The sequence below is a fragment of the Blastomyces dermatitidis genome (genome assembly GCF_000003525.1).
Source record: "Blastomyces dermatitidis ER-3 genomic scaffold supercont1.2, whole genome shotgun sequence".
NCBI lineage: Eukaryota > Fungi > Ascomycota > Eurotiomycetes > Onygenales > Ajellomycetaceae > Blastomyces > Blastomyces dermatitidis.
Window position 1 is genome coordinate 9,621 of NW_025544775.1, and position 144,179 is coordinate 153,799.

At 34.6% G+C, this 144,179-nt stretch overlaps 16 protein-coding genes across 21 annotated transcripts; 7 read left to right on the plus strand and 9 right to left on the minus strand.

The window, feature by feature from the left end:
- Positions 1–13,851: 13,851 nt before the first annotated feature.
- On the minus strand, positions 13,852–14,368 carry BDCG_16349 (uncharacterized protein; the record flags this gene model as incomplete). The annotated part of the gene is made up of 2 exons (XM_045425595.1): positions 13,852–13,888; positions 14,040–14,368. Coding segments are annotated over 2 exons (365 nt in total), but the record flags the coding sequence as incomplete, so codon positions are not given.
- A 9,997-nt stretch (positions 14,369–24,365) lies between these two features.
- On the plus strand, positions 24,366–24,632 carry BDCG_16350 (uncharacterized protein; the record flags this gene model as incomplete). The annotated part of the gene is made up of 1 exon (XM_045425596.1): positions 24,366–24,632. A coding segment is annotated over one exon (267 nt), but the record flags the coding sequence as incomplete, so codon positions are not given.
- A 6,155-nt stretch (positions 24,633–30,787) lies between these two features.
- Positions 30,788–35,239, plus strand: BDCG_01374 (uncharacterized protein). The gene is made up of 2 exons (XM_045416873.1): positions 30,788–31,298; positions 31,583–35,239. The coding sequence occupies exons 1-2, from the start codon at positions 31,043–31,045 to the stop codon at positions 31,960–31,962; spliced, it is 636 nt and encodes a 211-aa protein (XP_045273841.1). The 5' UTR covers positions 30,788–31,042; the 3' UTR covers positions 31,963–35,239.
- BDCG_01375 (shugoshin C terminal domain-containing protein) lies at positions 30,788–36,443 on the minus strand. The gene is made up of 5 exons (XM_045416874.1): positions 35,054–36,443; positions 34,549–34,987; positions 33,975–34,486; positions 32,037–33,918; positions 30,788–31,945 (listed from the first exon to the last, which is right to left on the minus strand). The coding sequence occupies exons 1-4, from the start codon at positions 35,100–35,102 to the stop codon at positions 32,804–32,806; spliced, it is 2,115 nt and encodes a 704-aa protein (XP_045273842.1). The 5' UTR covers positions 35,103–36,443; the 3' UTR covers positions 30,788–31,945; positions 32,037–32,803.
- On the plus strand, positions 35,486–36,530 carry BDCG_01376 (uncharacterized protein). Its single transcript, XM_045416875.1, has 3 exons — positions 35,486–35,780; positions 35,880–35,939; positions 36,000–36,530. The coding sequence occupies exons 1-3, from the start codon at positions 35,552–35,554 to the stop codon at positions 36,155–36,157; spliced, it is 447 nt and encodes a 148-aa protein (XP_045273843.1). The 5' UTR covers positions 35,486–35,551; the 3' UTR covers positions 36,158–36,530.
- A 53-nt stretch (positions 36,531–36,583) lies between these two features.
- Positions 36,584–39,720, plus strand: BDCG_01377. 3 transcript variants are annotated; one of them, XM_045416876.1, is made up of 2 exons: positions 36,584–37,319; positions 37,427–39,677. In XM_045416876.1, exons 1-2 carry the CDS (start codon positions 36,893–36,895, stop codon positions 39,025–39,027), a joined length of 2,028 nt encoding a protein of 675 aa, XP_045279564.1. In that variant the 5' UTR covers positions 36,584–36,892; the 3' UTR covers positions 39,028–39,677. The 3 variants fall into 3 exon arrangements, with proteins under 3 accessions (XP_045279564.1, XP_045279566.1, XP_045279565.1); XM_045416878.1 differs by having other exon boundaries at positions 36,585–37,342; positions 37,427–39,382; XM_045416877.1 differs by having other exon boundaries at positions 36,600–37,338; positions 37,427–39,720.
- A 1,816-nt stretch (positions 39,721–41,536) lies between these two features.
- Positions 41,537–42,022, minus strand: BDCG_01378 (uncharacterized protein; the record flags this gene model as incomplete). Its single annotated transcript, XM_045416879.1, has 1 exon — positions 41,537–42,022. One exon carries the CDS (start codon positions 42,020–42,022, stop codon positions 41,537–41,539), a length of 486 nt encoding a protein of 161 aa, XP_045273844.1.
- Positions 42,023–45,984: 3,962 nt separating this feature from the next.
- BDCG_16351 (uncharacterized protein) lies at positions 45,985–46,991 on the minus strand (the record flags this gene model as incomplete). The annotated part of the gene is made up of 3 exons (XM_045425597.1): positions 45,985–46,461; positions 46,522–46,841; positions 46,889–46,991. The coding sequence occupies 3 exons, from the start codon at positions 46,989–46,991 to the stop codon at positions 45,985–45,987; spliced, it is 900 nt and encodes a 299-aa protein (XP_045279567.1).
- Positions 46,992–53,969: 6,978 nt separating this feature from the next.
- BDCG_01381 (uncharacterized protein) lies at positions 53,970–54,435 on the minus strand (the record flags this gene model as incomplete). The annotated part of the gene is made up of 2 exons (XM_045416880.1): positions 53,970–54,156; positions 54,365–54,435. The coding sequence occupies 2 exons, from the start codon at positions 54,433–54,435 to the stop codon at positions 53,970–53,972; spliced, it is 258 nt and encodes an 85-aa protein (XP_045273845.1).
- A 1,428-nt stretch (positions 54,436–55,863) lies between these two features.
- Positions 55,864–61,573, minus strand: BDCG_01382 (FAD binding domain-containing protein). Its single transcript, XM_045416881.1, has 2 exons — positions 56,642–61,573; positions 55,864–56,546 (listed from the first exon to the last, which is right to left on the minus strand). Exons 1-2 carry the CDS (start codon positions 57,236–57,238, stop codon positions 56,190–56,192), a joined length of 954 nt encoding a protein of 317 aa, XP_045273846.1. The 5' UTR covers positions 57,239–61,573; the 3' UTR covers positions 55,864–56,189.
- A 728-nt stretch (positions 61,574–62,301) lies between these two features.
- BDCG_01383 (glycerol-3-phosphate dehydrogenase) lies at positions 62,302–64,684 on the plus strand (the record flags this gene model as incomplete). The annotated part of the gene is made up of 4 exons (XM_045416882.1): positions 62,302–62,819; positions 62,882–63,141; positions 63,212–64,528; positions 64,602–64,684. 4 exons carry the CDS (start codon positions 62,302–62,304, stop codon positions 64,682–64,684), a joined length of 2,178 nt encoding a protein of 725 aa, XP_045273847.1.
- An 857-nt stretch (positions 64,685–65,541) lies between these two features.
- BDCG_01384 (uncharacterized protein) lies at positions 65,542–66,245 on the plus strand (the record flags this gene model as incomplete). Its single annotated transcript, XM_045416883.1, has 2 exons — positions 65,542–65,799; positions 66,117–66,245. The coding sequence occupies 2 exons, from the start codon at positions 65,542–65,544 to the stop codon at positions 66,243–66,245; spliced, it is 387 nt and encodes a 128-aa protein (XP_045273848.1).
- A 2,836-nt stretch (positions 66,246–69,081) lies between these two features.
- On the minus strand, positions 69,082–75,036 carry BDCG_01386. 4 transcript variants are annotated; one of them, XM_045416888.1, is made up of 4 exons: positions 74,904–75,036; positions 73,822–74,827; positions 69,589–73,740; positions 69,082–69,488 (listed from the first exon to the last, which is right to left on the minus strand). In XM_045416888.1, the coding sequence occupies exon 3, from the start codon at positions 73,211–73,213 to the stop codon at positions 72,917–72,919; it is 297 nt and encodes a 98-aa protein (XP_045279570.1). In that variant the 5' UTR covers positions 73,214–73,740; positions 73,822–74,827; positions 74,904–75,036; the 3' UTR covers positions 69,082–69,488; positions 69,589–72,916. The 4 variants fall into 4 exon arrangements, with proteins under 4 accessions (XP_045279570.1, XP_045273850.1, XP_045279569.1 ...); XM_045416886.1 differs by having other exon boundaries at positions 69,589–74,056; positions 74,108–75,036; XM_045416887.1 differs by having other exon boundaries at positions 69,589–72,674; positions 72,757–75,034.
- On the plus strand, positions 70,108–71,470 carry BDCG_01385 (uncharacterized protein; the record flags this gene model as incomplete). The annotated part of the gene is made up of 3 exons (XM_045416884.1): positions 70,108–70,307; positions 70,706–70,899; positions 71,346–71,470. 3 exons carry the CDS (start codon positions 70,108–70,110, stop codon positions 71,459–71,461), a joined length of 510 nt encoding a protein of 169 aa, XP_045273849.1. The 3' UTR covers positions 71,462–71,470.
- Positions 75,037–75,125: 89 nt separating the features above from the next.
- On the minus strand, positions 75,126–76,517 carry BDCG_01388 (uncharacterized protein). Its single transcript, XM_045416889.1, has one exon. The coding sequence runs from the start codon at positions 75,697–75,699 to the stop codon at positions 75,364–75,366; it is 336 nt and encodes a 111-aa protein (XP_045273851.1). The 5' UTR covers positions 75,700–76,517; the 3' UTR covers positions 75,126–75,363.
- Positions 76,518–106,167: 29,650 nt separating this feature from the next.
- On the minus strand, positions 106,168–106,521 carry BDCG_01389 (uncharacterized protein; the record flags this gene model as incomplete). The annotated part of the gene is made up of 1 exon (XM_045416890.1): positions 106,168–106,521. One exon carries the CDS (start codon positions 106,519–106,521, stop codon positions 106,168–106,170), a length of 354 nt encoding a protein of 117 aa, XP_045273852.1.
- Between the last annotated feature and the right edge of the window lie 37,658 nt (positions 106,522–144,179).

Sequence of the window (144,179 nt, forward strand, 5' to 3'; positions counted from 1 at the left end):
CTACTCAAAAGAAGAATAAAAGAGAAGAGTAGTCATTATCAGAGTTGTATAATAACAACAGAAATCATATAACAATAGACATTATATAATCAATAAGAAAATCACTGAAATGAATAACTTTTCTAGTCAATATAAACAACACTCTTCTCTGCTATCTGAACTGAAAGATATACAGAATCTCTCAGAGAGTTTACTTAAAGCAGTAAGAAAAGTAACTGAAATCACTGAACTGAAATCAAAGCTCTGTACATGTATAAGAATTCTAAACAAGATCAAGATCTTGTGTACATAGTAACAGACTGAGACAAAAGTTAAATAATAATTGATATTCACTGTGAATCAAGCATTCACTATAAAGAGCTTCATCAACACAATTATCATTATTAATAAGAATAGAGAAAACCAGATCTTAGATCTGTAGTAGAAGATTGAATATTTACATAGATAGATAACTATACTGAATCTGAAGATTTTATCATGATTATTCATAATCTCTTCAGAAGTGTACACATTATCAGAGACTGCTGCACAGAATAAGAATCTGAGTATGAGATATATTAAGCTGAGAGATCTGCTGAAGTCATCAAGCTTTAATAATGACTGAAAAAATGATGCTGTAATCAGCTGACTAAGTCAGATGTAATCATATTATTGAATTGAATGTGAACTCACAGACAGATAGTTAACAGAATTTTAACAAGTTTTAAGATCTGCTATGTTTCTATATAGAAAAGTGAAGTCATTATGAATAATTAATGAAAAGATAAATCTTACAGATCTAAAGTAATATTCATTTTCATAAACATGAAATGAGTTTTCCAAATGAATCTTATATAACTTTGAGAAAGTGAATGTATAAGATAAGTATTATAAATACTTCACTGAGTGTAAATAAATAAGTGATCTTACATTATACTTCACACACTTCAGCTTATACTATCTCACATTAAATGAAGAGCTTTTAATATCTTTCTGTTTACAGATCATTATTCATGATCTTATATCTAAGTTAAGAGTGAAATAAAAATGCTTAATCTTACAATCAGACACAGTGAAAGAAGTATATAATATTCTCATTATACAGAAACAAGTGAGTCAATTACAATAGAAAATACTATAATTGAGTATATCTCAGCAGAGAATGAGTAATCAGACTTCTATAACACAAGTCACACACTCAGATATAATAAATCTAGATCTGAATATCATTGTTAAAGTGCTGAATTCTCTGAAAAAGAAATCCTCTGAGTGAAAATCTTGATATTATGAGTATTGAGCTTGCTTCAACTGCAGATGTTAAAATCATGATATAAAAGATTGCATTCAGTGTGCACAGTCAAGAGAAGCAAGAGAGTTAAAAAATTAACAGAATTAGTGAGCTTAGAGACACTTGCTAATATTCTATGAAAAGTCTTCAAAGTGAAAGAGATATCTGTGTTAGATGATTCTCTGAATTCTGTGAATATCAAGAGAAAGCAGGCTTCTGACTGAGATGCAGATGAGAATGAAGTGAATACTTATCTTAATATCTTAAGATCTGAAATGTTAATGTATAAGAGACACTTAAGTAAGAATTAAGAGATGACTATAAAAGTATTAGCAGATACAGAAGCTTCTACATAATATATTAATAATTATATAATTTGAAGACTGAAAGAGGTCTGCTGAGTGAAGAATTCTCAATGTATAAGATTATCTGATAACTGATATTTAATATCACTTATAAGAGTAAGAGTTCTCTTACACTTTAAATAATAATCTTGTTATATTTGAGTATGAGAGCTGCAGAACATGAAATACAATCTTATTCTCAGATTTAATTGATTTTAAAGATTCAATTCACAGATTCAATGATATACATGTTATATATAATTGACTGATAGAAAGAAAACAGTTCATATAATTCTATCAACTGATATGAGAAGAACATTTCACATCTCTGATATAGAAGAATTAAATCTACTTACACATTAATAAGTAAAGAGAATAATTTATAAGACCTCATTTGAAAGCATTCTGTATGTCATATGAGACTCAGAAGTGAAGAAAATCAAGATAAAGAATATATAAGAGAATAAGCATATGAAGAAGCTTCTGAAGAAGTATGAAAAGATCTTCTAAACAGATCTTTCATCAGAATTGCTGCTGAAACAAGAATTTGTACATAAGATTGACATGAGAAATGTAAAACCAGTCAATCAGAATGTGTACCCTCTGTTACAAATATATTTCAAAGAACAGAAGTATCAGATCACAGATCTTCTAGAATATAGTCTTATATAACTCTTATTAAGTATGTGAGACTTTTCAGTTCTATTCATGAAAAAGACAGATGAAGAGTGATGAATGTGTATCAATTATCAAGTACTTAATAAGCTTACAATCAAGAATGAATATTCACTGTCATGAATTTAATAACAGTTGAATATGATTGAAAACACCTGATATCTATCAAAGATTAATCTTCTCTCAGAATACTGACAGATCTGTGTAAATGAACTGTCAGTTCTGTAAACTGTATTTAACATGTAATGAGAGAAGTTTGAATTTCTGATAATATTATTCAGTCTAACAAATGCACTTATTATCTTTTAAATAATAATGAATACAATTCTTTATAAACAGAATGAAACCTCATATCTCATATATCTCAATGATATTCTAGTCTTTTCAAACTTATACAATAAACATCTGAAGTATCTTAATAAAGTGCTTATAACTCTGACAGAGTATAAGCTCTACATCAAACTAATAAAGTATATGTTTAAAATGAAAGAGTTGAAGTTTGTAGAATATGTAGTGAATAATGACTGTATACATCTCATCTCAGAGAAATTGAATATTATAGTAAATTGACTGTGACTGAGAAATGTACATTATATACAACAGTTTCTTGAGTTAATCTCATATTACTGCAGATTTATCAAGGATTTTATATAAATATCTACATCACTCTCAGATCTCTTAAGAGAAATGAATGTAAATCTGTGAAAGAAGAAGTTTTATTCAATCATCTGAAATACTATGTGTGAAGAGGCTTTTCTCACACTGAGAAAATGTGTAATAACATTCTTAATACTTATTCAATCAGATTATGATAAATCTTTCTATATTGAGACAGATATATCTGAATGAGCTATCAGAGACACTCTTCTACAGATGAGTAAGAATAGCAAGCTGTACTCAGTGATATACAATGATAGAAAACTATCAGATGCTGAGCTCAATTACTCAGTGTATGAAAAGAAATTACTAGCAATCAAGCATATACTGATATTATGAGATAGATATATTAATAACAGATATATAATAACAATGATCACAGATTACAAAAGTCTCATCTATCTACAGTTAATGATAAAACCTTTCAAACACTTAGCATATTAAATCTCAGAGTTTCAAGCATACAATCTTCATATCAAATATTAAAAGAAATTGAACACTATGATATCTGATACAATCAGTCACAGATCTGATTTCATAAGTGAGAGTTCTGTGAATCAGATATAAGAAAAGTTTGTGTTAAAAATACTGAGAGAGTGTAAGAAATCAGAATGAGTGAATATTATGATCTCTCACTTGAAGAATGATAAGATGTCAGATGATAAATGTCTTATAAGAGTAGTAGAAGAGATACTTTCAAACTTTAAGCTGAGAAAATTGAAAAATGATATTATGCTTTACTGCAATCTAGAATATGCAGAAGCTCTCTATCTAGAATTCTTATTTAGATATAACTTGATAACTCACATGCACAAGAAATTCAGTCACTTAGAAAGCTCTGAACTTATGAGTATACTTATATCAAGAGCATACTGATCAAGCATGACTGAGAATATTCAGATGTATACTCATGAGTGTCTGAATTATCAGATTGTAAAAGAATCTAAGAAAGAGTTAGAATGTGAGAAAGTGTAATATCAGATAAAGTATACAATACAACTGTTTAAATAATAAGAGATGAACCTCATAGACATATTACTGCAAATATCAAATGAAAATTGATGAATAATCACTGCTATTGATTATGCTACTGACTGATCAGTCATGAAAGCAGTTTCAGAGATGATGAAGAAGATGATAGTGAAGTTACTATATAATGAGATCTATATCAACTATGAAATGCTGCATGAGATTTTAACTGATAACAGTGTGAATCTTGTGAGAGAAGTAATGAGGCATTTCATGAGTCAGTTACAGATAAGATATTATAGAATAACATTATATCATCTGTGAATAAACAGAAAGATGAAATGCTTAAATGAAATCTTGAGTAATATACTGATGAAATATCTAGTGAGCAAGTCTACAAGACTATGAGATGAATATCTCAGGCAGGCACTATTGATCACACAGATTTGACAGTATGCAGTCTTCAAGCATTCATCATTCTACCTGTTGTATGAATTGCATCCACGCATCCCAGAGAATGCTTCAGAAAAGATGGAGAAGAAAACAGCAGTTGCAGATGCAACAGTCACAGATGTAACAGTCATGAACATAACAGTTGCAGATGCAACAGTCGCGGACACAACAGTTATGAACACAGCAGAAACAGCAGTTACAGATGCAGCAGTAGCAGTTGCAGACACAATAGTCATGAACACAGAATCAAGATTGAAAGAGATCAGTTACATACATGTAAAAGCTAATAAGTTGCTTCTGAACTGAGCAATTCAATTGAAAAGAATACAAGACTCACTAGTTAAGAAATTAAGTCTTAAGATGAGAATATGAGTTCTTATATACAATAAGAGTTCTGAGAAGTTTCAATCTAGATGATTTGAGCTATATAAAATACTCAAATCACATTCTCTGAGAATATACACATTGAAAGAATCAGAGAGACAGATCTTATACAACTTAATAAATAATTCATAACTTGTGAAAGCAAAGATATAAGACTTAAGAAGATTATGATTATTCACAGCACTATCATCAGTGTTGAAAAAGAAGAAACTTACAATTAAAAAGTCTTATGAAGTAAGAGAAATCATAGATGCTTACAAATCAGATAATCTCACTTATTTCAATCTTTTCATAATTATAAGAAAAGAATAAGAAGTAATGAAGAAATCAGATGAATATCATACTTTAATAAGTGATGAGACTGTAGCTGATTATATGATAATATATCACAGACAGTAGATGTAATATGATAAAGAGCAGTCTCAAAGCAGCAGACTTGTACATGAATTAGATCATAGAAGAAAAAGAAATTCAGAGTTGAATTTGACTGTTTATATCAGTTCAATCACAGAGATCACAGAGAACAAACTATCTGAAATGTTTATAAACATATAAGATCAAGCTATCTCAATCTCTGAGAATACTCAGAGATCAGATAAGATTAGATTCAATAAGCTGTTCACTGTAGTGATCTAAGTGAGTGAAGAGAGACAGTATAATGTATGAGACAGAATCACTAAAGATGAAAGCTGCTGAATCTAGTCACTGAATGCTGTACTATATAGAGATTGTGTAAGAGTAGTGACTAACAGATAAAGAAAAAGTGTAAGAAAAGAAAAGAGATAATGAATTAATTATCAACTGTAAGAGTCAGCTGTAAAAGACAAATGTTATCATATATACTTCATTTATTTTCATATATTATATATTTAATCTATTTTCAACATCACATCATCTGAAAAATACTAAAAATAAAGAAAATCTCAAAACTCAAGATTCATAAGAGATTTGAGAGCTGTAAGCTGCTCTTATAATAATATTATACATGTCTTCAATTCCTCTACTGCTCTGTGTATGACATTAATGTCATTTATTACAAGATTGACTGAAATACTAATATAGAAATGCATACATGTACACATAGAAAAATTGAAGAAGAGTGCGGAACCTGCAGAATCAGAAGTCAAAACAGAGAGAATGAAGACAGAAGAAACAGAAGAAGAAGAAGATGCAGAACTGAATAAACAATAATAAAAGCTATTCAGAACTGAATACTTATAACTGTAAGAATAAGTGCTCGCAGGCGATTATTCGGGTGTTTGCAGCTTGGCGTGATATGTACTGTTAACTACTAGAAGTGTTCATGATAGAAAGATAAATATAGAGATCAAATGTATAATAGCATTCAAGCTGAGTTGTAAATAGTATTTGTGAACTTCAGTCTATATAGTTGTGTATAGCCAAGGGCCGCTAGCTCTATTGATTACATGAGAGATAGGAATAGGGATAAAGAATCTGTGAGAAGTGAGATTTCTTACATACTCTCTCCTCTCTAAGACTTTATCTGTGAAGTCTTTCACTGAGTGACTTCATAGTCAGCTCAGCACTGCAGTGATACTCACTAAAAACCCTTCACATCTATAAAAAACCTCAGTGAGGAAAAATCCCTTGTTATTATGAAGAGAAAAGAGTCTGTCACTCAGTTTCTTATTCTGTAAGATTCTTTATAATCTACAGATTCTTCTCTGACTATCATGCAGATTCATCTCACATCTTTTATATAGAAGGATTTCAGTTGACTCTCAATCATTTTCATGAGATTCTTATGTGATCATTACACAGATTCATCTCACAGATGAATCACTCTCTGTGAGATCATTCTCATCAAAAAGAAACATTTGCAAGTTGATCTTTCATTTATTCTTGTAAATCATTGCTCTTTAACACTGTAGAATTATGAGGAATTTTTCATTCTTTCATCAACTCTGTAGAATTATAGAATCAAGATATCTGCAGTCTGCAATCACTCTTTATAGTTATATAAAAAGATTCAGATCTGTGATTCATAATCACTCTTATTTACTAGAGTGATCTGACTGTTTCATGAGATCACTCACAGTGTAAGCAAATCTCTCTAGAGTAGTATAAATACTTCAGATCTGTCTGTGAAATCTCATCTTCTTTTCTCTTTTTCTGTAACAGCTCTCATTCTTATAAACTGTGAGTATTCTCATTCATTCATAAAGTGTTTTCACTCAGATGACAGAGAGAGAGTGTTTCTGACAATGTCTATGTATTGATTTAAGAATTTCTCAAGAATAAAAATTTTTTCAATTTCAATATCTTCATAAACAATGTCTGGCTGCTGCTGAGCTTCTCATGAGCATTCTCACAACTTCTCTGATCACTTTTTGCTGGCTGATGAAGCAGGGACACTGCTGCTCCCAACTGTGTCTTCATCTCTCTCAGCCCTGTCACTGTATCTGATCTTCAGACCAGCAGCTCACTCTATTTCTTTCTCAGATCAGTTTCTGACTCTAAGCAGCACAGTTTCTTTCTTTACTGTAAGTCTTCTTATAAGTAATTCCTTACAGACTCTAGCTGACAGTTCTTGTGAAGCTTCTGGTGTTGCCAGTGTCTTCTGCAGCCCCGCAGGCCTACAATCACCTCTTCCCTGCTCACACAATCTCTGACCAGGCATATACAAATATGCCTAGGTTCTCTACCAATGATCCTCGCGCTGCGGCGCATTTCCACAATCTCATTGTTAATGAGAGATGAGTTCCCAGATATCTACAAAATCTGAGTAATCAAGATAATGCAAATGTTATGAATTTGTGACAGAAGTTGACCTGAACAGATGAGCTCTCTCTTCACATCTTCATTGTTTTCAGACTGAATACTTCAGCATAACTGAAAGAGCAGACACAGCTTTATAAGAAATATCTGATTATATATGCAGATGATCAGTCTCTAAGACTCTGTTACAACTGTATACACTCTGGTGTTCAGCTTCTCTGAAGTCTATACATTTCTAACAGCCTTCATATCAAATGTAATAATTGTCTGTACTGCAGGTATGATACTCTCTGCTTCTTTGAAGAGAGAAATTAATAGTTGTGAGAGAATTGAGTGTCACAGATGTTAATAATATGAATATGAATTTTCTTTATTTTTTCTTTATTGATCTCTAAATTGCATTCACAGCTCTGTTTATTTTCTTGTTTTTTAGTTTTAATGAAAATATGTTTTCTTCTTTTCTTATATACACTGCAGACTGTTCATCTCAGTAGAAACTTATTATCTTATAGACTAGAATTCACAAATGACAGTATTAATATCTTTATTATAATCAGGTTCTTAGTGAAGACTGTGTCATTCTGACTTATCAGAATTCATAATATGAAAGTCATGTCTCAGCTTCTGCAGATGTCTTATCTACTCAGATGATTCTCAAGTGAACTCATTCATTTTGTCAGAATACTCTTGTCACTGAATCTTGAATCAGAGCTCATAACCTCACTTTTCTAAGTTAATAATCTCTTTAATCTGATATTCTCTTTCACTCTTTAGTACTTCACAGACAGAGTGATGAGTCACAGAGTTTTCTTCTGAGAATTTCTTATATTTATGAAGTAAAGAGATATGAAAAACATTGTATATCTGTAACTCAGGTGACAGTTTCAATCTGTAGAACTGTGAGCTAACTTTCTTCACAATCTTACAAGACTCTGTCTGCAAGAGATTCAGCTTCTTACTAGATCTTTATATAATAATATTTTCTAGACTCAGTCAGACTCTATCATCTTTCTTGAAACTCTTTATAATATACTTGAAGTCATAGTATCTCTTCTGATACTCTTAAGTCTTTCTCAAGAATTCATGAGCTTTCTCCCAGATCTTCTGAATTCTCTCAGTCTGTTCACAGGCATCACCACACTCTATAGTGTACTCTCACAGGTTTATCAAGATTATTCATGAATAAGTCTCAGTGAGCATCTCAAAGAGAGTTTTATCTATACTGACATGCTTTGAGTTGTTGTACATAAACTCTGTAAGTGATAATCAATGCACTCAGTCATTCTGATTGTAATTGACAAAGCACTGCAGATACTGTTTCAATATACTCATCAGATGTTCTGTCTGATCATCTGTCTGTTGATGAAAAGTCATACTTAGATCTTATAAGATCTTCAGTATAGTTATCAGATCAGATCAGAACTCTTCTGTAAAGATTGATTCTCTATCTGAGATAATGTTCACAGATAATTCATGCAACTGAATCACATTGCAGATGAAGATGTGAGTCAAATCCTTTGATTTCAAGTTCTTGTGAGTGGGTATAAAGTGTGTCATCTTGATGAAGTGATTCACTATCATCAGCACACTGTCAAAGCAGGTATCATATATGTTCTTGCTTTCAGAGAGACTTACAAGGGCATTCATTTCTAGCTGTTTTCAAGGTTCTCACAGAATGAGTAGAGAAGTAAGTTCTTTATATGACCTGAACTGCACTATCTATGAATTCTGATAAACAGTATAAGAATTCACTATCTTCTTCACAAGTTCTTGTATCTTCAGTCAGAAGTATTTTCTTATGAGTAACTCATGAGTTCTAGTATCTATAAAATGACTTACTAGAGAAGAGTCATGATATCTTTTAATAAGTTCTACACATAGAAACTCATTCACAGGTACATAAATTCAGTTCTCTCTTCACAAGAGATTATTTAAGTCTCTTCAACTCTTTATTTCTGCAGGATTAATCCCTGCTGTAAGCAGTTTCTGAATATACTGAGTATATTCATTTTTCAGTTACAGTTCAGACAATCTGAATAGAAGATCTTATAAAGACTTATACTCTGTTTCTTCTTGCATCAGGTCTTTCACAGTGCTTCTCAAAGTCTGCAAACTCTTCAGATTATAGATACTCTCTTCAAGAATTCTTGCAGAGATTCTCAGAGTGTTGACTCTCAGTGTTATAGAGAGTAGTTGTACAGACTTCTTTTCTCTCTTTCTTTTCTTCTCTTATAGAGAATTGAGAGACTCTTCAGTCAATCTCTTTGTAATACTTAGTCTGAGTATTCTGTGAAGCTTTTCTACCTTCTTTAGTCTCTCTGTATCTGTCATCCTGATCTTCTTAATATAGTCTGGTCTGTGAGAGAGTCTGTTCACTGAGTTCTTAGTTCTCTTGATATGTTCTATCTTGAATCAGAACTTACTCAGTCTCTGAGCTCAGTGAATCTGCTGCTGTGAGAGTTTCTTGATTGAAGTAAACTGTTACAAGCTGTCATGATTAGTTTTAACAGTAATCACTATCATGAGATTCTTGAAGTAGTGATATCAGTGATGAAAGAATTTCACTATCATGAGAAGCTTCTGATTATAAATGTCATAGTTAATCTCTGCAGATTGCATCTTCTGTGAGAAAAAGGCCACTGAAACCCAGTTCTCATTTGACTGTAGTTACAAGACTATTTCTGAAATCATAAAGAAGAAGATATCTGTCTTTAATCTGATTAAAAGTAAGAGATTAAAGTGGAATAGCATCACTGCATCTGTGAATATCTGTTTTAACCTTGCAAAGACTCTGTAAGCTTCTGAGATAAGAAAGTTCTCACAGTTCTTTCTTCTTAACAATCTTTTCATTCTCTGTTTGTGAGATAACTTCTTCTTGTTTTCATTCTTCAGTATATCTGTAAGAATCAAGAAGATTCTTGCAAACACAAAGATAAATCATCTATAGAAATTCACAAAGCTCAGAAAGATCTGAATCTCATGAATACTAGTTAACTCTGATTATAATAGAATAGTCTCAATCTGTGAAGATTTCATCTGAATATCATCTGCAGTGATTACATATTCTAGGAAATTAATTCAGCAGACACTGAAGTTATACTTTATAAGCTTAATATACAGTTCTGTCTTATCTAAGATCTTCAACACACTTTGCACATGCTCAGTGTGTTCTTTCTTCTTCACAGAGTACACTATCACATCATTCAGATATATTATCACAAAGACATTCAGATATATGTGAAGTGTTTTATTGATGAAAGACTGAAATACTGTAAGAATATTAGTCAGATTAAAAGACATCACTAGATATTCAAACAATTTCAGTGCAGTTCTAAAGACAGTCTTTCATTTATCTTCAGACTGTATTCACAGTTATGTATATACATTGATCATATTCAGTTGTATGAATATGACAGCTTTTATAAGACAGTTGATTACATTCTCAATCAGAGACAGAGAATAGCAGCTCTTTATTATCTTAGAGTTCAGGTCACAGTAGTCTACACATAATCTGAGATCTTCATTCTTCTTCTTCACAAATATCACAGAGACTTCTGTGAAGGCCTGTGAAGATCAGATGAAGTCATTCTTCAGATTCTTCTTCACATAGATTTGCAAGACCTCTGTCTCATAATGAGAGAGCTTATAGATTGATTCTCAGAAGGGTTTCTGTTCTTCTATTAAATCTATTATCAGATTCTTCTTATGATGAGAAGAAAGCTCAGCTGCCTTAACTGAGCTGAATATCTCTGTGAGATCTCAGTATTTCTCTGATATCTGAAGCTCAGTTTTCATGACTGTGAGATTCTCAGATACTTACAAAGTTATCATATAGATGAGCTTATCTTCTCTAATTAACTCTACAGTATCAACTGCTTCTATCTCTGTAAGTAAGTCTGTCAACACTGGTTAAAAGTATAAACCTGACTCACAGACAGCTATGTGTGGATTGTGTCTTTAAAGTTATATAAGTCTCAAATACATGTCATCTGTGATGTCTGCAATAATCACAGTTTTCACAAATCTTCTTCAGATTTCAGAGAGATCTTGTAATTCAAAGATGATTCTTACAAGTCTCTCAGTTCTCAGATCTGAGTTCTCACACTCTGCTTATTATAAGAGCAGATTCTCAGTCTTCATCTTTCAGCTTATTCACTCTGTGAGCTTTAGAGACATCACAGTGACCTGGGATTCTGAGTTCATCAATACTTCTCATACTTGCAGGGCAGCAGTACTGCAGTGCAGTCTCTTCTCACAAGCAAGTATTTTTATTGAGAGAGCAACAGATTCAGATGTCAGCTTCAAGACTCTTAAGAAGGCTGTTGCTGACTCTGTCTGTGACTTCTTAAATTTCTATTTTAATTTGTTCAGACAGTTTGTACAGAGATGTTCTAATTTAGAATAGATGAAGCAGAGTCTCTTTTTCTTAGTCTCTCTGTTATACACTCTGTTTATAGAAGCTTATAAAGCTCTCTCTCTCTACTCAGCAGTCAGATGTGAATCTCTCTGTGTCTTATCATCTTTTTCTGACAAATCTGTCCTCTATTGTTCTGATTCTTGTAAGACCAGTCAATGATTCACTCTCTATGAGTCTGTGACTCTCACAGTGATCTGCAAGTGATAAATGAGAGTCATCAGTTTCTTCAGAATCAAGAGCTTAGAGTCTTGCTCAATGAGCTTGTTCTGCATGTCTTTATTCAGTCTCTTCATGAACATCATCATTCAGGTCTTGTTTCAGAACTCTGTTTTCACAGGTCTCAATTTATGTCACAATTTCATGAAGTATTATGAATAGTCTTTATCAGATTTCTCATCTCTTTTTCTAATATTAGTGATCACAGTTCAGATGTTCTCTGTTCAGCTTATAAAGTTTCTCAATTTATTCTCTAGATAGGTCTTGAGAACAGATTATTGAGATCTCTCATGATCATTCTCTAGATGATTCAGCCAGTTCTTAGCTTCAGTGTAATAGAGATCTGTCATTGTGTAGATAACAGCTTCTTCATCTTTCATGTCACACAGCCGGGCTTGTGAGTCAATTTCAAATACAAACTCACAAAAGCTTTTATAGATTGTGGTTCAATAGATGGCCTTAAGTGATTGTGACTTGAGAAAGTTTCTTTTCAGTTTATGAGTGTCTCTGAAGATCATGTCTAGAAACTCAGTTCAAGGGTGTTTGCAGACAGTAAGCATTTCTTGTAGAAAAATAGCTTGATTCTGCAGAAGATGCTCAAGAATGTTCTTCACTGAGATTGATTCATTCATGAGTTTGAAGAGTTCCTCTGTCACAGATGCAGAGAATGGTGTCTCATGAGTGATTGATAAGTTCTCTGAGACTTCTTTCACAGAGGTTATTCATGATTCGGGTGGCTGCTCCTGGGTGCCTGCAGTAGAGTTCACAGGGGTTGAAGCACATGAGTTTCTAGTTCTTCCAGTCATAACAGGCGGTTGCTGACTGACTGAGCTTGAAATGTAAGAATAAGTGCTCACAGGTGATTATTCAGGTGTTTGCAGCTTAGCATGATATGTACTGTTAACTACTAGAAGTGTTTATAATAGAAAGATAAATGTAGAGATTAAATGTATAATAGCATTCAAGCTGAGTTATAAATAGTATTCGCAAACTCCAGTCTATATAGTTGTGTGTAGCCAAGGGCCGCTAGCCCTATTGATTACGCAAGAGATAGGAATAGGGGTAAAGGATCCGCGAGGAGCGGGATTTCTTACAATAACTCAGTGTGTATACAATCTTTTCTGCAGAGAAGGAAGAGAAAGTGACAGAAGAAGCTTGAGAACAGAAGAGAGTAGTCTCAGCAGTGTGATCATCTTCAATTAAAATGATCTCTGACACTGAAGTAACTAAGAATTATTGTTAGTATATAAAACTGTAAAAGCAGAGATAATAATTACTGAATAAATATCTGCTGATCTTAGAATTGTACATGCAATTATAACACACACAAGGCTTCTCAGAAAGAGAGATAGAGATACAGAGAAATACAGAAAGTAGAATACAGTGTGTGAACAGCTCATTTCTATAATAATATCTCAGACAAGGTGTACAAGTCTCATATCTGCAGATGTAAAAGAGTACAACATTCACATTTCTGTTTCTGAAAACACAGATATCTTTCATCTGCATTATGAAGTCAGATAACAGATATCAGAGAATAGACTAATATCAATCTATCATTTTAAAGAAATTCATCAGAGTGAATATTCTCACAATATTAAACTTTACAGTTATGAAAAGTTTCTTGATATCTGTGAATATCATGACTTCATACACAGTAAAACTTATAACAATTTCTTCTAAGAATAGAAAAATCAGTGTCAGAAAGAAAAGAGGAAAAAGAAAAAGACTTATAATCTTAACACTGTTAAAGAAGAAGATAATTCTCTGATATAAATAAATAATTGTCTTATTATAAATATTTAAAATGAATATAATAATCAGTATCTGTAATCAAGCTTCAGATAGTCATATTATACACTGTCTTCATATAATAAATCATTCTAGAAATTGATAAGAAGGGTGAGAGTATATACACTGAGAAACATGATTCACTGAGTCTATGCAATATCTTCTTGAAACAGGGAGAGCTAGTAATAAAGACAGCAGTGAGAGCAGAAGTAGCAGAAGTAGAGGTTGCAGAAATAGAGGTAGTGAGAGCGGGAGAATCAGACACAGAGGCAGATATAGAAGATTGAGAGAAAGTGACAGAGAAAGAAATAGAGAAAGCAGAGAGAGACATAGAAAACTCAGTTATATATAACACAGACAATTTCTTCATTATCACATTCTTCAAGTTCTTGATCAATGATTCAACATTGAAATCACAATTATCAGTGAATATAAATCTGTTAATATGTGAAGATTCTACACAAATTAAAATATCAGTATCTGCAATTATATAACATGATTAGAAAAACATGATCAGATACTGCTGAAGAAAAGAGAGTCAGAGATGTATAAGAAAATGAAGAAGATATGTCATTCATAGTAGTACATTCTGACAATTGTTAGAAGATAAACAAGTTCTGATCATATTTCACAATGTGTTATACTTACTGCTAATAAACTGCTCAGTATAAGCACTATAAGAATACTTGTTATGAGAATAAGAGATCATCATCAGAAATGTGTACAATGTAATAGATAAACAGATAAAAAGAGTTGAATAGAAGAAGAAATAGAAATCTTAAATGAGATAGTGATGTTTAATAATAATGATAATGAAGATGATGATTGAAGAATGAAAAAAGTTAGTAAATGAGTAATATAATATAGTGAAAGTTTCTTTGTAAGAGTGTACACAGAATGCTAGCTGAATCAGAAATAGATTATAAGATTATAAACACTAGTAGCGTGCTAATCTGCATGAAGCTAGAACAGATGTTATAATCATATAAGTATGACTGAATCTGATGAGAGAGAATGTGATTTGAAAGAATGTATAATCATCAGATAATAACACAGTCACTTTCAAACTTACTTACAAGTGTAAAGAGGTCATAGCAGTCACTAATTAATTTAGTATACAATATATAAAAAGTCAGTGTACGCCTGTAATTGTATGCTGACTCAAGCAACCTTTAAATCACATCTAATAGCATGTCTAAAAACTAGTGAGAAGCACAGACTTCTTCAGAGCATGATAATTTCATTTACAAAGTGATTCATAGTTATCATGTCAGTGTGATTCTAGAACATCTCAAAAGATAGTGTATAAAGAGCAGTGAGTAAAAGAGTATTCAATTGATACTGCTTCACTTGTAAAGGGAAAACTTCACACTCAGGTGAATGCTATATATGATACACAAACAGATGAGATGTGAGAAAGAAGATGAGAGTGATGAATGAGATTCAAAGAAGTTCACTCTCTACTCAAAAGAAGAATAAAAGAGAAGAGTGATCATCACTGAAGTTGTATAATAATAACAGAAATCATATAATGATATAGCAATATAATAATACAGTGATATAATAATAGATATCATACAATCAATAAGAAATCACTGAAATGAATATCTTCTCTAGTTAATACAAACAATACTCTTCTCTGCTATCTAAACTGAAAGATATGCAGAATCTCTCAGAGAGTTTACTTAAAGCAGTAAGAAAAGTAGCTGAAACTGCTGAACTGAAATTGAAGCTCTGTATATGTATGAGAATTCTAAATAAGATCAAGGCCTTGTGTACACAGTGACAGACTGAGATGAAAGTCAAATAACAATTGACATTCACTGCAGATTAAGTATTCACTATAAAGAGCTTCATCAATGCAATCATTATTATTAATAAGAATAGAGAAAATCAGATCTTAGACCTGCAGCAGAAGATTGAATGTTTACACAGATAGATAACTACACTGAACCTGAAGATTCTATTACAATCATTCATGATCTCTTCAGAAGTATACACATCATCAGAGATTACTATACAGAATGAGAATCTGAGTATAAAATATATCAAGTCAAAAGATCTGTCAGAGTTATCAAGCTTTAATAACAACTGAAAAAATGATGCTGCAATCAGCTGACTAAGTCAGATATAATCATATTATCAGATTAAACATGAACTCACAGACAGACAGTTAACAGAATTTTAACAAGTTTTAAAATCTGCTGTGTTTCTATATGAAAAAGTGAAGTCATTATAGATGACTGATGAAAAGATGAATCTCACAGACTCAGAGTGATATTCATTTCTATAAATATAGAATGAGTTTTTCAAATAGATCTTGCATAACTTTGAGAAAGTGAATATATAAAACAAGTGTTACAAATACTTTACTGAGTGTAGATAAGTGAGTAATCTTATATCATACTTCACACACTTCAGCTTACACTATCTTATATTAAATAAAGAGCTTTTAACATCTTTCTGTTTACAGATCTTCATTCATAATCTTATATCTAAGTTAAGAGTAAAATGAAAATGCTTAATCTCATAGTTAGGCACAGTGAAGAAAGTATATAATATTCTTATTATACAGAAATAAGTGAGTCAATTATGACAGAAAATACTGTAATTAAGTATATCTCAGTGAAGAATGAGTAATCAGACTTCTATAACACAAGTTATACATCTGAATATGATAAATCTAGATCTAAATACTATCATTAAAGCACTGAATTCTCTGAAAAAGAGATTCTCTGAGTGAAAATCTTGATATTATAAGTATTGAGCTTGCTTCAACTGCAGATGTCAAAATCATGATGTAAAAGATTGCACACAGTATATACAGTTAAGAGAAGTAAGAGAGTTAAAAAACTAGCAGAATTGATGAGCTCAGAGACACTCACTAATATTCTATGAAAAGTCTTCAAAGTGAAAGAGATGCTTATATTAGATGACTCTCTGAATTCTGTGAATATAAAGAAGAAGCAGACTTCTGAATAAGATATAGATGAGAATGATGAAGTGAATACTTATCTCAATATCTTAAGATCTGAAATGTTAATATATAAGAAGCACTTGAGTAAGAATTGAGAGATGACTGTAAAAGTATTAGTAGACACAGAAGCTTCTACATAATATATTGATAATTATATAATTTAAAGACTGAAAGAAGTTCACTGAGTGAAGAATCTCTGATATATAAGATTATCTGATAACTAATATTTGATATTATCTGTAAGAGTAAGAGTTCTCTTGCACTTCAGAGAATGATCTTGCTATATTTAAGTATAAGAGCTGCAGAATGTGAAATATAATCTTATTCTCAGACTTAATTAATTTCAAAGATTCAATCTGCAGATTTAATAATGTACATATCATATGTAATTAACTGATAGAAAGAAAATAGTTCATATAATTCTATCAACTGATATGAGAAGAACATTTCTCATCTCTGATATAGAAGAATTAAATCTGCTTATACACTAATAAGCAAAGAGAATGATTTATAAGACCTTATCTGAAAGCATTCTGTATGTTATACAGAACTCAAAAGTGAAGAAAACTAAGATAAAAGATATGTGAGAGAACAAGCATATGAAGAAGCTTCTGAAAAAGTATGAGAAGATCTTTCAAACAGATCTTTCACTGAAACTGCTGCTGAAATGAGAATTCACACATGAGATTGTTATAAAGAATGCAAAATCAGTCAATCAGAATGTGTACTCTCTGTTATAAATACATCTTAAAGAACAGAAGTGTCAGATCACAGATCTTCTAGAACATAGTCTCATACAACTCTTATCAAGTATGTGAGTCTTTCCAGTTCTATTTATGAAAAAAACTGATGAGAAGTGACAGATGTGTATTGATTATCAAGCACTTAATAAGCTTATAATCAAGAATGAATATTCATTATCACAGATTCAATAACAGTTAAATACAGTTGAAAATATCTGATATCTATCAAAGATTGATCTTCTCTCAGAATACTGACAGATCTGTGTAAATGAACTGTCAGTTCTGTGAACTGTGTTTAATATACAATGAGAGAAGTTTGAATTTCTGATAATATTATTCAGTCTGACAAATATGCTCACTATCTTTCAAATAATGATGAATATGATTCTTTATAAACAGAATGAAATCTCATATCTCATATATCTTGATAATATTCTAGTCTTTTCAAACTCATATAATGAACATCTGAAGCATCTCAATGAAGTGCTTATAACTCTGACAGAGTATAAGCTCTATATTAAATCAATAAAGTGTGTATTTGAAACAGAAGAGTTGAAGTTTATAGAATATGTAGTGAGTGATAACTGTATACATCTTATTCTGAAGAAATTGAATGTTATAGTAAATTAACTACAGCTGAGAAATGTATATTATATATAACAGTTTCTTGAGTTAATCTCATATTACTACAGATTTATCATGAATTTTATATGAATATCTGTATCACTCTCAGATCTCTTAAGAGAAATAGATACAAATCTGTGAAAGAAGAAGTTTTATTCAATTATCTGAAATACTGTGTATAAAGAGGCTTTTCTCACACTGAGAAAATGTGTAATAATATTCTCAGTACTTATTCAATCAGATCATGATAAACCTTTCTACATTGAGATAGATATATTCAAATAAGCTATCAGAGACACTCTTTTACAGATGAGTAAAAACAGCAAGCTGTATTTAGTGATATACAATGATAGAAAACTATCAGATGCTGAGCTTAATTACTCAGTGTATGAAAAGAAATTACTAATAATCAAGCACACACTGATGTTATAAGATAGATATATTGACAACAGATATATAACAACAGTAATCACAGATCATGAAAGTCTCATCTATCTATAATTGATAATAAAACCTTTTAAACACTTAGTATATTGAATCTCAGAGTTTCAAGTGTACAATCTTCATATTAAATACTGAAAGAGATCAGACACTGTAATATCTGATATAATCAGTTACAGATCTGATTTCATGAGTGAGAGTTCTGTAAACTAGATATAAGAGAAGTTCATATTAAACATGCTGAGAGAGTATAAGAAATCAGAATGAGTGAACATCATGATCTCTTACTTAAAGAATGACAAGATATCAGATGATAAGTATCTTATAAGAGTAGTAGAAGAGATGCTTCTGAACTTCAAGCTAAGAAAATTGAAAAATAATGTTATGCTTTACTGTGATCTAGAATATGTAGAAGCTCTCTATCTAGAATCTTCATTTAGATATGACTTGATGACTCACATATACAAGGAATTCAGTCACTTAGAAAGCTCTGAACTCATAAGTGTACTTAATTCAAGAGTATACTGATCAAGTATGACTGAGAACATTCAGATATACACTCACAAGTGTCTGAACTATCAGATTATGAAAGAATCTAAGAAAGAGTTAGAATATGAGAAAGTACAATATTAGATTAAAGTGTATAATACAACTGTTCAAATGATGAGAGATGAATCTCATAGACATATTATCATAAATATTAAATGAAAATTAATGAATAATCACTGCTATTGATTATACTACTGACTGATCAGTTATGAAAGCAGTTTCAGAGATAATAGAGAAGATGATAGTAAAGTTTCTATATAATAAAATCTATATTAACTATGAAATGCTGCATGAGATTCTAACTGATAATAGTGTGAATCTTGTGAGAGAAGCAGTGAGACATTTTATGAGCCAGTTATAGATAAGATATTATAGAACAATGTTATATCATCTGCAGATAAATAGAAAGATGAAATACTTAAATGAAATCTTGAGCAACATACTAATAAAATATCTAGTGAGTAAGTCTATAAGATTATGAGATGAATATCTCAGTCAGGTGCTATTAGTCACATGAATTCAGCAGTATGCAGTCTTCAAGTGTTCATCATTCTATCTGTTATATAAATTGCATCCGCGCATCCCAGAGAATGCTTTGAAAAAGATGAGAGAGAAAACAGCAGTTGTGAATGCAACAGTCACAAATATAACAGTTATGAACACAGAATCAAGATTGAAAAAGATCAGTCACACATGTGTAAAAGCTAACAAGTTACTTCTAAACTGAGTAATTCAATTGAAAAGAATATGAGACTCACTAGTTAAGAAATTAAGTCTCAAGATAGAAATATGAGTTCTTATATATAATGAGAGTTCTGAGAAGTTTCAATCTAGATAATTTGTGCTATATAAGATACTCAAATCACATTCTCTGAGAACATACACATTGAAAGAATCAGAAAGACAGATCTTACACAACTTAATAAATAATTCATGACTTATAAAAGTAAAGATATAAGACTTAAGTGAATTATAATTATCTACAGCACTATTATCAGTATTAAAAAAGAAAAGACTTATAATTGAAAAGTCTTACAAAGTAAGAGAAATCATAGATACTTACAAATCAGATAATCTCACTTATTTCAATCTTTTCACAATTATAAGAAAAGAATGAAAAGTAATGAAGAAATCAGATGAATGTTACACTTTAATAAGTGATAAGACTGTAGTCAGTTATATAATAACATACTATAGACAGTGAATATAACACAGTAAAGAGTGATCTCAAAGTGACAGACTTGTATATAAGTCAGATTACTGAAGAAAAAGAAATTCAGAGTTGAATTTAACTGTTTATATCAGTTCAATTATAGAGATTACAGAGAATGAACTATCTGAAACATCTGCAGATATGTAAGATCAAGTCATCTCAATTTCTGAGAATACTCAGAGATTGAATGAGATTAGTTTCAATGAGCTGTTCACTATAGTGATCTGAGTAAGTGAAGAGAGACAGTATAATATATGAGACAGAATTATAAAAGATAAAAGCTGCTGAATCTAGTTACTGAATACTGTATTATATAGAGATTGTATAAGAGTAGTGACTAACAGATAAAGAAAAAGTGTAAGAAAAGAAAAGAGATAATAAATTGATTATCAACTGTAAGAGTTAACTGTAAAAGACAAATGTTATTATATATATCTCATTCATTTTTATATATCACACATTTAAATCTATTTTCAATGTTATATCATCTGAAAAACATTAAAAACAATGAAAATCTCAAAACTCAAGATCTGTAAGAAATTCAAGAGCTGTAAGCTGCTCTTATAATAACACTGTGCATGTCTCTGATTTCTCTACTGCTCTGTGTATAACATTAATGTCATTTATCACAAGATTGACTGAAATGTCAATATAGAAATATGTATGTGTATACATAGAAAAATTGAAGAAGAGCACAGAATCTGCAAAATCAGAAGTCAGAGCAGAGAAAATAAAGATAGAAGAAATGAAAGAGAGAGACACAGAATCAGATAAATAACAGCAGAAGTCACTCAGAGCTGAATACTTATAATCTGATATACACACAATCTTCTCTGCAGAGAAGGAAGAGAAAGTGACAGAAGAAGCTTGAAAATGAGAGAGAGTAGTCTCAACAGTGTTATCATCTTTGATTAAAATGATCTCTGACACTGAAGTAACTAAGAATCATTATTAGTGTATAAAAACTCCAAAATCAGAGATGAAAACAGTTACTAAATGAATACCTGCTGATCTTAGAGTTATACATATAATTACAACACACACAAGACTTCTCAGAAAGAGAGAGAGAGATATGAGAGAATACAGAAAGTAGAACATAGTATGTAAACAGCTTATTCTCACAATAACATCTCAGACAAGATATACAAGTCTCATATCTGTAAGTGTAAAAGAGTATAATATTCACATTTTCATTTCTGAAAACACAGATATTCTTTATCTGTATCACAAAGTCAGATAATAAATATCAAAGAATAGATTAATACAGGTCAATTATTCTAAAGATATTCATTAGAGTAGATATATCTGTAATATTGAATTTAATAATTGTAAAAAGTTTCTTGATATCTGTGAACATCATAACTTCATACACAGTAAAACTTATAATAATTTTCTCTAAGAACAGAAAAATCAGTGTTAGAAAGAAAAGATGAAAAGAAAAAGACTTACAATTTTAACACTGTTAAGAAGAGAGATAATTCTCTGATATAAATGAATAATTACTTTATTATGAATATTTAAAATAAATGTAATAATTAACATCTGCAACTGAGCTTCAGATAATTATATTATACACAGTCTTTATATAATAAATTATTCTAGAAGTCAGCAAGAAAGACAGAAATGTACACACTGATAAATATGATTTATTAAGTCTATGCAATATCTTCTTGAAACAGAAAGAGCTGATAATGAAAGCAGAGACAGTAAAATCAGAGAGAGTAGAAGTAGCAGAAGTGAGAGTCATAAGAACAGAGATAGTAAGAGCGGGAGAATCAGACGCAGAAGCAGGTGTAGAAGATTAAGAGAGAGCAGCAGAGAAAGAAACAGAGAGAGCAGAGAGAGACACAGAAGACTCAGTTATATATAATACAGACAATTTCTTCATTATCATGTTCTTCAAGTTCTTAATCAATGATTCAACATTGAGTTCACTATTATTAACAGACACAGATCTGTCAATATATAAAGATTCTACATGAATAAAAACAAACATATCAGCATCTGCATTTATATAAAATTATGTCAGAAAACACAATCAGAAATCTGCTGAGAAGAAAAACAGTCAAGAGTATATAAGAAGATAAAGAAGATATGTCATTCATAATAATACATTCTGATAATTATTAGAAGATAAACAAGTTCTGATCACATTTCACAATGTATTATACTTACTGCTAATGAACTGCTCAGTATGAGCACTATAATGACACTTGTTATAAGAATGAAGAGCTATTGCCAGAAACATGTACAATATAATAGATGAATAGATAGAAAGAGTTGAATAGAAGAAGAAGTAGAAATGAGATAATAATGACATTTAATGATGATAATGATGAAGAAGATGATTGAAGAATGAGAAAAGTTAGTGAATGAGAAGTGTAATATAGTGAAAGTTTCTTTGTGAGAGTGTACACAGAATGCTAGCTGAATCAGAAATAAGTTATATAATTGTGAAATGCTAGTGATGAGCTAATCTGCATGAAGCTAGAGTGTATAACATAGTCATATAAGTGTGACTGAATCTGATGAAGAAGAATGTGATTCAGAAGAATGTACAACTGTTGAATAATAACACAGCCACTTCTGAACTTGCTTACAAGTGTAAAGAGGCCATAGCGGCCACTAATTAATTTAGCGTATGATATATAAGAAGCCGGCGTACGCCTGTAATCATACGCTGACTCAAGCAATCTTTGAATCACAATATTAGTCAGTCTGAAGAGAGTAACTATTCATTTGAAAAGATTATATTATGTTCAGAATGCTGTAAGCTACTCATCTTCTTCAGTGATATGAATCTTATAAAATACAGTGATAATATTTAGTTTTATAAATCATTGAGCTTGTTCAATATAAGCTAGAGTTTCATTGATAAAAGATAGTAGATAGTGTTGAAGCTACTACACAAGCTCTAACCCACGTGACTCACACACATATATTTAGCTTTCACTAGCTACTAGTTAGATAACAATAATAATCAATCATGTTCAATCTCTCTCACAGGTTATGAAGCTCTTGCACTTCTACAAAGCATTATAACTATACAATAATCATATAATAAGCTTTTCAAATAGCTGCTTCTTTCATTCAAATACCTCATATCAAATGTCTGTCAATACAAGATCAATCAATTATGAAGAAACTTCAGAGAATCAAACTACTGCATCTGAATTCTTTTCAACCTCAATAACCGCGAGAAAACCACCACACAATAACAATAATCAAGATAATGACAATATGACTGATGAAGCTACTGTCTTGAGGCAATGTATTACTCAGATAAATGAAGAACTACACTAGATAAGAGCTTCTAGCAATTCTACTGCTATAGCTACTGTCAATGATGACAATGATCTAAGCTCTGATCTTGCTGCTTATTTTCAAAATCAAGATAATACTTCTGCACTGAGCAGAGTCCTCCAAGAATTTCATGAACACATTAAATATCTTCAAAAACCAGGTCTTCTCAAATCAATATCTGATTATCTCATTTGAAAGAAAGAGATTCTGCTTATTATCAAGTAATCTCACACAGAAGATCTTCTGAATGCAATTACAAAATTCTTGAAGAATGTCTCTAAGAATATGAAACAATTCTGAGAGAAACACAACTTCTGACTATATAATTTTGTATAGTCTTCTATTTCTATTGAAGTCAAATCTCTTTTTACTATATCTCAAGATTCTCTGAGTTCTGCTGCTCTATGAAACATCATAGCAGTATTCTTTTCAGAACAGATGAAAATCTGCAGAGTCTGCCTGTTTAAGAAATTTAATGATATCAGTGCAACTGCTATCTATAATGACTTTAACTACTTGTTCATAGAATATTTACTTACAATTCACATTGAGTATATTCATCTTGAATATACTAATATTCTCAACTTCATATTCTTTGACAAGCTTCTCAACAGTCTTATCAAGAAGTGGTCAACCTTTATCAGAGATTGTATGAACTATGCAGTAAAGAATGATAATATCACATTACTAGAAGATGATTTTCTTGATCTCTGCAGAGATATACTACTCCACCTGCTGTTGAATGATAAAAATGCCAGAGATGACACAAAGAATGTCAAAGACACTATTAAGAAGAATAAGAATAATAAGAAGAATAATAAGAAGTGCACTCACTGCAAGCAGAATGATCATAAAGAGTCTTACTGCTGATTCACACACTCTGAAAAGCATTCTGTTGATTGAAAGAATAGAATAAAGAATAATAATGAAAGCTCAGCATCTACATACATCACTGTTGAGCATGTCTACTAAAATGATAATCATGATACCCGGGCTGTTGAATGCTCATATGATAACCCAGGATAAAGATGATAACTCATGATAACCAGGTCACTGAGTGTGCCTATATGATAACCATGATAACTCATGATAATCAGGTCACTGAGTGTGTCTATATGATAACCATAATAACTCATGATAATCAGGCCACTGAGTGCCTATATGATAATCATGATAACTCACAATAACCAGGCCACTGAGTGCCTATATAATAATCATGATAACTCATGATAATCAGACCACTGAGTGTGTCTATATAATAATCACAATAACTCATGATAATCAGGCCACCAAGTGTGCCTATATGATAACCACGATAACAATAACAATAAAATGATAAAAATATGAGAAGTGAGACCCCGCAGTGTTCAGATGACTGAGGGGGTAATACAGATACAGAAAAAATGAATTTAAGTGTTTTTTTCTTGCATGTTTTTTATGTTTTTTCATGTATGAAGCTAGTTCTTATGAGAAAACTAGACTCTACATTTTGTAATTAATTTTTATTGCATATTTGAATAATTTGAATGCTTTTGACTGCGTGAGTTAACTGGCCTGTATAGCATGAAGAGGTGTTGAAGCTACTACACAAGCTCTAACTCACGTGACTCACACACATATATTTAGCTTTCACTAGCTACTAGTTAGATAACAATAACAATCAATCATGTTCAATCTCTCTCACAGATAGTGATCTTTCTTTGTTATTCTATTCAGTTCTTAATAGTTCACACAGAATCAGAGTTCTTTATCTGATTTCTTTATAAAGAGAATAGAAGCTGTGATGAAAGAATTACTAATATATATAAATTCTTTATTCAATAAATTATTGAGTGTCTTTCAAAGAAGAAGAAGTTCATCTCAGAATATGTTGTAAAGAGAATCTTATAACAGTTCAGAGTTCTTATCATTCTTCTTCTCTAACTTGATACTGTGATTTACTTCAGAATCTTATAAGAGAAGTATATTTATAATATTATCTTATCAGAAGATATCTAGATATTCATAATATTATTGAGAAAGTTTTGTATAAGAATCTATTATTGTAACACAGAATAACTTTTCTAGAGTCTTTTTAATATTGATCAGACTGATAGAATAGATTGTTATATAATTCTGCTATCAGTGACTTTTTTTTCAGAGTATTTCATACATATTAACAGAGATCTGTGTGAGATTCATAATCTTGTGAATATCATCTTTGTAAATTCTATTATTGTTAGAGAATATTAAGCTTCTATTTCAAGTATTCAATAAGATATCTTATTCAGATAGTCAGACAAGTTCTAACATAAGATTGTAATCAAGATTATTAACTTTATATGTATAGACATCTTCATATTGATGTTCTCTTACATCTATAGTCAGCTTTATCATGTAACAGATATAAATATCTTTTGAACTATTAAATTCTGCAAGAAGTCATAGTTTTGATAAGAAGATACACTGAAGATTATAATATCTTACAACTGAAGAGTTTATCATTGTATAGTAACATAGATCACTGTTTATCATGACTTTCATATTATACATATTATCAATCACAGTAAATATAAGAATTATATTCATTATCATTTTCTCTTTAAATTGTTATTGTTCAATCTCTTCAAGCTTCTATTTATAAATTTGAATAGAAGCTAATCTTTTTCCTGTTTCATCAGAGTATTCTTATAGTTATCTTTTGAATCTTTCTTCACTATAATATGATTAATGCAGACAGACACTGATCTTTCTCTTAAGTGTGAAGATATATAGATCAATCAGCAGTTGAAAGCAATATATTCTAATTAATTACAGTTAATACACACTTTATATTAACATTGATCAGTAACTTCTTCAGAAGTAATCTCAGAAACTTGAAAGCCTGTTCAAATAGTGAAAACTCTTGCTTATGTATAGATATTTGAATCTATTCAGTTCATAGCATCTGCATTATTACTGTTACTTCTCTTCAGTATGAGTATATAAGTAGCTGAGATGTAATATCTTCTATCACTGTTCTGTATACTCTTGAGCTTGATAAGACAGTTATTCAATATTCAGAGCTGTATGTAGAAGTCTTCATAAGTCTGATCTTCATCTACACTTACAAGAGTCTGTAAGAGTTTAAAAGTCAATGTCTTCTTAAGCATGTTAATTCTCATTCAATTCTCTCAAGATTGATCACCTGTTTCTAGAATCTTAGTGTTGAAGTCAGGAATGAATGTTATAAGAGAAGTATTTCTCTGTTAAGTACTCTGTAATTAATCTAATACTTTCTATTACATAGCAGTGTCTTGAAACAGAATATCAAGATATTTCATGATATTATCAGATGTTCACAATACTGATTCACATACTTTTATTCATGAATGAAACTTCTATTTTATACAATTCTTTAATCACTCATTGATATATTAATCTTGATTAGTTAATAAACTGATGACATCTTTATCTACACTCAGTTTTACAAGTATTTTCATTCTTCATAATAAGTAGAGAGTGAGATTAAAAGTATTGAAATATATAAGAGTATCTAAGCATTCTTTCAGTGCTTTTATATTTGATTCTGTAGATATTGAAATTGTATGAGTTAATTATTGAATCTCTTTATATTGAAGTTATTAAGTTGTATGTAGACTGACCGTGTGACCGTGTCTGAGACCAGGACCAGATTTTTTGATAGTCTCATTATCAATTTGACTGATCCCATTACACGGTTTTAACATTAGATAGTAGTCTCATACTGTTTCAGTGAAACTTACTGTCTACTCTTGTCACATTTTTCAAATGAGACCATGATTTTCACTTCTCAATTTAAATTATTTTTATTGCTTTAAATGACTTTAAATCTCATTTAAGTATTATCAAAAAGTGTTATTTTTTAAAAAATTAAAAATAGTCTAAAAAAACCTTAAAATGTCTAAAAATAGTAACTTCATGCTAAGAATGAGACTAAATGAAATTAAATGAGATCACTTTCTCATTTTTTTCATGTCATGATCTTATTTTAAAATCTGATATATAGTCACTTTGCATGATTTTTTGATAGTCAGTCCCAGCAGGATTCACGCCAAGAAATGTATGAGATCAGACCAAATGAAATCAAATGTGAAATTCATAGTCTCAGTGATCAGTCTAGAACTTGTATACATGTCTGCTATCTATTACTGTTATAATTTCAACATTACTCAGAGTCACTGTAATATTATCTCTATACTCACACTTAAGAGTTCTTTTATATTATTATTAGACATGATTATATCATTTTATCAGATATATAATATCTGTGAAATCTGAAGAAGTGTAATTATATTCTTATATATCTGAGTGTCAGAACTCTCAGATCTTTTACTGATATTCTCTTATAAAATCTTACTCTCTTTATAAAATCTTATTACAGAGTCAGAGTGACTGATAAGCAAGCTTCTATCTAAGAACTTAGTGTTCACTTAACTATTTAACTATTTCTCTATTTCTTACACATTGTTACACATTTAAATATCTCTCAATGAATAATTATTTCTAATAAGAAGATGATATATGAATAATCATTTCTAATAAGAAGATGATGAATATTTTTATAATATAAGAGATCTACACTAAATAGATCAGTATAATATATAGATCTTATATAATAAAGATAAAAACATTAGAGAAGGAAAAGAAAGAGAAAGTGTGAGAATTAGTAATTGAAGTGAATATTTATACACATATATAATAATGTACATAGACTGACCGTGTGACTGTGTCTGAGATCAGAACCAGAATTTTTGATAGTCTTATTGTCAATTCAACAGATCTTATTACACAGTTCTAATATTAGATAGTAGTTTCATACTGTCTCAGTGAGACTTACTGTCTACTCTTATCACATTTTTCAAATGAGACTATGATTTTCACTTCTCAATTTAAATTATTTTTATTACTTTAAATGACTTTAAATCTTATTTAAGCATTATTAAAAAGCATTACTTTTTAAAAAATTAAAAATAGTCTAAAAAAAACCTTAAAATGTCTAAAAATAGTAACTTTATACTAAGAATGAGACTAAATGAGATCAAATGAGATCACTTTCTCATTTTTTTCAAATCATGATTTCATTTTAAGATCTGATATATAGTCACTTTACATGTTTATTTAATGATTAGTCCCAGTGAGATTCATGCCAAGAAATGTATGGAATCAGACCAAATGGGATCAAACGTGAAATTCATGATCCCGGCGGCCAGTCTAGGTGTACACAGTGGAGCTTCGGGGTGGAAGAATCTATATATGTTCGTGGTGGCCGAGGATCGGCGATCGAGAATGGCCGAGAATCGGAGCGTACGCGTTCGTGGCGGCCGAGGATCGGTGATCAAGAATGGCCGCGGATCGGAGCGTACGCGTTCAAGAATGAAGCAGTTGGAATCTGTGAAGTGTAACGGAATAGTCTATATGATTGATCGGGCGCAGCCTGTCACAATTATTATCAATAATATTTTAACATTCTTCTTTTCTCTTATAATAAGATCTCTATAAGATGTAGTATAAGTATCTGATTCAGAGTTCAATATTCAAGTATCTTTTATTAAGTTATTATCTGAAGAAATCTTATTTCTTAAGCAGAATATTTATTTTATAACACTGTGAATAGAATCAGTTTCAGTATTACTATTATTGTTATTCTTATTCTTTCTGAGAGTATTGAGATTGATAGAATATTTCTTCAGATATTTCTTTCAGCAGTTATTCTAAATATGATTAACTCTGTCACAGTGATAGTAGATTCTCAGTATACTTTCTCTATATTCTGATTTGAAATCTGTACTCTTATTGTTGTTTTTTATATTATCAGTTATATTTATTATCACATTCTTCAGAACTTCTTTCATTGCAGAGAGATGTAGCAGAATATCTTAATAAAGACTTATAAAGTCAGTTTTAAGAGACTGACTATTATTCTTATTAATTTAATTTATTCAGTTTCTAATAAATGATACTTATATCTCACTCACTTCAGTAAGCAGACAGTTAAAAAATATGTAGTTCTTAGTCTTAAACTCTAAATATATATATTCAGTTTATATAGTAATTAAGTGTTTAATAAAGATCTGATTAGAGTTCTTAGTCTTAGTAAACAGAGTTATAATTTCTTTATACAGTCTTATTCTTCTAATAATAGACTGTTTAATAAAATTCTTCTCTATAATCTTTTACAGAGTGTAGACAGATAGCTCAGATTTCTTTAATACTATAAAATAAAACTTTGTCTGTGAAGTAATTATAGATTATATATAGTTATATAGCTATATATTATATTCTTCTCAAAATTAATGCATATTAGTGCTTCTATTCTTCATAGAGTTAATTTACTTCTTATTAATAATATCAATTGTATGAAACTACTTTGTAATGAGTAAGATTTCTTTCTTTTATATTGAATAGTTCTCAGAGTCTGTAAGAGTAACTGATTTTCTAATATATTTAATCTGATTCTGAAATTCTTTCAAAACTTTCATTAGAGTAGATAGTCTTTCTTATTTCTATAGAAACTGTATCAGATCTGTACTGACAGTGTTATCAGTATCAGTCAGAGTCTTACTCACTTTACTAGTTTTCATTTATTTAATTTTCTGTTAAAGTCTCAGTATTTTCATTTTCATATAATTCATTTCACTGAAAGAAGTTGAATTACAGAGATCATTCTCTTAATTTAACATTCTGATAATATATGAGATAATCAGATCTGTAAAATCTTTATTAAAGTTATTTACTATTTCTTATTACACTTTCAGTACTTTTAGATTTTATTTTCTTTACACTGATATGTATTTCTTTATTAAATCTGTTATTTTACTGAATCTCAAATTAATTATAGATTCAAAGAGACATCTAGATATATTTAATAATATGTGAAGATGTAGTTGATGTGTTATCAGCAGTTATAAAAAAAGAGGGCCTTATAACCTGTTAGAGGATAACATTGTTATATATATGTAATCTACCTAAGGTGAAACTATATAAGTTGGGTGGCACGTGATTAGGGTAGATGTAGTAATCACCAACATTTAGGGCATCCGGCCAACAAGAACCGAACCGCGCTTGCTTTCCTTATGTCATTGGGCGTCACCAACTTGTTGACATATTACGAGATAATACCCCATCTCCAAAGCATAGCGTGCCATAACTAAACCCCTTCGCATCCCGATTCACGCGCCCGCTCTCCCAACCTTCTCCAATCACCAATCTAACACTTGTTCGCCCCTCTCAAGTAGGAGGCAAATCGCAAAGGAGTCACTGAAGAAATCGGGGGCCACACAATGTCCAGGGACAGAGGCGCAATGACACAAAGACTCCAGACTGGAGGAACCAATAGCCCCGGCACAATGGCGCAGGTGGAGACGACAGTCCGACACCAACAGGGTCGGATAACAGGTCGGCTGAGGTTAAGGGCTGAGGCGAACACGGAGGTGGAAACAGAATCGGAGACGGGGACGGGTCAGGCTAGTAGGAGGGGTATACGCTGGGCGGAGGATGTGGTTGACAATGAGGAGCTGGGGAGGAAGAGTTCAAAGGGTATGTAAAATAAAATCACAATTGTTCGCTTTCCCCGTGTTGCAAACGGCGCCATTTTCTTTCTTTCTTTTTTTTTTTTACAAGAGGAAAACAAGCCCTTAAGAACGGACGGATTTTCTATTCTTCGAGCTATTTTCCAACCGCATATCTTCTATCCACTCTAGTTCTTTGCCTCTCTACAAATGAATTTCCCTGCATAACCCACACGCCCATCGTTTCAATCCCTAGCTTCCCTCCCCTTGTTGTTGAACCCAGCCAAACAAGTCGCTAACTTCTCTATCAAGTCTGCTGCATCTTCCACAAAGCCCGCCCCGTAGGCGAAAGCAGCTCCGAATCCTCGTCAGACTCCTCTTCAGACTCCAGCGACAGTGACAGCGACGTCGACACCGGCGAAGCCAGAATGGCCAACGGCCGTGTTCCTGCTAACCGCATGCATCGTCACCGGTACAAGTGCCATAATCACAGCAACTCTCAGCACGACGGGCCTGCAGAACAGAAAGGAGGTGACGACGGCGATGGAGGAAGCGGCAGCGACAGCTGTTGCGATAGCGGTAGTGGTGATGCGAGCAAGCGCAGGCGGATACGGATACATCGTCAGCGTCGTCGCCCACGACCAAATGCGTATGAGCGCATGCCGAAGAGTAGCTCTAAGAAAAAAGAATGAATAATGGCCGCCAACTGAAGGGAGGGCCAGAGAGCTAAGCGATAAGGATTTGGGGTGGGGGGGGGGGGTTATACTCTAAGAAGATAGATTAATAAATAGCCTCCTATCCACCGACCAGTCACATATTCTTCTTATCCGCCCCACCACGATTGACCAGTGGATCCGTCTGGGCTTTCACATCTCTTTATTCTTTTTCCGGAATGAATTACGATATGCGTTGAGGATATTTTGGGCGGGCGATCACGCGCACATGCAGGCATACAAGCAACAAGCATTGGGAAAATGGCGTTTTTGCGATTTTGACTGGGAGCAAATATCTCCTCGTCTCCCCGCCCTTTCCATTCGTCTTTGAGGTTTTTGTTCATAGAAAAAGACCTTCCTTGGTGTTACCAAGGCGCAAGCGCATGACACAGCACATAGGTAATACATAGAGTCTGTTGAAAATACCAATATCTATGCCAGTCTGATGAAAGGCAGAACTCGTCAATGATTCTCTTTCTTTTTCCTCTGGCATAATGACACGTTGGATGGTTCTTGCGTGCTCGTTCCCGACAAACAATTTCTTATCGGGATTCACCTACTTTTCCATTTTTGCCTTGACCTCCCCTTCCAACTTTCAAGGGAGAGGTGCTCATGAAAAAGGCGAAGGAAAAGGGGGAGAAATACTTAAAAAGATTCAATTAACAAAATGAACAGTACAAGGCTGGCTGTAATGGGTATTATAAACTCTATAGGAACAAAAACCAACAGAAAAAGGCCCGTCCCCGAACTGCCTTCCCCTTCCCCAAATAGAGAAGAAATCAAAAAGGAATCCTATATAATCGTCATGTAACAGTACGCTTCACAACATCATACTCCGCCGCCTCGATGTGGCCAGTCGCTGCACCCTCCTAACCTCAGACGCGTCTTCCTGCGCTTCAAGAAAAGCGTCATAGTCGAATTCCGAAACGACCTTTGTGGCTCTTGGATTGGACGAAGAGATCGAAGAGGAAGAAGCATGCTGGTGGTAATCGTTACCCAGTTTGCTATTCACATTGAGCCTTGCCGATTCCAAGACAGCCTGGACATTCACGGCGTTTTCCTTTGCAAGGAGAGCAGAACTTTTGCTTCTACGTGACCTTGAGTTTGTTCCACCTGTAGTCGGATTGGAGGAGTGTCTTCGAGAAGAACGAGTGGAACCATTACCAGCACCAACACCTTGTTCATAGTCGACGGAGCTTTCAGCAGTGTCTCTTTCTCGATGACTTCGCCTTTTACTTCCTGCCATAAGAGTTGATATAGCCACACTTGACGTCGACTGGCCCGTTGCTGGAACAGTTACAAAATCGAATTTAGTTATGGAGAGTGTCCGGCGTTTCCTGTCGGCCGTGACATTAGAGGGCAACTCCGTCATCAAATTTTGATCTTTCCCTTCTAGAGAAGTCGCGCATGAGTCATTATAGGCCATTGAAGATACGTCGAAATTATGGCTGCTTTCTTCACTGCACCTTGCCTTGGCCATGTCGAGATGAGACTTCGAGGATCGTCTGAAGCGAACATCACCGCTAACAGCATCTACAAGTTCCTTGGTAGGTCGCCGCATTTTATCCCTAAGATTTGGCTCCGCGTAGCTTATAGAACCTCGGGATCTGCGGGGTGGACGGGTCGTCCCAGCCGTGGGTAAGGGTGGCGTATCTCTGGCTTCTCGAAGAGTTTCCAAAGTGTATGTTGAAGCCTGTTCAGTGTCCCTGTTTTCCTCGACAGGGCCCCGTTCCTGCGCTAGATCAATATCCACAACGCCCTGTTTCGTTTGCTCAGTAGTAGGAACGTGAACTGTTCGCATTGATTTGTCAATGGCATTGTGGCTTCTATTCTTTGGTGGTTTAGGGTTAGGCTTTGGGATCTCCTTTTCCCAACCCCCAGCGCCTGGATTCTTTTTGGTAGGCGAGGAGGATCTTTGCTTGATATTTGTACTTTCTATGAATCAACGCATTAGTCAAATTCTAGAAACAGAGGGCAGAGATGGTACATACTAGGCCCTAGGGCAGGCCGAACAGTAGTTCTTTCCACTCGCTGGCTTTCTGCCTTGTCCGCGTTGACTTTTGTTGGTGTCCCTTCAGGCTCTACGTCGGGATTTCTTGAGGTATAGGTAGATAACCCGGCTAATCGAGTGTATTGGAAATCGTCATGGTCATTTAAGTCTTGTGACATCAAGTCTTCGTCGTCATCCCGTACACTAAGCTTGCGTTTGGATCCAGATTTTGAAATATGTATCGGCACAAATTCTTGCTCCTTGCTTTCCATTGCTTTGCTCCGGGGCGTACGATTTAGCAACGAACTATCCCTCTTCCTTCTCCTTGCCCCCAAGTTCGAAATGGACGGTGAGGGCTGAATTATATTTTCGTTGGCTCCAAAAATCATTGCAGGCTCTTCATCTGCGGAGGAGTCCACCGTGTTCGGGATTGTTAGAACTGGCGTGGAAATTATCTCAGGCGAATCGTTTTCTCCTCCCTCACTGCCTGCTAGATCGGCAAAATCCTCATTTCTGCACATTGTATTAGCATAACCATACCAAAAGAAAGTGTCAATAACATAGTAAATCCTTACTCTAGCGTTAATCTGGGGTAAAATTTGTCTTCCACAATAGCGGGAAGCCGACCCTCATCCGTCACCTGTCGAGCAGCCTTCATTAGAGATCTCCGACGAGCCGCTTCCGGAGAAATTTGGAATTCTCCACCAATGGATCTTTGCCGTGACTTCCCAGCCAGACCTCTTCTCTGAGGTAATGAGCCCAAGTCTGCAATCAAGCTTCCAAATTCAGCCAGCTTTGCATCCAGTTTCGATTTTAGGTTATCGATTTCACAACCCAATTGTCCATCATGCTTGAACTTTTCAAGTTCTTGATTTGTAGCGATGACCTCCTCACGAAGGGAAGCATTTTCCGTAAGAAGGCGAGAGACTTCGGATTCTAGAGTGCGTATACGGAGAGATTGCATAGAGTTCGCACGCGCAATTTCGCGATTTTGCCGTATGAACCGACGTTTTACTAGCAAAGGATCCCAAGTTAGCAGAGGCTCTCTGGGTGCACATTAACCTAGGAAATTCAGCATACAAGATTCGACTGATTCCGCAGCAACGGGGATATCATTCAACCTCGCCATAGCGGCAAGCTACAAAGGGTCAATCGTCGAGTCAAAACTGGTATGACAGGGGTGGAACAGGAAGATGGTTGGGACATTAATTATAAGGTCTTGTTAGTTAAACAGATAATAATAAGCTTTGTGAAGTTCTTCTCCCAGAGTCCTGTCGTTGGTTTCGACTTCTATGTAGCTAGAGGTCGTTGGAAAAATGTTGGATAGATTTCCGACGGTTGTTGCGATGGCACAAAACAACAAGGAGCCCGCTTTGTTGACATTTGACCGGAAGCGGTTAGCTTGGTTGCTCCGACGAGCGTTGAAGCTAAAACACGTGCCTGGCATATGGTCACGTGCTGATATCGCTTATCCTTTATCGCGTCGTTCTTCCAAACGTCATTCCATTGATTTTATTATCTAGTTGCAGCACACCGGTCTGGTGACATTGTTTCTAAATAGCATGCATGCTATAGACGATGTCCAGGCCAACAGCAGTGTTCTCCTCCACGGGGACTTCCTCCTCTCTTCGACAGTCTTCCATACACCCTCTTTCCTCCCAGCAATCGTCGCCTCTCGCAGCCCGAATAGCGTCCAAAAGACTCGAACTTGAAAACCTTAGACAACTCCGCGATGTGAGCGGCGCGTTGGCCTCGCAAATGGAGGCATTGGAGGAGAAGTTGAGTACCCTGAAGGACGGGACTGAAGGTTGGTTCCACGCATACATGGTTTTCAAACCAATTCGCCTCTTGAATGCTGAAAGCTTTTTGGCACATGCAAAAGCGCTAACCATCTGATGTCGATTAGCTGTCGCATGCGTTATGGCAAATTGGGGCAATGTCCTTAGTGCAATCAGCATGGCATCCAGTGAGTCCACTCAAACATACATTGATACAGAATATGCAGAGGCCAATTGTGGATATTTAGCCAAGGTAGCAGCTGCAAGTGAACGCGATCACGATGCGAAGGAAACCGAGAAAGACGAACAAAACACGCCCCCGCTGCCCTCGACACTGGTTCGGATCCCCGCTGAGCAGTCGGGCACATCGCGAACAACAGGAGAGGATCACCCAGCCAAAGCATGAGTACAGTTGATGAAATACAGTGATGACTTGCATTTTTATACCCTTGTACAATATTTCCTGTTCTTTCGGCATACACAGGTCATATATAGGCGTTTGATCTAGATAGACATAATTTAAAATGAAGAGGTAAATTGGTATAAGGTAGCCAGGGCAATTGAAAAGGTTTTCCATATCTATTCTGTGCAAACGGAATACCGCTGCGGAAGTCCGCGATAAGCAATGAAAAAATAGTGCGACTTAAGACAATCATGGCTATTTATCCCCCCGCGGCCTCTGTCACATAAATATCATAAGGCGGGGGGTGGTTTCAGTCCTCCTAGCTGAGTTCGAGAACGAGATACCTTTATTTAAACTTTGCGCTAGTGCGGGTCGCATACACCGCCGCGCCACACTAACCGCGGTTGCCGTATCAACAACAACCCAAGCCCGCAACCAACTCCCCCTAATCCTGTTGAAATCTCCAACACACATTGAATCTCCTTCCACAAGTCGTCCTGTCTCCTCATAGCCAACCTTCAATTGACATAAAAGCTACGGGAATTATTTGCGTAACCTCTTGTTAATCAGTGATTGCGGGTTACACAAACGGGCTGATCCACTGTCCAACACACACGCCTTACTAGATCAATCAAACACAATCGCGACTGGGAGATATACACCGTGAATTGGTCCTAATCCTAGATCTGTCCTTCACCGATCTAGCTCAACCCTTCCAGAATACAATCTAGCTCTATAATGCCTCGCGTCACACGCGCTGTCTCGCGCCGCAACAACACTCATGATATAAAGGACCCTATAAATCCACCCCATACGTCGTTAATTGAAGCTTCGAATAGTACATCAACATTTCCCAGTACACGGAGAGCTCTTGAAGAAACAACTGGTAACCACGACCATACTCAAATCTCGCCTGAGAACATTTCGATCGCTTCAAAGTCAAAACGGGAAAAAGAGGAGATTACCAGAAATAACCCGACAAGAAGAGTAACAGGTATACAGTTAAAAAGATCTCGAAGTATAAGGGACCTAATAAACCCGGAAGAACTTGGGATAAAGGTATTTGGGAATACATTGTTGGGTGACGTTGATAGACACGGCGAGCAAACCCCGCCTACTCGGACTGGTAACAACCGCACGGTGGATAGTCAACGAGGACAAAAAGGCGGGTAAACTTGAGTTTTGTTGGTTCCTATGTCCCTTTCTTATGTTTTTGGTTTCTTTGACGATTGGGGATGTTAGATTAAACATACTAACATATGTCTTCAACAGATATAATAACCCCAGATCCAATGTCCCAGGTCATAGAGGAACAAGTTTCCCCTAAATCGCAGCCTCTACAGCTAGTTCCATCGCAGATTACCCAGACTCCACGATTCGATCCGGAATTGCATAAAAGTCCGGTAAAGGAGGAATTAGCTGACGAAGACGAAGATTCCTTCCTGCAATCTATACGTCCAGCTTTCAAATCAAACAGCAATGACAAATGGGCCAATCCTGAGACACGATCCGTGTCATCCACGTCTCATGCTCAAGCTAGAAATTACCAGGATATCGTAGACCCCTTGGATGCCATAGATGCCCTTGAAGATGCCCTTGAACAGATTGGACAGGCCCTGCCTGTCGTGGAAGAGCACGGGCTCGACTCTCCTCTGAGAGCAGGCACTCCAGCTGATGGAATCCGTTCGTCACGAAAAAACAATACAAGCATAGCTTCCAAGAAGCCCAATGCAGCAATCCAGCACCAACGCAGCGAGGATGAACAGAGGTCGCGACCTAGAGAAGCAAAGCTCTCTCAACGTCCTTCACTGTCTATGAAAACTAGGCAATCATCCGTCGCTGCCGCGCTTTCAACGAAGAACTCTGATCGGCCTGTCAGCAAACCCGCCCGTTCAGCATCAACCGATTCTAGACCAGGTCCTATTCGTGCAACCATATCCAGGAAAAGCAGCCATCCCAACTTATCTTCGGATACCATGCCAACACTGACATCTCGGACAACTAAGGCCCGCCCCAATTCCACCGCCATCAATAGTATATTAAAACCTGGATTTACACCATCTAAATCTACCAAACCGCCCACACGCCCAACATTTGAATTGCCAGGGGAGGCCATATCAAGGCGCCAGAAAGCGCAACGTGAAGAGCGCCTGAAGCGGGAAGAGGAAGAGCTACAGCGAAGGCGAGAGTTTAAGGCGAGGGCGTTGCGAAACTACTCTACACCGTCCTTGCCTGTGAAGGAAACAGTTGCAAGCCGGAGTCGCGCGACGCTCAATGCAGAGGAAGCGCAACAAAACATAAACACCCTAGCTAAAAACCCCAGAAGGTCCGCATCACTTCAGTCACGGAGGTCCAGTGCGCTGGCGTCTACCAGAACCAGCTCCTTGCGCAGTGCTGTGACAAGGAACGCCGCGTCCAGTCACACACAACCAGACACAACGGACACCCCGGCTACCCCAGCACGCCTTGCGAAGCTCAACACTAGACACAAAGATTTAGACTCCAACAGACCACCCCCCAGGGACCAAGACAACCCCAACCCCAGCGAGACCTCGCCAGTATCTTCATCTTCCAACAACAATAACAACAACAACCTAACCACCCCAACCACTACTACCACCTCGACCTCGACCCAGAAAATGATAGATGGCACACTATCCGTGCAAAGGTCGCGTGGGAAAGAGATATTTGCGCGAGATCGGATCCACGAAATCGAACGGGACCGCGAGCGGCGAGAGAAGGAGGAGGCAGCGAAGCGAGCCCGGACTGAAGCGGCGGAGCGGGGTCGGTTGGCTAGCCGCGAGTGGGCGGAGAAACAGAAGTTGAAGCTGAAGCTGGCTAGGAAGAGTCAGACGGATTTGGCAATGGGATGAGAAGGGTTGATTGATTCGGGGATTCGGAGATTGGGGTATTGATAGATGGATTGAGATACGGAGTTTCCAATAGGAGTTTTGGGCGCAGGAGAGGAGATAACTGGGAGTAGGGGTATTGCTTTTATTTATGACTACTGCTGCTGCTGCTGTTTTCCGGATACCTTTCCGTGTTCTGTGTTTTGCATTCTACGTGATTTTTTATTTATTTTTTTCTTTTTCTTTTTTCTTTTTTGTTTTTCTTTTTTTTTTCTTTTTTTTCTTTTCTTTTTTTTTTTTTTTTTTTTTTGCATTATAGTTTTCTGCACTTGGCAACAACAATTATCTATTTATTTATCTGCTAGACGGCTTGTAAAACTATCATCGGCCCGGACTCGATCATACTCGATCATACGATCCCTCAGCCCAATGTGTCGAGATTTTTTGTCTATTTTTTTCGCCTCTCGCCTGTCATCTCGCCAGGAAGCAAGTAAGTTAGTTCAGTTAGCGGGTCCGATCAGATCATTGGAAGCCACATACGTCATGCGTCACTGCCGGGATGGATGGAATCTCTTCTCTTTGCTCGATGATGGTTGTGGTTGTCCGTGTGATGGGTATGATAAAAAAAAAAAAAATTAATTTTTTTTCCGGCGCGGGGAGGAGGTGGTGGGCGGGGAACGCGTGGCGCAACTGGCATAAAAAAGTAAATAAAGCGAAAAGTAAACTAAAGTAAAAAATAAAATAAAATAAAATAAAATAGAAATCTGAGACTCGCAATAAGTCGTAACTCCTCCATAACATACCATACCATAGTGAGAGTAATGTGCATGGCAATAATGGCATGGCATGGGGCACAATAATTTAATTACATAGATAAAATAATAACCAACCCTTTCCTTTCCCCCCCACGGCGGAGAATATACACTGTTATATCAACTCAAAATTCAATTCATAGTTACCAGACAGCCTTACATAACTTCCTTCCTTACATCCCCTTCCCCTACGGTACCTGCATAAACCCGGCTATTATATTATTGCATGTATGTAATAATGTACAGTACATGTCATGTACTCACTCACATCCGCGACACCCGCGCCAGATTTCCTTGCAATGGGGTTTTCTTTTTTTCTTTTATATATATATATATATGGCGTACTCGTCTCGGACTGGACCGGACTGGACGGGGACGTAGTTTGTGGCCCGGTAGAAAAAACGTAGGTTTCTAACAACATACGAGCAATCCCCCTTGATGACGTAACGAGGCCGGCATGACTCAGATTGATCACATATTTCAATCTATAACAGATTTTACAGCTTTTAACTGAGTGAGTATATGTAAAATAATTTGTATATTATAGAGAGATATATAATATTAAATAATGATGAATTTTTTGACGCTTAATATTAATATCGTAGTGATAGTATCATTGCAGTGAGATGAGCTTAACATGATTAATTAGTGTATGTAAAACTCATTCATTTTCATTCCATCTGTTTTATAGCATTGTATCACTATGTCTGTTTCATCAGTTGATGAACACTTAATATATATATGAAATAATGTGATTTCTCATTTTTCTCTTGGCTTCTTCTATTCATTTCTGTCAAAACCTTCTTTTGTGTGTATGCGTCTGTGTGCCCAACCCGCGCGATGTGATGTGATGTATGAAAATGGAAAAAAAAAAAAAAAAAAAAAAAAAAAAAAAAAAAAAAAAAAAAAAAAAAAAAAAAACAATGCGAATGATATTTTTGATCTTTTCAAACGTCAAGTTAAAAAAATAGGAAAAGGGAAAAAGGAAATAGGATGCAAAGAAGAGAGGATAGGATAGGATAGGATAGTATAGTATAGTGATGTATAAAAAGACAAGGCAAGAAAAGAAAGTTAAGAGGAAGCTGATAAAAAAGGAACAAAAGGAAAGGAGACATGTGCATAATGTATGTTCAGCTGTGTGTAGCATGAGTGGAAAAGAGTCATATTGGGATGTTTCTTTCTTTCTTTCTTCTTCTTTTTTTAAATATATTTTTGTTCAAGTGCAGAGATGTCGGATGGAAAGGCAAAGTCTTCGGTGGTTTCTTCTTGTTTCCCTTTCCTTCCCTCAATCACTCTCGAATATATTTTCATGGACGCTTTTTTTTTAGGTTGTTCGCTTTGTGGGGTATATATAGTTTTGTCACTCTTTGTTTTGGTGGGTAAATAATAGCGAAAAAAAAAAAACGCCAGTTCAAAATGCTGCAAAATATGCTTCCGACGCAGAGAAAAGAGTTTCCATCCAAGTTTTGGTTTCGTGGTAGTGTTTTCATGCTCAACCGACACCCCTCAAAGGTTTTTTTGACTCCGCAGACCCAGAAAGTTCGTAGATGTGGTGGTGGCATATATATATATAATGTATATTTTTTAGGAAAAGGGAAAAGTGGTCATGTATAATCGAGTTAAACGACATTGGTTCGAAAGTAATGCCGTTCTTGTAACAGAGAGAGGGGAGGGGAGGGTTGGGTTGGGTCGTAATTGTTGCTCCGTATGGTAAGGAACCATCACGAAGCTGTTCGTCGTCGTTTCCAGTCTCGGACTTTGTCGAAACTACCAGAGTAGTTTTCCAATTCACTTCTCGCTTGACCGGACAGGGAGGAGGAATTCGAGGAGACGCTGTGGAGGGAGGAGAGGGAGGTTTGTGAGGAGGAGGGCGAGAGACGTTGTCGGGAAGCAGATGGCATGGATGGAGTCGAAGAAGAAGAAGAAGAAGAAGAAGAAGAACCGGGGAACTTGTAACCGCTGAAGTCAATGGCGGGACCGAGATATAGAGCTGATGGCTGTTGATGTTGATGTTGATGTTGATATCCTTGAGCGGTCCAGGGACTCGCTACTGGTGTAGTGGTGGTGGGGGACGAAGGTTCTGAATCCGCCGCTGTGGTGGCACAGCCGTCCATCTCTGCTAATCGACAAGCCTGGGAGCAGTATGCCCCTCCCAGCGTCTGTCTATCGCAGACCAGACAGAAGTCTAGTGACCAGGCAGTTGCCATTGTGAGATGTTGCAGTGAAGCGTCGAATTGCGAGCCAGAGGCAGGCTACTTTTGTTCGTTCACTATGGCTAGAGTTTGTTGTATGCTGGTATATATATATATATATATATATATATATATGTATAAATATATATGGAGAGAGAGAGAGAGGGAGATGTGATAAGACGTTTCGAATAGCAGGTTCAGGTGGTAGGTATTAGATTCGAAGGACAGACACGACGGAAGAACGTGATTTAAAGGGCTGATGGCGTGAGTCACGGGCCGGGAAGATGACGATGATGATTGAGGAGAGATGGATGATGTGATGCACGGATGCTGGTCGAAGGTTTTGTTTGGTTTTAAGGTGCAACGAAGGGATCTCTGGTTGCGGCGGGGCGGAGTGGGACCGTGTTGGGAGGGCAGAAGGCGGCAAGAACCGGGAGAGGAGACCAGGAAGAGGAGAGCGAGCAGTCGAGGGAAGCTGGAAACCGACGGGAAGAAGGGAGTAGAAAGAAGGATAGATAGAGATATAAGGAGAGTACAGAGTAGAAGCAGAGTTATATGGAGTGATCATTAAAGAAGAAGAAGAATGAAGAATAAATAAAATAGTCAAGACAAAGAGAAGGGGTGTGGCATGGATTTAAGACTGCTCAGAACAAGCACACAGACAGACCATATATAACCACTCAACAACAACTATGTGTCAGTGAAAAAAAGAAAGAATTTTAATATATATATATTTTTTTTTTAAAAAAAAGGAACTTAATAGCAACGACTCCATACATATAACTAATAATAATATATTCACAGACAGACAGACACAAACAGGCAGGCACCCAAAGCGGGCAAGGGCCAAGGGACAAGGGAACAAGCGAACAAGGGTTCTGCGTATTTTTCATTTGTAAATAAGAAGGGGAGCTGACGCTAGCCAACTAGCTGCAGGCAAAAAGAAAAAAAAAAAAAAGAAAGAAAAACCCTGGCGGCTGATCCAGGCCGTATTATCATCGTATTATGTATCTATCATCCTCGCCAACCATGCACAAGTCCTGTCTGTTGTGTGCTGCTGCAGTAACTCCGTAGTGGTAATAAACAACCCCCTCTGGTCTCCACTTCTCGGCCAGCCTGAGCCAGTCACAAGCCCACACCCAGCCACACATAACAGCCATACAGCCCATACAGCCATACAGCGCCAGACAACTCGGTGGGGCTGTTGGTCGTCAAAAAAGAAAAATAAAAAATAAAAAAATAAAAAGAAAAAGAAAAAGGAAAAAAAAACAAAAAAAACAAAACAAAAAACAACCAAAAGAAAATCTCCTCCCCGGCCCGCCCGTCTGTAACTCACTCGTAAGACTAATATTAATGACGATGATGACGTGCGTCTCGCCGGGGCATTCTCGTCCCCCTCCCCAGTCCCCCCTAAGCAGGCCAAGCAGGCCAAGCAGGCCAAGCTGGCCAAGCTGCTCGCCAATTTGACCACTTGAACCCCAGCCAGCATGTTTGGCGGGCGGGTGGGCTGGGCGTGGACCCTTGTCAGGATCAGGGCGAGCCTAACCACCATACATACTCCGTACTTACTCTGTAGTTATCTATTATTGGGGGAGAGAGGGCCGGGGTTTCTCCGCTCCTTGGCGGCTGCTGCTGCTGCTGCTTGGTGCTTGGGCTGTGTCAGGACTGAGTTGTTGGGCTCAGACAGCGCTAGTGAAAAAATCTTCTGATCGTTTGAAATTTTATATAGGTTTAAGTGAACTTTTTTTTTTTTTTTTTTTTTTTTTTTTTTTGTCACGGTTTGTCGATGTTGTTTTTATGCGAACAATGAGCGGGAACCTAGAAAGATGCAAAGACACGATGCAAAGACACGATGCCAAGCTAGAGAGAGCACATGGCCAAAAACAAGGAATATCCTCTTGAAGCTACCCCGTCCGGACTGATGTAAAAAAAGAATGTTCCCACGGTCGAAGGGTATGAAAAAAGGATAATGAATGATCAGGGCCCAAACCATCCATACTTCCTCCGTACACTTTTAACCCCTGAATAGATCGAGCGAACTTCTTCCAAGGTTTGTCCCCAGGGACAGGGGGCTCTTTTTTCTCTTCTTTTTTTTTTTTTTTTTTTGCAACTCTGTCTGTCCCCTGTCTCAAACATGCCCTCCCCCCTCACCCACCCCATCCATGCTGCTTGTTTCAAAAAAGGCAGCATCTATAACTTTCCCTGCTCTGGACTAGTGAACATAATACAAGCAAAGCATGTGTACAGAGTAATAAGTGTAAGTGGTGTACGAGTAGACTACCCCAACCCCACAAGCAATTTATCATATTCTTCTCCATCGCTGGATGGTTACTCCGTAGTTAGTCAGGCAAAGTGATCATGTCGATGATGGTCCGTCCCCCTCTCCCCTTTCTCTTTCTTCTCTATCCATCCCCATACTCCATTATTACACATAGAATAGCAAGTGTGCCAGCTCTGTCTAATCTATTATTTATTGGTTGGTTCCATGACCTTCTCATCAGTGTCAAATGCTTGCTCAGAGCGCCCAGGGCTCTGTCTACCCTAAACCTTATCAATCTACCGCCAAAGAGTCGAGATCAAAAGACAGGACCTTCAACAACATTATATCTACCCTACCAAGCTTCTGTGTCTTTTTTATTTCAACTCTCACCATCTTTTGTCTTTCCTATACATACATACATACATACATACATACATACATACATACTTCAACTCCCCCCGTTCTCCAGCAACGAAACAGCCAACAACCACAGACGAGACGGGAGGGTATGGCACGGCATTACGCAGTAGCCGCGCTACTCGCTAGAACTACCACTTACGCTGTAGCGTAGCAGAACTAACCTAGCCACAGCCACAGCTAAGCCAAGTAGTCGGAGTATGTATAAGTACATAAGTAGGCTTGAACACCAATGAACAAAAAGAGGGGAAAGGGGGAACCAAATGTGCCAATAATCAGTGGGGCGGGGGAAGGGGAGGGGGGGGGAACTCATATGAACGGCGGGGCGTCTGGGGGATGAGCGGCGCTACTAATTCTTCCTTTCATTATTACGGAGTTACGATGACGCCTAATTTGACGCTTGTACACGGCCGATCTCCACTATTAACTAGTATGTGGCCGCTAGACCTAGTTCCATGGCGGGGCATCACATCGGGCAGCCCTGAGTCCTGATTGGGCTGGCGACTTATCACCTGCCTTATTTATGTCACGTGGATCTACTACGCTACCTAGGGCACAGCCCGCAGGAAATTGTTCGGCCCGACTTTGATTCGGACTTCTCAACGAAGCGAGCTTTCTACAGTGGAGGACAACAGAATCGGTTTTTTAGGTTGACCAAGTTGGGGGAAATGATGTGCAGGTTGGAGCGCCGTTTGAGAAACGGGGGTCCCGAAGTCCATTAGCAGCGGTACTGGGTGGGCATGTCCGTGCGTACCAGGTTGATTATATGCTACCAGCTGGTATCTATCGATCGAGTGCAGCTCATCAGCCAGCACCGGCCCACGGTCATTTTAACATCTGCTTCTTGTCTCCCAAGGTCTTCCAGTCACTCGTCCTGACCGAAGAACGCCCCCCGATATCGCTCTCCCATCTCTTGTTCTGCCTTTGCCTTTGTCGTGCTTCCCAAGTATGTGTTTAGGGCATCCTAGGTGGTTGCATTTCGGGATCGAACGACGCCGCCTGGCTGAGTTGCGAGGTTGGGCACTCGGGTGGGGGGCAATTTGTTAAACATATCAAAGAAACGCTCATGTGGAAGAACATTTTTATCGCCGATACACTTGAGAATGGAAGAGAAGGTGTTGAAGTTGAAGTAAAATCTGTAAGAAAACACTACCAGAGAAGTAGTCAATGTCGCGTCTTCGGTGGGCTATCTAACGCACAAACTCTTGCCTTACCTACTTTGTTGTTTTAGGACTCCCCGCTTATTTCAAGTTTGCCGGCCTCACGGGACTCGGCCGTCCCTAGGGCCACAACATGGTACCTAAATATGGGATAGTGATTGGCCACGGGAAGCACCAAGCCAACCACTCAGTCTCAACTTTACTATATGGCCCAGTTCTGTGGACCCATCCCCTTGTATACCCGTCTCCATATCCCGGAGGATACTGTCAATATATTCTCCTGCCCCAGAGAGGTGAAGAATATGAGCAATGGCGCAGTGTAGTGCAAGGAGCCGAGATGAAGGGGGGTCTATTGATTGATTATCTGTGAGATAGAGTGTGCAAGTGACAGGGATATCTTGTAAGATTCCTGGAGGAAGGAAAGTATCAATTTGATAGGTGTGCTCCTGGCCCGGAACAGGTTCAAAGAAAACTTTAAAGTTGCTGAAAAGGGCATGGAGATCATGAGTAAGACTCATAGCATTAAATGGCTGATCAATATCGATGCCATCAACTAGGTGTGAGACGTCACTGTCAAACATATGAAGAATCATGAGAGCAGCTTTCTTGGAATAATCCTAACCATGTCAATTAGCCAGTTAGTCAAAAGAAGAATTCTCTTTGACAAGATAGCTTACTAATTGGGAATCTGCATTTGTCTGTGTCAGGGGATGTGGAAGTATATGGGCCACTTCTAAAATCATAGATAACTGTCCCTGGAGTGGGTTCGCTTCATCATCTTGGGCATCACAGCCATATTCTGTCAGACGAACTATTGCTTCTTGCGGATCAAATTTGCGAGAGATCACGCAACGATGATGGTCACGGATGAGGCAAGAACCTCGAAGTACTGATATTCGGTCTGGTGTTCCAGTAAATTCACGTCTTCCTTGTACATTTTGAATTACTGAAAGGTGTGCAGGGGAGGGCTGTGGAGTGTGGTGGCTAGATGCTTTGACTATAAAAAGGTTAGCAGACACGACAGGGATTAATAATGGGACAGACGTGGCAGAAAGAAATTATCTATCATAAAGTCTGCAAAAGCGGCCAAGTTTGTGCCATCCTCATCATCGAAGTCGATATTGTTCTCTTCAGCGTCTACCTTCATAGATTGGAAGAAAGAACGTAGAAAGGTATCTCGCGATAACTCAGATCGCGAATATTCATATGTATAGCGAAGGAGTAAAGCGCGGGCTGTATCCATACCTTCTGCTGTTATCCACAGCTCTGAAATGGTGAATAATATCGTAAAATCTGCGCTGAGCCCGGACGCGTTGACCCGGTGTGAAGGGTTGAGGAGGGGAAAAATTGATGATGCCCTCAATGGATGACTGATGGCGATGCGGGGGATGTACAGGGGCCATTGCTTTGTTGTATGTTACTGCAAGAAGAATCGCGAGAGGCTGCAAATATATAATAAGGAAGCGGCTCAGCTGTACCTAGCCTTCATCCTTGCTGAGTCATCCGTGTGATTAGTTATCTCTAACTACTTTTTTTTGGAAAGAAAGCAAAGCCAGACCTTGTGGTTAAGAAAGGGAAATGGAGAATTGGAATCCTCCCGATCAACATTATTATTATTGCGAGCTAGAAAAGAACCTTGGAAGGTTCTGAGAGGCCAATAATGATTTCGACATGCGAGTGCTGAGGCATGGGAAAGCAAAAAATACCGTCTGTAGAGAGAGAGAGAGAGTGTGTGTGTATGGATTGCATGTGTGCGTGTGTTTGCGTCTCCACTCGCTTCTCTCCTCCACGCACTCGTTGGTTAAGCCTGTCAGCTGCTGCCAACACACCACCTGGGCTGCTGGGTATCAGTGTCGGAGCTGAAATACCCACCACACACACACACACACACACACACACACCGTGCGCAGGAAATAGAAAATCTTAATCAAAAAGCATGATGCAAAGTGATGGCAAAAAACGCATGCGCATGAGGGAATTAACTTAATTATGACCAACTAGTTACACCACTCTCCTCTCTATGGAGTATTCCCGTGTCTAACCTACCTATGGACGTGTGGAAAGAAGCCACGAGTGTCGTTGGGTGCGTGTGTATAGTGGGTCTCATCCACCTCGAACCACTCACTCCCTTTTTTACTCTCCGGCTCGCTGGTTCCAGCGCATCAGTACTGTACTCCCTTCCATCAATATCCATGATCCACGACAGGCTCAGCACCGCTCGGCTCCTGCGGTACGGTACGGTGCGAACAAGAGCGGGAGAGACAGCCAGGCAAGCATTGCGCAAATCGTCTCATTGGCTGCTGAAACGACGCACACACTCGTTTCAAGCTCCCAGGCCTCTCAACCTTGGAAGTTCACAGGCTCACAGGCCTCTCAGCAAACATACCTTGTCCCTGTTCGCTGTCCGCTGTCCGCTGTCCGCTGTCCCCTGTCTTCTTTCTGCCTGACTCTCAGACTTCAGGCTTCAGCTTTGTTCCTGAGCGCTGAGTGCTGTTTGATGAAGCGTCATCAAGCTTGCCGTGCCAGGAATGTTAACTGTGGACATTTTTTCCTCTTTTATGAAGGGGGAAAAGTTTCCAATAAATTCTCTCATTGCTCTCTTCCAGAAAGCTTTAACCTCTCAACCAATCAACCATCAGATGGTTGCCTTGATCCCCTGCATAAAACCTCAACAGGGATATTATATCTCTCTCAATTGCTCGCTCTGCAGTTTTATAATCCCAGCAATACGGAGGACATATAAATAATAAATACGCAGTAGTAGTAACACCTGGATACCATACCCAACCTTTGCAAATAAATTAATAAATCCGGGATACAAGGTATGATACCTAAAGCTGCATAATTTATTAAAAAAGAGCAGCCTGACCACCCCCTCCCCCCGAAACCACGCTTGGGACTAGCACCAACAACCGGGCACTGTCTGCCTACTACCGATATAGCTTAGCGGGGGGCCTCTACATCAGCTACAACACAGGAATAAGAAAAATCAGAAGGTTGAAGCGCAGCCCGCACGGCATAAGGCTCAAGCGGGAAAGAAAAGGCGAGATAAAAGTATGTATGCAGGGACGAACGGCAGGAGGATTTTATACAAGGTCGTCGGAGAATCCAAGACACAGTAACTACTAACTAACTAGTCTGTACCAAGTGGTGGTGGCGTGTTCATTTTCTGCGATGGATGCCGTATGGGTGGGCAGGCCATCATGCAAGGCTGCGAGAGGCTGCAGTAGTGGGATTTGGAGAGGGTTTTTTTTTTTTTTTTTTTTTTTTTTTTTTTTTTTTTTTTTCCCTTCTGGCTTGGGTTGGGTTGAATGGAAGGGATGATGAGTGGCGAGACTGAGAGAAGGGATGGATAGAGATTTCCTCTTTCTCTAACCTCTGTTTTACGCCGCGTATGCTATCAATTGCTGCTTTCTTTTCCCATTGCCTCAATTCTCCTCTTCCTCAATAACCTATGCACTAACCGTGCCATGCTTACTCACTCTCTGTAGTGAGTGCGCCACAGCGTACGGAAAACCACACTGTAAAGAAAATATTTTCAATATCTTCATTCTTCATCTTCAAATAATCATCATTAATTATAACCATGTCTAAATCTTCTAATTACACTGAGGAGCAGTTGCAAAGAGCTGTTGACATGTACAAAAGCAATTCAAAATTAAAAATCACATCTCTGTCGCAAGAATTCAAAGTCTCATATGCCACCTTGTATGAGAGGATCAACAGGAAGAAATCAAGGACTATGAGGGTTCCACTGAATCGAGCATTGAATGACAGCCAGGAAGAGGCAATTAAGATATGAATTCATCAATTGCAGTTAATAAGACTGTCTGCTACAGATATGAGTAGTATAATGATAGATAATTCCTTGCTAATCTGAAGAGCATCTGACTGCAAGCATTCAAACCTGACACTGTGAGAGCTGGCTTTGCTGACTGTGAAATGTATCCAGTTAATCACGATATAATTCTCAATCAATTGAGACCTCTTACCATTGATGATGCCCCGGATCTCAACATATACGATGATGATGGTGATGTATGTGATCACTTTACCCCACCACCTGCAGATTGACTGTCAACTGCCTCCTTGCAATTAACCTCCCCAGAGATGGTTGCAAAACTACGTCACCAAATCGATGCAGCAGCCAAGGCCTTAGAAGATGTGAAGGATACCCTTACACCTGGTTTGACAAGGTGGTTGAACAAGATCTTCAAGAGTAGCATGGTCCAGGCGGAATTGAACGCGCACCGTGAGGATGAACTTGCAGATCATTATTGAGCAAATAGACATCAGGTCGTCAAATCCTCCCACAGGCAGGTGCAAGTAGGTGGAGTCCTCACTATTAAGAATACCAATCGCAAGATCGCGACCTGTAGAGCAGATGAGATGAAAAAGACATTCAATAAGACTCTTCAATCGATTGGAATCAAACCTACAAAATCTACAGCCACTCAACCACAACAAGATAATTCTATAGAATCTCAACTTACAGTGGATTCTACACCTTCTAATGAGTATATAAATAATCTTTATGTTATAGATAGATGTGGTGGTGATTATTAATTAATTTTTGAAGATTACTATATTCAAAATATTTTCTTTACGGTGTGGTTTTCCGTACGCTGTGGCGCACTCACTACAGAGAGTGAGTAAGCATGGCACGGTTACTAAATTGAATACCGAGTGGTATTTAATAACAACAAGTGATGGTGTTTGTGACACACCCCAAGCTTTCGCTTTGTGCACTTGTCTTGCTCGCCCTGCCTGCCCTTCCTGTGTCTCTTTGGCTGTGTACAGACTGTAGGCTGCTTTAGTTGTGCTGCAGCTATCTTTTAGCTCCCACTACGGCAGCCTATAGTGACATTCCCACGCTGTTTTCCCTTTTTTTTCTTCACCGTGGCAGTGGCAGTTTGGCAGCAGCGGCTACCACAGACAAGGCCAGCTAGCTGGAACAATTGCTTGTGCGCAGAGTACGTAGTGTATTATTAGTTCTGTAAACCCCTTCTGTCTGCTAGGACCAAAACTTCCTCTGTGGCTTGAGTTCTCAACTGCTATGCCTTATGTTTGTGTAGTGCGGTAATCTATTTTTTAATTGCTTTTCTTGTGTTTCTCGAAATCCGTTGATATCAAAGCACCTACACTCGCCACACACACCCACCCAACCCTCAATTGATGGAGGGGAGAAGGTAGAACAAAAATAAAAATAAGAAAGTTAGAAGTGGCTTGTGACAGCCTTATCCTTATCGTAATCTTTTTCTTTGTGAGTCCTCCTCCCCCCCCCCTCCCGGGTACTGCTCTCAATCATCATCGTCATCGTCATCGCTATTCAACTTATCTCTCCGGCAAACGGCAGATCCGAGCATGTTGCTTGTTGGTTATACAAAAATAAATACCCTTGATTTGATACCCACAGCTACATACCAGACAAACCAAGCCCTTGCCCGGCCCCGCCGCTGAGCTTAGCTATCCTGCAGAAATACAGTACATACATATATGCAAGTGCCCTGAACGGGACGGGGGACCTTAGGGATGGGATATGTGAACATTTGAAGCCTTTGATCTCCGTTTTCGTGTCCTCTCTGCAACTCATCCATCTGCTGACGAATCCGCGAGCTTTCTTGCTCTTCTCTCTCTCTCTCGAGATACATAGCTTAGTTCAATGCACTTTTCTTTTGCAGTTTATACCAACGACTGTTAGTAATGTACTATATTATTGTATTGGTGGAATCTGAATGCTGGATGGGATTTTTTAACAATGATATATGTCCTTTAACCCTCCCAGAGATGTTTTCCAGAACCAGAATAGAAATATATGTACAGAGCTGGGAGTACAGTAGCTACATGTAAACAAAAAAGAATTCCCACCAGACAACAGAGAAACTCACACCATGAAAGTATGAGTTATTTATTTCATGCTTTTCATACCCTCAAGCTTCCTGCTCACAGCACAGAGTAGCTAAATAGCTCCTTGCCAAGTCTCTTTCTTTGTAGCTTTCTTCACCTGCCAGTCAGTAGAGAAGGGGAGTTCAAATTTTTTTTTTTTTTTTTTTTTTTTTTTTTTTTTTTTTTTTTTTTTTTCTGTCATGCGTTTATGTAGGTGTTGAATATGCTCATGCTGTGTGTTGGTGTTAGCTCTTTGTTCAGCCAATAGCTGGAGTTAACTTTCACTTTGCTTGATACATGCATCCTTTCATGATGGATGGGTGGATAGTAGTAGTAGAAGCTCAGTTTCAGCAGTTGTAAGCTCTAATATTTTGCGAAGGTTTTGGCGCTCCTTTTTCTTTCTTTCTTCTAAATATAACTAGAGAAGGGGAGTTATGTTGTTGCCGCCTGAAACACAACAAAGCTTTTACCATGATTTTTACCTTGGTGTTACTGCTCTCCTCTGCTGCTCTAGCTGCATTTTTACCCAGATTGGAAGAACACGTTCATCCCGTTTTACACAGTCAGTATTCGATAATGAGCTAGCTGGGCCGGGTTGATCCTCCATCGGTATGGTATTTCTTCTTCTTCCCTAAAGCATCAGTAGGAAAACACGTACGTGCACTCACATATGTACAGTACATACATCTCCACCACCACACATATACATACTCGCATAAAAATTTTTCACACGCAGACAGACAGATAGTCATATTTAAAACTCTCCCTTTTCGCAAGAAGTGAGGCATGTCATGTCAGGCCAGGTCAGACCAGAATCAGAAGAAGGGCTCAGAACAAAACAAGCAAGAAACCCTTTTTCCTCGGCCTGTAATATGCCGCCACAGAGCTGAGCTGTGTAGGCATTGCGCCTTTTTTATGTAATTTCTCATGCATTCTTTACGTTATGAATTTCGGACACACAGACAAAAAATTATTTCTATTCAAACTTGGTTTGTTTGGGTTTGGTCTTGAAGAGAATATGCATGTAATCTGTATACAGAGTGGATGGATATCTATCTAATAATCTTAAAATGAAAAAAAATCTCCGGGTACAATAAATGAACCCATGAACAGAAAAACCAGCTTCGGACAAGTGTAATAATAAAAAGGAGACCATTGTTTAAATTATCTCTGATATCAACAGTAGTTAAACTTACCCCTCTCAATGCCATGCTTGTAAAGTAAAAGGAAGAAGGCTTCTCGGCAATTATCATGATACACGTATAGTTAATCCGTATTAAATAAGCTGATCACTTTCCTGCAAACTGGAAATGTTGTGAGAGGTAGTTAGTGCTATTATTGTACAGGAGGTGTAGCAACAACACAGAGAAAGTCAAGATGATTTCTTTTTTCCCCTTTCAATTTTTAATTTTTGCCCACCTTGCCCTGTATTCATCCTTTTAGATAAATTTTTCAGCGATTCAATTTCTTCTTATCTTACTGTTCCGCGCCCTGTCATGCCAGGAGTATTCGCATGGGAGTTAGTTGTATTAATTTTATTTCTCTCCCCTTGGCATCTAGGATCCCGCCCCCGCCCTGGCCTACTGTAGTCTGTATCTACCAGCGTATTTTTACCCCCGGTTTTTTCTGTGCAATCTTTCAACGGCAATCTCTTCTTTTTTTTTTTTTTTTTTACCCCTTTCCTTTCCTTTTTTTTTCTTTTTTTGGCGCGGGAGGGGGCAAGAAGGAAGCAAATAGTGGCTTTTTCTCCTAGTGCGCGGTGTATTGTTATTACGAAGCTAACCAGCGTCCTGTTACCGAGGTACCGTTTATCCGTCTTACCACTCGGTCCTTTCTTCAACGCCATATGTTAACTTATCCTCTTTCGCCATAGCTGCCATCATAATTTTCCACTTGCGACGCCTCTTTCTCATGTCAGCTCAGCTGATTATTGGTCCCCGCATCCTGGGCACAACGGCACAAGGGCGCAAGGACACAAGGGCACAAGGGGGGCGTGGGCGGGTGGGCGCGTGGGCGGGTGGGCGGGTGGGCAAGCGAAACAATTGATCGATCCCCCACAAATGCGAATAGCCAAACCTAATGACCGTGAAGGCTAAAGAGGAAGTTCCTGCGCGAATTCTCAGGGTCCTTTTTCAGAAGGGGGGGGAGAGATTGGCATGCGAAAATGTGTCTGGTGATCGCAACAAAAAAGCTTTGTTCAGGGTATATTTCAAGAAACGGTCATGTTTTTGTCGAACCCTCAATTGATCATCTGAGTTACAGTCTCCAGCTCCAACCCACCATGATCCTGGGATTTGAACGGTTGTGATATTTTGGGTGGTTGAGCATTGTTGAGCAACCATTGCAACCCGTTGTCTCGGACGACGCGAGTGATTGGATTGGATTGCACAAAACGGAAGTCTACGAACCGGGTCCAGATAACATATCTTAATGGCAAAAGAAAAGAAAAGAACAGAATAGAAAAAGTGTGGCGGTACCGCAAAAGCGACTTTCAACGCATGTCGTGGTGCCTGTCCAACGCTCGTCCACACGCGCACACGCACACACGCACACACACACCACCGTTCCGTTTTTCCTCTATGGCGGTGCAGGAAACTGCACATGCTTGCCTCAATTTTGAGACTAACCACTCACCCACTCATTATCTTCTTCTCCATTCTGCCGCTCCATTGAACGACAATAATGTGGAATGTGGTTGAGTCCATTGCATGGGATTCCTGCCTCATGGGCCGGAGGAGGGGATTACCATGAATAACTATGGGAGGTTTTTTTGTAAAACTCCTCATTTTACTCCTCTGTTCCTTCTATGGAACAATTATTGTTGTGCATGCCTGCCGGACAAACCCCCCATATCATACTAGGGTTGCCGAAGCTTCGAACACAATTAATTACCACCAGCGTATTTCCCCTCCCCGACCCCGGATCTTGGCTCTGGTTTTGCTTTTTCAGGCCCATCAGCAGATTACTGTTCCGAGTTCAGTGGGCCAGTTAGCCAGTTAGTCAGTAACCTAGCGAATGATACTAATAAATGAGCCGTGTGAGAGCCTAAGAGGGGGTTTGGTTTGAAGCTATCCAGATTATCCAAGAACGACACGGCGGGTCGAAGATGATCCGTTTTCTGGGGAAATACGAGATGTACGTAGCGTGTGTCTCATGCATGGACCGACCACCAAATCAAGCATCAAACCCCTTTACTTGGCATTCATTCGCTCAGTGCTTTTTTTTTTTTTTTTTTTTTTTTCTTGACTTACGCTGTAACTACGGAGTACTCCGTAGTTAAGCCTTCAACGATCGGCTTGAGTTCCTGAGGCCTTATTACTATTATTAATTAGCATTTCGATTGAGATGGCTTGGCTGCCTGTCTTTTGCTGTTGGTTCAATGCGCTCTGTGCGGAGTATCTTTTCTTTTTCTTTTTTTATATTCTCCCGTGCTTTTTCTCCCGACGGGGGAAAAAAGAAAAACATGGTTTTCAAACCCAGTAAGTTGGGTTGGCTCTCTCCGTGCTCCATGCCACGCACAATTCTACAATGTGGCGTGATGATAAATGTGACGGAAATCACAGTCTACAGTCTGTCCGCTGTTGATTGCTGGATCCGTGGGTCATGGCTTCTGGCAATAATTGTTGGTTGGTCGCTATCCCACGCACTCTTTTGTGGTCCCGACTCCCTTATTGTCGGGATAAGCCCTTTTTTGGATTTCTGGGGAAGAGAGGCAGGACATTATTCAATGCTTTGGGGCGCTGGGGGGTATTGTATTCCTGTTCTTAGGAGCTGATGGATATCGTGATTTCATAACAACTTGCTGGTTGTGGTTTTTGGAAAATACGAGATCAAGCTCTTTCTCCTCACAGCATCAAAGCTTTTTCAGCTTCAATTGTTGTGAACATCCCTTTTTTTTTTTTTTTTTTTTTTTGACTTTCATTCTGTCATCGACCTCCGAGTTCCTAAACTTTGGATAATCCAACATCGGCAAGCGAGGGGATTTGCCGGTGTCTCCGAGATCATCAACTCCCCCATACTTCCATACTCTTGACATTCATGATTTCCGTATCAAGCACCTTGCAGCTGCAAAGACGATCGAGATCAGCAGGAAAAAAAAAAAAAATAAGGGAAAATTTGAAATGAAAATCCATCTTGCTGCCATGCCGCGTAACTAATTTACGCACTTGCACTGGAAACAAAGGGATCTTCCACGCCAGATTACCTCCAATACGCACATATTCGCGCATCTACACGATTAACGCACTGACGCCGCAAGCCTGCGCGTGGGAACTGTGGATGAAGAGCTTCTGAATAATTACTCTATTTGATATCAGCGAGACTCTAAAGCTCCAAGCCAGCGGAACGTACATACATGCACTACTGTACATGTACTTTTCTCTAAGGCTTTTCTCTCATTTTTGCCAACTCGGCAATCATCATCTCAACCGACTCATCGCGAGCATTGACATTATCAAAATCAATAATAAAATCCCATCTTGGCAGTTGGCCCTGCCTTGGATTTTCCAGATCCAACCCTATCTCCTCCCCTTCCCCCAGTGATGATGCGCCCTGTGTTCCGACTCGATTCCACAATACGTTGGGTTCGGGGCCGGCGAACCTGGTCATACACCTGTAGATCCACGAGCGCCTCCGCAGGAGTCTTTGAGCCGCCGAGCAGGGTGTAGAGGATGAGAGCGTCCTCAAAGGACATGCCGCAGCCAGAGCCTTGAAACGGTGTCATGGCATGAGCGGCGTCTCCCATGATGCAAATTGGCCCGGATACATACGTACGGGCATGTGGATGCTCCCAATTGTATATGGCACGCTGCTCAGGCTGGTTGCAGAGTAGTTAAAGAAATATGCCGTCCACGTTAGCTATGTGTTTGAAAAGCTTGCTTTGATGGGGGGTAACTATATAGTTTTACTTACCTCCTCCGCTGCATTTTTCAGATGCAGCGGCCAGTCCCAGTAGACCTTTGAAATCTCCTCCGCGCTCACCATTCGATACCACTTATCCGACCCCTCGGCCTCCTTCTCACGCACGGAAATGATGAACTGCACCAGCTGCCCTTCGTTCAATATGTCATGCATCAGAAACGCGCCATCGCCAACCCACCCATGTTCACGGGTATCATCAATATCAACTAACTCCTCGCCAATACTAGCCCGGACATCAGCGTACGACTTCAAGGCCATGACCGCCCACCAGCCAGCATTCCTCGCGTTCGTAGCCGGATCCCTCTCTCCAAGAATGCCCCTGCGAACCGTGCTACGGATCCCACCAGCGCCAACGACGATGTCGCACTCGTGCCTCGTCTCATCCGTGAAATGAAGCGTGACAGGCCCGTCCTCGTCCGCGCGCTCAACCCGCGCCAGCCTCTTGGACGCATGCAGCCGCTCCGGCGGAGCATCCCTGAGCAATTCCCGCGGAAACGCCGCCCGATGCACAATGCTCACCAGCGCCTGCCCATCGTCATCCCTCATCTCATCAATCATGCTATTCCGCCCTTCGCCCTGCGCATGCATGAAGCGGACCCCGCACTGCGGGACTGCACCGGCCCGTTCCGCGCCACGCCAACCGCGGCGCCGGCTTCTCTGATTTCAGCGGCAGACTCGAAGATGTGGACGTCCAGATGCGGGGGTGTTTGAGCAGGGCGTGCAGGAGGGAGGCGCCGGCCATGCCGCCGCCTATTATGGCGATGCGGATTGGGGTGGTGGACATGATATGATATGATGTGATGTCTAGCTATTATTTTTAACTTGTTGGGTATTTGTTTTTGTATAGATTTGATAGAACTAGAAAAATATACGGAGAGATATATCAACCCTGAGACTCTTTCCACGGGCTGTATATGTATGTATGTACATGTACATGAATCTCTTATAAATACTTTTTAAGTACAAGCCAAACCCCCCTCATGCCCCTCACCCAATCCCCCGGTATGGAAAGTAAGTTAACTATGTAATGGATGTGGTTAGGAATGCACGACAAACTCTCCGAATAGCATCTCTCAGCAAAATCCATGCGCCACGCTACATATATATATATATATATATATATATATATATATCTATATCTATTCCATGGACTCCCTTCATGCGGCTGAATGTGGGGATACGTATACATAGAGAGGTCCGCGTTTGTCAGTTCAGTATTCTGAGAAGTAGTCTTCTCTCCTACCAAGTTACTTAACAGGACAGACAATAGTAGAAGTGCTGACGTTGGAAATGTCAGGTTACATGTCCTGGCTTATTACCATATAACTTCCCACTAGCTAGCCACCTTTTCAATCAAAGGAAGCTTTAGACCTTCACAGGAAATTGACAGTCTCGATCTTGTTTTTTTGTTGCTTCTTTGTTTTCTGCTTCTACTACTGCGTCTGAGAGGAGGTATTAGTTCTCCATGTAACCCCGCACACGCAGCTTGTTAAAAACCTCAGCTGACAGTTCTAGGCCCATATAGAAAAATACATTTCAAAAACATTATCCACGCCGTGATATCTTCTTCGCCCTGTTCATATAATCATCTCATTCATATAGCTGCTTCTAAATTGGACTAGCACTTTTGGGCAATCAATCATCTGCTAATTTCAAGGAGGACGACCACACAGCCATTAAAAATGTCAGGGCAAAACTATTCTTTTATTCTGGCGGGAGAAGATCATAAAAACAGTTCTTATTCCTATTTCCTGACTTTTTTCGCAGAATTCCGGGATCCTTCCGATGGAGTATCTTTATGCGCGGGATAGGTGATGGACGGGGTTTTTCCTTTGCCCGTTTTCTAGCGGAAACTCTGATTGTGCTCCTGTCTGTTCTCCTCTCTTCCATCGATCTAGTTTATGTGTGTCATGGCCAAGGGTTGGTTCGGGTTAGCTTTCGATTTCTCCCTCGAGACTGGTGCGAGTCAGGTCATGTAACTATCTCATTTGCTGGCAGTTGCTGAGGATGTGTCTAGAGTAGTTTGGCTGAATGAACACGGTGATGGAGATGTGCAGGTTGGTGATAAATGTGTAATCTCCCGGGTGTGTTTGTAAGATAAGAAAGATCCAGGAAGGATGATATCTACCTACTATGAATGGATATAGAGGCGGGTTATACATACTCTCTTACGCAGCGTACAGGCTGTGGATCAGAGGGAAACCCTTTTCAGAGTTACTCAATGCACTGCTTTGAGTAAAATGCTTATTAGAAATATTGAATTTCTTTCTACTGCAAAAGTACTAATATTAGAATAACTAATTTACATCTGCCGTGTATTGAACAAGCTCCACTTGTTCCCCCCGTTGTCCTTGCTATGCCGTGTCTTGTGCCGCAGGCGGGAAGATATGAAACTTGGTATTGTTTCAATATTGGCATAGAGTGGAATTCGTCCTTAGGATTTGTTGTTGCTTTTATTGAAGATAGACACGTAATCCTTTCTCCATTATAACGTACTGTACTATTGTTAAAAATCAAATATATGAAAGCAAATGAAAAAATGGGTTGGATATTTTTCAAACAGTGAAAATGAATTGGGCGCAACTTTTTGTTTTTTATTTTTATTTTTTTGATACAGGGTTTGTTTCTCAGGTTATCTCCTCCTTGTACCGTCCAAGCAAGAAAATTCCCTAAGCCGCTGTGCAACCGTCCTCCAAATTCCGGCTTTTCAGAGTGTCCAAAACTTAGAGGAAAATTCATTCACCATGATCTTGGGTTTCGCCCTGTCAAAACCACCCATCGAAGAAATCTGATCATTCCTCTCGAAAAGATTAATGGCTATGCCATTAGGTCCGTACCGATATCGCTGCTGCAAGGCGCTGGCTCAATAGAAATTTATCCAATTGCGTGGTTTCTCCTCCCCAATTGTGCTGGTAAGGAAAGCGGGATGTGGTGTTACTGGTTGAAAACACAGAGTTACCAAGGTATGCAGTTAGGTCTGGTAGTTACTGTACAACTGCCACCTCGATTCTTTTCTTCGGATTTTCTGCTTGGCTTTTCTTTTACATGGAGGTGCCATCAATTTGTTCCGTCCGCTCTAGAAGGTTTGGTAGGGGATCGAAACTTTCTGCATCTCACAAGATAGTCGGACGGAAGTTAAAGCTGTTTGCTCATGTTGCCTCTTTTCCATTTCCCTTTCCATTTCCATTTTTTTGGCGATGTTAGCTAGCTGACTCTTATCAATGGCTACTGGCTAAGTAATATTTTGAAAGTCAACCGATGACCTAAAAGTAATGCAAAGTGAGGTAGGTGTTTGGGTCGTATGTATGCATGTGTTGTGAGGCGGTCCAGTTTTCATTACCTCCTGAGCGCAAGTTTGGTCAGCTTTCGAATATCCCGGGCGTGCAGAATGGTGTTTCTCGACAATACAGACATAAAAGCGTTATCGTTTGCTAGCTGAATATGTAAAGGAAAGGAGACGAAGTTCCTGGACGCGAGGAGTGGGTAGCGCAACCGAGTAGATAGCGAGAAGGGCTCCTCATACCGATGATGTACCGATACCATGCTTTGGTGCATTGGTAGCCTTGAACTCTCAATTCTGTGATGCTTGTTTGTGAAATATTAGCGGACAAGATAACGGATGCGTCGATGAATTGTCCCTCAACTGTAGCCGGCTGTAATTCGAGGCGCTTCAAGAATCATTGCATGACTGAGCACTCTTGTGCGCCCTCTTCTGGCCATCCATTGATACCATGACGCGAGTCTTGACGTGGCAGAGTTGGGGGAGGGTGAATAATTGAGTGCCAATGTTTACTGGATTCGCATTGAATGGCAGAAATTCTCAACCGGCATGTTGATAAAAAAAAATCTTGCTCATCTCTTTTCTTTTCCAACATCTCAATCTAATGTGAGAAACTAGCGTTGTTGCTTTCGCAACGAAAATTGCAGTATGGAACCCGTTGCAAAATCACGGGGATTTAAATGACTGAGATAGGTAACCACGGAAGATACTTCCTGGAAATGATAATCCATCTGCTCTCACAACACCAAGGTCAAAAGACATATCAATTCAAAGTAATACAATAATAATGATTTCTGCATCACTTCAGTCTGTCCAACCAGCCTATTGTTTTGCTATGCATAACCAAAACACTCCCGTCGCATTGATATTATTTCGCATTGGTCCTTTGCACCTATTGACTTTAGATAAAATATGGTATCGTCAGTAGTCATGAAGTTCCAAGCCTATGAATATTTGTCTTTTCTTTACTATGGAAGGGTCAGTAGTATTTGCCTGTAGTCGGGGGGATTCGAACATAACCTTGTAGATATTGTAGGTATACAAATGGCGCGAGTCGGTAGATGTTCCAACAATTGTATCCCGAAACAGTCACCTGGGCGACTCCAAGGCCGTTTCTGCAGGCTCGGAAATTGGGTGTATTGATACCAAGGAAATCTCCCCCCAACCTAATGAAGGGTTGCAGGCATTTTTGACGGCTGAAGCTCCATATTCTGTCTATGATGTAAACAGATACCTTGAACCCTAGATTGACGTAGACGCTTGGGCCATAGATATGAGTAAAGAAGAGATTTTGTAGGTGTTCGCTGACCGCTGTAGTCTGCCTTGGTCGGGTAACAATATAGAACCCCAAAATTGAGGGATGAAGAAAAAACAAAGTTGAATTGATCAATAATGTGCAAACAAGCACGACAGCAGCGATCTCCTTCCGACACCAGCAAGAAAATAAGCAACTTGAGAAAGTTCACAGCATGGAGCTATAAAATCTCAGTCACACACTGCTAACCTGGGGAACAATAGAAGTTTGCTCCCTGAGCAACTTGGCTTTGTTTTCACGTAAGGACACATTTTTAGTAGAAGTAATCGAAGCTAAAACAAGTATGGCTCCATATCAGTGTGCTTTTGAGATAGCTGACCACCACAGAACTGTATCTAGCAAAAATCAGTATAACCATTCCCCATTGACGATTTTTGATATCAGATGAAGTTAGTAACTTAATTACCTAACCTAAATTTGGACTAGTCTTGAGGAATCGCGCTTCTGCCAGGGTTAACGATAACTAGTTACTCGACTATGATTGGCCAGATGCATCGGCAAGCCCTTGCCAGCGGGCTCGGCGGTCGCTGCGGATACCTCCGACGTCATTGCAAACAAATGCTTTGATGAAACCGGCTGCAATCTTGAAAACCAGCAGCAAGCGGGTTTGCCGCATCCATCATAATCATTCTCATTCTCATCCTATCCTGGATCATGAGACCCTGTTCCACCTTCTTCTACGCTTCCTTGCATTTAATGGCTCCCGATGTCCCCCTAGACGCCCCTCAGCATCCTCAATTCGTCAACTGCTTCATTCATTAAATGCTCTTGTTGTTTCCCTCGCATTTAGTGTTATCTGTCGGTAATCCATTCCGATCTTTAGACAAGTTCGCTTTTACCGTCCACTAGGTCCTTGCAAGCTTCCATTGACTTGACGATTTCTGTATATCACTTAGGTGGGCGGAGTAGGTCATCTTTCGGTCTCTTGGCTGCGCATAGGATGTAGGTTGCTAACTCTTCAATCTTTAGCTCGGCGCCATATTTCTCTGCCGTGCATATAGATCTTCTCATTTTGCCCTGTTCCATCAGTAACTCTAGGACCCATCTCACTAGAGAATGCCTAGTCGACCTTTGAGCCGCTTTCTTAAACCGTTTTTGTATACAATTGCTGCTGCGACAGGAGGAGGAGGCATCTTATATCTAGCGTATCGCCCACGCAATATACCTGGATCGGATCCGGCCTCCGTTCCGGCCCCATCATATAGCCGTGGAGGAAAGCTAGTTCCCCCAAGCTTTCCTCATGTCAAAACTCGTGACGAGCACATACAGGACCTAAAACGAAGTTCACTGGCAAAGACGACGAGCTTGCTATCCGGGAGCGGAAGGCTAGGAAAGGATGCATCCACCCTCGAAAGTCCGGCACGGCCTGATACCGATGCGCCATATGATCTGCTTGTAATTGGTGGCGGCGCAACTGGTTCTGGCATAGCTCTCGATGCCGCATCACGCGGTTTGAAAGTAGCTCTAGTTGAGCGCGACGATTTCAGCGCTGGCACAAGTAGCAAGAGCACAAAGTTGGTGCACGGGGGTGTACGCTACCTGGAAAAGGCTGTTTGGGAATTAGACTATAGCCAGTATGTCACGCAGCGCCTGCATTGTCATGTGGGGAACTCCTGCTTACAGATCTTGTATTTAGATATGCACTCGTTAAAGAAGCGCTTCGGGAGCGCAAGTACTTCCTCCACACCGCACCACACCTTTCGATGTGGCTCCCAATTATGGTTCCCGTGCAAAAGTGGTGGCAACTGCCTTATTTCTGGGCAGGTACTAAATTTTATGATTTCCTTGCTGGATCCGAGGGGATTGAGAGTTCATATTTCCTCACAAAGAGCAAGGCCCTAGACGCCTTTCCAATGTTGAAGAAGGATAATCTTTTTGGTGCTCTTGTATACTATGGTAAGACTTGGCTGTCCCAACTCCAAAATCTAGCGTATTCTACTTCTGCAAAAGCTAATCATTACGAAAGATGGTGCCCATAACGACTCTCGAATGAACGTATCTTTGGCATTGACAGCTTCTTTATATGGTTCTACGGTTGTAAATCATATGGAAGTTACCGGTTTGACCAAGGACGAGTCAGGAAGACTCAATGGAGCCCGCGTCAGGGATCTGGTTCCAGGAAGAAATGGCAAAGAGGTAGAGGAAATTACTATTAAGGCCAAAGGGATTATAAATGCTACAGGACCTTTTACGGATTCTATCAGGAAGATGGATGATGAAAGCGTCAGCGAAATAGTTGCACCAAGCTCTGGGGTACATGTTGTTCTTCCCGGTTACTATAGCCCTGCAAAGATGGGACTGATTGACCCTGCCTCTTCGGACGGACGTGTCATTTTCTTCCTTCCGTGGCAAGGAAATACAATTGCAGGAACAACAGATAGCCCCACTACCATTACTGCTCAGCCTATACCATCTGAGGAGGATATAAACTGGATCCTAACTGAAATTCGCGGATATCTCGCGCCGGACATCAACGTGAGGCGAGGGGATGTCCTTGCAGCTTGGGCTGGGATTCGGCCTCTTGTACGAGATCCTGCAGCTAAAAACACGGAATCTCTGGTCCGCAATCACCTCATTACAGTATCTAAATCCGGTCTTTTAACCTGCGCTGGTGGAAAATGGACAACTTATCGGCAAATGAGCGAGGAAGCTGTTGACGAAGCCATCAAAGAGTTCGATTTACAACCGCGCCCTAATAAACAAGTTCCTGACATCAGCGGAACGGGACTTTTCGATGATGGTGCTGTTTTGGACGGGTCTTGCCAGACCCATCAAGTCCGTCTAGTTGGCGCCCATGGCTATTCGAAAACCCTGTTCATTAACCTGATCCAACACTTCGGAATTGCAACAGATGTTGCTCAACATCTTGCGCAGTCTTACGGAGATCGTGCATGGGATGTAGCTGCTATGTCGTCTCCCACAAAAACTCGGTTCCCAGTCCGTGGAGTCCGCATTTCTCCTCTCTACCCGTTTATTGACGGGGAGGTACGCTATGCCACGCGCGTTGAATTTGCGCAAACAGCAGTCGATGTTTTGGCACGGAGAACCAGGCTAGCGTTCTTGAATGCGCAAGCCGCCCTCGAGGCTCTCCCAACCATCATTGACATAATGGCGGAGGAGCTAAAATGGGATTCTAAGCGGAAAAATGTTGAATGGAATGACACGGTGAAGTTTTTATTGTCGATGGGACTCCCGAGTTCTCGCCTCGGTGTCAAACGTGAGGACGTTGAAAGTGGTAAAGCGAAGTTCGATGAGGTAGAACGGAGACTATACACAAGACATGGTAATTCACGACGTGCCGATTGTTAAAATCCCCCGTTTGTTTTCTAGTTTCATTTACTAACTATTGTCCATAGAGGGACCTGAGAATTTTTACAGCGCGGACTTAGGAACTGGTCACACAGATGAGAAACGGCTCAGTTCCTCTTCACAAACATGACCTTGACCCCCCTTTGGTGATATATCCCGCTTTCTTCCCTAAAACCCGCCTGTCCCTTGTGTATACTACTAGTTGACAGCGAAAACTTTTGCTTAAGGAATTCTTTTATAGGAGCTCCATATCCTCAACACCCATATCCCCTAATGGTCGACCACTTGTCCCATCAATTTGGCTGAAATAGTGGTCATTATGGAATGCGGGCATACGGATTTGTACTCGCTTTAGACAGGGACAAATAATCAGACCCTCATGTGGTCTTCTGCTGTTTTTAGGAGATCGAAATTATACTTCTTTCATTGCATATCGTACCCTCTGCTCAAAAAGGAATTGGATGTTGATGTCTAGAGCGGCGAGCTTGATGCACCTTGTTTACCAGCACGCAAGCTCCATAAAATTACCATCATTACCAGATAGGTACCATTTCGTGGAACCAATTGACTGCAATTCCGCGGTAGGCAAAGAGAGGGATTAGCCAGGCAATTTCCGTCCCACTCAAACCACTGCTATGCAAGGAAGGCTTTATCTTCCTGAACTTCAACTTCATTCATGTATGAAATTGCCAAGTTGATGTGAGCAAACTCCCAAGCCAATACATCATTTTTAGAGTATCTGAAGGTACTCGCTTCTAGTGTTTCTGAATATCAAGATTCCAAGCATGATTTCATAACTTCCCAATGGGCATACAACACCTACCGTGCCATTGAAGCGATCCCTCCACCCAAGTCACATCTGCCAACCATTGACTTCAATTGTCCAATTCAATAACCACTTTCCAGCATTCTGATCGTTTTACTGCCGGAGGAAATACTCAACATCCCACAGCAAGTGGTACCATCGTGTCCAAGCGCTAGTTCCCCATGCTCCAAAGGCTTCTCACACACGGAGATAGCCATAACAACAAGAAGGAACTCCTCTCGCTGCTTAAGGATATCTGTTCTGATGCTTCCGCTTTGTGCGTTGAAGATAGCACTCGGAAACTGGCGGGGCCGCCTTTACTCAACCATTTCAACGACGTCACAGATCTAGATGTGAAACTGGGGTTGAACGAAGAGCTGAATGATAGGAACATGCCGCAATTCTGGTCTAGAAAACAGCTATTGCTAGCAGCATCAGTGGTGAGGGTTTCAGATTCCCTTTGAGGTTGAGGAGGGGGTTTATCAGATACTCCTGCTTATTTTCAGGCCAGTGTTTTGAACGGCCGGCAGGCAAGGAGCTTTGCAATGTACTTGATGAAGCCGATGGCAAAAAGAGAATGCACCAGGATCCAGCAAAAAGCGGAATGTTGAAATGATATTTATCCCTACCCTTTTTCAGAAGTGAAAACCAACAAGCGTGGCACAATGGAGAGGCGGATGGATGCCTTAACGAAATGAAACCGTGACCTCGAGAAATATCATTCTTGGCATAACTGAGATTCCTATAGTTCCTATAGAGCATTGCCATAGACGCATTTATCCGCATGCTCCTCACTTTTGCCGATATGGCTATTGGGAACTGCAAGCGGGTAAATACCCGCTCGGCAAACCGGGAATGGGTTTCGCTTCGTGAACGAGGTAGTTAATGCTCCTAAAGTTGTCCTGGTGCTGTCCATACGTCTCCAAATTGGGCATTCTGGTCTTTTTTACCCGCCATGTCCGTAACTTCCAACGACTATAACTACAACTGCTAATGCTACTGCTACTGCTACCTTTCCATCATTTACAAGCACTCCCCACTCAGCATATCTACACTAACGTGATCCACCACCGAACGCTCGTCCCCACCGAACACTCGCATATTTATTTCTCCCTATTTTCCCCTCTATTTTCCCCCCTTCTAACCCTTTCTACAACCATCATACCATGGATCACAAAGTAGCTCTACAAGCTGCAGTTGATGATTTAAATACTCAATTGATTCCAGAATACACTGCAACTGTCAAAAGTATGAATCAGCTATTATACTCTTTTACAATGTTATAGAAGTACAGAGTATTCAAGTCTCAAGAGAAGAGTGACACCCAAGTGCTGATAACCGGAGCTAATCACAATACTCAAGGGAGCCTGCATTACATAGAGGATGACATCAAAAAGAGCGGGCCTTGTGTATTGATCAGTAAAGACTGAATGAGAACATGATCCCACAGCTTCTTTGCAGCCAGTTAAAAAGGCCTGGTTTGTTCACACAGTTATGGCTGTGATGTTTAGAGGCAGTAATGAGTGAACATATGAATTATGGGCGCATCTTCAGGCGGCATTCAGAGGGTTGGATAATAAATAGTATCAAAAAAAAAAGATTTACACTCAGGCATTACTTCAGGGAACAACAGTATCAGCGTGGGATAGGTAATTCAACCAACATTTCAGAAGGCGCAACAGCAAACCCGCGCTGGAGAAACACCGAAGCCAACAGAGAGCACTATACTTACATTCAAGAGTGAGTGAGTCAGGGGGAACAGCAGAAGGCTCAGTGAAGTAACAATGAAGATGAAGAAGAAGAAGAAGAGAGAGAGAGAGAGTTACTCACTATCATTTCAACCCTCTGTTTTTAGTGGTTTAGACACAGCATTCATTGCTTCAAGCTTATGTGAACAATCTCTCAATTGAGACTCTCAAGCTTTATTCTCAGAAAAGTAAGAGTCATACTCTTTGACATTTATTCATGAGCTGATATCTAGATATTAATAATATAGTTAAAACTTAAGACTGAGATAACTTTTTTTAAAATTTATAAAGAAGTAATATTCTTTCTAACTTATTAACTCATTTTCAAATTCTTTTTCTTTTAATTATTAAATGATTTCTATGATGTCTGATATATTATCTGTCTACATGTCTCTGTGATACTGATTAATATGTTATCAAAGCTTTACTTTTAGAGTAGTATTATTCAAGTTTCTTAAGATGTTTCTGAAATTATAGTGTTAACTTTAATACACACTGTAATAAATGTGAGTAAATTGTGAATAATTAACTGATAACTTAAATGAATAAAAGTGATTATAGATGATAAGTTAAGAAATAAATAAAAATATTAATATATAACTGTAATAAATAGTACTCTATTATTGTTTCATTTTCAAGTTATGAAGTAAAAGAAACTGTTACAGTATAGTTTTTAAAAATAAACAGCAGAAAATGAATATTAAATTCTAGTATATTTTTTATTTATTTCATGTCACACACAAGCTCTTTTCAGATTTTTTCACTATAAATGCTCACTATTCTTTGAATAAGAATAAGTAAAAGAGAAGAATATTACTTATAAAAAACTAGCTTTTAATAAAGATTTTTTTCTCATATTATCAATCTTTCATTTCTGCTCTTTAATTTCATCACATTTTATTAATATTATACATCACTGATTTGAGAGACTTAGATGTGAGTCATGTGACTCTCATATTTACATAACAATAGTTATAAAAGTGAGACAGTTAAGCTCATTATTTTATTAAATAATTATGTTTAATATTTCATAATTTCTCTTGCTCAGTTATATAATTAAATAAATATTAACTCTTCAGCATAGTCAAGCTTTTATAGCAGATTACATATTTTAACCTAGAAACTCTTTCTCTTCATTAGTCTTTTCATTTAATGACTGCTTGCTTTTTAACAGAAAAAATAGCCTCTCAGCCTGACTGAATACTATCTTTATATTATGAAAGCAAACTGGTTTCTCAGCTGAGCTTTCTCATTATTCAACTGTTTGAGAACTGTGTAGAAAAAAAGAGAATTCATCATTCTTCATCTATACAGAAGCAACCAGTCTCAGATTTAGATGTAAAAGTAGATGTAGAAATAATTCAAATATCACACTTGAGAGCTCTGTGTCATTTCTAAACAGGTTCAAGGTTTTCAATGCTTCTATAGAATCAAGGCATATAGATCTTTTCAGTCACGTCATGTGTCTGAAGTTGTTGATAGGCAGTAGCTTCACGTTCATGAATTGTCTGAGATGATCATGATGCTATTTGCCGGCTCTTGATCAGCTCTCTTAGACAACATCTATCAAGATAGATGCTCACCGCTTTCATAACACATTTCAAGGTTCAAATTCCGGAACTCGTGTGGACTTTTCTCATCAACATTTCCTTGCGATTTCATTCGCGCCTGCGTCGCTTCATCCATGCTTTGTTGCCTGCTGTGATTTCAGTTGCCTGACCGGGGAATGAGCTTCTATCATCATCATTGACTATACTTGAATCTAGAGACATTACTCACCTGTTTTCAATAATGACAGCGAAGAAGCCTCAACAAATAGATACTGGAGAAATCTTAGACATATTTCATCTGTAGCAGCGGACAATGAATCCTTGTTATGTCTTTCTTACATATAAGTACACTCACTGTCTTTGCCAACAGAGGCAAACTGCAGCTGAACACTTTATCAATGCATTGACACATGCAATTCTTATCTAGAGCTTCAAGAAATGTCTTTAGTTGACTGTTTTTTTCCAGATGATCAACTCAGTTACTCTCACTGCTTGTTACAGAACAGTTCTCTAGATGTGCACATCAATGCCCCGTTCAATCCTGGTTCAAATACAACAAATACCATCTACAGCTGAGAAGATATATCACTCTCTAAATGCCTGACCAGAGTTTACTCTGCAGTATATTATGAATCACTATCATCAGCTGCTTGACAATACCTCTCTTTCAAGTGAGTCAATAACTTTGCTGGGTCTGATTGTCAGTTCAGAGAATCAACTCAGAGCTCTTATTGTGACACAATTCAAAAACTGAATCAGACATGCTCTATGAGCAATGTTTGACCAGATTGAAAGCCAACACCAAGGCCTTCAAGGGCTTGTGAGAGTATTCTATGATGAAGGTAAAGTGTCAGAATCATGGACAACTACAAGTCTGATGCAGCATTCTTTGATGAGACAATGCCTGCTACAACAAGTTGGAATCACACACCTGGCAAGATAAGGCCATCATGGAAATGAACTAGCAATTTATGAAACAGCCTGCTGCCAGCACGCTGTTGAGGATGTCACCAGGTTCTCTCACAGCTCAATTTTTATATGAAGCAACATCATGCCCAATATGGTAACAGACCTGGAGTTAGTCCCCGTAAGGCGCTGAGATGATGGCGGCAATCTTGATCTTGCTCAACTGATTCCGTGGAAGGCACAAGGAAACCTCGGAAACGAGTAGCTAACAGTCATGCTCACAGTTTGATGCCTGGGCATGCTGGTTGCGCAGAATAATGGCCCCAGGAGTTGGAATATTTGAGAAGCCATAGTATATGCTTCAATACTTGCTGATGTTGGATGATGGAAATTTTCTTGTAACTGTTCTTGACCAAAGTAACAGCATTGCGCTAGTGTAGATAGTAACTTACTACCAATGATGCGTAAGTTAGTATTATTAAATGATGACAACAATTAAAGCTTCCCCACATTGTGGGGAAGTGATCAAGTAGTGGCCCCCGCCATGCCTTTTCCCTGCCATCAGGGCCTTTGGTCCGTCGGGCCTAACGAGAGCAAAAGGCGGGGGGTTGTTCTCCGTGGAGCGGGAGTTGCGCCAAACCAAAAATCCCCATGCACTCTATCTATGTGGGCTGCGGATATTAGTTACTGTACATCTGGAGAGTTGAATATGCCAGTACTTGACGATGCACATGAACGAGAAAAGTAAGCCCGATATCGGTAAGTGATGATAATTAGAAGTAAGCCCTGACTGAACGTAACTTTCTGCTGTAAGGGTAAGTTAACGTCGTTTAGAAGGCCATAGCAAATTTATCCAAGACGGAATCAGAGAAAAGAAAGTGATACATCACCTCTCAAAAAAAAGTAGGCTTGGGACTGTCAGAAAAGATACGAGCTGATGTTGGCTAAACTGTCCATGCCATACGTTGGAAAAAGCGACAAACGAGGCCACTTCCTGAGGTAATCATGTTGGATTGTTGCTTAGGCCATCATGCTGCACGTGGCGGCGGTTTAGCAAATGGCGCGACGGAAAGCCGGAGGAAGAAATTCTGGCAGCATGCAACTAGCTAAGAAGCGGGTGGCTGGTTGCCATTGCCAGAAAGGCTTGAAGCCTGTTCGGGTACATGCATCCAGCCGTTTCAGGAATATGATGCGAGTCATGGAGCGTGGACTGGGGAAATGTCCAAGGTTTCTGTTCGGAGTACAGGCCGTCTATCAGCTCCAAAGGATCAAACGCTAAAACTGGTGGACGACCAAGGGTTAAGCGGCAGATGCAAGGAATCGAAGGTAGCGGCGTGTAGGCGAGAAATAGTTCGGAACATTTGTGGAAATCTGGTGGAAATCTAGGTTCAAAGGATCAAACTGCTATATTTCGGACCCCGAGTATCTCCTTTTCCATCTTATTCTTGCTTGTCCTTCTGCAGATACGGGCAAAACGTCTCAAAGAGGATTGTAGCCCGCCATGCGTTGATGCGTCTATTTCAAGCCAGCAACCGTTATTTTCATGCAACGTAACCGGAAGTCTTTCAGACTCTCCAAAAATGTAGGTTCCCGGTGTTCGTAAGTCAAACACCGGAGAGGAACGTGACAGAAGCGAAAAGTACGGGGCCATATTTTAGTCCATCTCAAGCTTGAACCGCTGACTACCCAGGGTACTTTGTACAGAGCTCATTTGCGGCTCATATGCCGTCCGGGCATGAGGTGTCCCGTCGGACATGGAGGGAATTCCCACTAACGAGGCAGCCAACGATCGACAAGCGGATAAAAGCAACTGCATAACTACCCTCTGGGCTATGTGGAAAATGAGTTGCGCAGGAGGGCTCCAAATGAACTATGGGGTAAATTCACTGGATGTTTAACAATAGTATACTCTGTACGGATCCACATGACATATTACCCGTAAAACGCAACAAGATACAATGATAGAGTATAGCCAAAAGTATCAAAGGAAGGTGAGGTGTGGATCTCTAACTGGAATTTCATAATTCATGGGAGCCAACATTAGTGACCGGAGCTTTTAAAATAGAACAGCATGAGTAAAACCGACGTAAATTCGTAGTCTCATAAATTTCACTGGAAATGCGACAAGAAGCAACCGAAATCAATAAATTAAAAGGAAATTGGGAGCCCTGAAAAACAGCAAAACCAGTAAGTAATAAATTAAACAACAATCCAAAGCGTGTCCGTTGTAGGTTGAGACAATCTGCATTTTCATGACGACATTTCGATAATCGATAAAAGGCCTGGTAGCATGGTATCTCTGCTGTATGCACAGCATGCCTTGATACAGGAATTTTCCGTCACCTCACGGCATGCAAACAGAACCAAGAGAAAGATGCATTCGCACGATGTAGAAGAAAGTCAAATCGGTATTCTCGACAGGTTCGCGCACTGGATCGAAATAGTTCCAAAGCTGATAGTTCTTTCGTGCAATGGATTTGGCAATGATTGTGGAAGCCGCTTAGTATTCGAATCGAGCGAGGCTCACGGGCACGCTATGATTCAGCGTTGATGAAGGGGACAAACCCCGACTGACTGAAAGTACTGATCGGTCCGGTCAACGCTGACTGAGCTAGCTAAAACTTTAGGTACTTTAGCATGGGATATTTGTAATACTCGAAAGCGTGACGTAGTAAAAACGCGACCTTCAAGCCTGGTACTTAAGTACGCTTGCATGTGGGAGGTAGCCGGTGAATCAAAATCATTCATAAATGAAATAACCTGTCGACTCCTATACCACTCGGGCTGATAGCTATGGGTGGCACCCTAGCTTTATGGCGTATGTGCGGAAAAGGAGGTGATGATCTCCTGTGGGTTTCTTTGCAGATTATACCTGCAATGCGAATAAAGGGATGATATATGACTATCAAAAGAAATGTGAAGAATCTCTGAGAAAGAAGCAGTAGAACCGATTTGGAGTCAACAGAAATACAAATAAAAAAAATAAAAACTATCGCAATGAATGTAGATGCGCAAACAAGAACGTAATATAAAAATTACAAGCATAGAGCCAATGGTTCAGAAAGGCATATAATAGGCCGCTGAACAGAAAAATGTTGTAAGAAGCAAAATCTAGCCGGATTTAACGGTTAAAAAAATTCTAAGGGACCGCAGAATCATGAAACAAGTCGCGGACGCAGGGAGTATGACGAACGTTGGATAGAAACGGGTGGCTTTGAACTACGTGATTGCGGGGCCGTAAGCGGAAATTTCGAGGTAGGTAGAAGAGTTGGAGGCGTAGTGTCTCAGGATTCAGATGGTTGTTTGCGGATGTTATAATGAAGTGGGAAAAACATTTCGTGTGACGCATCATATTAACGTCGACAGTCATTCTCAGAACGGTGGTCGTTGCAACTGTTCCAATACCGCTCCACAGCGCGCTGAGCAACTGGGCCCCGGAATCGATCGAGGAAGTAGTTGAAAAGTGCGAATTCGTCGCGGGTCAAGATATAAGTGTCCGGCTCCGCTTGCACTTTGCGCCAGACTTCGCCAATAGCTAGTTCGAGAATGGACGTCATTCTGGGATCGATTCGGCCGTCTTCACTATTTCTGGCTTCTTCCAGAGCCACTCGTATTGTTTCTGGATCTGGAATAGAAGTATTATTCGTCATCGTCGACGCTGGGTGACTGTGAACGGTGGAGAAATGAACAACAACGCTTGGGGAGGGGATAGGCACGCTTTTAAGCCTTACGGGAAAATGCAAGCAGAGGCAGAAACGCTCACTGCAGTTGTTTGACTGCAGCGACTATAAAGGCAATACAGACATCTAAGGGATCCTTGCAGTATTTCAGCTTTGGGTTCACAAAGCCGTTAAACTCATGCAAGACGTTGAATGCGGAGCTCAAGAAGGGCAAGCAGAGCCCCTCTCACTAGAGACGCGGTTGTCTTTGGTATCAGCGACTGGGCAATCGCGGACCAATCCCTGGAAGCCGCTTCCCCTTAGGGTCCCCTATTTTCCATCTGGAATTTTAGTCCATTAGTGCCATTTCTCCGCCATATTTCGCTTTTAAAGTTGGTTTCTTTTAGGACATTTAAATAGCTCCCATAGGGGATCATGGGAGCAGAGCTGATCTGGTAATTGTAATCGCGCCCAGAATGTGGCATATGGCGGGTGGGGCTATAAATATATTTTAACCACTGCATCAGGCAGTTGTCCGCGATGGTCCAGTAGTTAGTGTGACTGACAAGTGGATGCTAAGTTTGCTGCTCCATACACACCCGAGAAAAGTCCAGGGCGGTCCGTCTACTGCCTACAATTGAGGCGCAAGAGCGTCTCCTGCCAACGGTTCCTCCTCACATACGGCTGCGGAGCGGCAACTGGGGAAACGATTCTGCCTCGTCCCGCATGTGTTGTGCATTAGCGATATTGGTACCCGTCAAGCATGGCCGCACATATGATGCATGCAAGATCAAGGGCCCTGGCAATCATGACGGCATACTCTGTTGGTAGCCTCTCCGATGTGTAAGCTCGCGTACCAACAAACTGAATCAAGGAAAATCTCACCCTAAGTGGCGATTCGAGAGTAGTAGGACACGCCAGGAGGCGCACCAGTGATTTGCAGGATGGTATATATAAATATATATATTGTAGTGCAGCCCAGGCAGCAGGAAATCTTATTCCAAATGTTCATTATATCTGGTTCTGTTCATTTTTGTCCGCTCAGTTCCGGTCACTCCTTTGTCCCCTATTTCGTCGCTTAAGACTACCATTATCGCGGAACCTTGCGAGGAAAGCTTTGCTTTTTATTTTTCCGAACCATCGCCCTGATGGTGTATTTATGACGGTATTCTGGTATAGCCTGAGGAAAATGCGCTCCAAAATTGGAGGACAAAGGAGTGGAGACAGGTACAAGCTTTTTTACGCGTCGAAATTTAACTAGGGTCCGGGTTTGGAGGAACACATTTGACTTCCAAGCTGATTCGCGCGCTATCTCTGCATCTGCCAAAGATCTGTCATTTTGCAAGGCGACATAGGGCAGAGAATCAGCCAATTCCCTCTACCACTGATGCAGACAAGCTCGGCGAAGTATGGATGACGGGATGTCGAGAACACGCTTCAACCACCACCAACTTCAAGAAAGGCCATAGCGATTCTATGGGAAAGGCCTGGAATACCAGTGCACGCGGTGAATAATATGAGGACGTGAAACATGCCCATCGTGTCAAGGCTTTATTATAGGAACGGTTTTGAAGGTTTGCTTGAAGGTAGTAGTTGTTGGACGTTCTGTTGACTGGTCAGTTCGCGGGTTGGTTTGCGCGATGAGGCGCATGAACCGCGGGGGTCGCCGAAGGGAACCAACAATTGCATAGTCGGACGGGCTTGCAGAGCATTCACAGTTGAGATAATAACTGGACAATAAAAGAACTAGCTCTGCTATGCTCGGGCAGATGTGCCACTGTCTAGCGGTTTGCCTTGAGGAGGTTGTGTCCGAGGTATGTGTTCTTTCTTGGTAACCAGTATTTATGTCCGCATGGCAGCAAACTCTAACTTTCGGCAGTGTTAGCTAGCAGCCACCCGCCTAGTTTACCCTCTGCTTGAATCCTTTGTTTCCATGCTGCCCAGCTGAGAGCAAATGGGCGAATGGTGCTTTTTTTTCTACTGGCTATATGGCATTTAGGAAGGGAAAAATGGATTTACCAGCTTGCGGCTGCATGAACTACGGTGTTTGACAGAGTCAATATAGCCTCCCGTTGCATTTTCTGGACCCTCCAGTTTGGATGATAATGTTAATGCTGGGGCGGTAATATATTTCTTCTAACTTATTTGAAAGAAAGAATCTGCATCAAATCCGGACCAAAATGATCCGAGCCCCTGAGTTGCACAAGAATTACTCTGCACCCTGGTCGGGTTGAGCAAAATTTTAGCACTATATTTGGAAGCCACCTTTTGACACGCCTGGATCCACGCATTGAGACAGGAGCATTGTCTTCGCCTTCACCTTGTCCCCGAGAAACTACAACACGGCGCAGGTCTGATTGTTGAGCTGAAAATGCATTCGTTTCTCGCAATGTTTGTGTGACTAGTCCACGGGGGAATCGAGCCAGCACATCAGTAGTGTATGCCAGGCAATCCCGACGTGATATGTAGGAGGACATTTTTTCTGGATAATAGCCGTTGCTGCATTTCCTCACCAGGCGTTATTTATCCATGGACGCTATGCTTCCAAGGTTAACCCTGAAAGGATGGATTGGGTGTTTCTCATGCCTTGCAGATTTGTATTTATTTCCTCTCGTTAAATTTCAACGTTTCTCACTCGAATATTCCTTGACTCCGGGCTCTAAATTTGACCTGATATGCAGAGCAAGAATGGCCGAACCGGTATTGGTTCGTTAGTTCCTTTAATCCCGAGAAACGCGGAATCAGGGGACACTTATTGGTAGAGAAATGGTTTCTCAAACCACCCATTTAAACCATTGCTCTGTCGAGAAATCTTTTGCACCTTTTGAATCGTTGATAAACCATTTCATAGTATCTTAACCAACGTGCCAGTAGTCTGTAATCCGTACGTGGCACTCCATTCCATTCTTGCGAAGTTAGTCACATTGGCGGTTTAATTCTGATAATAGACAATAGACATAACCAGTAAATTCAACAACAGTATCAGACAAATATATTCGCAGCCTTCAAAACCTTGAGAGAAATTCTTGCAGATATGATATGGTAATGGTAGAGGAAACACAAGGCGAGAAAATGAGTGTTTCTCCTGATATTGTCTCTGACAATCTGAGAAAAGAGATAGCAGATCACGAATGAATGTCATGTGTATTGAGACGAAATAAATATCAGTAACTCTCCCAGCCAAAGCATGATATTCAATATTATAATGTTGTAATTTATGTGAAAGGTGTAAAGCTTGTGTGATTGAAAGGTTGCTAGCTTGTGGAAAGTTATATGATGGAAGGTTTAGTAAGCCAGATCACGTGACCTGACAATTTATAGTCTTCTATGAAGTATATAACTCATATATATATTAGAAAAACCAATTAAATATATTAAATACTAAACTTATTTGTGAAGTGAAGTGTAAGAATAAGTGCTCACAGGTAATTATTCAGAGATTCACAGCTTGACATAATATATACTGATAGGCTATAGCTACTAGAAGTATTTACAGTAAAAAGATAAATATAAAGATTAAATAATAATTACAAACTTCTATTTATATAAATTATATATAGTTAAGAGTAGACTGGTTAATAAGACTATGAATTTAATATTTAGTTTTATTTAATCTGATTTCATACATTTCTTAAGATGAATTCTACTAAGACTAATTATTAAAAAAACATGCAAAGTAACTATTAATCAGATATTAAAATAAGACTAACTTAAAAAAATTAAGAAAGTAATTTTATTTTATTTTATTTAATTTCATTCTTGATATAAAGTTACTATTTTTAAAGATTGTAAAGTTTTTTTAAATTATTTTTAATTTTTTAAAAAGTAATAATTTTTGATAATACTTAAATGAAATTTAAGTTATTTAAAGCAATAAAATGAATTTAAAATTGAGAAGTGAAAATTATAATCTCATTTTAAAAATATAATAAGAGTAGATAGTAAATCTCTATTATATCTCTAATTATACTAAGACTCTGTTACAGCTTTATATAGTTTATTACTTTTCTATAACTAATTTCATTTATTCTACAGACTGTTTAAATCAGTTTTCAATCACTCTATAATATTACTCAGATGTAATATAGAAGAATCTGATTGATAAATATAAGAATATTACTTCTATACAAGATCAGCAGATTACTTCTTTTATAACAGTAAAATACTACTGAGATATCACTTCAGCTATTCTTACTTATAGAATAGAAGAGAAATATTCACTTATTATCTATATAGAATAGCTAAACACTGACTTTTCATCAAAGAAGTCAGTGATTTATTTTCTTCTACTGATAATATATATAAAAGTTACTACAATTCTTATATAATCTTCTTAGTATACTAAGTACTATATCTATAATATTCTTATAATAACTCTGTAGCTCAGAAGCTCACTATTTAAGCAAGATAGTTAAGTTTACTTATACAGCTTCTCTAGATAACTATCTATATAATATGACTGATTAGTCACTAGACTGATCACTGAGATTATGAATTTTATATTTAGTCTCATTTAGTCTGATCTTATACATTTCTTAGCATGAATCCTGCTGAGACTAATCATTAAAAAAACATGCAAAGTGACTATATATCAGATTTTAAGATGAAATCATGACTTGAAAAAAATAAGAAAGTGATCTCATTTAATTTCATTTAGTTTTATTCTTAGTATAAAGTTACTATTTTTAGACATTTTAAGGTTTTTTTTAGACTATTTTTAATTTTTTAAAAAGTAACACTTTTTAGTAATACTCAAATGAGATTTAAAGTCATTTAAAGTAATAAAAATAATTTAAATTGAGAAGTAGAAATCATGATCTTATTTGAAAAATGTGATAAGAGTAGACAGTAAGTCTCACTGAAACAGTATGAGACTACTATCTAATGTTAAAACAGTGTAATGAGATCAGTGAAATTGATAATGAAATCATCAAATATTCTGATTCTGATTTCAGACACGGTTACACGGTCAGTCTATTAATCACTGCTTCAGTTCTATTATATTACAATTCAAATTACTTAATCTGATTTTAAGTTTGAATTAGTTAAGCTTAATTAATAGACTGATATAATACATATATATTTATACTAAGACTGACCTAATCTTACTCTCTGAAGAAAACTTCATATTATTTTCTAGAGTATATATATCTCTACTCTAACAGAAATCTGAGATTTCTGAATCTGCTGTATATTTTAATATAAGCTTTCTAATTACTCTGTCACTGCTGCAGTTCTCCACACTTTTATATCTATTATAAAGATAGTGTAGCAGGCTGTGCTCAATTATATAAGACTATTTCATTACACTTCATAGATTTCTGCTGAAAGCTCTGATTCTTCTACTGAAAGCTTTAATTTTCAGTCACTGATTCTTAGCTGAGAAATTCATGAAGTTTCTATTCTCTCACTTCAAAGCTTCATCTCATACATGTATAAATATTCACTTTAATTGCTGATTCTTATACTTTCTCTTTTTTTCTTCTCTAATATTTTCTACTGTTATTATATAAGATCTATATATTAGTACTGATCTATTTAGTGTAGATCTCTTATACTTGAAAAATATTTATTATCTTCTCATTAGAAATAATTACTTATGAAGAAGATATTTGAACACATAACAATGTGTAAGAAATAAGAAAATAAATGATTATAGACTAGCTAAGTAGACACTGAGTTTCTGTTAAATAAATAGAAGCTTACTTATCAGTTGCTCTGACTCTGTAACAAGATCTTATAAAGAGACTGTCAGTGAAAAATCTGAGAGTTCTGACATTTTAAATGTATGAGATATTTATATGAATACACTTCTTCTGATTCTGTAGATATTATATATCTGATGAATAATATAGCTATATCTACTAATAATATGAAAGAACTCTTGAATATAAGTATAGACACAGTGCTGCAGTGACTCTGAGTAATGTTGAAATTACAATAATAATAGATAGCTAATATACATGCAAATCAACAACATTAATATGAGGAAATTTAATAATTAACTCAATAAGAAACCTCTGCACAGATAATTTCAACACTGACTGAATCAGATATGAATATAATACAAGTACTGAAAGAATATTTAGATACTTCTACATATTTTAATACTTCTGATCTCACTCTCTACCTGTTATAAAGATTAGACATACTCATGAAACAAAGTATAGATGAAGATATCATCAGCTTGTTAACTAATCAAGATTGATATATCAATGATTGATTGAAAGATCACATGAAACAGAAGTTATATTTATAAATAAAGACATGTGAATCAGTGTTACATATATCTGACAATCTTATTAGATATCTCAATGTTCTGTTCAGAAAGACTGCTATACAGTAGAAGATATTAGATTGATTACAGAGTATCTAACAGAGAAATACTTCTCTCATAACATTTATCTCTAACTTCAATATCAAGATTCTAGAAGCAGACAGTCAATCTTGAGAGAATTGAATAAAAATTAGCATTCTTAAGAAGACACTAACTTTTGAACTTTTATAAGCTCTTATAAGTGTAGATAAAGACCTGACTTATGAAGACTTATGTATACAACTCTGAATATTGAATAACTGTCTTATCAAGCTTAAGAGTACACAGAACAGCAGTAGAAGATATTATATCTCAGTCACTTATACATCTGTATCAAAGAATAGTAATAATACAGATATCATGAATTGAGTAGACTTGAATATGTATATATAAACAAGAGTTTTCACTGTCTGAATAAGCTTCTAATTGATGTTAATAAGAGATATGTATTAATTATAATTAATTAGAATATATTACTTTCAACTGCTAATTGATCTACATGTCTTCTTAGTCAAAGAAAGAATCAGTGTCAGTCTGCATTAACTATGTTTCATTGAAAGAGAATTTGAATGATAACTATGAGAACATCTCTATAAAACAGGGAAAAGATTAACTCCTGCTCAAACTTGCAAGCAGAAGCTTGAAAAGATTAGATGATAATAATTTAAAGAGAAAATGATAATGAATGTAATTCTTATATCTACTGTGATAAATAACATGTATAATATGAAAGTCATGATAGTCAGCAGTCTATGTCACTATGCAATGATTAAATCTTCAGTTATAAGACATTGTAATCTTCAGTGTATTTGATTACTGAAACCTCAACTTCTTACAGAATTTAATAACTCAAAAGATGTTTGCATCTGTTACATGATAAAACTGAATATAGATGTCAGAGTATATCAATATAAAGATGCTTATATATATAAAGTTAATAATCTTGACTATAATCTTATACTAGAACTTGTCTGACTATCTGAATAAGACATTTTATTAAACACTTAAAACAGGAGTTTAATATTGTCTAATAATAATCAAGTTCATGAAAATGATGTTTATAAGACTATAAACCTAGCACAGATCTCTGTTAACACTTATAAAATACTCTGAAAGAACTCTAAATGAAGTTACTGACAGAGTTACTGATAACAGAATTATGTAGCAATCTACTTCATTAGTCTGACTGATATTAAAAAAGCTCTAGAAAAGCTATTCTGTGTTATAATAACAGATTCTTATACAAAACTCTCTTAATAATATCATGAATATCTAGATATTTTCTGATAAGATAATATTATAAACTTACTCTTCTTACAAGATTTAGAAGTAGATCACAGTATCAAGCTGAAAAAGAAGAATAATAAAGACTCTGAATCACTGTGAAATTCTCTTTATAATATGTTTTGAGATGAATTTCTTCTTCTTCAAAAGACACTCAATAATCTGTTAAATAAAGAATTTATACATATTAGTAACTCTTTCACAGCAGCTTCTATTCTCTTTGCAAAGAAACTAGATGAAGAACTCTGATTCTGTATGAACTATCAAGAACTAAATAGATTGACAAAGAAAGATTGTTATTCTTTATCTCTTATCAATAAAACTCTGATATATATTAGATAAGCTCAATGATTTATAAAGCTAGATATTATCACTATCTTTCATAAGATTTATATCACTGAAGAAGATGAGTGACTTATAGTATTCTGAACATAATATAATCTCTTTGAATGAGTAGTCACATCTTTTAAATTAATCAACTGTAAGAATAAGTACTCGCAGATGATTATTCAGACATTTACAGCTTGATGTGATATGTACTGATAGTCACTAGAAGTATTCATAATAGAAAGACAAAATATAAAGATTAAATATATAATAGTATTCAAGCTGAGTTATAAATAGTATTCACAAACTTCAGTCTATATAGTTGTGTGTAGTTAAGAGCTGCTAACATTATTAATTATATGAGAGATAGAAATAGTGATAAAGAATCTGTAAGAAGTAGAATTTCTTATATATAATTTCCTCTCTAAGACTTTATCTGTGAAGTCTTTCACTGAGTGATTTCATAGAATCAGGCTCAGCACTGCAGTAATACTCACTAAAAACTCTTCATATCTATAAAAAATCTCAGTGAGAAAAAATCTCTTATTACTATGAAGAGAAAAAAGTCTGTTACTTAGTTCTTTATTTTATAAGATTCTTTATAATCTGCAGATCTTTCTCTGACTATTATACAGATTCATCTTACATCTTTTATACAGAAGAGTTTCAGTTAACTCTCAATTATTTTCATAAGATTCTTATGTAATTATTATACAGATTCATCTCATATCTTTCAATCTGAAGAGTTTCAGTTAATCTTCAATTGTTTTTCTATAAGATTCTTGTGTGACTATTACATAGATTTATCTCACAGATGAATCACTTTCTATAAGATTATCTTTATTAAAGAGAAGTTATAAGAAATTTCTCATTCTTTTATCAACTCTGTAGAATTATAGAATTAAGATATTCACAGTCTGCAATCACTCTTTATAATTATATAGAAAGATTCAGATTCATGATTTATAATTATTATTTATTTACTAGAGTAATCTGACTATTCTGTAGAATCACTTATAGTATAAATAAATCTCTCTAGAGTAGTATAAATATCTCAGATCTGTTTATAGAATCTTATCTTCTTTTTTCTCTTTTTCTATAACAGCTTTCATTTTTATAAACTATGAGTATTCTCATTCATCTGTGAAGTGTTTTCACTCAGATAATAGAGAGAGAGTGTTTCTAATAATATCTGTATATTAATTCAAGAACTTCTCAAGAATAAAGAATTTTTTCAATTTCAATATTTTTATAAATAATATCTGACTACTGCTGAGCTTCTTATAAGTGTCTCTGTAACTTCTCTGATTACTTTCTATTAGCTGATAAAGTAGAGATATTATTATCTGTGATAATGTCTTTATCTCTCTCAGATCTGTTATTATATCTAATCTTTAAATCAGTAGTTAACTCTGTATTTTCTTCATATCAGTTTCTGACTCTTAGTAGTACAGTTCTACTCTTTACTGTAAGTCTCTCTGTAAGTGATTCTTACAGACTCTAGCTAATAGTTTCTGTAAAGCTCTTAGTACTGTTAGTGCTCTCTGTAACTCTGTAAGTCTATGATCTCTCTCTTTTTATCTGTATAATCTCTAATTAGATATATACAAATATGTCTAGATTCTCTATTAACAGTTCTTAGACTGATCATGTGACCGTGTCTGAGACCAGAACCAGATTTTTTGATAGTCTCATTATCAATTCAACTGATTCTATTACATGGTTTTAACATTAGATGGTAGTTTCATACTGTCTCAGTGAAACTTACTGTCTACTCTTATCACGTTTTTCAAATGAGATCATGATTTTCACTTCTTAATTTAAATTATTTTTATTGCTTTAAATGACTTTAAATCTCATTTGAGTGTTATCAAAAAGTGTTACTTTTTAAAAAATTAAAAATAGTCTAAAAAAAACCTTAAAATGTCTAAAAATAGTAACTTTATACTAAGAATGAAACTAAATAAGATCAAATAGAATCACTTTCTCATTTTTTTCAAGTCATGATTTCATTTTAAGATCTCATATATAGTCACTTTGCATGTTTTTTTAATGACTAGTCTTAGCGGGATTCACATCAAGAAATGTATAAAATCAGATTAAATGAAATCAAATGTGAAATTCATGATTTCAGTAATCAGTCTAATAGTTCTCACACTGCAGCATATTTTTACAATCTTAATATTAATAGAAGACAAGTTCTTAGATATCTGCAAAATCTAAGTAATCAAGATAATGTGAATACTATGAATTTGTAATAAGAGTTAATCTGAGTAGATAAGCTTTCTCTATATATTTTAATAATTTCCAGGCTGAATACTTCAGTATAACTAAGAGAGTAAACACAGCTTTGTAAGAGATATCTGATAATATATATAGATAATCAGTTCTCAAGACTCTTGATCTTCTTTTTCTAGTGAGTATCTGATTGTAATTTGCATGAATGCAGATACTGATATATTATTTTACTTTGTATAGAATCTTTATATATTGACAGATCTGCATCTGCTGATAATTGTAATCTCAATGTTAAATCATCAGTTGAGAACTTGAGAAATATAATAATAAAGAAATTATTTGTATCAGATGTGACTGAGTCTTCTGCATTCTTTATCTCTCTCTCTATTTCTTTCTCTACTGCTCTCTCTTTATCTTCTACACTTATCTCTGTGTCTGATTCTCCTGCTTCTGCTACTTCTGTTCTCATAATTCTTACTTCTACTCTCACTACTTCTGCTCTCTCTGTCACTTCTGTCTTCATTATCAGCTCTCTCTGTTTCAAGAAGATATTATATAGACTTGATAAATTATGTTTCTCAGTGTGTACACTTTCACTCTTCTTATCAATCTCTAAAATAATTTATTATATAAAGACTGTGTATGATACAATCATCTGAAGCTTAGTCACAGACACTAATAATTATATTTATTTTAAATATTTGTGATGAGATAATTGTTTATTCATATCAGAGAATCACTTCTCTTCTCAACAGTATTGAAATTGTAGATCTTTTTCTTTTTCATCTTTTCTTCTAATACTAATTTTTCTGTTTTTAGAAGAGATTGTTATGAGTTTTATTATACATGAAGTTATATTATAATGTTTACACAGACTAAGAAACTTTTTATAACTGTTAAATTTAATATTACAGATATATCTACTCTAATGAATTTCTTTAAGATGATAGATCTGTATTAATCTATTCTATGATATCTGTTATCTGTTATCTGACTTTGTAATGTAGGTAAAAGATATCTGTGTTTTCAGAAATGAGAATGCAGATATTATACTCTTTTATACTCACAGACGTGAGACTTATATATCTTATCTGAAATATTATTGTGAAAATGAGCTGTTTATATACTGTGTTCTACTTTCTGTATATTTCTGTATCTCTCTCTCTCTTTCTGAGAAGCCTTGTATGTGTTGTAATTGTGTGTACAATTCTAAGGTCAGTGAGTATTCATTCAGTAATTATTATCTCTGTTTTTGCAGTTTTATATACTAATAATAGTTCTTAGTCACCTCAGTGTCAGAGATCATTTTAATCAAAGATGATAATGTCACTGAGACTACTTTCTTCTGCTCTTAAGCTTCTCTCAGTGCTTTCTCTCTCTCTTCTGTGAAGAAGGTTGTGTATACACTGAGTTATAAGTGTTTAATCTCAGATGACTTCTGCTGTTATTCATCTGATTCTGTATCTTCTTCTTATTTTATTTCTTCTATCTTCATCTTCTTTATTCTGACTTCTGATTCTGCAGATTCTGTACTCTTCTTCAATTTTTCTATATACATATGTACACATTTCTATATTGACATTTTAGTCAATCTGGTGATAAATGATATTAATATTGTACACAGAGTGATAGAGAAATTGAAGATATGTATGATATTATTACAAGAGCAGCTTGCAGCTCTCAAATTTCTTGTGAATCTTGAGTTTTGAGATTTCCTTTGTTTTTGGCATTTTTCAGGTGATATGGTGTTGGAAATAGATTAAACATGTAATGTATAAAAATGAATAAAGTGTGTATAATAACATTTATCTTTTTACAGCTGACTTTTACAGTTGATAATCAATTCATTATCTCTTTTCTTTTCTTACACTTTTTTTTTTCTTTGTCTGCTAGTCACTACTCTTATATAATCTCTATATAATACAGTATTTGATGACTAGGTTTGACAGCTTTCATCTTTTGTGATTCTGTCTCATGTATTATACTGTCTCTCTTCACCCGCTCAGATCACTACAGTGAACAGCTCATTAAAACTAATCTCACTCAATCTCTGAGTATTCTCAGAGATTGAGATGATTTAATCTCATATATCTGTGAATGTTTCAGATACTTTGTTCTCTGTTATCTCTGTAATTGAACTGATGTAAATAGTTGAATTTAACTCTGAATTTCTTTTTCTTCTATAATCTAATTCATGTGTAAGTCTGCTGCTCTGAGACTACTTTTTACTGTATTGCATTTACTGTCTGTGATATGTTATTATATGACTGACTACAGTCTCATTACTTATTAAAGTGTAGTATTTATCTGATTTCTTCATTACTTCTCATTCTTTTCTTATAATTATGAAAAGATTGAAATAAGTGAAATCATCTGATTTGTAAGCATCTATGATTTCTCTTACTTTATAAGACTTTTCAATTATAAGTCTCTTCTTTTTCAACACTGATGATAGTGTTATGAATAATTATAATCTACTCAGATCTTGTATCTTTGTCTTTATAAGATATGAATTATTTAGTAAGTTGTGTAAGATCTGTCTCTCTGATTTCTTCAATGTGTATATTCTCAGAGAATGTGATTGAAGTATTTTATAGAGCTTAAATCATCTAGATTGAAACTTCTCAGAACTCTCATTATATAAAAGAAGTTATATTTTTATCTTGAGACTTGATTTCTTAACTAGTGAGTCTTGTATTCTTTTCAATTGAATTACTCAGTTCAGAAGTAACTTATTAGCTTTTGTATATATATAACTGATCTCTTTCAATCTTAGTTCTGTGTCTGTTACTGCTGTATCTATGACTGTTGCATCTGTAACTGCTGTTTTCTCTCTCATCTTTTTCAAAGCATTCTTCAGAATGCACAGATGCAATTCATACAATAGATAGAATAATGAACACTTGAAGACTACATACTGTCAAATCTATGTAGCTAATAGCATCTATCTGAGATATTCATCTCATAGTCTTGTAGACTTGCTCACTAGATATTTCATTAGTATATTACTCAAGATTTCATTCAAGTATTTCATCTTCTCATTTATTCATGAGTGATATAATGTTATTCAACAATGTTTTATCTATAACTGACTTATGAAATGCCTCATCACTTCTTCTATGAGATTTGTATCATTATCAGTTAGAATATCATGCAGTATTTTATAGTTAATATAGATCTTATTATATAGAAACTTCATTATCATCTTCTCTGTTATCTCTGAAACTGATTTCATAACTGATCAGTCAGTAGTGTAGTCAATAGTAGTAATTATTCAATGATTTTTATTTAATGTTTACAGTTATTATTATTATTATTCTTCAATTATAGATGTATACAGTCAGAGACTATAACATCTACCTGAGAACTTTTAGTTCTCAGGGTTTTTTCTATATCTGTAAAGTTAACTATTATACATTCATCAATTTCAGATATATAAAATCAGAAAATTCTAGCTCAGAATATAAAAACTGTTTATAAATTACAGTGTTTTAACATCTTCTGATACTTTGAAATTATTTGACAATATTATGACAAAGGAAAAGAGAACACAGTCTTAAAAATAGATATATTAAATAGATAGATAGAAAGAAATTAAAAGAAAAAGATAAAGTAAAAAGAGTTATAGAATAAGATCTCTGCAGTTTACATCTTAAGCTATATATATATTTTAACACTCTATATAACTGATTACTATCTCTGTTCTCTCAGATCTGCTTCAGAGGTTATTATTTCTTCTAAAGAGCTGTCACTCAGCTAGCTTCTATAACTAGCTTATTTATAAGTGAGATTCTCACTAAGAATAATATCAGAGCTACTCAATTCTAGTTAAGTCTCTAATCTTTCAGCTGTTAATCTCAGTATTTCAGTCTATCAATTAACTGTCACAGTCTTGCTTATACTAATCATCTATTAGAAATGTCTAGATCTCATCTCATCTAGAGTCTTGCTAGACTCAGAGTGTTCTAATTAAATAGTTTTTAAATCTTGAATTCTCAGAAGTGAATATCTAGAGTGAGAAGAATAAGATCTGATTCAGATTCCGTCAAGATTCTCAACCGCTTCACCACGAACTCGCTCGATTTTTCGAATAAGAACCCGCCAATAGATTCATCGAAAAGCCCTCGATCATATGAGCATTTTAACCCCATCGCCGACCGCATACCCCGTGTGATGGTGGAGTTATCCAGCCAAATGTGAACCAGATATCATTCAGAACTCCTGCATGGGATTATCCCTCATTCTCCCCTATCACATCACAACCCCGGGCCAAATTGCCATACAAATTGTAAGGTGAAGAGACCTAGCTGTATGCATCAATCTTCTCAATTTTGAAAGATTCTCAATCTGTAGTTGTGAAGATATCTGAGAAGTGACCTTTGTGAAAACCCTGTCCATCTTTGATGTTTCAAAACATCAACACCAAGTCCCATCCTTGTACCGCCCTTTTCAATCTAGCTCATCCCTGACAGAAAAATACAAAAAGATATCTCAGTGATAATATCAAGCATATAATCAACAGACAATGAGTCAACAGCATATTAACAACTATAAAATCAGTATACTTCAAGATCTGACTGAGTCTTTGATCCCTGCACAGTGAGATATATTAAATCTAGTTTTAATATCTCAATATTCAATAGATTCTGTAAGAGATTGAGAACAGTAATACTAGATTTCTATTGAATTTAAGAATTAACTCTATATTAATATAATTATTAACAAAGTCTTCTATTTTGAGATATAAATAATCAGTTTCTCTACATTCTGCTGACAATATTTATATTATTATATAGAAATAGACTTATATTCTCTATAATATCAAGACTCTGAAGAGAGAAAGTCTTGATAGAGAGTATACAGTAGTGTATATCTTAGCAGTTTCTATCTCATTCTTCTACAGCAGTTAATACAAAAAAAAAAGATCTTAGAAATAGTTTTTTACTTCTCTTGAAAAAGTAAGATGTTTTTCTCTGAATTTTATACAATATTCTTACAAAGAATTAAAAACAGAGTTATTTTCTATTATAATTTTATATTCTTTTAAGTAAGAATTACTTTTTCAGTAACTGAAGAGCTTTCATTAATACTTAATTCTTTTTTACACTCTTTATTAACTGATTTGAGTTGCACACTTATTGTGTAAGAAGAATTGAATAATTTAGAATAAAATTAAATAGTTTTAATCAATTTCTCTGCAAAAAATTGATTTATTTTTTATCAGTTTTTCTCTTAAAAACTGTTATATTATCTGATTTACTATCAATTGATATCATACTTTTTCTCACTGTATCTTAAGAAAGAGATTGTAAAGATTTTATTAATTTATCTTAAAAATTAATTTTAGTTTATTAGATTCTCTTTAAAAATCTAATCTAGTTACTGAACTAGAGTGAAAAAAATCAGATGTTTTATATATAAAAGTCTGCTATTCTTCTTTTGAAATAGTCTGATCAACTTTTCAATTGAAAACAGACTTAGAAACCTCTTAATTAAAACAGTCTGATCAACATTTCAATTCAAAAGAGTTTAATAAATATCTCAATTGAATTAGTCTGATCAACTTTTCATTGAGTAAGAATAATGAGTTCAAAAGTACACTCAGTTAATGTGAAAAAAGATGCTTTCTCAAATACTATTCCTGAGATTGAAATTCTGAAGAGAAGAAAGAAAGAAGAAATAGAGAAATAACAAGTTCTTGAAATACAGAAACTTGAAAAAGTAAGTAAAATTCTTGAAAAGCAGTGTCTGAGTGAGATGAATGAAGAAATTCTGTTAATTCTTCATACTCAGACTAGACAACTACAGAAAGTGATCAAGTTCAAACTTAGAATTTCAAACACAGTTCAAAAAACTTTGAAAATTTCTAATATAATCACTGACTCTTCAGTTTACTCTTCTTTCTTTTCTACTTCTTCTTCTTCTTCTTCTTTAAATCAGAAGAAAATATATACTTAAACAGCTGAATCTGCTATCTCTAAATCTGCTGTCTCTAAATCTGCTATCTCAAAATCTGCTCAAAATTCTGAGAAAACTGAGAAGAATACTGCTTATACTTCTAGTGATAGAAGAGTGAAGAAAAAAATGTAAAAAGAGAAAAATCTTCAAATCTTCAGAAATAGAAAACTTATTCTCAAAGTCTCAAATCAGAATATATTGCAGAGAAATAAGCTAAACTCAAATCTCATTTTTAGAATTAGAAATAAAATCAATCAGCAGTTCTTTTCTCAGTTAATAACTGATATTAAAGTTTAAAAATCAGTTATAGCTTCAATTGAGTCATTCTTCTTTAAAAACTTCATTATTCTGACTACAATATCTGAATTCAGTGCTGAATTCCTTATTCAGAATGAGAATCTCTGAAAATCAGTAGTAGAATCTTTATTAAACATAATAATTCTATCTAAGAGAGATGAAAAGTGAGATAAATTCATTCTTTATAATATTTCAGTTGAAATTTTTGACTGTGAAGAAGAAATGCTACTTCTTAAAAATAAATTAGAAGAATACAACTCTATTCAACTGAGAAAGAAGCCTGTATAACTAAATTCAATTGAGTTCAGACAAAGTAGAAGAAATGTCTCTGTTCTAGTATATATAAAGATAATGAAACAGTCAAAGATCTCTGAAGTAAGAGTAACAGGTTTGAAAATGAGAGTTCATGAATACAAAGACTCAAGAATGAATCTCAAAGCTCAAATACAGTGTTCAAACTATCAAAGATATGAATACTTTGCAATCTTCTGTTTCAGAGACTCAAAATATGTATTCTGTGTCAGAGATTATAAAACTAGTGAGTATAAATGTGAAACATGCTTAAAAAGAGATGAAATATATCAATATACTCTGCTTAAATACTTTAATTGTAAAGAAAAACATGCATCTAGCTCAAAAGAATGTATATTTACTTCAAGAACTCAAAAGAACTGAAGAAAAGATAAAGCTCAGAGTAAATCTAGAACTGAAGAGAATAGTCAAGCCTGTAAACTCACAACTATAAGCTTAAAAAGAAGAAACTCTTAACTGTCTAAGTTTTCAAACTTCAATTCTTCAGTTAAATGTAAATAGAATTTGAATTCTTAAACTTCTGTTAAGATTAGAGAATTGAGAAATGACTCTGATAATAAACTAGATATAATGTAAGCAGTTGAGATTTCTACTTTTCAGAACAGTTATAATCTACTATCTGATGATAGTGATTAGATTCTACTCTACTCTCTTTTAGTATGAATATACAATAAAAATAACAAAAAAAGTTTAAAAACTCTTCAAAAATCACATTTATTCAAAATAATGTGAATAGAAACTCAAATTGTATTTATTCTTATCTTCAAATTACATTTGAATAAAAAGTTAATTTTATACTGCTTCAGAAGCTGAATTTTAATACTGAGTAAAAATATGTTATTTCTCATTTAAGCTACTACTACTTTCTATCTCAAAAGTCTGAGATAAAGTCAAGAGTAGTGATCTATGAAAGAAAGAGATTAAGATATTAATTTAATCTAAGATTTGATATCATGTCTGACCCTGATATTCTGATGAGTGATATTATAGATAAAGAAAATGAGTTTAATACTATACAGCTCATAAATATCTATAATGAAAAGTTATTAAAGAAATATAACAATATCTGAATAATTAATAAAGAATTTCTGAACATAACTTCATCAAGAAACTCTATAATTACAGAAGACTTCAATACACATTATCTCTAATAAAATTCAGAATGTAAGAGAGCAGTGAGAGCTGATAATCTGATTGAATGAATTTTTAAGCATTTAATAGATTTGATTAATAAGTCTGATTAACAAACATTCTTTAGAAAAGATATGAAACAGAAGTCTATTATAGATCTAATCTTCATATCATAAAATCTAATAAAAAGAAGACTTATAAACTGATTTATTAATTCAAATGAGACATCAGAATTAGATCATGAGATTATTCAATTTAATATTGAACTGAGTGAAAAATAAATGAGTGAAAATCCTCTTCTCTCTAATCAGTATAACTTTGAAAAAGCTGATTGAAAAGTAGTTGAAGAAAGTATAAAACTGTTAAAATCTGAAAGATAAAATGAGCTATATTGAAATTCTGATCAAGATATCTCAAATAAAATGCTTAAGAATAGAGTGAAGCTTATTACATCTATTATTCTAACAAGTGTTAGAGATAATATTTCAAAGAGAAAATCTTCTGAGTATTTAAAATCTTGATGAAATGAGAATATCTTATCTAAAAGAAAAGAATTAGCTACTGCTAGAAGAGATTAAAAGAATGATGTAATATCTGATGAAGAGTTCAAAGCTATCAGAAATGAATATTTTTCAGATATTAAAAGAGCTAAAACAGACTGCTGAAATAAATTTCTTGAAGAAGTATAAGAGAAGGAAGTTTTTAAAGCTTTTAACTATACTAAAACAAGAAGTGTAGCAAAACTTTCAGTCTTAGAATATGAGTTTCAGAATGAATCATATACAGTAAACTCTTTTGAGAAAAAATGTCAAGCTTTTATGAGAATTCTCTTTCAGAATTCATCAGATTCAGATTCAGATTCAGAGAAAGAGAATATATCACTTCTCAACTACATTGATGAAAATGACTGAGAATGACCTGATCTTATACAAGATGAATTAGAGTCAGCTATCTTCTCAAGTTCTGTTAAAACTGCTACAGATTCTGATTCAATTAATTACTTGATTATTCAGAATATATATTTCTACTTAAAGAATGAATATTTTGAGCTCTTTTTCAATTTCTTGAAAAATGAATATCATTCTGAATGCTGAAGAGAAGCTACTGAAGTGATTCTTATAAAATTTAATAGAAAAACTTCAATTCCTAAGTTATATAGAGTAATATCTCTATTGAACTGTCTAGAAAAGGTTTTAGAAAAGATAATAGCTACTTGACTATCTTTTATAAGCTCTATAGATGATTCTCTTTTATTCAGTGAATAAATAAGAGGTAGAAAACAGTGTTCTGCAATTGACACTGTTCTCTCAGTTGTTCATAATATTCAAATAGCAAAGTATGAGAGTCTGGTCTCAACTGCAGTTTTCATTGATATAAAAGAAGCATTTAATCATATTTCAAAGTCAAAGATAATTCAGATATTAAAGATATTAAAACTGTCACTTTCTTTAATAAAATGAGTTAACTGTTTTATATCTAAAAGAAGTTTACAACTCTTCTTTGATGAAATGAAATAAGATAAGACTGAGATAAAAATAGAAGTATTACAGAGATCTTCAATCTCACTCATTTTATTTATAATATACACTATATATCTATTTAAAAATAGAAATATGAGAATAGTGTGATCTCTGAGTTATATGAATGATATTGATCTAGTCTACAGCTTAAAAACTATCAAAGAGAATTTAAAAGTAATTGAAGAAGCTGTAAAGAAAATCTTTGTTAGAGTAGATATCAATCAAATTCAATTTAATATGAATAAAACTGAGTTAATTCACTTCTTTTCAAGATTCAATGAGAAAGGACTATCTCTAACTCTTTTAAATAGAGAGATTAAACTCAGTGTAAATATCAAATGATTAGAAGTATGATTAAACTCTAAGTTGAATTTTAAATATCATATTCAACAAAGAACTGTCAAGACAGAAAGACTATTGAATAACATAATCAGACTATTAAATACAGAGAGAGATCTATTCTTTCAGACTATGAGACAGTTATATATAGTCTGTATTACATCAGTAGCTGATTATGAAGTTCAAGTTTAATGAAATAATCAAGAGAATTTCACTGAACTCTTTCAAAGTCTGTAAAACAGAGTCTTGAGAAGAATTCTGAAAGTATTCAAATCATCTTCTATTAAAGTAATGAAAATTGAAGCTTCAATTTCTTCTTCTGTTATTAGATTTGAAAAGGCCTGTATAAACTATGCTCTGAGAGTTGTAAAGATGAGCTCAAATCATATAATCAGAGAAAGAGTCTCTTCTAGACTGGCCGCCGGGACCATGAATTTCACATTTGATCCCATTTGATCTGGTCCCATACATTTCTTGGCGTGAATCCCGCTGGGACTGGCTATCAAAAAAACAGGTAAAGTGACTATATATCAGATCTTAAAATGGAACCATGACTTGAAAAAAATGAGAAAGTGATCCCATTTGATCCCATTTAGTCCCATTCTTGGCATAAAGTTACTATTTTTAGACATTTTAAGGTTTTTTTTAGACTATTTTTAATTTTTTAAAAAGTAACGCTTTTTGGTAACACTCAAATGAGATTTAAAGTCATTTAAAGCAATAAAAATAATTTAAAATGAGAAGTGGCAATCATGGTCCCATTTGAAAAATGTGACAAGAGTAGACAGTAAGTCCCACTGGGACAGTATGGGACTACTATTTAATGTTAAAAGCGTGTAATGGGATCAGTCGAATTGGTAATGAGACTATCAAAAAATCTGGTCCTGGTCCCAGACACGGTCACACAGTCAGTCTAGTCTCTTCTTCATTTCTATCAATTAACTCTGATAATGAACTGAATTGAAATAGATTTCTTGATTGAAATGAAAATAATTCTTCAAAGAAAATGTCTTCTCAACTGTACAGACTATGCTCTCTGATTAAAAATCAATTTTCTTCTTTAAATACTGAAAAAGTTGATCATGAGAAGTTATCTCTCTGAAGAGAAAAGCTTGAATCTCTTATAGACTTATAAATAAGTGAACTATTAAAAGAGAAAGAATATAAACAGCATTTGAAGAGAATTTCTACAATCAATATAAAAGACTCTATTCTGATTTATTCAGATGACTCAAAAAATGAGAACTTGAATAGATTAGACACAGAAATTGCTTATACTGAAGATAATATCAATTTTATCTCAGATTTCTGAAATCTAGACTTTGAATGTGAAGTCTTTGATGCTGAACTATTTGCAATAGTGAAAGCTTTCAAACTCATTAAAATAAAATCTCATAAAAAAGAAAATTATTTGAAAGAGATATGAATATTCTCTGATAGTCAAGCTGCTTTAAAAAGACTTAGAAATAGTCAGATTTATAATAATCAAATGAATCTTGAACTGATCTTAAACTCTATTTTAAAAATTCAAATGAGAAGAATATCAAAGCTGATAATTCATCTGCACTGAGTTCCTGCTCATATGAATATTCATGACAATGAATTGACTGATTCAGCTGTAAAAAAGAGTGCAGAATTAAGCAGATCTATTCAAAAAATTATATTCTGATCTTTTATAAAGAGAAAAATAAAAGAATCTTGTTTAGATAAGTGAAATAAAAGCTAGCAGAAATAAAAGAAGAGTATACATTATTCAAGATTTGAAACAAAACCCAAGTGAAAATCTTGTTCAATTAAATGTAAAAAGAAAATATTCTCATCTATAATACAGCTAAAACTAGGACATGACTATTTTAAATCTTATATATAAAGATTTGATGATAGATTTGACTCAATAGAATGCTCATTCTGCAATATAAATAAGAATTCTGAGTATATTGTAATGCACTGTGCATTATACAATAGTCTCAGAGTCAGATTGAAAGAGAAGTATAATCTAAATCAATTAAATATGAGATTCTTATTCTCAACTGAGACAGGAATTAAATACTTAATAGACTTTCTATCAGAAACTCGAGCAGCTATAAGAAAATGACTAAATTCAGAATTATCTGAATATGAAGAGAAGGAAATCAATCAGATATAGTCTGTTAAAACAGCTATACACTCTCTTTTAATAATTTGTTTTGTTATAGTCTCTCTTTACTTTATCTTTTTCTTTATCTTTTTCTTTCAATTTCTTTCTATCTATCTATTTAATGTGTCTATCTTTGAGACTGTGTTCTTTTCCTCTTTTCCTTTGTCATGATATTATCAAATGATTTCAAAGTATTAAAAGATGTTAAAACACTGTAATTTGTAAACAGTTTTTGTATTCTGAGCTGGAATTTTCTGATTTTACATATCTGAAATTGATGAATGTATAATAGTTAACTTTACAGACATAGGAAAAACCCTGAGAACTAAAAGTTCTCAGGTAGATGTCATAGTCTCTGACTGCATACATCTATAATTGAAGAATAATAATAATAATAATAATAATAAGATCTGATCAGTTAAGCTTAATAATGATTTACTATTCTGCAGACATTCTAGATCTTAATCACTCTAGTACTGATTTAACTTGAAGCACTCAGAGAGCTGTTAATTCTAAGATCAGTGAGAATTAGCATCTGAGAATCTCTGAGATGAATATCTTAAGCTTGATAATGATTCACTATAGTGTGTCCAGAGACTCTCAGTACTGTTTTATAACTTAACAGTGAAAACTGTGATTAAGATAACTCTTACAGAGTTTGAATCTGCCTTCTCTTGACATTCATTCCCCGGGGAGAAGGCCGCTAATTGAGGCTTTATAATAGTATAGTTAATCACTACGTCACTGAGTCTAATGTTTGCAGTAATATGTCTATGAGATTCATCTCTTATTATTTGAATAGTTGTATTGTACATTTCATCTGATGTTATACTTTCTCATGTTCTAATTCTTTCTTAGATTCTTTCACAACCTGATAATTCAGACATTTGTGAGTATATATCTGAATATTCTCAGTCATGCTTAATCAGTATACTCTTGATTCAAGTACACTCATAAGTTCAGAGCTTTCTAAGTGACTGAATTCCTTGTGCATGTGAGCTATTAAGTCACATTTAAATAAATATTCTAGATAAAGAGCTTCTGTGTATTCTAGATTATAATAAAGTATAACATTATTTTTCAATTTTCTCAGCTTAAAGTTCAGAAGTATCTCTTCTCTCACTTTTACAAGATACTTATTATCTGATATCTTGCTATTCTTTAAGTGAGAAATTATTATATTGACTTATTCTGATTTCTTACATTCTCTTAGTATATTTAATATGAACTTCTCTTATATCTGATTCACAGAATTCTCACTTATGAAATCAGATCTGTGACTGATTGTATCAGATATCACAGTACTCAATCTCTTTCAGTATTTAATATTAACCCCGGTGGCCGAATGATTAATGCGGCCACCCGGTAGCGTCTTGACGTGGGAAACCAAGGTGTGTGAGTTCGAAACCCGCAGAGGATACATTAAATCCGGAACTTAAGCACCTTAGGTTTCTAATAAATACAGAGATGTACAAATCACTTCAATAAAATTACTCTATGTTTCTGAGCTGGGAAGTTATTATCACATGTATCTAATTGTCACTTCTTTGTATTTTCTATATTCTTGTTATCTTAGCATGATCTTAACACCTGTATTTCCTTCTGTATAATCAACACTTGACCTGTATTTAACATCACGCAAGAACTCATCATAAGCTCCGCTTGTATATGAGTATAATAGAATAATAATAATAATAATAATAGTATTTAATATTAAGATTATATACTTGAAACTTCAAGATTCAACATACTAAGTGTTTGAAAGATTTCATTGTTAATTATAGATAGATAAGACTTTTGTGATCTGTAATTACTGTTATTATATGTCTGTTATTAATATATCTATTTCATAATATCAGTGTGTGCTTAATCACTAGTAATTTCTTTTTATATACTGAGTAATTGAGCTCAGCACTTAATAGTTTTCTATTATTATATATTATCAGATGCAGCTTATTATTCTTATTTATCTGTAGAAGAGCATCTCTGATAGCTCATTTAAATGTATCTATCTTAATGTAGAAAGATTTATCATGATCTGATTAAATAAGTACTGAGAATATTATTATACATTCTCTCAGTGTGAGAAAAGTCTCTTCATACACAGTATTTCAGATAATTAACTGAAACTTCTTCTTTTACAGATTAGTATTTATTTCTCTTAAGAGATCTGAGAGTGATATAGTTATTTATATGAAATCTTTGATGAATCTGCAGTAATATAAGATCAACTCAAGAAACTGTTATATATAATGTATATTTCTCAGTCACAGTTAATTTACTATAATATTCAATTTCTTTAGAATGAAGTGTATACAGTCATCACTTACTATATATTCTACAAACTTTAACTCTTCTATTTCAAACCCATACTTTGTTAATTTGATATAGAGCTTATACTCTGTTAGAGTTATAAGCACTTTATCAAGATACTTCAGATATTTATTATATAAGTTTGAGAAGACTAGAATGTTATTCAGATATATAAAATATGAGATTTCCTTCTGTTTATAAAGAATTATATTCATTATTATTTGAAAGATGATAAGCACATTTATTAGATAGAATAATATTATCAGAAATTTAAACTTTTCTTATTATATATTAAATGCTGTTTACAGTACTGACAGTTCATTTACATGAATCTGTCAGTATTCTGAGAGAAGATTAATCTTTGATAGATATTCAGTGTTTCTGATTATATTCAACTATTATTGAATCTATAACAGTGAATACTCATTCTTGATTATAAGCTTATTAAATGCTTGATAATTAATATATATTCATCACTTCTCATCTATCTTATTCATGAATAGAACTGGAAAGCCTCACACACTTAATGAGAATTATATAAGACTATATTCTAGAAGGTCTGTGATCTGATACTTCTGTTCTTCAATATATGTTTACAACAGAGAGTACATATTTTAATTGACTGATTTCATATTCTCTATATCAATCTCATGTATGAATTCTTATTTCAGTAATAATTTCAGTGAAAGATCTATTCAGAAGATCTTTTCATACTTCTTCAGAAGTTTCTTTATATACTTATTCTTCTATATATTCTTTATCTTAGTTTTCTCTGCTTCTGAGTCCTGTATAATATATAGAATGCCTTTATTATTATTATTATTATTCTTCAATTATAGATGTATATAGTCAGAGACTATAATATCTATCTGAGAACTTTTAGTTCTCAGAGTTTTTTCTATATCTGTAAAGTTAACTATTATACATTCATCAATTTCAGATATGTAAAATCAGAAAATTCCAGCTCAGAATATAAAAACTGTTTATAAATTGCAGTATTTTAACATCTTCTGATACTTTGAAATCATTTGACAATATCATGACAAAGGAAAAGAGAAAGAGAACACAGTCTTAAAGATAGACACATTAAATAGATAGATAGAAAGAAATTGAAAGAAAAAGATAAAGTAAAGAGAGCTATAGAACAAGATCTCTGCAGTTTACATCTTAAGCTATATACATATTTTAACACTCTATATAACTGATCACTGTCTCTGTTCTCTCAGGCCTGCTTCAGAGATTATCATTCTCTCTAAAGAGCTGCTGCTCAGCTAGCTTCTGTAACTAGCTTACTCATAAGTGAGATTCTCACTAAGAATAACATTATAGCTACTTAATTCTAGTTAAGTCTCTAATCTTTCAGCTGTTAATCTCAGTATTTCAGTCTATCAATTGATCATCACAGTCTTGCTTACACTAATCATCTATTAAGAGCATCTAGGTCTTGTCTCATCTAGATTCTTACTAGGCTCAGAGTATTCTAATTGAATAGTTTTTAAATCTCATTTTCTGAAAGTGAGTGTCTAGAGTGAGAAGAATGAGATCTGATCAGTTAAGCTTAACAATAATTCACTATTCTGCAGACACTCTAGATCTCAATCACTCTAGTACTGATCTAACTTAAAGCACTCAGAGAGCTGTTAATTCTAAGATCAGTGAGAATTAGCATCTGAGAACCTCTGAGATGAACATCTTAAGCTTGATGATAATTCACTATAGTGTACTCAGGGGTCTTCAGTACTGTTTTATAACTTAACAGTGAAAGCTGTAATTAAGATAACTCTTGCAGAATTCAAACCTGCCCTCTCTTAGCATTCATTCCCCGTGAGAAAGGTCACTAATTGAGGCTTCATGATAGTGTAGTTAACCACTACGTCACCGGGCCTATAGAATGCTTTTAGATGAGATCTTATAAATCATTCTCTTTACTTATTAATATATAGGCAGATTTAATTCTTCTATATCAGAGATGTGAAATGTTCTTCTTATATCAGTTGATAGAATTATATGAATCATTTTCTTCTTATCAGTTAACTGTATATAACACATACATCATTGAATCTATGAATTGAATCTTTAAAACTAATTAAGTCTGAGAATAAGATTATATTTCATATTCTGCAGCTTTCACACTTAAATATAGTAAGATTATTCTCTGAAGTGTAAGAAAACTCTTACTCTTGCAGATGATACTAAATATCAGTTATCAGATAATTTTATATATCAGAAATTCTTTACTCAGCAGATCTATTTCAGTCTTTGAATTATATAATTATCAATATATTATATAGAAGCTTCTGTATTTACTAACACTTTTACAGTCATCTCTTAATTCTTACTCAAGTGCTCTCTATACATTAACATTTCAGATCTCAAGACATTGAGATGAGTATTCACTTTATTCTCATTCACATCTCAGTTAGAAGCCTGCTTTCTCTTGATATTTGCAGAATTCAGAGAGATATCTAACACAGATATCTCTTTCACTTTAAAGACTTTTCATAGAATATCAATGAGTATCTTCAAGCTCACTGATTCTGCTAGTTTTTTAACTCTCTTAACTGTACACAGTGTGTTCAATCTTTTGTATCATGATTTTGGCATTTATAGTTGAAGCAAGCTCAATGCTCATGATACTAAGATTTTCACTCAGAGAATTTCTTTTTCAGAGAATTCAGTGCTTTAGCAATAGTATTCAAATCTAGATTCATTACATCTGAGTGTGTGACTTGTATTATAGAAGTCTGATTATCTGTTCTCTACTGAGATATACTTAATTACAGTATTTTCTATTACAACTGACTTACTTATTTCTATACAATGAGAATGTTATATACTTTCTTCACTGTGTCTAATTGCAAGATTAAGTATTTTCATTTCACTCTTAACTCAGATGTAAGATTATGAATAAAGATCTGTAAATAGAAAGATGTTAAAAGCTCTTCATTCAATATGAGATAGTGTAAGCTGAAGTATGTGAAGTATAATATAAGATTACTCACTTGTCTACACTCAGTGAAGCATTTATAATACTTATCTTATATATTCACTTTCTCAAAGTTGTGTAAGATTTATTTAGAAAACTCATTTCATATTCATGAGAATGAATATTATTCTAAGTCTGTGAGATTCATCTTTTCATCAGTCATTTATAATAACTTCACTTTTTTATGTAGAAACACAGTAGATTTTAAAACTTGTTAAAATTTTATTAACTATCTATCTATAAGTTCATATTTAATCTTATAATATAATTGTATCTAACTTAGTCAGCTAATTACAGTATTATTTTTTCAGTTACTATTAAAGCTTGATAACTCTGACAGGTCTTTCAGCTTAATATATTTCATACTTGAATTCTCATTATATGCAGTGATCTCAGATAATGTATACACTTCTGAAGAAGTTGTGAACAATTGTGATAAAATCTTCAGATTTAACATGATTATCTGTCTGTATAAATATTTAATCTTCTGTTATAGACCTATGACCTGATTTTTCCTATTCTTATATAATGACAATTATGTCAGTGAAGCTCTTCATAGTGAATGCTTCATCTGTGATGAATATCAATTGTTACTTAGCTTCTGTCTCAGCCTGTCACTGTGTACACAAGACCTTAATCTTGTTTAGAATTCTTGTATATATACAGAGTTTTACTTTGAGTTCAGCAGTTTCAGCTGCTTTTCTTACTGCTTTAAGTAAACTCTCTGAGAGATTCTGCATATCTTTCAGTTCAGATAGCAGAGAAGAGTGTTTGTATTAACTAAAAGAGATGTTTATTTCAGTGATTTCTCATTAATTGTATAATGTCTATTATTATATTATTATATTATTATATTATTATATTATTATATTATTATATAATTTCTAATTTTCATTTTCTATTATTATTATACAACTTCAGTGATAATTATCTCTCTTTTATTCTTTTGAGTAGAGAGCAGTCTTCTTTAAATCTGATTCACTACTCACTTACTCTTTCTTACATCTCATTCATTTGTATATGTGATATTTGTCTGAGTGTGAAGTTTTTTCTCAACAAGCAGAGTAGTATCAATTGAATGCTCTTTCACTTATCACTTCTTCATACACTATCTTTTGAGATGTTTTAGAATCACACTGATATGATAATTATAAATTACTTTGTAAATAGAATTATCATGCTCTGAAGAAGTTTGCACTTCTTATCAGTTTTTAGACATGCTATCAGATGTGATTCAAAGGTTGCTTAAGTCAGTGTAAGATTACAGGCGTACGCCGGCTTATTATATACATTATCTAAATTAATTATGTAGAATAGTTGAAGGTTGTATTGATAGATCTATCTACAGGAACATAATATAGTGGTGAGTCACGTGATCTAGTGGGATCGCTAACCGCAACGGCCGTAAGGGCCAACACCCCCCCTCAAGATAACAAGAATCACATACAAAAACACTCAAACCACCAAGATAGTCTGTCAAAACCAAATACAAATGTAAAATTAAACATTCCCAACTTTTACACTTGTAAGGCCTAGCAAAACCATGAATCGTGCAAATGCCACATTGTCTAGAGGTTTAGTGAGTTCATCCACTGTCATCTGAGCAGTGGAAATGTATTCTAAATCAATGACCCTCTGATTCAACTGTCAATGTGAAAAATGAAAACATGTGTCAATATGCTTGCTTCAGGCTGTAATGACTGCCACCTTTGTGAGATCTATGACACCCTTATTATCGGTGAGAATCTGTATCAGAGATGTAGTGATAAAGCCAAGCTCAATCATGAGATTCTGAATTCATATTGCCTTGCGGACCGCCTCACTAAGAGCCACATATTTGGCCTCATTGAAACTTAGAGATACACAAGATTGCTTCACTGAATGCCATGAAATCAGGCCATCTGCAAGCTTAAAAATGTAGCCGGATGTTGATTTCCTATCATCATTCAAGGGGCCGGCTCAATCGGAATCTGAGTAGCTGAAGGGTAGGTAGGAATCATCAGGGAAATCAGGGATAATGAAAGGATCAGTAGGAACAGAAAAATCAGTAGAAATGAACCTCTCATATGGGCCGCATCTGTAGAAAATACCCAGATCCATGATCTCTTTTAAATAACATATAACATGTAATAGAGCCTTTCAACATTGAGGTGTTGAATCAATGTTCCATTGAGTGAGTAGCAAGACAGTGTGAGTGATATCAGAACATGTTTTAACTGCAAGATATTGCAAGCAACTCACACTATGTTGATATCACTGAATTGTGAAATCAGCCTCTTTCTCAGATATAGAAGAATCATCAATATGGAATTCATTCTTCATTGATATTCTGATGACAGCTGCATCATCAAGGTAGAAATCTTCAACAAGGCATTTGATATATTGATAATATATCAAATCAATTCTCTTGTCTGAACAATTGATCTTCATATTCAAATACTTGATTGACTGATGTAGATTCTTGACTTTCAATTTCTCACTGAGTATACTCACTAGCTAATCAGCATTCTCAGGAGCTTTGAATATGATGTTGAGATTGTCAATGTAGATCATTATATAGAGGTGATGTCTGAATATATGATATCAGAGTGCTGAATCATGAGTGCTGACTGTAAATCTGAGATTGCTCAACAGAGCTGTTAAGTAATTATACCAGATCTTCACCGCAGGGTCCAGGCTGTATAGACTACTCTCAACCACGCAGACAAGTGTTTTCAGTGAATCTGTCTCAAATTCAGTGAGTTGTCTTATATAGATCTTCTTAGTGAGATGCTCATGAAGATATGTCATCACTATATTCACTTGACAGAGTGTTCAACCATGTAGTGCTGCTATTGTAAAAAGAATATGATTGACAGTATCAGTGATGACAGAAGCATAGATCTCTTCTCTAGAACTCTTCTTAAGTCAGTTATTATAAATCACTCAACATGATTTTCTAAGAATATCATCAGAATCAGCATTCAGGTCTGTGGGCCTATCTTTCTCAAGAAACACTCAACAGCCCGGAGCAATCAGTTCACCCCTTGAGATATCAGATCTAGAAATCAAACTCCATGTATTGTGTCTCTCCAGGTCAGTAATCTCGCGTTGCATGAACTTCTTTCAATAATCTCCTACCCCCCCTGGCCGAGATGTGGCATCCTTGTAGAACTTCAGAAGATTACCTGTAATAAGGCTTGAAGTGTAAGTAGCCAGCGATTTCACAGGCTGCAACCATGTGGAATTCAGATCATCAATATCAGAAGTGTTCTCATCATCATTAATCAGATGAATATCAGATTCCAGTATACTGGCATTATTAGTGAGTGTCACAGATGTAACAACTGATTCAATAATACAATTGATGAATTTCACAGATGTAATGACCAGTTTTTCAGTGATTGAGAATCTCACATCACTACTGACAATAATCTTGTCAGATTCAGAATGTCATAGATGATATATTGATATGCCACTGAATTCAATGATACAATAGAAATCAGCATGTAAAGAAAGCTTATCTGCAGGCCGCTGAGATTCATGCAAATGAACAAAAATCTCTGCACTTAATCAGTGAAAATGCCTTACATTCAGCAGGGTATTTGTAAGTGCACATCAAGAAATCTTATATGAACTTGAAATCACAGAGATCTCTGCAGTAGAGGGCCAAAATTTCAAGTTGTAAAGAACTGTAGATGTGAGAGTATTATTGATTATTACAATCACTGTCTCTAGAACATCTGCCCAGAACTTCTTAGAGAGATTATCTTTCAAAAGAGCAGCTCTAACTCATTCCATGATAGTACAGATCCCACGTTCGGAAACATCATCCTGATGTGGTGAATGTGGTGCCATTGATTCTCATTTGATATCATATGAATTCATAACTGTGTGCATACATGTGAATTGAAAAACATTATCAATATCAGTTCATAGAAAAGCAGGGACTGTATATCTGAGATTATTCATGAATCTGAGCCACAACTCAAAGTATTGAACAGCCTCATTCTTGGACTTTAAAAAATACACTCAACAGTAGCAAGTCGCGTCACAGGTGATAAGCATTCAGTATTTCATCCCCTGGCGGGACTCTAAGGAGTGATCAGAGAGATCTTTCAATGTACATTCATCATCTGCAAGGTCAATATGAACCTTCTCAATGAGTCAAATAGATCTAGGCATCAGTGTTTTCAAATAATCTCACATCATATCAGCCTTGACACATTCCTTGCAAAAGAACTTAGTCTTAGAATCTTTAATTATGACTCCAGTATGGGAATCCTTGGCCATAGCAATTATAGCATCAGTGTGAATGTGACTGAGGTCACAGTGTCAGTTCAAAAGAGTCTTTGATATTCTTGTATTCTTGAGACCTGTATTCGGGACTGTAGAATCAATGTTATTAACAGTAGTAGCAGCAGCCACAGAAAGATCAACTTTTCAATCAAAATCATACTCATAAAGCATCATTGCAATGTACTTGACTGCTCTGTTTGAATGATTGAGATCCTCATTGAACTCTCACTTATTGATCTTATATATGTTGTTCTGAGCAGTCTGAACTGTATGAAAAATAACACCATTCAGGACTCTGCAAATGAAAAATGAGGGAATAGTGAAAGACAATGTAAATCAGAATCCCTGATCTTCAAGCTTTGCAAATGAGAGCAGGTTAACTGTAATATTAGAAATATAGTGAATATTCTGCAAGTTAACATCACCACTCTCAATCTCTAAGATGATAGTCTCAATCTTCTTGACAAACTCAGTTCCCCCAGTTGCAGAATTGACAGAGATATTATCATTAAAAGGTTTGATATTTGAAAAAGAATGAAGCTCACTCATCATATTCAGGCTTGCACATGTGTCCAAATATCAAGATCTAGAGGATGATTTTCCGGTGACTATGAAAGAGAAATAGGACTCAATCTTTGTAATTGCTGCATTTGCTGCTGATTGAGAACTCATCAAGTCATTCTTCTTCTCTTTCTTCTTGTCATTCTTCTTGTCATTCTTCTTTTTCTTTTTATCAGAGTGTAAGATGAAACATCTGTCAACAGTATGTTCATATCTTCTGCAGTGAATGCACTTTCATACAGGTGTGCTTTTATTCTCATCTTTGTTCTTATCTTTATTCTTGTTCTTTTTCACAGTCACAGAATCAGTCTGAGACTGCTTTTTCCACTCAGTGATGATCTTCTTGAATGTATGATTGATCAGTTGCTTCATCAAATCATCAATATCAATGTTGATAATGAGTCTCTGATCAGTGAAGAAAAACTCATTCAAACATGTCTTGACAAATGATCTTTGATAATCTTGTAGATTGTTGAGAAAGAGATCATGGTATATATTCTCAGTGCTCTGACAGAGCTTCTTGTGACAGATAACAAGATAGCAGAAATGTCTCTGAAAAGTAAGATAATCATTCTTCTTGACTTATAATTTTGTCAATTCCTTGAAGACATTAACTCATTTCTCTGTCAGTGATATTGTATATTCCACATTGATCTTATCTCACAGGGCTGCAGCATTGTCAGCTTTCAAGGTTTCAATAGTAGTTCAAATGTTTCCAATAAGACTCAATAGCATACACCTATATAGAGACTTAGAATGAATCCTTCACTTCTTGAAGTCAATATGACATGTAAAAGAGGATTCTCATTGAGTTCTCAATAGAATGTCAGTTTCATCAATAACTTCCGCATCAGTCAACATATCAACACACCAGACTTCATAATTAGAGTCATCAAATGTGATCACTGATTTGATATCTAGTGCATATTTGACTTTCTTCTGATATTCTCACAACTCATCTCTTGTGATGTCTCTTTGTACAGGTGTAGTGAGATGTTGAGTGATTTCAGCCACAGTCATCTGATTCTGTAGCATCATCTGCATAAGATTCATAAGATTGCCTGCGGTGTAATAGATAGATTGATTCAGATCATCATTAAAAGTCAGCATTTCAGAGATGAGAGATGGTGAAGAATTCAATGAGTTGAAATGAACAGATTCTGCAGATGAATGTTGAGGTTGACTCTGCTTTTCTTTGTCCTGAAGTTTCTTCATTGTCTCATCATCAAATTCCATACTCTGGTGAAAACTGACCTCAGCCTTATCTTGCAAGTCAGAAGCTTTCTCATAATGAGTGATCATTCTATCAATGAGTCATCTAGTGAAGCATGTGGTTCTGAACCTTGAGCTGGACTCTGAAGTAACAGGTGTATCACTCATATCAAGATGACTCTGCTTCTTCTAGATGTGTAAAAAAAAAAGGTAAAAAGTGATATTCTTCACAATGAAGAACGCACTTTCTCAAAAATATAAAGTATATGAATCCGCTGACTGGCAGATTCAGGGAAAATGAAATATCTCTAATAAAGAGTGAGAGTCTTTTCAAAAAAGGTGAACTATTCATGTCAAAAATATGTTGGTACAACATTCTAAAAAGAAAAATGTGCCATTCAGACTATAACCTGTAGAATAGTTGAAGGTTGTATTGATAGATCTATCTACAGAAACATAATATAGTGGTGGGTCACGTGATCTAGTGGGATCGCTAACCGCAACGGCCGTAAGAGTCAACAAATTAGTGGCCGCTAGAGCCCCTTTACATTTGTAAGCATGTTCGGAAGTGGCCGCGTTATTATCCGGCGGTCGTACATTCTTCCGAATCACACAGAACAGCAGTAGAAGATGTTACATCTCAGTCACTCATACATCTGCACTGAAGAATGACAATGCAGATGTCATGAATTGAATGAACTTAAATATCTATACATAAACAAGAGTCTCTGTCATCTGAACAAATTTCTAAGTCTCTGAGATTACTTCTGAAGAAGTTACTGATTGATGTTAATACAAAGTGTATATTAACTGTAAGTGATCAGAACATATCACTTTCAACTGTCAATCAGTCTACATGCCTTCTTGCTCAAAGAATAAATCAGTGCCTGTTCATGTCAATCATGTTATATTAGAGAAAGATTCAGAAGATAACTATGAGAATATCTCAGTGAAACAGGCAAAAGATTAACTTCTGTTCAAATTTGCAAGTAGAAGCTTGAAGAGGTTAGATGATAATAATTTGAAGAGAAAATGACAATGAATGTGATTCTTATATCTACTATGATAGATAACATGTATAATATAAAGACTACGATAGACAGCAGTCTATGTCATTATGCAATGATTAAATCTTCAGTCATAAAATATTATAATATTCAGTGTATTCTCTTATCAAAACTCTGACTTCTTGTAGAATTTGATGATTCAAAAGATATTTACATCTGTCACATAATAAAACTAAACATAGATATTGAAGAACATCAATATGAAGATACTTATATATATAAAGTTAATAATCTTGACTATAATCTTATATTAGAACTTGTCTGACTATCTGAACAAGACATCTTATTAAATGCTTAAAATAGAAGCTTATTATTCTCTAATAATGATAGAATTCATGAAGATGATATTCACAAGACTATGAATCTGACACAGATTTCTGTCAACACTTATGAAATACTCTGAAAAAGAAGTTATTAATAAGATCACTGATAAGATCACTGATAATAGAATTATATAACAATCTACTTAATCAGTCTGACTGATATCAAAAGAGCTCTAGAAAGATTATTCTGTGTTATAATAATAGATTCTCATATAAAACTCTCTTAATAGTATCATGAATATTTAGATATCTTCTGATAAGATAATAATATTACAAATCTACCTCTCTTACAAGGTTCAGAAGTAAATCACAGTATCAAGTTGAAAAAGAAGAATGACAAAGACTCTGAATTATTATAAGGCCTTCTTTATAACATGTTCTGAGATGAACTTCTTCTTCTTTAAAAGACACTTAATAATCTGTTAAATAAAGAATTCATATATATTAGTAACTTCTCTGCTGCAGCTTCTATTCTCTTTACAAAGAAATCAGATAAAGAACTCTGATTCTGTGTAAACTATTAAGAACTGAATAGATTAATAAAGAAAGACTGCTATTCTTTATCTCTTATCAATAAAACTCTAGCTTGTATTAGATAAGCTCAATGATTTACAAAGCTAGATGTTATTACTGTGTTTCATAGAATCTGTATCACTGAAGAAGATGAGTGATTTACAGCATTCTGAACATAATATGATTTCTTTGAATAAGTAGTCATACTGTTTGAACTGACTAATGCTCTCAGTATATTTCAGAAGTATATTAACTAAGTACTCTGAGATTTTCTTGATAAATTTGTATCTGCTTATCTCAATAACATTCTCATCTTCACTGATGAGTTCAGAAAAGAATATCAAGAATATGTGTGAAGAGTATTATAACAATTATAAGAAGTAAAACTACTGATAGATATAGATAAGTGTGATTTTAAAGTTAAAAGTGTAAAATATCTAAACTTTATTATAGAAGCTGATAAGAAAATCTGAATAAATTCTGAGAAGATCTCTGCTATTCTTGAATAAGAGGTCTTATACACTGTGAAAGATGTACAGAGCTTCATTGAATTTACTAACTTCTATCAGTGATTTATACAGAATTTCTCAGATATCACTAGATTACTCATATAACTAATTAAGAAGAACTTGATATTTCAATAATCAGCAGATACTGAAGCTGCATTTATATGAATAAAGAAGATATTTATTAATATCTCTCTGCTGATAATATTTAATTCCGATTATAAGACAGTTGTTAAAGCTGATTTCTCTATGTCACAGAAGAAGCTATATTGCAATATAATAATGAAAATGTCTTACAATTATGTGTTTTCATATCTAAGAAACTGAGTTCTGCTGAATGTAATTATGAAATCTATGATAAGAAACTTCTTACAATTATACACTATCTAGAAGAATGAGACTCTGAACTTCAAAGTGTTTTCAAATTTAAGATAATCACAGATTATAAGAATCTCAAGTATTTCACAATTATCTGTAAGCTTACTGAATGACAGATGTAATAATCTGAGCTATTAAGCTGTTTTGATTTTATAATACACTATTACTCTGACAGTCAGAACTCAATGACAGATACTCTTTTATAATGAGAGTAAGATATATCTTCTGATATGACAGACAACTGCTGAATAAACTAAGAGCATCAGCTCTTAAATCTGAAAATATTAATTAATTATAATGAAATAACTTATAACACTATACATACTTCTTCAATTAGAATATCTTCTTCGCCTGAATCTACACTGAATGAATTGTGATATATAACAGCTTAAACTGACAAACTTCTTCAAGTACTCACTGAAGTAGTATATTAAAAAGTACTCTGATTCCTCTCAGAACTATATATAAAAACTGACATCTTAGAGTACTCAATCAATGATAATAACACTTTGTAATTCTGTGAATAACACTAAGTCTCTCACTTCAAACTCTTACACATATGAATAATACAAGAGATGCATAATTCTTATATAACTAATTATTCAGATCATGAATAACTGTATTAAATAATCTCTCAAGAGTTCTACTAATCTGAGATATTAAAGAGCATCAGATATTTTATCTGAAACTATAATTATTATTCTTTTATTATCTTATGAAAGAACTGTAGAAAAGATCTACTGAAGTCACTTAATATCTCTGATAGAATCTGATGAGATATAGTAATTAATTTCACTGTCAATCTCTCTAAGAGTAAGAATTGTAAGAATATTCTCATCATTGTTAATTAATTGAGTAAAGATATAATATTGAAATCTTGTTATAAAATAAATACTGAATAAGTTGCTGAAGCCTTCTTATAAAGTTTATTCTATTAAATGCATGAGTTGTTAAGATCTATTATATCTGACTGAGACTGTTAATTTGTAAGCACTATCTGAACAAGAATCTGTCAGATTCTCAAGATCATATATTACTTATTAACTACTTATCACTCTGAGACTAATGATATATCAGAGTGAATAATTCAGATAGTAAAGAATTATCTTTAAAAGTTCTGTAATTACTTATAAAATGACTGACATAATCTTCTGCTACACACTGAAGTTACTATCAATTACTGAGATGTTATTTTAACAGATATAAGCTTATTCTTTCTTACATACAGATATTACATGAAAGTATTGAATCTTCTAGAGATCACAAAGTTCACATTAAACTCTTACAGTTCAATTCAGATTATTAACAATATAATAACAAAGCTCTCAGATACTTATAACTGAGTAGAAGTCTTCATAGCAAGTACTAAACAAGATTAAAAAGATTAAATCAATGTTCACTGAGATTCTGCTGAGTAATATAAGATAGAAGATCTGATATGATTAAATCTTAAAAATATACAGATTATATATTCATCTCATATACTGCACTATCTGTGACAGGCTGCGCCTGATCAATTATATAGACTATTTCATTACACTTCATGAATTCCGCTGAAAGCTCTGATTCTCGGTTACTGATTCTCAGCTGAAAAACTCACAGAATGTCTATTCTTCCGCGCTGACACTTCACTATATATATGTATAAATATTCACTCTGATCACTGATTTCTGTACTTTCTCTTTTTTCCTTCTCTAATATTTTTTACTTTTGTATTATATAATCTATATATTATACTGATCTATTTAATGTAGATCTCTTACACTTGAAAAATATTCATTATCATCTTATTAAAAATAATTATTCACATTCACTGACTTCTTATTAAAAAGTAATTACTCATGAAGAAGATATTCAAATACATAATAATGTATAAGAAATAGAAGAAATGAACAATCAGTTAAGCAGACACTGAGTCTTAATCAGTTAAGTAAACACTGAGTCTCTACATAGAAGCTTGCTTATCAGTCACTCTGACTCTGTAACAAGATCTTATAAGAGAATATTAGTAAAAGATCTAAGAGTTCTGACATCTTAGATATATAAGATATTTATATAATTACACTTCTTCTGATTTCACAGATATCACACATTCAATGAATAATATAACTATGTCTACTAATAATATGAGAGAACTCTTGAATATAAGCATAGATACAGTGCTACAGTGACTCTGAGTAATGTTGAAATTATAATAATAGTAGATAGCTGATATGCATGCAACTCAATAACATTAATACAAAGAAATTCAATAATTATCTTAATAAGAAACTTCTACACAGACAATTTCAACACTGACAGAATCAAATATAAACACAATATGAATACTGAAGAAATCTTTAGATACTTTCATATATTTTAATACTTTCAATCTCACTCTCTACTCATCATGAAGATTAGAAATACTCATGAAACTAAGTGTAGATGAAGATGTCATCAGTTCATTAACTAATCAAGATTAATATATCAATGATTAATTGAAGAACTGCATGCGACAGAGGTTCTATTCATGAATAAAAGTATGTAAATTAGTGTTATAAACATCTAATAATGTTATTAAATATCTTGATATTCTGTTCTGAGACACTGCTATGTAACAGAAAGTGTTAGATTAATTACAGAGTGTCTGACAGAGAAACACTTCTCTTATAATATTCATTCCTGACTTTGATATCAAGATTCTAGAAGCAGGTGATCAATCTTGAGAGAATTGAATGAAGATTAATATACTTAAGAAGATATTACCTTTCAAACTCTTATAGATTCTTATAAGTGTAAATGAAGACTTAACTTATGAAGGCTTCTGCATGCAACTTCAGACATTGAATAATCATTTGACTAAGCTCAAGAGTATACAGAACAGTGACAGAAGATGTTACATCTCAGTCACTTATACATCTGTGCTGAAGAATGACAATGCAGATGCTATGAATTAAGTGAACTCAAATGTCTATATATAAGCAAGAATTTCTGCTATCTGAAGAGACTTCTGAGTTTCTAAGATTACTTCTGAAGAAGTCACTGATTAACATCAATGAGAAGTATATATCAATTGTAATCAATCAGAACATATCACTTTTAACTGTCAATCAGCCTATATATCTTCTTATTCAAAAGAAAGATCAACACTGGCAGTCTGTACCAATCACATTACATTGAAGAAAGATTTAGAAGATAACTATGAGAATACTCTGATGAAACAGAGAAAAGATTAACTTCTGTTCAAATTCATAAACAGAAGCTTGAAGAGGTCAGATAACAATGATTTAAAGAGAAAATAACAATGAATATAATTCTTGTATCTACTGTGATTGATAACATGTATAATATGAAAGTCATGATAGACAGCAGTCTATGTCACTATACAATGATTAAATCTTTAGTTGTAAGATGTTATAATCTTCAGTGTATTTCCTTGTTAAAATCCTGACTTCTTGCAGAATTTAATGATTCAAAAGACATTCACACTTATTACATAGTGAAACTAAACATAGGTATTGAAGAACATCAATATGAAGATGCTTATATATATAAAGTTGACAATCTTGACTATAATCTTATACTAGAACTTGTCTGACTATCTGCATAAGATATATTATTGAATACTTAAAATAGAAGCTTAATATTCTCTAACAATGATAGAATTCATGAAGATAATATTTATAAGACTATGAATCTTACACAGATCTCTGTCAACACTTATAAAATACTCTGAAAAAGAAGTTATTAATGAGACTGCTGATAAAGTCACTAATAGCAGAATTATATAGCAATCTATTCTGTCAGTCTGACTGATATTAAAAAAGCTCTAGAGAAGTTATTCTATATTATAATAACATATTCTTATATAAAACTCTCTTAATAATATCATGAATATCTAGATGTCTTCTGATAAGACAATATTATAAATATATCTCTTCTACAAGACTCAGAAGTGAATCACAGTATTAAGTTAAAAAAGTTGAATAATAAGAACTCTGAGTCACTATAAGACCTTCTTTATAATATGTCTTGAGATGAACTTCTTCTTTTTCAGAAGACACTCAATAATCTGTTGAATAAGAAATTTATATATATTAGTAACTCTTTCACTGCAGCTTCTATTCTCTCTATAAATAAATCAGATAAAGAACTCTGATTCTGTGTAAACTATTAAGATCTAAATAGATTGATAAAGAAATATTGTTATTTCTTATCTCTCATCAATGAAACTCTAGTATATTTCAGACAAGCTTAATAATTTACAAAGTTAAATGTTATTACTATATTTCGTAAGATTTATATCACTGAAGAAGATGAATGACTTACAGTATTTTAAACATATTAAAATCTCTTTGAATAAGTAGTCACACTCTTTGAACTGACTAACACTTTTACTACATTTCAGAAGTATATTAACTAAGCACTCTGAGATTTTCTTGATAAGTTTGTATCTATATATCTAGATAACATTCTCATCTTCTCTAATAAATTCAGAAAGAAACATCAGAAATATATGCAGAGAGTATTATAATAATTATAAGAAGCAGAACTATCAATAGATATTAACAAGTGTGATTTTAAAGTCAAGAGTATAAAATATCTAGATTTTATCATAGAAGCTGATAAGAAAATTTGAATAAATTCTGAGAAGATCTTCATTATACTTGAATGAGAAGCTTTATATACTGTGAAAGATATACAAAGCTTCAATGAATTTGTTAACTTCTATCAGTAATTTATATGAAACTTCTCAGATATTATAAAATCACTTATAAAACTTATTAAGAAGAACTCAGTATTTCAGTAATCATTGAACACTGAAGCTGTATTTATATAAATGAAGAAGATGTTTATTAATATCTCTCTGTTAATAATATTCAATTCTGATTATAAGAGAGTTATTGAAGCTGACTTCTCTGACTATATCATAGAAGAAGTTATATTATAATATGATAATAAAGATATTTTATAATTATATATCTTCATGTTTAAGAAACTGAGTTCTGCTGAATACAATTATAAGATCGATGATAAGGAACTTCTCATAATTATACACTATCTAGAAGAATGAGATTCTGAACTCTGAAGTGTCTTTAAATTTGAGATAATTATAAGTTATAAGAATCTCAAGTATTTCACAATCACTCACAAGCTTACTGAATATCAGATGTAATGATTCAAGCTATTAAGCTATTTTTATTTCACTTTACACTATTATCTTAGCAGTCAGAACTTGATAATAGATACTCTCTTATAATAAGAGTAAGATATATCTTTCAATATAATAGATATCTGTTGAATGAACTAATAACACTGACTCTTAGATCTGAAGATATTAGTTAATTAAAATGAAATAACTTATAACACTATACATTCTTTTCTGATTAGAACACTCTCTCTTTAAACTGATATTAATATCTTAACTTCTTCTGAATCTACACTGAATAAATTATAGTATACAACAGTTTAACCTGATGAACTTCTCTAAGTACTTACTGAAGTAGTATATTAAGAAACACTCTAATTACTCTCAGAACTATGTATAAGAACTGACATCTCAGAATACTTAATTAATGATAATAACACTTTATAATTCTGTGAACAATGTTAAGTCTCTTACTTTAAACTCTTATATATCTGAATAATGCAAGAGATGTATGATTTGTATATAACTAGCTACTCAGATTATGAGTAACTATATTAAACAGTCTTTTAAAAGTTCTACTGATCTGAGATATTAAACAGTATCAGATATTTCATCTAAAACTGTAACTATTATTCTTCTATCATCTTATAAAAGAACTGTAGAAAAGATCTACTGAAATCACTTAATATCTCTGATAGAATCTGATAAGATATAGTAATTAACTTTACTATTAATCTCTTTAAGAGTAAGAGTTATAGAAACATTCTGATTATTATAAACTAATTAAGTAAAGATATAATATTAAAATCTTATAATAAGATAAATACTGAATAAGTCACTAAAGTCTTTCTACAGAGCCTGTTTTATTAAATATATAAATTACTGAGATTTATAGTATCAGATCAGAGCTATTAATTTATAAGTACTCTTTGAATAAGAATCTGTTAAGTTTTTAAAATTATATACTACTTATTAACTATCTATTACTCTGAAATCAATAATATATCAGAATAAATAATTCAGACTATGAAGAACTATCTTTATAAGTTCTATAATTATTTATAGAATAATTAATATAGTCTTATTCTATATACAGAGATTACTATCAATGATTAAGATACTATTTTAACAGATATAAGTCTGTTCTTCAGTTATTATATAAAAGTGTTAAATCTTCTCGAGATTATATAGTTTATACTAAATTCTTACAGTCTAATTTAGATTATTGATAATATAGTAATAAAGCTTCAAGATATCTATAACTGAGCAGAAGCCTTTATAACAAGTACTAAATAAAATTAAAAAGAATAAATTAATATTCACTAAGATTCTGCTGAGTAATATGAGATAGAAGATCTAATATAATTGAATCTTAAGAATATATAGACTATACACTTATCTTATACACTGAATCACTGCTATATTAAGTATAAAGTGATAGAAGTTCTAGATAGTTATAACTATTATTTTAATATATTATTAGAAATTCATAATATCTTTTATATAAGTTTACTTTATTATGCTATCACTGATCTATTCTCTTCTCAACTGACTTTTAACTAACAGTTATCAGAGATTATAGAAGAAGATAATAAACTTGAATAAGAAATTAAAAATATTCTTAAGAAGAGACTCTACAGCTGTAACTAGACTGATTATCAGAATCATGAATTTTATATTTAGTCTCATTTGATTTGATCTCATACATTTCTTAACATGAGTCTCATCAGAATCAAGTCTTAAAAAAATCTGAAAATGAATCATTTCTGAGAGAAATGATGTGAAAAATGATCAGATTTAATTCAAGAACAGTGAAATTGTGATTTAAAGATTACTTAAGCCAGCGTATAATTACAGGCGTACGCCGGCTTCTTATATATTGTAATATCATACACTAAATTAATTAGCGGCTGCTATGGCCTCTTTACACTTGTATGCATATACTAGTAGTTCAGAAGCAGCTGTGTTATTATCTGATAATTATATGTTCTTCTGAATCACATTCTTTCTCATCAGATTCAGTCATGCTCATGTAATCATATCATACATTCTAGCTTCATGCGGATTAGCTCGTCACTAGTGTTTCACAATTATATAATCTATTCCTGATTCAGCTAGTATTCTGTATACACTCTTACAAAGAAACTTTCACTATATTATATCACTCATTCACTAACTTTTCTCATTCTTCAATCATTTTCTTCATTATCATTATTATTGAACATTACTATCTTATTCAAGATTTCTATCTCTTCTTCTGTTCAACTCTTTTCATCTGTTCATCTATTATATTATACATGTTTCTGGCAATGATCTCTCATTCTCACAACAAGTGTCATCATAGTGCTTATATGAGACAGTTTGTTAGCAGTAAGTGTAATATGTTGTGAAACATACATGATCAGAACTTGTTTATCTTTTAACAATTGTCAGAATATACTATTATGAATGACATATCTTCTTCATCTTCTCATACACTCTCTTCATCTTCTTATATGCTCTCAATTATTTCTCTTCTCAGTGAGTTTCTGATTATGTTTTCTGACATGATTTTGCAGAGATGCAGATGCTGATATGTTGTTTTTATTCATATAAAATTCTCACATGTTGACAGATCTGTGTCTGTCAATGATAGTGAACTCAATATTGAATCATTGATTGAGAACCTGAAGAATGCAATAATGAAGAAATTGTTTATGTCATGTGTGACTGAGTCTTCTGCATTTCTCTCTGCTCTCTCTGTTTCTTTCTCTGTCACTTCTTCTCAATCTTCTACACCTGTCTCTGTGTCTGGTTCTCCCGCTCCCGCTACCTCTGTTCCCATGACCCCTGGTTTTACTGCCTCTGCTTTTATCACCAGCTCTTCTCATTTCAAGGAGATATTGTATAGACTTAATGAATTACATCTCTCAGTATATACACTTTTACTCTTCTTACTGACTCTCAGAATAATTTATTATATAAAGACTGTAGATAATATGACTATCTGAAGCTCAGTCACAGACACTGATTATTATGTTCATTTTAAATATTCATGATGAAGTAATTATTCATTTATATCAGAGAATCACTCTCTCTCTCAACAGTGTTAAGATTATAAGTCTTTTTCTTTTTCATCTTTTCTTTCTGATACTGATTTTTCTATTCTTAGAGAAAATCATTATGAGTTTTACTGTACATGAAGTCATAGTATTCACAGACATCAAGAAGCTTTTCATAACTGTAAAGTTTAATATTATAAGAATATTCACTCTGATAAATTTCTTCAGAATGATAGATTTGTATCAGTCTATTCTCTGATATCTGTTATTCAACTTCATAGTGCAGATGAAAGATATCTGTGTTTTCAGAAATGAAAATGCAGATGTTGTACTCTTTTACACTCACAGATGTGAGACTTGTATATCTTATCTGAGATATTATTATAAGAATAAGTCATTCACATGCTGTGTTCTGCTTTCTGTATTCTCTCATGTCTCTCTCTCTCTTTCTAAGGAGCCTTGTGCATGTTGTAATTGCATATACAATTCTAAGATCAGTGAGTGTTTATTCAGTAATTATTATCTCTGCTTTTGCAATTTTTGTACACTAATAATGATTCTTAGTTACTTCAGTATCAGAGATCATTCTCATCAAAGATGATAATATCACTGAGACTATTCTCTCTCACTCTTAAGCTTCTTCTGTCACTTTCTCTTTCTTCTCTGCAGGAAAGGTTGTGTGCACACTGAGTTGTAAGCATTCAGTCTTGAATGACTTCTGTCATTCATCTGATTCTGTGTCTTTCTCTTTCATTTCTTCTGTCTCTGTCTCTTCTCTCTTAACTTCTGGTTCTGTGAGTTTCATGCTCTTCTTCAATTTCTCTACATGTACATGTATGCATTTCTATATTGACATTTCAGTCAATCTTGTAATAAATGACATTAATGTTATATGCAGAGCAGTAGAGAAATCAGAGATATATACAGTGTTATTACAAGAGTGGCTTACAGCTCTTAAATTTCTTACAGATCTTGAGTTTTGAGATTTTCTTTATTTCTTAGCATTTTTCAGGTGATGTGGCATTGAAAATAGATTAAATATGTAATGTATGAAAATGAATAAAGTATGTATGATAACATTTGTCTTTTACAGTCAATTCTTACAGTTGATAATCAATTCATTATCTCTTTTTTTACACTTTTTCTTTGTCTGCCAGTCACTACTCTTACACAATCTCTATATAATACAGTGTTCAGTGACTAGATTTGACAGCTTTCATCTTTTATGATTCTGTCTCATATATTATACTGTCTCTCTTCACTTACTCAGATTACTACAGTAAACAGCTTATTGAAACTAATCTCATCTGATCTCTGAGTGTCTTCAGAGATTGAGATGACTTGATCTCACATGTCTGTAAATGTTTCAGATAGTTTGTTCTCTGTGATCTCTGTGATTGAACTGATGTAAACAGTTAAATTCAGCTCTGAATTCCTTTTTCTTCTGTGATCTGACTCATGTGTAAGTCTGTTACTTTAAGACTGCTCTTTACTATGTTGCATCTGCTATCTGTGACATATTATTATACAACTGACTACAGTCTCATCACTTATTAAAGTGTGATATTCACCTGATTTCTTCATTTCTTCTTATTCTTTTCTTATAATTGTGAAAAGATTGAAATAAGGAAGATCATCTGATTCATAAGTGTCTATGATTTCTCTTACTTTATGAGACTTTTTAATTATAAGTCTCTTCTTTTTCAATACTAATGATAGTGCTGTAGATGATTATAATCTGCTCAGATCTTGCATCTTTACTTTTATAAGTTATGAATTATTTATTAAGTTATATAAGATCTGTCCCTCTGATTCTTTCAATGTGTATATTCTCAGAGAATGTGATTTGAGTATTTTATATGACTCAAATTATCTAGATTGAAACTTCTCAGAATTCTTATTATATATGAGAACTCATATTCTCATCTTAAGACTTGATTTCTTAACTAGTGAGTCTTGTATTCTTTTTGATTGAATTGCTCAGTTCAGAAGTAACTCATTAGCTTTTACACATGCATGGCTGATCTCTTTCAATCTTGGTTCTGTGTCCGCGACTGCTGTGTCTGTAACTGCTGTTTCTGCTGTATCTGCAACTGCTGTTTCTGCTGCATCCACAACTGCTTTCTCTCTCACCTTTTTCAAAGCATTCTCCAGGATGCGCGGATGCAATTCATATAACAGGTAGAATGATGAACACTTGAAGACTACATGCTGTTGAATTCATGTGATTAATAGTATCTGTTCAAGATATTCATCTCATAGTCTCATAGACTTGCTCACTAGATATTTTGTTAGCATGTTGTTCAAGATTTCATTCAAGTATTTCATCTTCCTGTTCATCTGTGAATAATATGATATTGTTCTATAATATCTTGTCTGTAACTGACTTATGAAATGCCTCATCACTTCTTCTACAAGATTCACACTGTTATCAGTTAGAATCTCACATAGTATTTTATAGTTGACATAGATCTCATTATGTAGAAACTTTATCATTATCTTCTCTATCATCTCTGAAACTGCTTTTGCAACTGATCAGTCAGTAGCATAATCAATAGCAGTGATTATTCATCAGTTTTCATTTAATGTTCACAGTAATATGTCTATGAGATTCATCTCTCATTGTTTGAATAGTTGTATTATACACTTTATCTGATATTACACTTTCTTGTGTTCTAACCCTTTCTTAGATTCTTTCATAATCTGATAATTCAGACACTTATGAGTATACATCTAGATGTTCTCAGTCATACTTGATCAGTATACTCTTGATTTGAGTACACTCATGAGTTCAGAGCTTTCTAAGTGACTGAATTCCTTGTGTATATGAGTCATTAAGTCACATCTAAATAAAGATTTTAAATAGAGAGCTTCTACATATTCTAGATTACAGTAAAGTACAATGTCATTTTTTCATTTTCTCAGCTTAAAGTTCAGAAGCATCTCTTCTACTACTTTCATAAGACACTTATTATCTAACATCTTGTCATTCTTCAAGTGAGAGATTATGATATTCACTTATTCTGATTTCTTGCATTCTCTTAGTATGTTTAACATGAACATCTCTTGTATCTGATTCACAGAACTCTCATTCATGAAATCAGATCTGTGACTGATTGCATCAGATATCACAGTGTTCAATTTCTTTCAGTATTTGATATTAAGATTATACACTTGAAACTCTGAGATTCAATATACTAAGTATTTGAAAGGTTTTATTATTAATTATAGATAGATAAGACTTTTATGATCTGTGATCACTGTTATTATATGCCTGTTATTGATATATCTATCTCATAATGTCAGCATATACTTAATCACTAGCAATTTCTTTTCATACACTGAGTAATTGAGCTTGACATCTGATAGTTTTCTATCATTGTATGCTACTGAGTGCAGCTTGCTGTTCTTACTCATCTATAGAAGAGTGCCTCTGATAGCTCATTCAGATATGTCTGTCTTAATATAGAAAGATTTATCACAATCTGATTGAATAAGCACTGAGAATGTTGTTACATATTCTCTCAGTGTGAGAAAAGCCTCTTCACATGTGATATTTCAGATAATTGAACAAAACTTCTTCTTTAACAGATTTGCATTCATTTCTCTTAAGAGATCTGAGAGTGATGCAGATATTTATGTGAAATTCTTGATGAATCTGCAGTAATATGAGATCAACTTAAGAAACTGTTATACATGATGTACATTTCTCAGCTGTGATTAATTTACTATGACATTCAATTTCTCTGAAATGAGATGTATACAGTCATCACTTACTACATGTTCTATGAACTTCAACTCTTTCATTTTAAACACACACTTGATTAATTTGATGTAAAGCTTATGCTCTGTCAGAGTTATAAGCACTTCATTGAGATGCTTCAGATATTTATTATATGAGTTTGAAAAGACTAGAATGTCATTGAGATATATAAAGTATGAGGTTTTATTCTGTTTATAAAGAATTATATTCATCATCATTTAAAAGATGACAGATGCATTTATCAGACTGAATGATATTACTAGAAATTCAAACTTCTCTCATTATGTATTAAATGTGATTTGCAGAACTGACAGTTCATCTACACAGATCTGCCAGTATTCTGAGAGAAGATTGATCTTTGATAGATATCAAGTGTTTTTAACTGTATTCAACTGTTATTGAATCTGTGATAGTGAATATTCATTCTTGATTGTCAGCTTATTAAGTGCTTGATAATTGATACACATTCATCACTTTTCACTCATCTTTTTCATGAATAGAACTGAAAAGCCTCACATGCTTGATGAGAATTATATGAGACTATGTTCTAGAAGGTCTGTGATCTGATGCTTCTGTTCTTCAAGATATATTTGTGACAGAGAGTATGCATTCTGATTGACTGATTTTGTGTCTCTCATATCAATCTTATGTATGAATTCTCATTCTGGTGATAATTTCAGTGAAAGATCTGTTTGAAAGATCTTTTCATACTTCTTCAGAAGCTTCTTTATACACTTATTCTTCTGTATATCTTTTATCTTAGTTTTCTTCACTTCTGAGTTCTGTATAACATACAGAATGCTTTCAGATGAGATCTTGTGAATCATTCTCTTTACTTATTAATGTATAAGTAGATTTAATTCTTCTATATCAGAAGTATGAAATGTTCTTCTTATATCAGTTGATAGAATTGTATGAATTATTTTCTTTCTATCAGTCAATTATATATGACATGTACATCATTGAATCTGCAGATTGAATCTTTAAAATCAATTGAGTCTAAGAATAAGATTGTATTTCATGTTCTACAGCTCTCATACTTAAATATAGCAAGATTATTCTCTGAAGTGCAAGAGAACTCTTATCTTTACAGATGATATTAAATATCAGTTATCAGATAATCTTATATATCAGAGATTCTTTACTCAGTGAACCTCTTTCAATCTTCAGATTATATAATTATTAATATATTGTATAGAAGCTTCTGTGTCTGCTAACACTTTTGCAGCTATCTCTCAATTCTTATTCAAGTGTCTTCTATACATTAACATTTCAGGTCTTAAGGCATTGAGATGAGTGTTCACTTCCTCACTCACATCTCAGTCAGAAGCCTGCTTTCTCTTTATGTTTGCAGAATTTAGAGAATCATCTAACACAGACATCTCTTTCACTTTAAAGACTTTTCATAGAATATCAGTGAGTGTCTCTGAGCTCACTGATTCTGCTAGTTTTTTGACTCTCTTGCTTCTCTTGACTGCACACACTGAGTGTAATCTTTTGTATCATGATTTTAATATCTACAGTTGAAGCAAGCTTAATACTCATAACATCAAGATTTTCACTCAGAGAATCTCTTTTTCAGAGAATTCAGTACTTTAGTAATAGTATTCAGATCTAGATTCATCACATCTGAGTGTATAACTTGTGTTATAGAAGTCTGATTATCTATTCTTCACTGAGATATACTTAATTGCAGTATTTTCTGTTGCAATTGACTTGCTTATTGTTATATAATGAGAATATTATATACTTCTTTCACTGTGTCTGATTATGAGATTAAGCATTTTCATTTCACTCTCAACTCAGATATAAGATCATGAATGAAGATCTGTAAATAGAAAGATATTAAAAGCTCTTTATTCAATATAAGATAGTATAAGCTGAAGTGTGTGAAGTATAATATAAGATTACTTACTTATCTACACTCAGTGAAGTGTTTATAACACTTATCTCATATATTCACTTTCTCAAAGTTATGCAAGATTCATTTGAAAAACTCATTTCATATTTATAAAAGTGAATATTACTTCAGATCTGTGAGATTCATTTTTTTATCAGTCATCTATAATGACTTCACTTTTTCACATAGAAATGCAGCAGATCTTAAGACTTGTTAAAATTCTGTTAACTATCTGTCTGTGAGTTTATATTTGATTTGATAATATGATTGCATCTGACTTAGTCAGCTGATTGCAGCATTATTTTTTCAGTTATTATTGAAGCTTAATAGCTTCAGCAGATCTCTTAGCTTGATATATTTCATACTCAGATTCTCATTCTGCATAGTAGTCTCTGATAATGTATACACTTCTGAAGAGATTATGAACAATTATGATAAAATCTTCAGATTCAGTGTAGTCATCTATCTGTTTAAATATTCAATTTCTCACTATAGATCTAAGATCTGATTTTCTCTATTTTTATTAATGATGATGATTGCATCAGTGAAGCTCTTTATAGTAAATACTTGATCTGCAGCAAATGTTAATTATTGTTTAACTTCTGTCTCAGTCTGTCACTGTGTATGCAAGATCTTAATCTTGTTTAGAATTCTCATATATATACAGAGCTTCAATTCTGGTTCAGTGATCTCAGCTGCTTTTCTTACTGCTTTGAGTAAATTCTCTGAGAGATTCTGCATATCTTTCAGTTCAGGTAGCAGAGAAGAGTGTTGTTTATATTGACTAGAAAAGATATTCATTTCGGGTTTCTCATTGATTATACAATGTCTATCATTATATCACTTTATTATTATATGATTTCTGTTATCATCATATGACTCTGATAGTGATCACTTCTCTCTTTTATTTCTTTAAGTGAAGAGCAGTCTTCTTTGAATCTGATTCTGTGATTCAAAGGTTGCTTAAGCCAGCGTACAATTACAGGCGTACGCCGGCTTCTTATATTGTAATCTCATACACTAAATTAATTAGTGTATGCTATGGCCCCTTTTACACTTTGTACGCGTACGCTAGTAGTTCGGAAGCGGCCGCGGTATTATCCGATGATCATACGTTCTTCTGAACCACATCCTTCCTCACCAGATTCGGTCACGCCCATGTGACCATGTTGTACACCCTAGCTTCATGTGGATTAGCTCGTCACTAGTGTTTTGTGATTGTGTGATCTATCTCTGATCCAGCTAGTGTCCTGCATACACCCTCTCAAAGAAACTTCCACTATATTACACCACTCATTCACTAACTTTTCCCATCCTCTAACCATCTTCTCCATCATCATCATCATTGAACATCACTATCTCATTCAAGATTTCTATTCCTTCTTCTGTCTAACTCTTTTCATCTGTTCACCTATCACATTGTACACATTTCTGACAATGGCTCTCTGTTCTCACAATAAGTGTCATTGTAGTACTCATACTGGGCAGTTCATTAGCAGTAAGTGTAATGTGTTATGAAACATGGTCAGGGCTTGTTTATCTTCTAATGATCATCAGAACAATGTATTATCATGAATGATGACACATCTTCTTGTATGCTCTTGACTGTTTCTCTTCTCAGTGAGTTTCTGATCATGTTTTCTGGCATGATTTTACATGAATGCAGATGCTGATATGTTTGTTTTTATTTGTGTAGAATTGTCACATGTTGACAGATCTGTGTCTGCTGATGATAGTGAACTCAATATTGAATCATTGATTGAGAACTTGAAGAATGCAATAATGAAGGAATTGTCTGTGTCATGTGTGACTGAGTCTCTTGTATTCTCTTCTTCTCTCTCTGTTCCTTTCTCTGTCACTTCTCCTCAATCTTCTACACCTGTCTCTGTGTCTGGTTCTCCCACTTCCGCTATCTCTGTTCCTGTGATCCCCACTTCTGTCACTTCTGGTTTTGCTGTCTCTGCTTTTGTTATCAGCTCTCCCTGATTCAAGGAGATGTTGTGTAGACTTAATGAATCATGTCTCTCAGTGTGTACACTTTCACTCTTCTTGCTGACTCTCAGAATGATTTATTACATGAAGACTGTGTATAACATGACTATCTGAAGCTCAGTCACAGACACTGATTATTATGTTTGTTTTAAATATTCATGATGAGATAATTGTTTATTCATATCAGAGAATCATCTCTCTTCTCAATAGTATTGAGATTGTGAGTCTTTTTCTTTTCATCTTTTCAATCTGATGCTGATTTTTCTGTTCTTAGAGGAAATTATTATGGATTTTGCTGTGCACAAAGTTATGGTATTCACAGATATCAAGAAGCTTTTTATAATTGTAAAGTTCAACATCACAGAAACATTCACTCTGATGAATTCCTTCAGAATGATCAATCTGTATCAGCCTATTCTCTGGCATCTGTTGTCTGACTTTGTGATGCAGGTGAAAGATATCTGTGTTTTCAGAAATAAGAATGTGAATGTTGTACTCTTTTACACCTGCAGGTGTGAGGCTTGTACATCTTGTCTGAGGTGTTGTTGTGAGAATGAGCTGTTCACATGCTGTGTTCTGCTTTCTGCATTTCTTCATGTCTCTCTCTCTCTTTCTGAGAAGCCTTGTGTGTGTTGTAATTGCACATACAATTCTAAGGCCAGTGAGTGTTTGTTCAGTAACTGTTCTCATCTCTGATTTTGTAATTTTCATACACTAACAATGATTCTTAGTTGCTCCGGTGTCAGAGGCCATTCTGATTGAAGATGACAACACTGCTGAGACTATTCTCTCCTGCCTTCAAGCTTCTTCTGTCACTTTCTCTTCCTTCTCTGTGAGGAAGGTTGTGCGCACACTGAGTTGTAAGTGTTCAGTCTCAGATGGCTTCTGCTGTTTGTCTGATCCTGTGTCTCCTTCTTCTTCTGTTTCTTTCACCTTCACTCTCTCTGCTCTAGCTCCTGGTTCTGTGAGTCCTGTGCTCTTCTTCAATTTCTCTACATATACATGTACGCATTTCTATATTAGCATTTCAGTCAATCTTGTGATCAATGATATTAATGTTGTACACAGAGCAGTAGAGGAATTGAAGATGTGTATAATGTTGTTATGAGAGTGACTTGCAACTCTCAAATCCCTTGTGAACCTTGAGTTTTGAGATTTTCTTTGTTTTTGATGTTTTTCAGGTGATGTGATGTTGGAAATAGATTAAATGTGTGATGTATGAAAATGAATGAGATGTGTATGATAATATTTGTCTTTTGCAGTTGACTCTTACAGTTAGTGATCAATTCATCATCTCTTTTCTTATGCTTTTTCTCTATCTGCTAGTCACTACTCTTATATGATCTCTATATGATACAGTGTTCAGTGACTAGGTTCAGCAGCTTCTAACTTTTTGTGATTCTGTCTCATGTATTATACTGTCTCTCTTCACCTGCTCAGATCACTACAGTGAACAGCTCATTAAAACTAATCTCATTCAATCTCTGAGTGTTCTCAGGAATTGAGATGACTTGGTCTCACATGTCTGTGAATGTTTCAGATAGTTCATCCTCTGTGATCTCTGCAATTGAACTGGTGTAAACAGTTGAATTCAACTCTGAATTTCTTTTTCTTCTGCAGTCTGACTCACATGCAAGTCTGTTACTTTGAGACTGCTCTTTGCTGTGTTGCACTCACTGTCTGTAACATGTTATTGTACAACTGGCTACAGTCTCATCACTTATTGAAGTGTGATGTTCACCTGATTTCTTCATTTCTTCTCATTCTTTTCTTATAATTGTGGAAAGATCAGAATAAGTGAGATCATCTGATTTGTAAGTGTCTATGATTTCTCTTACTTTATGAGACTTTTCAATTGTAAGCTTCTTCTTTTTCAACACTGATGATAGTGCTGTGAATGATTATAATCTGCTCAGGTCTTGCATCTTTGCTTTCATAAGTTGTGAATCATTGATTAAGTTGTGTAAGATCTGTCTCCCTGGTTCTTTCAATGTGTACATTTCCAGAGGATGTGATTTGAGTATTTTATATGGCTCAAATCACCTAGATTGGAACTTCTCAGGACTCTCATTGCATATGAGGACTCACATTCTCACCTTGAGACTTGATTCCTTAATAAGTGAGTCTCATATTCTTTTCAATTGAATTGCTTGATTCAGGAGTAACTTGTTAGCTTTTGTGTGTGTGTGGCTGATCTCTTTCAATCTTGGTTCTGTGTCTGTGACTGTTGCATCTGCAACTGCTGTTCCTGCTGTGTCTGCAACTGCTCTCTTTCTCACCTTTTTCAAAACATTCTCCGGGATGCGCGGATGCAATTCATACAACAGGTAGAATGATGAATGCTTGAAGACTGCATACTGTTGAATCTGTGTGGTCAATAGCGCCTGCCCGAGATATTCATTCCATAGTCTCATAGACTTACTCACTAGATATTTTGTTAGCATGTTGTTCAAGATTTCATTCAAGCATTTCATCTTTCTATTCATCTGCGGGTGGTATAATGTTGTTCTATGATGTCTTATCTGTAACTGGCTCATGAAATGCCTCATCACTCCTTCTACAAGGTTTGCACTGTTATCAGTTAGAATCTCATGCAGCATTTCATAGTTGACATAGATCTCATCATGTAGAAACTTCATCATCACCTTCTCTGTCACCTCTGAAACTGCTCTTGTGACTGGCCAGTCAGTAGTGTAATCAATAGCAGTGATTATTCATCAATTTTCATTTAATGTTCACAGCAATATGTCTATGAGATCCATCTCTCATCATTTGAACAGTTGTATTATACACTCTATCTGATGTTGTGCTTTCTCATGTTCTAACCCTTTCTTAGATTCTTTTGCAACCTGGCAATTCAGGCACTTGTGAGTGTACACCTGAATGTCCTCAGCCATGCTTGGCCAGTATGCTCTTGATTTGAGTATGCTCATGAGTTCAGGGCTTTCTAAGTGACTGAATTCCTTATGCATATGAGCCATCAAGTCACATCTAAATGAAGATTCTAGATAGGAAGCTTCTGTGTATTCTAGATTGTGATAAAGCATAACATTGTTTTTCAATTTCCTCAGCTTGAAGTTTGAAAGCATCTCTTCTACTATTTTCATGAGACACTTGTCATCCGACACCTTGTCATTCTTTAAGCAAGAGATCATGGTGTTCACTCATTCTGATTCCTTGCATTCTCTCAGTGTGTTTAACATGAATGTTCCTTGTGCCTGGTTCACAGGACTCTCACTCATGAAATTGAGTCTGTGACTGATTATGTTCAGTATCACTGCATTCAATCCCTTTCAGTATTTGATATGAAGATTGTACACTTGGAACTCTGAGATTCAATGTACTAAATGTTTGAAAGGTTTTGTTGTTGATTATAAGTAGATGAGGCTTTTGTGATCTGTGATCACTGTTGTTGTATGCCTGTTGTTGATATATCTATTCCACAATGCCAGTGTGTGCTTGATCACTAGCAATTTCTTTTCATGCACTGGGTAATTGAGCTCGGCGCCTGATAGTTTTCTATCATCATACATCACCAGGTGCAGCTTGCTGTTCTTGCTCATCTGTAGAAGAGTGCCTTTGATAGCTCATTCAGATGCATCTGTCTTGATGTAGAAAGGTTTATCATGATCTGGTTGAATAAGCACTGAGGATGTTGTTACACATTCTCTCAGTGTGAGAAAAGCCTCTTCACACGCGGTATTTCAGATGATTGAACAAAACTTCTTCTTTTGCAGATTTGCATTCATTTCTCTTAAGAGATCTGAGAGTGGTGCAGATATTTGTGTGAAATCCTTGATGAACCTGCAGTAGTATGAGGCCAACTCAAGAAACTGTTGTACATGGTGTATGTTCCTCAGCCACAGTCAATTTGCTATGACATTCAATTTCTCTGGGATGGGGCGTATACAGCCACCACTCACTACATGTTCTATGAACTTCAACTCTTCTGTTCCAAACACACACTTGATTGGTTTGATGTAGAGCTTATGCTCTGCCAGAGTTATAAGCACTTCATCAAGATGCTTCAGATGTTTGTTATATGAGTTTGAAAAGACTAGGATGTTATCAAGATATATGAGGCATGAGGTTTCATTCTGTTTATGAAGGATTGTATTCATCATCATTTGAAAGATGACAGGTGCATTTGTCAGACTGAATGACATTGCTAGGAATTTGAACTTTTCTCATTGTGTATTAAATGTGGTTTGTGGAACTGACAGTTCATCTATGTGAATCTGCCAGTATTCTGAGAGAAGATTGATCTTTGATAGATATTGAGTGTTTCTGACTGTATTCAACTGTTGTTGAATCTGTGACAGTGAATATTCATTCTTGATTGTTAGCTTGTTAAGTGCTTAATAATTGATACACATTTGCCACTCTTCATCTGCCTTTTTCACAAATAGGACTGGAAAGCCTCACGCGCTTGATGAGAGTTGTATGAGATCATGTTCTAGAAGGTCTGTGATCTGATGCTTCTGTTCTTTGAGGTGTGTTTGTGACAGAGGATATGCATTCTGATTGACTGGTTTTGTGTCCCTTGTGTCAATCTCATGTATGAATCCTTGTTCCGGCAGCAATTCTGGTGGAAGATCTGTTTGAAAGACCTTCTCATGCTTCTTCAGAAGCTCCTTCATACACTTATTCTCCTGTATATCTTTTATCTTGGTTTTCTCTGCTTTCGGGTCCTGTATGACATACAGGATGCTTTCAGATGAGGTCTTGTGAATTGTTCTCTTTGCTTATTAATGTGTAAGCAGATTTAATCCTTCTATACCAGGGGCATGAAATGTCCTTCTCATATCAGTTGATAGGATTGTATGAACCATTTTCTTTCTATCAGTCAACTGCATATGACATGTATGTCATTGAATCTGTGAATTGAACCTTTGAAATCAATTGAGTCTGAGAATAAGGTTGTATTTCACATTCTGCAGCTCTCATGCTCAAATATAGTAAGATCATTCTCTGAAGTGCAAGGGAACTCTTACTTTTACAGGTGATATCAAATATTAGTTATCAGATAATCTTATGCATCAGGAATTCTTCACTCAGCAGACCTCTTTCAATCTTCAGATTATATAATCATCAATATATTGTGTTAAAGCTTCTGTGTCTGCTAACACTTTTGCAGCCATCTCTTGATTCTTATTCAAGTGTCTCTTATACATTAACATTTCAGGCCTCAAGACATTGAGATGAGTGTTCACTTTATCCTCATCTGCATCTCAGTCAGAAGCCTGCTTCTTCTTTGCATTCACAGAATTCAGAGAATCATCTAACACGGGCATCTCTTTCACTTTGAAGGCTTTTCATAGAATATCAGTGAGTGTCTCTGAGCTCACTGATCCTGCTAGTTTTTTGACTGCATATGCTGAGTGCAATCTTTTGCATCATGATTTTAGCATCTGCAGTTGAAATAAGCTTGATACTTGCAATATCAAGATTTCCATTCAGAGAATCTCTTTTTTGAGAGATTCAGTGCTTTAGTGATGGCATTCAGATCTAGATTCATTGTGTCTGAGTGTGTGACTTGTATTGTAGAAGTCTGATTATCTGTTCTCTGCTGAGATATACTCAATTGCAGTATTTTCTGTCACAATTGACTTGCTTATTCCTGTATGATGAGAATATTGTATGCTTTCTTCACTGTGCCTGGCTGTGAGGTTAAGCATTTCCATTCTGCTCTCAACTCAGGTGTAAGATCATGAATGAAGATCTGTAAACAGAAAGGTGTTGAAAGCTCTTCATTCAACACAAGATAGTGTAAACTGAAGTGTGTGAAGTATGATGTAAGATTACTCACTTATCTACACTTAGTGAAGTGTTTGTAATGCTTGTCTCATACATTCACTTTCTCAAAGTTATGCAAGATTCATTTGAAAAACTCATTTCATGTTCATGAGAATGAATATTGCTCTGAGTCTGTGAGGTTCATCTTTTCATCAGTCATTCATAATGACTTTGCTTTTCTGTGTAGAAATATGGCAGATCTTAAGACTTGTTGAAATTCTGTTGACTGTCTGTCTGTGAGTTCATGTTTAATCTGATAATATGATCACATCTGACTTAGCCAGCTGATTGCAGCATCATTTTTTCAGTTGTCATTGAAGCTTAATGACTTCAGCAGATCTTCTGACTTGATATATCTCATGCTCAGATTCTCATCCTGTGCAGCAGTCTTCAATGATGTGTACACTTCTGAAGAGGTTGTGAATGATTATGGTGAGATCTTCAGATTCAGTATAGTTACCTATCTGTGTAAACATTTGATCTCCTGCTGCAGGCCTAAGATCTGGTTTTCTCTATTCTTATTGATGGTGGTGATTGCATTGGTGAAGCTCTTCATAGTGAATGCTTGGTCTGCAGTGAATGTCAATTGTTGTTTGACCTCTGCCTCAGCCTGTCACTGTGTACACAAGGCCTTGATCTTGTTTAGAATCCTTGTATGTGTACAGAGCTTCAATTCCAGTTCAGCAGTCTTGACTGCTTTTCTTACTGCTTTGAGTAAACCCTCTGAGAGGTTCTGCATATCTTTCAGTTCAGGTAGCAGAGAAGGGTGTTGTTTATATCAGCTAGAAAAGATATTCATTTCAGTGATTTCTTGTTGATTGTATGATGTCTATTGTTATCACTGTATTGTTATATCACTATATCACTGTATTGTTATATTATTATATTGTTATATTACTATATTACTCTGTTATCATTGTACAACTCTGATAATGATCACTTTCTCTTTTATTCTTCTTTTGAGTAGAGAGTGAACTTCTTTGAATCTGGTTCATCACTTTCATTCTCTTTCTCACATCTCATCTGTTCGCGTCTCATACATGGCATTTGTCTGGGTGTGGAGTTTTCTCTCAACAAGTGAAGCAGCATCAATCAGATGCTCTTCTGCTCACTGCTCTTCATATGCTATCTTTTGAGGTGTTCTAGAACCACACTGACATGATAACTATGAATCACTTTGTAGATGGAATTATCATGCTCTGGAGGAGCCTGCACTTCTCACTGGTTTTTAGACATGCTATCAGATGTGATTCAAAGGTTGCTTAAGCCAGTGTACAATTACAGGTGTACACCGGCTTCTTATATTGTAATCTCATACGCTAAATTAATTAGCGTACACTATGGCCCCTTTTACACTTTGTACGCGTACGCTAGTAGTTCGGAAGCGGCCGCGGTATTATCCGACGGTTGTACGTTCTTCCGAACCACAATTCATCACTTTCATTTCTTTTCTCACATCTCATCTGTTTGCATACATAACATGCACCTGTAGACTGGCCGTCAGAATCAAGAATTTCACATTTAGTTTCATTTGATCTGATTCTATACATTTCTTGACATGAATCCTGCTGGGACTAATCATTAAATAAACATGCAAAGTGACTATATATCAGATCTCAAAATGAAATCATGACTTGAAAAAAATGAGAAAGTGATCTCATTTGATTTCATTTAGTCTCATTCTTAGTATAAAGTTACTATTTTTAGACATTTTAAGGTTTTTTTTAGACTATTTTTAATTTTTTAAAAAGTAACACTTTTTGATAACACTCAAATGAGATTTAAAGTCATTTAAAGTAATAAAAATAATTTAAATTAAGAAGTGAAAATCATGATCTCATTTGAAAAATGTGACAAGAGTAAACAGTAAGTCTCACTGAGACAGTATGAGACTACTATCTAATGTTAGAACTGTGTAATGAGATCTGTTGAATTGATAATAAGACTATTAAAAATTCTGGTTCTGATCTCAGACATGGTCACACGGTCAGTCTATGCATCTAAGTGTGAAGTTTTCTCTCAATAAGCAAAGCAGTATCAATCAGATGCTCTTTCAGTTCACTGTTCTTTATACACTATCTTTTGAGACATTCTAGAACCACACTGACATGATAACTATGAATTACTTCATAGATAGAATTATCACACTCTGAAGAAGCCTGTGCTTCTCACTGGTTTTTAGACATACTATCAGATGTGATTCAAAGATTTCTTAAGTCAGTGTATGATTACAGATGTACACTGACTTCTTATATATTATAATATTATATGCTAAATTAATTAGCAGCTGCTATGACCTCTTTACACTTGTACGCGTACACTAGTAGTTCGGAAGCAGCCGCGTTATTATCCGACAGTCGTACGTTCTTCCGAATCATAAAATAAGAGTAATTTCTCAGAATAAACTGTGAAAGATAATCATTCTTTCAAAATCAGAATAAGACTGAGACTGAAGATTAAATTCAGTCTCATTCAGTTTATTCAGTGATTGCTTATATAATCAGAATTTAGTAATGATTATTAATAACACTTATGAAATAACTAAATACATTCTTATGTAAGTTTATTCTTCACTTTCTTATAAAAACTACACTTCTCTGATATACTATAATCAGAGGTATAAAACTGTCTGATAATTCTATGTTTTATAATTATGAGTTTCTTAATTATTTATTCTTATAATTGTTCTCAGTAATAGTGATAAATATCTGCCCTGGTGGCCGAATGATTAATGCGGTCACTCAGTAGCCCCTTGATATGAGAAACCAAGGCATGTGAGTTCGAAACCCGCAGGGGATATATTAAATCTGAAACTCAAGCACCTCAGATTTCTAATAAATACAGAGGTGTACAAATCACTTCAATAAAATTGCTCTATGTTCCTGAGCTGGGAAGTTATTATCGCATGTATTTAATTGTCACTTCTTTGTATTTCCTATGTTCTTGTTATCTTGGCATGGTCTCAACACCTGTATTTCCTCCTGTATAACCAACACTTGGCCTGTATTTAACATCACACAAGGACTCATTATAAGCTCCGCTTGCATATGAGTATAATAAAAGAATAATAATAATAATAATAATAAAGTGATAAATATCTCAGCTTGAGTTAAACTTTTACTTCATTCTTATCTCTGTTAATAAAATTATCAGAATATTATATATTATCAGTGTAATAGTTGAATATATACTCTCAATAATTTTTCATAACTCTAGAATTAATTTAATGTATAAATTTATTAAATCATCTTAAAGATAGTAATTAAATTCAGTTTTATAAGTATATAGTTTTGTCTGATTTTCAGTTGTAATCAATGTATACAAGTTCTATTTCAAAGTTAGTATTATAGTTCTATATAATATGAAGTGTTATCAAAGATTATTACTTATTAGAGAATTATATTTCACTGTCTTCATATCTTTAACATCTACTCATTTAAATCTCTGATAGTTGATATTATAGTAGTCTCAGATTAATTTGATATATAAGTCTTATTTCTTCTCTATTCAATCTTGAGAAGTGTAGGTATTCACTTAATAAGAGAGATTTAGTAGAGCTGCTATAGTATAGTACTCTGTAAAAGATTGTTCAATTTAACTGTAATAATATATCAGTTTATTTCTTACAGTAATAATAGCCTGTGCTATAGCATTATTTCAGACTGAATTTCTTTTTAAATAATTCAACTACTTCTTAAGATGAGTAAATAAACTATTATATATTTATCAGACTGACTTAGACTGACCGTGTGACCGTGTCTGAGACCAGGACCAGAATTTTTGATGATCTCATTGTCAATTCAACAGATCTCATTACACGGTTCTAACATTAGATAGTAGTTTCATACTGTTTCAGTGAAACTTACTGTCTACTCTTATCACATTTTTCAAATGAGACCATGATTTTCACTTCTCAATTTAAATTATTTTTATTGCTTTAAATGGCTTTAAATCTCATTTGAGTGTTATCAAAAAGTGTTACTTTTTAAAAAATTAAAAATAGTCTAAAAAAAACCTTAAAATGTCTAAAAATAGTAACTTTATGCCAAGAATGAGACTAAATGAGATCAAATGAGATCACTTTCTCATTTTTTTCAAGTCATGGTTTCATTTTGAGATCTGATATATAGTCACTTTGCATGTTTATTTAATGATTAGTCCCAGCGGGATTCACGCCAAGAAATGTATGAGATCAGATTAAATGAGATCAAACGTGAAATTTATGATCTCAGTGACTAGTCTAGACTGACTGCAGTATTAATGTATAAGTAATTAAGACTGTCTTTATTATCTTATAAAACTGAAATAGTAAACTAATTATATATTTCAACTGAGTTTACTTTATATTAGAAAGTTTCAATATCGGAATCTTTTTCTAATTACAGTGTTATACTCAATGATTAATTATCTAATATAATCAAAGAGTCTGAATAGTTATCTTATATATTGAACTTTATTATATTCTAATATTCTATATTATATTCAGTCATATAACTGATTTGTTTATTTAGTGAATATCATGAAGTTATTATTATTATTTAGAGAAGATATAAATTATATTAATAATATTTTAAATCTGTGATATTTAAATTATTAGTTAATCTATTCAAAATTAACAGTAGTATTATTAAAAAGTATTATTAAAAAGTAATATTAAAAAGTATTATTAAAAAATATTATCTTTTATAAAATAAATATAAAAGTTACTTGAGTAATCACTTTTATCTTATTCTTATCTCAAGAATCAGCTATCTTATTATTCTTTATCTTAATATTAAGATTCTTTATTAGTGTTTATATCATAAGTTAAATCACATGAGTAATACAGAGAATATGATCTTATTTATTATTTTAGAAATGCAAAGTCAATTTTTGCTTTAAGCTCTTCATTATAGTGTAGTTATTCACAGCATTATTAGTTATAATTGTAAGAAGACTGAGACTAATAGCTTAATAATTATTTTTAATCACAGTTATTAATATCTCTGTTATATAATTCTCAGTATAACTACTGATCAATGATTCAAATTCAATTAATATCTTTTAATAAGTTCAGTTCTTATCAATGTAATAATATATAACTCTTATAAATATAAGATTATTTATACTACTTTATACATTTACTGTGAGAGACACTCTTCAATAATTCTTTAACTCTGATTCTAGATATTATATATTGACTTTGTAGTATATCTCAAGATTGAACTGAAGACAGAATTGATGTGAAATATAAAGATTTAAATTAAGTATTTAAAGAAGTATTCAGAATTCAGAGTTTTCAATTGATTGAAGAGAAAGATTCAGAGATATATATATATAAAATAATTATTCATAAAAGTTATTAGATAAGAGTTATGAAATCAGAGTACTGATATATGATTATTTTCACATAATATTCTTCAAATTAGAAAGTTAGTATTACTAAAAATTATTATCTGATAGAGTAATTTATCAGCTCAGTAGTAATTTTCTAATTATTTTTCTTTTATTATCTACATTCTGATAACTTCAGATATCAGAAAATTTCTTCAGAGCTATAATTAATTTATAATAAATATTTCTAAATAAAGTTATAGTGATTATAGTAAAGAGATAACTCTTTAGTAATCTATAATATAATCTGCTTAATAATTATTTTATAGTTTCTCTCAGTATCTTGGTTGAGTTTTTCATAAATCTCATGATCTGAAATCAGATATGACAACTAAAGTGATTATTTATTATAGTGAAAGAGAGTATTCTGTATTGAATTGTAAATAATATAGACTTTATAATTCACAGTGATTTCTTAAAGAGTTTATGAATCTTCAATAGAAGTAAAAGAAGTGAAAGAAGTGAATTCAGAAGATATAATAATAATTTAAAAACGATAATAATTTATTTTTAATAACTGATCACTGATGTGTGTAAGAAGAATTAATATAAGAGAAAATAATCTTCTTTCTTAACTTAGTTATAATTTTAATACTAACTCAGATTGAATATTATTAATATATAAAAGTAAATAAATAATCTTGATTAATCTCTGTTATATTTCTTAAAATATATTAATATTATGAAAGAGAGTATTATCAAATTGTATTATCAGATAATATTATTAAAAATATATTAATATTATAAATATTAATGTGGAAAAAATGTTGATACTTATATATTATCGTAATATAATAGTTGAATATATCTATGGAGGTTATTTCTCATATTACTAATTGATTGCCACTCGTATAATAGTGTTTGAAAGCTTAAAATTAACTTTAATCATTAACTAATAGTCAAGAACTTATTACTAACTAATATAAAAAGAAAAATACTCATTATCTTTCTTCTCTTTCTCATTCGTTCTATATTATTCTTTATAATTCACTTTTTATTCTTTCTTCTCCTTCGTCCTCTCTGAGATGATAATCATTTTAAAATCTCTCTCTACTGTCTTCTCAGAGAAAGAGTTTCTACTGCTCTCTCTCAGCTAGGTTAATCTATGTCTTAAAATCTCACATTTTCTAATCTACTGTCTTGAGTTTCATCTCAGTAGTAAGTAGATTAATATACTCAGAGAGTAGATCTATCTTCTTAATATTCTGAATTATGAAGTGCATTCAAGACCTGAACAAGGCCTCAATTTCCTTCTTCTCTATCAGCTCCTGCTAATTAATTAGAGAATAGAAGTGTTATTAAAAATTATTATCTTCTAATAAAAAGCTGATCAGTTTTGACTTCTTTATCTCTTACTTTAATATCTTCTTAATCTTCTTCTGCTACTGCTTATTTATAGTAATACTCTTCTTCTCTCTCTCTCTCTTTATCTTAATCTCAAATTATTCTTAGAACTTCTTCTGATCTCACTACTACTGTATAAGACTCTTTACTATCTTCTTTTTCAATCTCTTATAGATAGTATTATCTGTATTATTTCTATACTTAGTTCAGTCTAAATCTATCAAAAGTGTTACTTAAAATCATTATTATTCTACTTTCTTATAAAGTCTCTTTAAGATATTATAACATGTCTTATAATCTGTCTCTCTGTGCTTGAATATTTTTTTCTTCTCTTTCTTCAATCTGTGATAATGCTCACATACCTTGATAGTTCACAGAACTGTAGAATATTTAAAGAGAAATAATAAGATTAATTTTAGTAAGTATTAAAGAGAGATGAAGGCAGAAGAGACAGTCAGAAATAATATAATAAAAGTGATAATAATGATGATAATAATAGTGATGATGATAATAATAATAATAATAATAATAATAATAGTGACAATGATAATAATGATAATAATAATAATGATAATACTGATAATGATGATGAAAGAGAAAGTGTATTGAAATATATTACTGACTTATTAAATATAAAGAGACTTAAAGATAATATTAACAGCTTTCAGTAATGTACAGAAATAGCTACAGTATTATACAGTAATATTATCTTTATTCAATACATGCACTGTTGATATTCTTTGTATACAGTTATCATATTATCTATATTAGAAATACATGTAGAACACACATCTTTATTGCTAGAGAAAATAATTGCAGTGATTCTCTATTTTCATATTATAAAGATAAGTTATTCTTATTTCTTTCTTCTCTTATTTCTCTTCTTTATTAACTCATCACTAAGTTCAAGCTGATATGAAAACTGTTAAAACACTCTTAGAAACTCTCAAATTGAAGAGTATAGACTAATTAAATTTTAAATACATAAGAACTAAATTATATTTAATATTACTAATTATTCATTCTCTTTTAATAAAATAATAGTTGTGTCTTTCTCTTCTTCTCTCTCAAATAAAACATGGCCTGTAAAAAGTGAGTATCATACTAGATTATAATAATCAACACAGTCTCAGCATACAGAGCTGTATATATACAGTGTGTACTGAACTGAGAGACTGTGTGAATTATAAGTCAGCAGCAGTATCTCAGAGAGAGGTGTGCAGTGTAAGAAAGCTATAATTCTCAGTTATATATATAGAGAGTGAATTATTGCAGTAAGTGTATATATATTACATGAAAGTAATACTTTTTAATAATACTCAGTCTCTAATATTATGAAAATAGAGTCTCTCTGTGAGATTCATTTTTATCAGAAGTTGAGAAATTTTATATTCTTTAAGATTATCTTATATCTTATCTATGAAATCAATGAGAGAAATTATTGATTTCAGTATTCTACTCTTAATATTATTCAAGTGACAGCAGAGTTTACTCTGATCACACTTTTTAAGTGTATATTTTCTAATTATTCACATTTATACAGATATATATAGACTGATTATATAACTGTGTCTAAGATCAGCCCCGGTGACTGAATGATTAATGCGGCCACTCAGTAGCACCTTGATGTGGGAAACCAAGGCATGTGGGTTCAAAACCCGCAGGGGATACATTAAATCTGAAACTCAAGCACCTCAGGTTTCTAATAAATACAGAGGTGTACAAATCACTTCAATAAAATTGCTCTATGTTTCTGAGCTGGGAAGTTATTATCGCATGTATTTAATTGTCACTTCTTTGTATTTCCTATGTTCTTGTTATCTTGGCATGATCTCAACACCTGTATTTCCTTCTGTATAATCAACACTTGGCCTGTATTTAACATCACGCAAGGACTCATCATAAGCTCCGCTTGCATATGAGTATAATGAAAGAATAATAATAATAATAATAATAAGTGTCTAAGATCAGAATCAGAATTTTTGATAGTCTTATTACTAATTTAACAGATTTTATTACATAATTCTAACATTAGATAATAGTCTCATACTGTCTCAGTGAGACTTACTGTCTACTCTTATCATATTTTTCAAATAAAATCATAATTTCTAGTTCTCAATTTAAATTATTTTTATTGCTTTAAATGACTTTAAATCTCATTTGAGTGTTATCAAAAAGTGTTACTTTTTAAAAAATTAAAAATAGTCTAAAAAAAACCTTAAAATGTCTAAAAATAGTAACTTTATATTAAGAATGAAACTAAATGAGATTAAATAAGATTACTTTCTTATTTTTTTCAAGTCATGATTTCATTTTGAGATCTGATATATAGTCACTTTGCATGTTTATTTAATAATTAATCCTAGCGGAATTCATACTAAGAAATGTATAAGATCAGACTAAATAAGATTAAATATGAAATTTATAATCTCAGCAGTCAGTCTAGATATATACTGATTATTTATTAAATAATATTAAGGTAATAACTCATTACAGCTGTGTTACTCTCACTGTGAGAGATATATAATTAATAATGAATATTATAAAGATTCTGAGATATAAGTATTTTAAAAATACTATAGTTCTGTAATCTTGATTTTTTTATTTTTATTTTTTATTTTTTTATTTTTTCTTTTATTTTTTTTCTTTCTCTTCTTTTTTTTTCATTGTGATTTTTCTTATTTTTATTTTATTTTTCATTTTTTATTTTACTTTTTATATTTTATATTTTTTTTTATAATTAAAATTATATAAATTATAATCTGTATTCAGAAAAGTAATAATATTTAATAATACTCTTTATTAAATTTTCAATAAATAAATACTATACTATGATATTATATAAGTAAGAAATAATTTTATAATCTTATTTAATATTATTCTTAATAATGAAATCAGAATGAAAATGTGATTAAGAATTTAAATATATTCTTTATTTAAGACTAGATTTTTATTTGAAAAGTGAATCTGAAATCTTTAATATTTGAAATAATATAATTTAAAATTAATGTAATGAATACAAATCATGACTAGAAGTAATACTTTTAGATAATATAATAACTGTAAAGTTTGATTCTGATCTCAGACACAGTTATATAATCAGTCTAACTATAATTAATAATATATTATAAAATAAGTCAGTTATAATTATTTAATCTGAACTTTGAGCTCTGTATTATCTAAGACAGCAGCTCTTGACTGATAAGAATTATATACTTATAACTTTATATTACTTATGAAAAGAGAGAATTAATATAATAGACTATATCTAATTAATTATATAAATTATTCTATTACATTTCACAGATTCTGCTGAAAGCTCTGATTCTCAGTTACTAATTCTTAGCTAAAAAACTTACAGAATTTCTATTCTTTCATTTCAAAGCTTTATTATATATATGTATAAATAGTTACTTTAATTACTTATTTCTGTACTTTCTCTTTTTTTCTTCTTTAATGTTTTTTACTTTATTATATAAGACTTATAAATATTATACTGATCTATTCAGTATAAATCTCTTATATTAATTACTAATTTTTATACTTTCTCTTCTTTCTTTTTCTTCTCTAATATTTTTCACTTTTGTATTATAAAATTTATATATTATACTAATTTATTCAGTATAAGTCTTCTATAAAAAAGTATGTAAAAAATCTCACTTTTTATAAATTTTTTATCTTTATTTTACTCTTTTATATAATTAATAAAGTGAGTAGTGTGATTCAAAGATTGCTTAAGCCAGCGTACGATTACAGGCGTACGCCGGCTTCTTATATATTGTAATATTATACGCTAAATTAATTAGCAGCTGCTATGGCTCTTCTCTTTACACTTATACATGTATACTAGTAGTTCGGAAGCGGCTGCATTATTATCTGACAGTTGTACATTCTTCTGAATTACATCCTCTCTCATCAGATTCAGTCACACTTATGTAATTATGTCATACACTCTAGGTTCATGCAGATTAGCTCATTACTAGTGTTTCATGATTATATAATCTATCTCTGATTCAGCTAGTGCTCTTACAAAGAAACTTTTACTATATTACATCACTTATTCACTAACTTTTCTCATTCTTCAATCATCTTCTTCATTTCATCATTATTAAATATTATCATTATTCAAGATTTCTACTTCTTCTTCTGTTTAACTCTTTCTATCTGTTCATCTATTACATTGTACACATTTCTGGTAATGACTCTCTGTTCTTATAATAAGTGTTATCATAGTACTCATACTGAGCAGTTTGTTAGCAGTAAGTGTAATATGTTATAAAATGTAATCAGGACTTATTTATTCTCTAACAATTATCAGAATATATTATCATGAATAACACATCTTCTTTATCTTCTTATACACTCTCTTCATCTTCTTATACACTCTTGACTATTTCTCTTCTCAGCAGGTTTCTGATTGTGTTTTCTAGCATAATTTTGCATGAACACAGATGCTGATATGTTGTTTTTATTCATGTAGAATCTTCATATATTAACAGATCTGCATTTATCAATGATAGTGAATTCAATGTTGAATTATTGATCAAGAACTTGAAGAATATGATAATAAAGAAATTATCTGTATCATATGTGACTAAGTCTTTTATATTCTTCTCTGCTTCTTCTACTACTTCTTTCTCTGCTACTCTCTCTCAATCTTCTACACTTATCTCTGTGTCTGATTCTCTCACTCTCACTATCTCTGTTCCTGCAATTCTCACTTCTGTCACTCCTGGTTTTGCTGTCTCTGCTTTCATTACCAGCTCTTTCTGTTTCAAGAAGATATTGTGTAAACTTGATAAATTACATTTCTCAGTATATACACTTCTATTCTTCTTACTGACCTCTAGAATGATTTATTGTATAAAGACAGTATACAACACAACTATCTGAAGCTCAGTTACAGATACTGATTATTACATTTATTTTAAATATTCATGATAAGATAATTATTCATTTATATCAGAGAATCACTTCTCTTCTTAACAGTATTGAAATTATAAGTTTTTTTCTTTTTCATCTTTTCTTTCTGACACTGATTTTTCTATTCTTAGGAAAAATTATTATAGATTTTACTGTGTATAAAGTCATAACATTCACAGATATCAAGAAGCTTTTCATAACTGTAAAGTTCAATATTACAGAGATATTCACTCTGACAAATTCCTTCAGAATAATAGATTCATATCAGTCTATTCTCTGACATCTGTCATCTGACTTTGTGATACAGATAAAAGATATCTGTGTTTTCAGAAACAGGAATACAGATGTTGTACTCTTTTATACTCACAGATGTAAGACTTGTATGTCTTATCTGAGATGTCATTGTGAAAATGAGCTGTTTACATACTGTATTCTGCTTTCTGCATTTCTCTGTGTCTCTCTCTCTCTTTCTAAGAAGCCTTGTACATGTTGTAATTACATGTACAACTCTAAGATCAGCAGATATTCATTTGATAACTATTCTCATCTCTGAGTTTGTGATTTTCATATACTAACAATGATTCTTAGTTGCTCTGATATCAGAGATCATACTAATTGAAGATGATAATGCTGCTGAGACTACTCTCTCTCACTCTCAAGCTTCTCTTATCACTTTCTCTCTCTTCTCTGCAGAGAAGATTGTGCACATATCAGATTATAAGTGTTCAGTCTCAGATAACTTCTGCTATCATTTATCTGATTCTGTATCTTCTTCTTCTTCTATTTCTTCTGCCTTCACTTTATCTGCTCTGACTTCTGATTCTGCAGGTCCTGCACTCTTCTTCAATTTCTCTACATGTACATGTACGCATTTCTATATTGACATTTCAGTCAATCTTGTGATAAATGACATTAATGTTGTATACAGAGCAGTAGAGAAATCAAAGACATACACAGCATTGTTACAAGAGCAGCTTGTAGCTCTCAAATTCCTTGTAAATCTCAAGTTTTGAGATTTCCTTTTTTTGATGTTTTTCAGGTGATGTGGCATTGGAAATAGATTAAATGTATGATGTATAAAAATGAATGAGATGTGTATGATAACATTTATCTTTTACAGCTGACTCTTATAGTTGATAATCAATTCATTATCTCTTTTCTTTTCTTACACTTTTTCTTTATCTGCTAGTCACTACTCTTATACAATCTCTATATAATACAGTGTTCAGTGACTAGATTCAGCAGCTTTCATCTTTTATAATTCTGTCTTATACATTATACTGTCTCTCTTCATCTGCTAAGATCACTACAGTGAACAGCTCATTGAAACTAATATCATCTGATCTCTGAGTGTTCTCAGAGATTGAAATAACTTAGTCTCATATATCTGTGAATGTTTCAGATAGTTCATTCTCTGTGATCTTCATAATTGAACTAATATAAACAGTTGAATTCAACTCTGAATTTCTTTTTCTTCTATGATCTGACTCATGTACAAGTCTGCTGCTTTGAGACTACTCTTTACTGTGTTACACTCACTATCTGCAGTATATTATCATACAACTGACTACAGTCTTATTACTTATCAGAGTGTGATATTCATCTGATTTCTTCATTTCTTCTCATTCTTTTCTTATAATCATGAAAAGGTCAGAATAAGTGAGATCATCTGATTCATAAGTATCTATGATTTCTCTTACT

Bases quoted from the DNA above. Each gene is read 5' to 3' on its own strand.
- BDCG_01376 (XM_045416875.1), top strand. From the start codon at position 35,552: ATGTCCAGGCCAACAGCAGTGTTCTCCTCCACGGGGACTTCCTCCTCT. The intron at 35,781-35,879 runs GTTGGTTCCACG...GATGTCGATTAG, and splicing joins CCTGAAGGACGGGACTGAAG to CTGTCGCATGCGTTATGGCA. The intron at 35,940-35,999 runs GTGAGTCCACTC...GTGGATATTTAG, and splicing joins TGCAATCAGCATGGCATCCA to CCAAGGTAGCAGCTGCAAGT.
- BDCG_01375 (XM_045416874.1), bottom strand. From the start codon at position 35,102: ATGGCGAGGTTGAATGATATCCCCGTTGCTGCGGAATCAGTCGAATCT. The intron at 34,487-34,548 runs GTAAGGATTTAC...TACAATGTGCAG, and splicing joins TACCCCAGATTAACGCTAGA to AAATGAGGATTTTGCCGATC. The intron at 33,919-33,974 runs GTATGTACCATC...GTTGATTCATAG, and splicing joins TCGGCCTGCCCTAGGGCCTA to AAAGTACAAATATCAAGCAA.
- BDCG_01382 (XM_045416881.1), bottom strand. From the start codon at position 57,238: ATGCATGCGCAGGGCGAAGGGCGGAATAGCATGATTGATGAGATGAGG. The intron at 56,547-56,641 runs GTAAGTAAAACT...CTCTGCAACCAG, and splicing joins TGAAAAATGCAGCGGAGGAG to CCTGAGCAGCGTGCCATATA.
- BDCG_01374 (XM_045416873.1), top strand. From the start codon at position 31,043: ATGTCCAGGGACAGAGGCGCAATGACACAAAGACTCCAGACTGGAGGA. The intron at 31,299-31,582 runs GTATGTAAAATA...TTCTCTATCAAG, and splicing joins GGGGAGGAAGAGTTCAAAGG to TCTGCTGCATCTTCCACAAA.
- BDCG_01388 (XM_045416889.1), bottom strand. From the start codon at position 75,699: ATGTCCTCCTACATATCACGTCGGGATTGCCTGGCATACACTACTGAT.
- BDCG_01386 (XM_045416888.1), bottom strand. From the start codon at position 73,213: ATGACGAATAATACTTCTATTCCAGATCCAGAAACAATACGAGTGGCT.
- BDCG_01377 (XM_045416876.1), top strand. From the start codon at position 36,893: ATGCCTCGCGTCACACGCGCTGTCTCGCGCCGCAACAACACTCATGAT. The intron at 37,320-37,426 runs GCGGGTAAACTT...TGTCTTCAACAG, and splicing joins TAGTCAACGAGGACAAAAAG to ATATAATAACCCCAGATCCA.